This window comes from Glycine max, chromosome 12 (assembly GCF_000004515.6).
Source record: "Glycine max cultivar Williams 82 chromosome 12, Glycine_max_v4.0, whole genome shotgun sequence".
NCBI lineage: Eukaryota > Viridiplantae > Streptophyta > Magnoliopsida > Fabales > Fabaceae > Glycine > Glycine max.
The window spans coordinates 33,835,282-33,956,701 of NC_038248.2; the positions used below are offsets into that span (position 1 = coordinate 33,835,282).

General features: G+C 34.2%; 12 protein-coding genes, 1 non-coding gene and 1 pseudogene across 16 annotated transcripts; 5 read left to right on the top strand and 9 right to left on the bottom strand.

Moving 5' to 3' along the window:
• Positions 1-13,470: 13,470 nt before the first annotated feature.
• On the bottom strand, positions 13,471-13,911 carry LOC102667095 (zinc-finger homeodomain protein 5). Its single transcript, XM_006593183.1, has one exon. It carries the CDS (start codon positions 13,909-13,911, stop codon positions 13,471-13,473), a length of 441 nt encoding a protein of 146 aa, XP_006593246.1.
• Positions 13,912-20,274: 6,363 nt separating this feature from the next.
• LOC102667228 (COBRA-like protein 7) lies at positions 20,275-25,346 on the top strand (annotated as a pseudogene).
• A 1,368-nt stretch (positions 25,347-26,714) lies between these two features.
• Positions 26,715-31,018, top strand: LOC100806665 (dnaJ homolog subfamily C member 2). The gene is made up of 2 exons (XM_003540107.4): positions 26,715-26,886; positions 28,886-31,018. Exon 2 carries the CDS (start codon positions 28,950-28,952, stop codon positions 30,858-30,860), a length of 1,911 nt encoding a protein of 636 aa, XP_003540155.1. The 5' UTR covers positions 26,715-26,886; positions 28,886-28,949; the 3' UTR covers positions 30,861-31,018.
• Positions 31,019-32,309: 1,291 nt separating this feature from the next.
• On the bottom strand, positions 32,310-39,668 carry LOC100806136 (cleavage and polyadenylation specificity factor subunit 3-I). 2 transcript variants are annotated; one of them, XM_041007163.1, is made up of 5 exons: positions 39,517-39,611; positions 38,045-38,185; positions 37,346-37,508; positions 34,502-35,044; positions 32,310-34,153 (listed from the first exon to the last, which is right to left on the bottom strand). In XM_041007163.1, the coding sequence occupies exons 4-5, from the start codon at positions 34,934-34,936 to the stop codon at positions 32,519-32,521; spliced, it is 2,070 nt and encodes a 689-aa protein (XP_040863097.1). In that variant the 5' UTR covers positions 34,937-35,044; positions 37,346-37,508; positions 38,045-38,185; positions 39,517-39,611; the 3' UTR covers positions 32,310-32,518. The 2 variants fall into 2 exon arrangements, with proteins under 2 accessions (XP_040863097.1, XP_006592669.1); XM_006592606.4 differs by lacking the exon at positions 38,045-38,185 and having other exon boundaries at positions 39,517-39,668.
• Positions 39,669-51,785: 12,117 nt separating this feature from the next.
• TRNAR-UCG (transfer RNA arginine (anticodon UCG)) lies at positions 51,786-51,859 on the bottom strand. The gene has a single exon. It is a non-coding gene; the product is annotated as a tRNA-Arg (tRNA).
• A 1,263-nt stretch (positions 51,860-53,122) lies between these two features.
• Positions 53,123-55,491, bottom strand: LOC100807195 (multiple organellar RNA editing factor 1, mitochondrial). Its single transcript, XM_006592607.3, has 5 exons — positions 55,014-55,491; positions 54,826-54,923; positions 54,678-54,743; positions 53,666-54,507; positions 53,123-53,423 (listed from the first exon to the last, which is right to left on the bottom strand). Exons 1-5 carry the CDS (start codon positions 55,382-55,384, stop codon positions 53,412-53,414), a joined length of 1,389 nt encoding a protein of 462 aa, XP_006592670.1. The 5' UTR covers positions 55,385-55,491; the 3' UTR covers positions 53,123-53,411.
• Positions 55,492-65,820: 10,329 nt separating this feature from the next.
• On the top strand, positions 65,821-69,759 carry LOC100816786 (MLO-like protein 4). The gene is given in 16 exon segments (XM_026124765.2): positions 65,821-65,952; positions 66,256-66,372; positions 66,803-66,863; positions 67,050-67,141; positions 67,426-67,500; positions 67,803-67,816; positions 67,818-67,886; positions 68,154-68,203; positions 68,288-68,322; positions 68,424-68,580; positions 68,664-68,713; positions 68,801-68,862; positions 68,973-69,039; positions 69,163-69,411; positions 69,413-69,487; positions 69,489-69,759. Coding segments are annotated over 16 exon segments (1,314 nt in total). The 5' UTR covers positions 65,821-65,886; the 3' UTR covers positions 69,564-69,759.
• Positions 69,760-70,162: 403 nt separating this feature from the next.
• LOC100807723 (ferredoxin-A) lies at positions 70,163-70,931 on the bottom strand. The gene has a single exon (XM_003540108.5). It carries the CDS (start codon positions 70,929-70,931, stop codon positions 70,407-70,409), a length of 525 nt encoding a protein of 174 aa, XP_003540156.4. The 3' UTR covers positions 70,163-70,406.
• A 1,340-nt stretch (positions 70,932-72,271) lies between these two features.
• On the bottom strand, positions 72,272-73,027 carry LOC100500372 (2Fe-2S ferredoxin-like superfamily protein). Its single transcript, NM_001250108.3, has one exon. The coding sequence runs from the start codon at positions 72,845-72,847 to the stop codon at positions 72,404-72,406; it is 444 nt and encodes a 147-aa protein (NP_001237037.1). The 5' UTR covers positions 72,848-73,027; the 3' UTR covers positions 72,272-72,403.
• A 2,489-nt stretch (positions 73,028-75,516) lies between these two features.
• Positions 75,517-76,569, bottom strand: LOC100808254 (ferredoxin-A). Its single transcript, XM_003540109.5, has one exon. It carries the CDS (start codon positions 76,125-76,127, stop codon positions 75,684-75,686), a length of 444 nt encoding a protein of 147 aa, XP_003540157.1. The 5' UTR covers positions 76,128-76,569; the 3' UTR covers positions 75,517-75,683.
• Positions 76,570-77,134: 565 nt separating this feature from the next.
• Positions 77,135-83,613, bottom strand: LOC100808777 (transmembrane 9 superfamily member 1). Its single transcript, XM_003540110.5, has 12 exons — positions 83,385-83,613; positions 81,973-82,165; positions 81,778-81,882; positions 80,135-80,152; positions 79,945-80,042; positions 79,704-79,856; positions 79,433-79,567; positions 79,128-79,294; positions 78,801-78,895; positions 78,319-78,692; positions 77,805-78,078; positions 77,135-77,659 (listed from the first exon to the last, which is right to left on the bottom strand). The coding sequence occupies exons 1-12, from the start codon at positions 83,457-83,459 to the stop codon at positions 77,592-77,594; spliced, it is 1,755 nt and encodes a 584-aa protein (XP_003540158.1). The 5' UTR covers positions 83,460-83,613; the 3' UTR covers positions 77,135-77,591.
• Positions 83,614-91,732: 8,119 nt separating this feature from the next.
• Positions 91,733-94,801, top strand: LOC100809324 (serine/threonine-protein kinase SRK2A). 2 transcript variants are annotated; one of them, XM_003540111.5, is made up of 9 exons: positions 91,733-92,230; positions 92,370-92,444; positions 92,540-92,641; positions 92,966-93,019; positions 93,120-93,212; positions 93,296-93,388; positions 93,815-93,919; positions 94,003-94,101; positions 94,272-94,801. In XM_003540111.5, the coding sequence occupies exons 1-9, from the start codon at positions 92,111-92,113 to the stop codon at positions 94,608-94,610; spliced, it is 1,080 nt and encodes a 359-aa protein (XP_003540159.1). In that variant the 5' UTR covers positions 91,733-92,110; the 3' UTR covers positions 94,611-94,801. The 2 variants fall into 2 exon arrangements, with proteins under 2 accessions (XP_003540159.1, XP_025980486.1); XM_026124701.2 differs by having other exon boundaries at positions 92,180-92,230; positions 92,532-92,641.
• Positions 94,802-95,789: 988 nt separating this feature from the next.
• LOC100817332 (thiamine biosynthetic bifunctional enzyme TH1, chloroplastic) lies at positions 95,790-100,429 on the bottom strand. Its single transcript, XM_014764977.2, has 8 exons — positions 100,147-100,429; positions 99,981-100,056; positions 99,817-99,892; positions 99,412-99,546; positions 98,233-98,297; positions 97,943-98,070; positions 97,528-97,781; positions 95,790-96,518 (listed from the first exon to the last, which is right to left on the bottom strand). The coding sequence occupies exons 1-8, from the start codon at positions 100,402-100,404 to the stop codon at positions 96,008-96,010; spliced, it is 1,503 nt and encodes a 500-aa protein (XP_014620463.1). The 5' UTR covers positions 100,405-100,429; the 3' UTR covers positions 95,790-96,007.
• A 5,040-nt stretch (positions 100,430-105,469) lies between these two features.
• On the top strand, positions 105,470-116,567 carry LOC100817867 (ATP-dependent DNA helicase Q-like 4A). Of its 2 annotated transcripts, none has more exons than XR_417220.4 (25): positions 105,470-105,756; positions 105,845-105,882; positions 105,963-106,112; positions 106,550-106,607; positions 106,950-107,402; positions 107,489-107,619; positions 107,830-108,199; positions 108,269-108,400; positions 108,557-108,643; positions 108,742-108,869; positions 108,989-109,109; positions 109,196-109,347; positions 109,419-109,554; positions 113,009-113,132; positions 113,204-113,274; positions 113,358-113,426; positions 113,593-113,721; positions 113,809-113,967; positions 114,092-114,172; positions 114,285-114,446; positions 114,615-114,667; positions 114,897-115,026; positions 115,119-115,203; positions 115,412-115,489; positions 115,562-115,624. XR_417220.4 is itself a non-coding variant. In XM_006592608.4 (25 exons), the coding sequence occupies exons 2-25, from the start codon at positions 105,872-105,874 to the stop codon at positions 115,938-115,940; spliced, it is 3,459 nt and encodes a 1,152-aa protein (XP_006592671.1). In that variant the 5' UTR covers positions 105,475-105,756; positions 105,845-105,871; the 3' UTR covers positions 115,941-116,567. The 2 variants fall into 2 exon arrangements, 1 of the variants encoding a protein (XP_006592671.1); XM_006592608.4 differs by having other exon boundaries at positions 105,475-105,756; positions 115,109-115,203; positions 115,562-116,567.
• The last annotated feature ends 4,853 nt before the right edge of the window (positions 116,568-121,420 follow it).

Sequence of the window (121,420 nt, forward strand, 5' to 3'; positions counted from 1 at the left end):
TCCATCTCAAGAAAATCTAAAACAAGTCAAAGAGTTCAAGAATCAAGAAGAATTCAAGACTCAAGAAGAAAGCCTACAAACAAGAATTAAGATTCAAGAATCAAGATCAAGATTCAAGACTCAAGATTCAAGAATGAAGAAAAGACTCAATCAAGATAAGTATTAAAAAAGTTTTTCAAAACTTTGAATAGCACATGAGTTTTTGACAAAACCTTTACCAGAGAGTTTTTACTCTCTGGTAATCGATTACCATATTGTTGTAATCGATTACCAGTAGCAAAATGAGTGTGAAAATGTTTTCAAACTGAATTTACAACGTTCCAAATATTTTCAAAAGGCTGTAATCGATTACAATGTTTTGGTAATCGATTACCAGTGCCCTTGAACGTTGAAATTCAAATTTAAATGTGAAGAATCACATTGTTTCATTCAAAAGCTTTGTGTAATCGATTACACATATTTGGTAATCGATTACCAGTGTTTGTTTCTGAAAAATCTAAAGATGTAACTCTTCAAAAAGGTTTTGACTCTTTCAAATGGGTTTTAAGTTTTTCTAAATGATATAACTCTTCTGAATGGCTTTCTTGACCAGACATGAAGAGTCTATAAAAGTAAGGCTTTGTTTTGCATTTTGAATCAATTTATTCCAAGTCTTTCTAACAATCTCTTACAATCCTTTACAAGCCTTGAATCTCTTTGAACTTCTTCTTCTTCTTTGTACCAAAAGTTTTCTGAAGTTTTCTGGTTTTCTAAACCTTGAAAACTTGTGCTATTCATCCTTTTCATTCTCTTCTCCCTTTGCCAAAAAGAATTCACCAAGGACTAATCGCCTGAATTCTTTTTGTGTCTCTCTTCTCCCTTTTCCAAAAGAAGGAAGGACTAACCGCCTGAATTCTTTTGTGTCTCCCTTCTCCCTTGTCAAAGAATTCAAAACGACACAGTCTGAGAATTCTTTTGATTCTTCCCATTCCCTAATACAAAAGCGTTCAAAGGTTTAACTGCCTGAGAATTCTTTTGTATCCCCATTCACAAAGTATCAAAGGTGTAACAGCTTGAGATCTTTGTCTTAACACATTGGAGGGTACATCCTTTGTGGCACAAGTAGAGGGTACATCTACTTCGGTTTGACTGAGAACAAGAGAGGGTACATCTCTTGTGGATCAGTTCTAGTGGAGGGTACATCCACTAGGTTCAAAGAGAACAAGGGAGGGTACATCCCTTGTGGATCTTTTCTTGTAAAAGGTTTTTTACAAGGTTGAAAGAAATCCCAAGGACCGCAGGTTGCTTGGGGACTGGAGGTAGGCACAGGTTTGTGCTGAACCAGTATAAAAATCCTTGTGTGTTTGTTTCCTTCTTCCCTACTCTTTTACTTTCCGCTGTGCATTTAATTTCCGCTTTTACTTTCTGTTAAGTTTCTCTTCTACTCCTCTTTCTCTTAACAATTTAGTAAAAGCCTTAAAAGAGTAATTTTTAATTAGTAAAGGTTTAGGAATAATTAATTCAACCCCCCTTCTTAATTATTCTAAGGCCACTCGATCCAACAGGTGTTCGCAAACCTGAGGTGGTAACACTATAGGTCTGTCCTTGCTCGAAGGGGTTTGATAAAATGGTTTAAGTACAGAACATTGAAAAAACAGGATGGATTCTGGAATCCTTTGGAAGTTGTAATTTGTATGCTACTTTGCCAATACGAGATAAAATCTTAAATGGGCCATATATGTTGGACAAGTGGCCTCGGAAATATTAAGAAGGGGGGTTGAATTAAAATTTCGTTGACTATTCTTAATTGAAATTTTCCCTTTCTTAATTATTCCCTAGATTCAATTATTTCTTTGTTAACAAGTTATTGAAATTATAAATGAAGGAAAATAACTTGCGGAAGTGTAAAGACAACAGAAAGTAAAAGAGATAAGGAAAGAGAGAATGCAAAACCGGATTTATCCTAGTTCGGCCACAACCCGTGCCTACATCCAGTCCCCAAGCAACCCACTTGAGATTTCCACTATCCTTGTAAAATCCTTTACAAGCAATGAACCACAAAGGAATCCCCTCCTTTGTGTTCAGTGATTACAACCAAGAAGTTATGCTCACTTCTTGCAATGAACCCAAAAGCGGTTAGTCTTTTGAGTCCAGTGTTTAACCAAGAAGACCTTCTCTTGAAAAACAGTCACCAAGAGTCGGTCTCTTGAAAAGCTTTTTGTAAGAATGGAGGAGGAGAAGAAAATGGAAAAGCACAAGTTTTTTCCCAATGAACTTTTCTTGACAAAGCAAGTATTGAACAAAAAATTTTAGAAAGATGTTGAGAATGATTCAGTAATTAGTATCTTATGAAATTCGTGTCATGGTCACATATTTATAGCCATTTGATGGCTCTTGAAGAAACCATGTTAAAAGTTGTGACTTTTGGTAATTTCTTCAAAACTAGTCACTTTAAAAGTTGTGACCCTCTTGAAAACTAGTCACTTAAAAGTTGTGACTCTCTTTGAAAACTAGTCACTTAAAAGTTGTGACTCTTGGAAAATTCTTCAAAAACTAGTCACTTTAAAATATCGTGACTCTTGGCAATTTATTTTTCAAAACTAGTCACTGGTAATCGATTACCGTTATAGTGTAATCGATTACACATCAACAAATGTGACTCTTCATGTTTAGATTTGAAAAACCAACGTTTAAAAATACTGGTAATCGATTACAAATGTTGTGTAATCGATTACACAAGTTTGAAAATGATTTATCACAAGTTGTGACTCTTGAAATTTGAAATCCAACGTTCAAAAACATTAGTAATCGATTACATGTCCATGGTAATCGGTTACTACTTTGTAAAACAGTTATAAAACTGTTTGGGCTTCTGGTAATCGATTACTGCCTTATGGTAATCGATTACTAGAGAGTAAAAACTCTGGTAAAAAGATTTTTCTTTGAAAAATTCTTTTGGACAAATTTGTGCTATTCAATATTTTGAAAATTTTTTTATACTTATCTTAATGGTTCTTGCATATCTTGAGTCTTCTCTTGATTCTTTACTTGAATCTTGATTCTTGATTGAATGACTCTTTGATTCTTTGAAACTTGCTTGAATCTTGATTGAATGACTCTTTGATTTTGAAACTTGCTTGAATCTTGATTCTTGACTTGAGTCTTTGGCATCATCAAAATAAGCCTGGAAGCTTTGCTTCTACAATAGAATCTTTTAGCAAGTTTTGAATAAGGAGTTCGGGTTACTGAAAGTTGGTGGTATGGCCTGAGCTTGACCATTGCCCACTGTCCTGGCTCGGAATTAACATCCCTCCAGTGATTGTCTCCTGCGGTCTTCATTTGAGTTTGTGCTTTTAAGAGCTTCTTTCATAATTTAACAAAGATCGCTTCCCTATCAGTTAGCATCACATCCACTGCTGCCACTGATGATGATCCCATCTGATATTGGGGAATACTGGGCGATTTTTTGCCAAAGGTTACTTCGAAGGGTGAAACTCTAGTTGCTGAGTGGACTGATGTCTTGTAAGACCATTTGGCCCATATCAGAAATTTGCCCTAAGTTGTAGGTTTATGGTGAACGAACGCCTGCAAGTATTGTTCGAAAACTCTGTTGATGACCTTGATTTGTCCATTTGATTAAGGGTGATAGGCAGAACTTATTCGCAATTTCATTCCACTCAATCGAAAGAGCTCTTGCCAAAACTTACTCACAAATAATGGGTCTCTATCATACATGAGACTTCGAGGTATACCATGAATTTTGCCCACCATATCCATGAACAACAACACAATAATCTACGTCGTAAAGTTCAAATTTAGCATGCCTAAGTGAATGCCTTTGGAAAACCTGTCAACCACCACCATAATGGTAGTATTTCCATGATAAGGGGGAAGACCCACAATGAAGTCCAATGAAAGGTTTTCCCATGGTCTCACCGGGGCTAGTAAAGGACACAGTAGTCCCGCCGGTTTTCGTGCTTCATATTTGGTATTTTGACAGCCAAGGCAAGAAGCAATGAACTGTTGAACATCATTGCACATAGCGGCCCAGACAAAGTTTTCCCCCAAACGTGCCAGAGTTTTCTTGATTCCCATATGCCCTCCCGTTGGTGAAGTATGGAACTCCGTCAACAATGATGGGATAAGGTTAAGGCCATTGGGCAACCAAATGGATTCCTGCATAAAATCAAATCCTAAATAATAGTATAATCAGGCATGCTTGTCGGGTTACCTTTGATTTTCTGTTACAGGGCGATGAACTCAAGGTGAATAGCCAACTCATGTTTGAGTTGATCCAGAAAGGCGAAGTGAGGTACGGAAAGGACAAATAATGAGCCTTGTGAATCTTTAGAAGCTCGAGACAGGGCATTCGCCACCTTATTCGATTTGCCTGATATATACTGGATGGTGTAATCGTACCCAAGAAGATGAGTGAGATACAATTGTTGCTCTGGGGTTTGGATGGTCTGACTCATACGCTCCTTCAAACTATGATGATTAGTCAAAATTATGAAAGGATGACCTAAAAGATACTACTGCCATTTCTTGATGGCGATCGTAATTGCTACCAATTCGCGAACATACCAGATGCTAGACGAAGCCTTGGGCAAAATTACCTGCTAAAAAATGCTAGAAGATGACCTAACTGATAAAGGACAAATCCCATCCCTGTTCCCAACGCATCAGTGTCCACCATGAACGACATCGAGAAATTCGAAAGTTACAGAGTTCGCACCGAACTCTCAGCATCCTTTAGCTTGTGAAAGGTTGCCTGAGCTTCAGTTGACCAAACCAATTAAGGAGTTGTCACCAGATGAGTCAAAGGGGCGCCAGTGATGCATACCCTTTGATAAAGCGACGATAAAACCCAGTGAGGCCCAAAAATCCCCACAGGGCCCTCAATGTCCGTGGGGTTGGCCATTGTTGAATCGCCAGTATTTTATCCTGAATAGGTTCAACTTCATGCGTCGATACTAAGTGGCCCAAGTACTCAATCTGGGATTGCGCGAACGAACATTTGGACATTTTGAGGAAAAACTGGCCCTGTTCCAGAACACAAAATGTTTGCTGCAAATGTTAGAGATGGCCAACCAATGTCTTGCTGTAGATAAGGATATCGTCAAAAAACACAATGATGAACTTGTGCAAATAGGGCCTGAAAGTGTCATTCATGGTAGCTTGGAATGATGATGGGACATTGCACAATCCAAAGAGCATTACATGAAACTCGTAATGCCCGTGATGAGTGCGAAATGCCATTTTGTTGATGTCTTCCTCCTTCATCAAAATTTGATGGTACCCTTGAAGCAAGTCAAGCTTCGAGAACCACTGTGCTCCTCCTAATTTGTCCAACAATTCATCCACCGTGGGAATAGGGAACCTATCCTTGATGGTGATGGTGTTAAGAGCTTGATAATCAACACAGAAACGCCAAGACCCATCACACTTCTTCACCAGCAAAATCGGAGATGAAAAGGGGCTCGTGCTTGGTCTGATGACTCCATTCTTCAACATAGAGTCCACTTGAAGTTCAATTTCCTATTTTTGGAAATAAGGGTAGCGATACGGCCTAACATTCACTGGTTCAGAGTTGGGTCGAAGCTTAATTGCATGATTCATGTTACGGGACGGAGGTAATGATGTTGGAATTGCTGAATCAAGGTCTCTATTTCGGGTGTTGGATATGGTAGCTTGGAAGTTTGGGTTAAAGAGGGCTCAATGCGCAGATGAAAGAACTCACTAACTCCATGGGTTTGGACAAGTTGACGTAGCTGGTGAGTTGTAATTGATTTTGCAGTGCCTTCGCGTTCCCCTTTTAATTCAACAACTCTGCCATCGAGAAGGAATTTCATGGTGAGGTCATTGTAGTTTGTGAGGATTGGACCCAATGACTTCAACCACTCAACTCCAAGTACAAGATCGACACCATATAGAGAAAGGACATGGAAGTTGACCAAGAATTGTTGGTCCTGAACCTGAAGAGCGATATCCCAGCACCACTAATGGCACTCGAGCTGGTGTCCATTGCCCACCATGACCTTCAGTGCTAGAACTAACCGTTCTTGGATAAAATTGTGGGTACTACCCCCATCAATTAATATCCACACTTGTTGACCCTTTAAGAGGCCCAATAAGCGTAGAGTCTCAGGAGCCATATGGCCTAAAAGCACGTGTAGGCTAATTTAGGCTGGGAAGGGCTCGGTACTAATAATTGATATGCTTAAATAATTTAAATATTTAAATCGCATAGAAATTATCTAATTTTTCTCTCTTTTATTGCTTCTTTTATGTTAGAACATTAGGAATTTACAGTGTTTTGGAGTGTATTTTTTGTAGAATTACACAGTAGGAGGCCTGGAAGATGGTTGAAGAATTGGAGCAACTCGCTCAGCACGTCAACAACCGCTAAGCGTGTGGAGCCAACTTGGAGGTCAGGCTTAGCGCACATCTGCAGCTTAGCCTGCATCTGCGGCTTAGCGCGCATCTGCGGCTTAGCGCACAGTCACTTATGCCAACTGGACTTTGCATGTGCGCTTAGCGAGCACATGCCGGCTTAGCACATGATCAATATCGCAAAACATGATTGTGTTGCATTTTAAAGGAAAAAAGAAGGGGAAAATCAAGCAATTCTTTTGGGGGACCAAAAAATGAGAAGCTAGGGCATAAGAGAAAAGAGAAAACCCATTCACTTGGGGACCTTTTCTTCCATTTTCTTCCACACCTCTTGCTTTCTTTTTGTATTAGTAAGTCTCTCATGACAATGAGAGGCTAAACCACCCATTGTTGGGAGCTCAACTACCGAACACTCTTGATGAAATGATTCTAACTATCTATTTAATGTTATTTTGATATTATTGTCTCTTTTTTGTGCTTAATATCATGTTTATGGCTTGATCACCCATGCTCATGTAGTGTTATAGGGTTTATGCATTGGAAAATGTTTATCTCCTAAGAACTTGAAAAGAGCATCTAGGTAATCCATGTCTAGGGATAGAATGATATTATTTAGCCTTATTTATGCATCTTTATTCTTAAAGCAAATTATTTGATATAGCTCTTAAGGGATTAGGAGTGAAATTAGGTAATTTAGGCTCTTTCACATGAGGAATCATGGTTAGGGTATGTTAGTGGATGAAGGTAATAATCGAAATAACATTAAATAGTGAAAAACCCTTAATGTTGCATCAAGAGTAGTTTTGGTAGGTTGAGTCTCAACACGCTCCGTAATTCTACTTCAATCGACAACTCACCTCCTGAGTGTTTGTATTCTATCTCTTTAATGTGCTCTACTTAATTATCTTCATTTACGTCAAATTTTATATTCTGTATCATTATTTGACCAATATCAATTTTAGTTCATTGATTGCTTAAAATTGGACATATACAAACTTTGAGTACAGTCAAAGTCCCTGTGAACTCGACACTCGGTCTTACCGTTTTAATTACTACTTGGACGAATTGGTGCACTTGCCAATTGGTTAATAGGTACCTTGTTCTTCAGCACAACCATCTGCATAGATGAGCAAATCATGAGGAGAATTGTCATTGTCGTTGGCAATGAGGAGGAAGAGTTTGGAGGTGCACTTGTTACCGCGGCTGAATTTCTCATCATAGTTAAAACACAGACCCTTATCCCGGTGCAGGGTGAGGTCTTCTGATGATAGTCGTTTGAATGGGACAAATGTATGTTTTGGTGGTGTCGGCAAGAGACCAGGTTTGGGTGACGAAGGGGGAACCCGAGGAGGGGGCGGACCTGAAGTAGAAAGCATTAGTGATCATCGTCGAAAGGGTTGATGGGAGTCTTTTATCTTTTCTTCCTGGAGATGGGCCAAGGTTGTAGCCTACACCATAGTCAAAGGTTGTGAAGCTTGGACCTCCTGCCGAATTTCCGGTGCCAAAGTAAAAACAAAACAACTCAATAAGAAGGTTGGTGGAAGACCAACGATTCGATTGGCAAGGGATTCAAATTCAGAGAGATACTCAATGACAATGCCCTTTTGTGTTAGCTTGAATAGGGTGCCGGTAGGATCCTCATATTGAGAAGGAGCAAATCAGGTCTCTAATGCCTGCAAGAAAGCGGTCCATGACGAAAATTGGTTGTTCCTCGACATCCATTGGAACCATGCTAGAGCCGGTCCTTCCATATAAAAAGAAGCAATCGTAAGATGGTCACATTTCGATGTGTCGTGGTAAGCGAAAAATTGGTTGATCTTGAAGATCCAACCAAAGGGATCGGAACCGTCAAACCGCGGTACTTCCAACTTCATACGAAGAGAGGAAGGGGATGAGTGATGTGGATTATGATGGGTTATGGACGATGTTGGTGAATGGGAGGTTGTCTCCAGGTGGGTCACTGATGTGTCATCATTTTCTCATATTTCTTAACCCTTTTTGTCACCATTTTAATTACTGATTAATCTTAATTGTCAATTTAATTATGCAGTTTTATCATTTGGGCCTACTGGATTAATTTTGTGTTTTTAATTTAATTTTAGGAGAATTATAAGTAATTGGGCTTGAATCCGAAATTGGGCTTGGACTTGAAGAGAGCAGACAATTTTATTCTACCAAATCTTATCTTATCTAGATTTTATCTAGATATTATTTAATTTAGATTTTATCTTATCATATCTAGATTTTATCTCATCTAGATATTATTTCATCTAGATCTTATCTTATCTTATCTTATCTAGATTTTATTTCATCTAGATATTATTTCATCTAGATTTTGTCTTATCTTATCTTATCTAGATTTTATTTTATTTATGTGCTTGAACTTAAAATAGATTTGTAAGCTTTGGGGCTGAGAACTATATAACAGCACCAAGGTTCTAGTTTTAGGCCTTCTCTCTTTTTCGTTTTTAGCTTTTTTTCGTTTTGGAGAATAATTCGAGTTTTCTTTGTTTTCTACTACAATTTCTTTTTCTATTGATTAATGGAAGGCTAAGTCTCCAGCGTTGTTTTCTCTTGAGGATCAAGCACAGCTCTCTTTGAGGTTTTATTATTACTATTGAATTCTGATTAGTTTTTCCTCTTCACCAATTACTCTGTATTTATTGTTATTAATCCATGCATGCTTAGTGCTTGATTAATTGTCTCTGCGCTTAATTTACGTTCATGCTTAATGATCACTTTCATTCATGATTAATTGGTATATGTGTTGCTTAATCACATAATGAATGCCTTATGTTAAATTTTGCTTAGTAATTTAATTTAGGGTTGGATTAAGTTGTTGAACTGATAAAGGATAAATCCTCGTAACCTACGATAAGAGACTTGCTTGTGAATCAAGGGGAAACAACGTGTTTTAATTCTGATATTTTCTAATTCAAATTTACTTGCTGTTTAATTTACAAAAACAAACAACCCCCCCAATTTGTTACTGTTTTATTACTATCTGTTATGAACGTTTGGTTGACCATTGCTCGTTGGAAGACGACCTAGGATCACTTCCTAGATACTACATTTTTAATGTTTATTTGATTCGGGTACGGCCTCGATTAGTCACCTTTTGACACAGGTCCTCCAACTTGTGGGATAGGCGGGCGATAGCTTCCTCAATGCGATCGATATTAATCTTAAGCGTGTTGATTCTACCATAGTCAATGAAAGCACCAAGATGATGCGTACAGGGAGAAGAAATATCAGAATTCGGAAGAGGAAGTTTGCCAAGTTTCTGCTTGCTTTATTGTTCAACCAAAGGTTACATATATAGGGAGCAAAAATAGAATAACAAACTAAGAAATGCTCCACTAATCCAATACTAATAGAAAAGGAAATCCATTACTAACAGAGAGGACAACTGGCACTACTCCACTACAGCAAGCACTAACTAACTGACAAGCATTTGTAAAAGATCAAACTAGCATATTGCCCTGAATTTAGACATAATATGTTAAGTGTCTTGGAGTGACAATTCTTCTTTTGGGCCTTTCACTCGTGCCATCCTATTGCTTGTCTATGGGCCTATCAGTAGAACAACTGAGAAGTTATGCTTATTAATCAATATTATATTTATTATTATATTTGTTCTAACTTACGATTGTTTTTGTATTTTTTAAGCGTTTATTGTAATGTTATGCTTGTAACTATAAAAAAGGAAGAAAGATGAAAATTAAATTATATTTTACTCTTAAATGAAACGAAATTTGGGATATGACAAATTAGTCCAATGGAAACTATTGTGGTCCAATTTATTCAACAGTCATTGTTGGCAATCATTTTTTTGACATTTTTGTCCCTTTATGTTATGTAGGCTATTTCATTGATGCTAACGAACTGAACTTACCATATAATTACTATTAACCCTATATATTATTAGAAAGTTTTGAAAAGGCATAGGAATTTTCGAAATTCTTAAGGAAAAGATGAGATGCATGCATACCTGTTTGTTTGTTACGGTTGTGTTCAACATAGTCATAGCTCACTTGATGACTCATACATAGGTGAGGGTATCAATATACAACTAGCAATTATTTTGACACATAGAGGCAACAGGGCAAGGAAATTGCACAAGATTCAGAGACCTCAATGTTGTGAGAGGAGGCAGTTATTATTGATGTTATGCCTGGAACCCCTTACAAACATATAGTTGCCTAACACAATATATAGTCACTTTTTCTCCTCTGCTACTATGACCTCCATAAAGTAAATATCACTTCTATGTTGACCTCAAAATCAAGTTTTATCATCTACTATGCCTAAAATTAGGAAGAACACACACTCATCACATAATCTTGACAGATCGACCTTTGCTCACTAATTTGATCATATATTAAGTTTTAGACATTATTTTTTAGTGAAACTAAAGTCGTTAGTTAGTTAATATATAGGGCTACAACTTTCATACAAATAATTTTTTCCTAATTCTATCATTAAATTTGCCCAACAAAATTCCCCTCTCCTGGAAAAAATTGCATTCACCCTGGGTAAAATTACTTATAGCTCCACTTGTTTTTATCTTGATTTTGGCCAGCAAATTATTGTGTTTTCTCAACAAAAATTGACTAACAAAGAGTCCCAAATCTGCATTTATTTGCATAATATTTCCCCAAAGGTTCCAAAAACTTAAAAATATGCTCTAAGTATATAAGACTCAAAAGTCAACCATACCAATCATAGGAGGTAGATATGGAAGAGCCTTTTTGGTTTCGAAAACTACAAGAATGAAGTAAGGGTAAAACCTCTAAAAGGGTGAAGGTTGGAGTGATGAACTCTTGCGACAATAATGGTAGTTGGATGAGGAAGTTTTTTTTTTCTTATCTGATTGTTTGCAACCTTTCAATCTAAAAAACTTGCTGACTTTAATAGCGACATTTATTAATGTCATTTAATTAGTAATATATATTTATTATTATGGAATGCGTTTTTCACTTTAATATTGTAGCGGTAAATAAAAATATACAAAAAAATCGATGATATAAATGGTATATTAATTGAATCCTATTATAGTTTATGGATGAAAATCATCTATCTCCTCCAATTAGAGAGTGCCACATAATGTCACCTCAATTCTACATTGGAGAAAATTAATGTTTTTTTGTGTTTTGTCTTAGCTTCACTTCGATCAACACATCTTTCATTTCAGAGTCTAACCAATTCTTAGAAGTTTTACCATTTCCCTTGATCTGTGCCCAATACTAAATGGATCATCACCATTTTCTTCCTCTCTTGGCCTTGGATTTTTTCCTTTTTTCAAAATAAATTATTTTAAACTTTCAATCACAGGCATAAAGTAGGGCAATGAGTTCTAAAAGGGTGAAGGTTAGGGTGATGGACTATTAGGGCAAAGATGAAAGTTAGAAGGAAAATGAATTTATTTCTTATCTAATTATTTTATAACCTAACTCCCTCAGCATGCAAAAAAAAAATATTGATTTTGATAGTGACATTTATTAATGTCATTTAATTAGTAATATATATTAATTTCATAAAATACGTTTTCATTTTAATATTGTGTAGGTATAAATTAAAATATACAAAAATAATCAATGATATTAATGGTAGCTAGATTAATTGAATTTTATTATAATTTATGGACGAAAATTACCTGTCTCCTCCAACTAGAGAGTGCCACACATATTGTCACCTCAATTCTACATTGGAGAAAATTAATGTTTTTTGTGTCTTGTCTTCACTTTACTTTAATCCAACCAATCCAACACATATTTCATTTCAGAAACTGACCAATTCTAAGAAGTTTTACCATTTTCCTTAATTCATTCCCACTATTAAATGGATCACAACCCTTTCTTCCTCTCTTGACCTTGGATTTTTTCCTTTTTTATCAAAACAAATCATTTTTAAACATTCAATTAAAAGCAAGAAGTAGGGTAATGATCTCTAAAAGGGTGAGGGTTAGTGTGATAGACTAACTATTGTGGCAAAGATGACAGTTGGAAGGGAAATGAATTTTGTTTCCTTATCTAATTATTTTCTAACCTAGCTCATTACCCTACTTTGATAGTGACATTTATTAATGTCATTGAATTAGTAATATATATTAATTTTATAGAATAAAATTTTCATTTTAATATTGTAGCAATAAATAAAAATATACAAAAATAGTCAATGATATAAATGGTAGATTGATTGAATCCTATTGCCTTTGTAGACGAAAATCACCTATCACCTCCCGTTAGAGAGCGCCATGTCAATAATGCTGCCATATTTTACATTACATTTAGAGAAAAGTCACGTTGTCATTTGTGTATTGTCTCTGCTTCACTTCGATTTAATCAAATCAATGTGTCTCTAATCTTAGAATCTTAACAATTCTTAATTCATAGAAGCGTAACCATTCCCCTTAATTTGTGCCCACCGCTAACTAGATCACAACCCTTTCTTACCCTCTAGGCCTTAGATTTTTGCCTTTTTTCAAAATAAGAAGCAGCAAAGAGGTTGGAAAAAGTGTTGGATTGGTTGGATTTAAAATGAAATAGAGATGAGATACAAAATTTGTTAATCTTGTCCAAACCTAATATAAAATTGATCAATGAAATTTTTATTAATTGGCATGATGCTTTCTAATCGTGAGGAAAAAGGATCAGAGGCAGGATTAGAAACAAGTGAATTTCGTTTGCATTTTGTCTTCTGGTTTCTTTTTAGATCTTCATTAGCTCAATTAATAAAAAAAAATAGCAGTAATTCTTATAAACCCCATTGTTATGGCTTAGTAAATAAACAATCAAGCCAAACATAAAAATTATATATTTTGAAGGTAGTTTAAAGAAAGAAAGAAGGAAATGAAAAACGCATTCCAAAACAACGCATATAAGAAATTAAGGTACATGGACTTAATGATCACTAAAAGCCAAGGCACTACAGTTACATTAAGAGAACAAAACAGAGCTAAAAGACGGTGAAAAAAAAAGTAAAAACCAACAAAGAAACCCAACTTCCTGAACAAACTTAGTTTGAGTTTGATCAGAGTGATCTTATTAATGCCAAGTGCCAAGACTAATTCAACCATGACGACGAAATGAACAACTTCTAAGCATTATTGATTGCCCGGTGACGGTTGTTGCTGAGCCATACAACGAACATCCTACGGGTGATTCCCATCTCAGAGCAGAAGCTTTCGATTTCGTCCTTCTTTTCCTTTCGAGGTTTCCACCCCACACTCTCAGCAAACCTAATCAGCTTGTTCTTTTGCTCCGATGAGAAGGTAGTCCTCTTCTTCCTCTTGGACCTCATCTCTTGCACTTGATCTGGTGTCTGAGTTTGGGGCTCAGCGATGAAAATGGTGTTCTTGTGGTGAAAGTTTCGGTGGCTGCCACAACAAGCACACAAGAGAGCATCCTCCCCGACGATATACTTGACACAACCATCATAGGTGACATGACCAAGTGTTGTTGAATGGTTATGCAAGCACTCCTTGTAGGTCACCACCTCATGTGTTGGTAGTGGATGATTGATGTTTATATCAGACATGGTGAAATTAAGGAGCAGGTTAATTGATATGGAAGGATGTGTGTGCATTTGCACCGAGGGGGAGAGGCTTAAATAGAATGGCGATGGAGGAACATAGTGTACGTGTCCACTTCTAATATGATTTTGATACACCTTGTGACGGGTCTTGTCTCCATCCTAAAACGTGTCTTGTTACACCATATTACTATTATAATAATGGATTCTTCATGTGCTTATTTATGAATCAAGGAAATAAAAAAATAGTGCTTCAATAAATAAATATTAATTAATTTTATTTTATTTAATGATATTATCTTAAAAATATTTTTCATTTAATTGAAAATTTACTTTTAATGACTTTTTGTTTTATTTTTAATATCAAGTTTGAGGAAAAATAAATCTAGAACGAAAGTTTATTTTTTATATGAGATTGGTAAAGTTAGCAATGTTAACTAATTTCTTTTAATTAGTATTATAATTTTTTTCTTATACTATTTTTTATATAATTTTTTAAAAATAATTCATAAGAACTAAGAAAGTTGATTAGTATATTTATTATTATTTTATTTATTAATAATTTATATTTTTATAAATTATATTTAAGAATTGTAGGATTCATCTTTTCACTCTTTTTAATGTGTGTTAATCATCTTCTCTAACCTTCACAAGTGAGATAATGAGTTTTTCTTAATATTTTATACCATTTATGATTTATAAAAAAAATTATAAAATAATTATAATATTTTGATTAAAAAAATTAATGCAAGAAATAATTTGAAAAAAATCTTATAAAAAATCAAATATTTTTTTTAAATAGTCACGTATATAAGGATAAAGGTCGTACTGGAGTCTCAAGGTCTTAATAAAATTTGAGGTTCACAATAAATTTAAGGGTGTAGAATTTTACTCACCAAAATATATATACCTAGGAGGTGTACTATAAATAAAGAATAAAAATAATTAACCACAATCATATAATAATTATATATGCACTATTAAGACTAAATGGATTTGGTTTTTCTAAAGTAAACAATTTATTTTGGGAAAAAAAATAAATAATAAAACTTGTTGGCACAACGATTTGGCAATTAGCTATATGTTTCTTAATCAAAATATTAATTATCAATTTTTTTTGAATGATTAATATTATTTATTTATCTTATAAAACTTAAATTACAAAGTATAATATAAAAGAGTATAATCTACTTAGTTGAATAATGTGTAATATTTTTTTATTGATAAATATTAGTTTTTAATTATTAATTTGTGTTAGTGAGAGAATTTCAATCCAAGATTTTCTCCTTTTTCTTCTATAAATTTTATTAGTTTTTTATTTTTTAACTCCATAATAATATTTTTTAAATGCATTAGTTATTGTATATTTTATAAGAGTTGTTACTCGGGTTTGATTATTATTGATTTTTTTTACAAATAATAATAATAATAATAATTTACTATTTACATAATAATAAAAAAATATTTCCAGATTTTTTTTATTAAGGTGATCATTAATGATTATGTAAAAAAAAACATTAAATTATATGGTGTTTTTTGTCTTATCCTAACTCCGATAATAATGTCCAACTAATTAATAGAGTTGAAAAGTCAATATTGACGGTTATGACATTTAATTTATAGTCATTCATTTAATTTACATATTAATGAATTTTTTTATTATATTAATATATGATCATTTATTGCCTCTTTATGACTCTTTCTTCAAATTGATTGTATCTTTGTGTGCGGTTGTAACTCATTTTTTACACACGCATATTTGAGGTTCATAACAATTGTACTCGTATCTGATTATTTTTTTATTTCTACCTTCATTTATGTAGGAAAAAAATATTTATACTAGTAAGAGAAAAAAAGTAAGCACGGAACAAATTTTACATAATAATTTAGTTATAAATCATCATGATAATTAATTGATTTTTATAAAAATTATTAAAAAATTCCACCAACAATCATTTATAATTAGATTACAATAATAAACTCTATTAGTAAAGATGGCCTGGAATATATGAATTAAATACTTATTCAATAAGTTTTTGGGACATATAAGTTTTTAATTATCATAAGAAGTTATGTTATACTACGCTCAATTACAAATTACAGCTGGTTTATCTAATTTGAATTAAGTGGTAGTCAAATTTGGGCGTATTAAAATTGACTATAAAATAAATAAATTAAAAGTAATTTCATAAACTATTACGCCCAAAATTTTATTGAAATAAAATGGAAAAAGCTTATAAAAGTCAAATTATTTTATTAGCTTAAATAAACTCCACATAAGTCTAAGTAATATTGTAAATAAAAAAAGTGATTAAAATAAGAGATTTTATTAAAATTAATTAATTAACTTTTTGAAAGAAATTAATTAGTCGTTGGTATTTTTTTGTTATCTTATGTTAAAGATCACAAATATTTTTTAATTCACTTATTTAGATATTAATTTCGTTTACAACGTATAACTGGGATTCTAAAAATATTTTGTACACATAAAAAACCAAACACAAATGATCGTTAGATGTCCCCCACGTATCAACGCTCATTAATTGGTATTTAACAAAGTGAAGTAAATATCCGCATCTTATATCATAGTTAATAAATAAAAAATGCACGGTAAATGACAAATAAATAATCAACAAGATGCAAACCTTTTTCAACAACTTCTGCAACATTTATCACAGTTATCTATTATATATTTTTCCTGCATATTTAAATAACGTTAGAAAATAATTATGTAGGAAACTTTTACGCTTGTTGCTAATTGTCCTGCAAATTTTGTCTCTAGATTTATTTGCTCACAAAAATTTTATTTTATTTTCAAAATTTGCAGGAATATTTTTATGTATAGTTGTTCTATAAATTTTCTTATAAAATTATTTATATTTTAAGAATAAAAATTACAAAAAATTCATATATACTTCTATGAATTTTCTTACAAATTTATTTATTAAAATTTTCATTTTTAAAAATATTTTGCAGAAACATATGTCTGAAAATAAGATAGTGTGTAAAATATCCAGGGAATAAGTACTGATAAGGTGTAACTAAATGAATTTAATATTTATAATATAAATATATAAAATTAAAAATATTAAGTCCATTTAATATTTTGCAGAAAATCCGTTGGAAAATTATAATTTAAAGACAAATTTAAAAAATTTATATTCATCACTATATTTTTTACAGTTCTTTTGCTCACCAGTATTTTTTTACATATTTCACTCAAATATTTCGTCCGTCCCATAATAACCATCTTTGTAAAAAAAATTATCCTACAATAATTATTATTTTAATTTTTCAATGTAATATTAATTATTTTTTTCACTTATATTAGCTTATAATAATATTAATAATATGGACTAAAAAAGTAAAAATTAATTGATCACCATAAAGTTAATTTTGTAAAATTATTATTTTTTTATCCATTTATTAATTTTTCTAGGTCTATATAAAATAACCAACAAGTATAATGTGAACGGATGGATGAAGTATTAATTAACATTAAATATATCTTCTTAAAAATAACATTTATTCCATAAGAATGGTAAATCAGGATTTAAACCCTAAACTAATTGGTTAATAAATATAATTTACTAACACGTGTTAATCATTGTTCCCTAGATAAAAAAAAAATAAAAAAGTAAAATTAGAAAATCATTATTAAAAAACATTAATAATAAAAATATCATATTTTAATATTTTTAAAATAAGAGTCCAACTACGTCCTATTTTAAGGACATTAATTAAAGAGTATTATAAATACCATATTATTATTATTTTAAAAAGTAAGTGTCCGTTAAATGAATTTAATTTTTTTAATATAATACTGTATTTTTGTAATAAAGAGTTGCTAGATATTAAAATATCTCAAGAATATTGGTTTAGAAAACATAAATTTTAGTAACTCTTAATTAAAAAATATAGTATTATATTAAAAATATTAAATCCATTTAATAAAAAATTATTTTGTAAAATAAAAAATAATATTAATACCCTTTCATTAATGTCCTTAAAATGCTCGTAGTTGAACTTTTATTTTAAAAATAATATTAAAATATGATATTTTTATTGTTATGTAATAAATGCATTCTTTTAATAATTATTTTTTAATTTGGCTTTTGCTATTTATTTTTATTTCTACTTTTAGTATTAGATATGTTTTTATTTATTTATTTATTTGTCTTCTTAAAGTTGAAGTTAATATCAATAGTTATTATCAATTCTTAAATATTTTACACACTATCATAAATAAGAAAATATTATATTCTTTTTGTCTTTAATATAAGTAGAAAAAATGAGTTTACACTTATTAATAAATTAGTAGCATTATTTAAAATTCTTACCCTTCCTTTTTTAAGTGTCAGATTTTGAAAAAAAAAATGTTTTTAATTAATTTATTATTTTCAAAGTTCAAGATAAAGTTAATTATTTTTTTTGAATTAGACTCTTACTTTTCATCTAACTTTTAATTAATTTATACATTTATCACGAAAGTGAAAACAACTAAAATGAATTTATTGTATAGCACTAGTAGTATAAATGAAAAAAAAAAGAGAGGATAAAATAAAAAACTTTATGAGAAAGAAGAAAATTTATTGCTTTTTTTTATACTTGTTGTAAAAAAATCTTAAATAACACCAAAAAGGAACAAAGGTGGTGGTGTTAATTTTATTTGAAAGTTCAACTTTTTTTTTAAAAAAAAACTATTATTCATCAAAACTTCATATCTGCTGCATTCCAAGACAAGACTTATAAGTGGCCACCCCATTTTTTCAGTTTCTCTAATCCAAATTCCAAAGCCAAATCAATTTTTAACAGATCGATCTTAAATTTTATTTGTGAACGAGGATCTGTTAAATACGGCCTCCTGCTTTTGATTTTGATATTCTTCTTCGTCACCATCTCCAAATCACCACCCTGGGAATGCATATGGATACGATTTATAGTAATACTCTTCTGCTTTCGTTTATTTATATGACTGACTGGGAATGCAGATGGATACGATTCGTTGGATCCTTTTGGCAACATCACCATCACATGGGATTTTTTGTTCGATAACGGGGATACTATTGATGTAAGGCATTTCTAGCTAATTTTGATTTATGATTTTTTTTAAACAAATTCTGTTCCGAGTTATCGTTTTTCTGGAAAGGTATGGAAGTGACTTAGTAAGTAATGATTATAAGATGAAATAGATATTTTGATAAACAATTATTTTTGTCTCTGAATGCGTAGAATATTGACAAATTCGTTTCTGAAAGATGATAATTCAAATTTTAGTCTTTGAAAGTAAAAAAAAAAATGTGACAGATCCATCTATTTTAACTTTCTTCTGTTACAGTTAATGAAAGAGTCTATGTGACATATAAGAACGAAAATGTCACAAAAATAATTGTCAATATGACTACGAAATAGATTGGACAAAATGTGAGTAAGTTTTCATTGGACCAAAATATCAGTAAGGTTCCATTAGACCAAAATGTTAGTAAGTTTCCATTGGACTAATCTATAAGACCCCATATTTCGTATCATTTAAAGGTAAAATATAATTTAATCTTCATTTTTTTTCATTTTTTCATTGTAACATATAACATTACAATAAACACTTAAAAAATTAGGAAAAAAATATAAATTAGAACAAACATAATAATAAGTATAATATTAATTAACAAGTATAATATATCTGTTGCTCTAAAATTTTTATTGTGACAGCATTAGGTAGTGTGACAAAATCAAGTTGATTCTCATTTTTTTAAGGATTAACTTAATGATTGTGTATTTTGTTTGAGTCTCATATTTTGGGTAGAACAACAGATAAATTATACTTGTTATTGTATTTGTTCTAACTTATTATTGCTTTCGTATTTTTTTAAGTGTTTATTGTAATGTTATGCTTGTAATTATAAAAAAGGAAGAAAGATGAAAATTAAATTATATTTTACTCTTAAATGAAATGAAATTTGGGATATGACAAATTAGTTTAATGGAAACTATTTTGGTCCAATTTATTCAACAGTTATGTTGACAATCATTTTTGTGATATTTTCGTCTTTTGTGCTGTGTAGACTCTTTCATTGATGCCAACGAACTGAACTTACCATATAATGACTATTTACCCTATATATTATTAGAAAGTTTTTAGAATGCATGGGGATTTTCGATATTCTTAAGGAAACGATGAGATGCATGCGTACATGTTTGTTTGTTATGGTTGTGTTCAGCACGGTCATAGCTCACTTGATGACACGCACGTAGGTGAGGGTATCAATATACAACTAGCAATTATTTTGACACATGGAGGCAACGAGCAAGGAAATTGCATAAGATTTAGAGACCTCAATGTTGTGAGAGGAGGCATTTATTATTGATGTTATGCCTGGAACCCCTTACAACATGCAATCTGCAAATTGCTGTAAACATCCATGACACCATTCATCATTCATCATTCCTAGCTATAGCTGTGGGACACCATTCCGAGTTTGCCACCAATGCTAACAAGATTTGGGTCAGTTAATTAATTAATTAAGGAGATATATATCATTAATTATTTCTGATATAATACATGTTAACATTGTGCATGGCTTCATTGCAGTGACGTGTATTTACTCCCAATTTGTAGCATCACCTGCTCCAAAATGTTGTGTTTCCTTGTTTGCACTCTATAATAGTACCATTGTTCCTTGCCCCATATGCAGCCAAGGGCTACCATGACCAAATTGTTTCAAGTAATTCATTCTTCCCACCTTCACTTTTTTGGTTCTCTATTTCTCCAGTTTAGATTAAATTTTTTTCATCATTTTTATTAGTTATGTTGCAAACTCCTTGTTTCAAATTTTCAGTTCTAATAAGACTTCAGTGTTGCAACTACCGCAGACAAACCACCAGCACCAGTGAAAGTGTTCACATCACATTGCCCCATTCGTGGTCACTGGCATGTGAAACAAAGTTATAAACAGCATTGGCGGGTCAAGATCACAATCATAAGCCTCAACTTTGCCAATAACTATTCCCATTGGTGTAACCCAAGTTTTCAGTTTCAACTACCAACCGCTGCCAATTTTTGGAAATTTCAGTAAGTTACTGCATTAATTATATCATCTTTCATTTAACCTAATATGATGCACCAATTATGTGATTATGTTAAATATGAGACTATATCACTTCCTATAAACAAATGATTTTGATTTTGGTTCCTAACTAAGTTATACTACAATTAAAGAATCACATTTATAGAAAAACAAAGTCTTTGAGGAACCAAAATGAAAAACACTTAATTAATTTGAAGGAAATTAACTTGTAAAATAAAAGCACAAGTGTGGCAAAATTGAGGTTGATGACTAATTTTTCTGTTCATTGTGTATAAAATTTCAGATGACATATAAATGTTTTTGGGGCTACCATACTACAATTGTTGGAACAATAAAGTTCTCACACACACTCACACTATGCATTCACTATCACTCTAGGTTAGAAAATAAGAGAAGATGATGAAGGAATTGATTGAGAGAAAATAGAGAGGACTTAGAATTTTGAAAAAAAAAACTTCTGCACTATCATGCACACTACTGCACACACTTCTTCTCATTGATGATCACTATTATTTTTATACACACTACACATGTAGCTATAACAAACTTCATAGTTGTCAAACTAACTTCAAAATGAATTAATAACTAATTCCTAAGTAACTGAATTACAGTATACATCAACATCCCTCCTTAATTCAGATTTGTCAAGGATGTCACTCCTAACTTGTCTCTCAATTCCTTGAACTTGATAGACTTCAATGGCTTAGTTAGTATGTCTACAACTTGATCTTCAGACCTACAAAACTCCGATTCAAGCTTCTCCTTACTCACTTGATCACGCAAGAAATGAAACTTGGTTTTAATATGTTTACTCCTCCCATGTGCCATGGGATGCTTGACTAAATTAATTGCTGATTTGTTATCAATCAACAACCTCATAGGACTACAATCCCTTAAGTTCAGTTCTTCCATTAAAGCTTTCAGTCATAGAGCTTGACAAGCTGCCATAGCAGCAACAATATATTATGCTTTACATGTTGACAAAACAACTACACTCTGCTTCTTTGAGCACCAAGAGATTAGTGTTGTTCCAAATTTGAAAACATATCCAGCAGTGCTTTTCCTATCATCCTTATCACTACACCAATCTGAATCATTATAACCAAACACTTCTTCTTTTATATTCTTTTGACCGTAAGGATATAAAATGCCAATATCCAATGTTCTTTTCATATACCTCAGAATTCTCTTTGCTGCCAGGAAGTGAGGTGTCTTTGGTTTCTCCATAACCCTGCTTATCAACCCAACACAATAGGCAATGTCAGGTCTGGTGTTACATAGGTACCTCAATAAGCCTACAATTTGCTTGTACAAGGTGGGATCAACTTCTTTCTCATTCTCATCTATTTGCAGCTTAATTCCAGTTTCAGTTGGTGTGATCGCAAAATTGCAATCCATTATATTGAACCTCTTTCAGAATGTCTTCTGCATACTTCTTTTGATGCATGAAAATCCCTTTACTAGTAGAAATAAATTCAATACCCAAGAAGTATGATAGTTCACCAAGATCAGACATCTCAAATTCTTCCATTATTCTTCCTTTGTACACTTTCCTATCTTCTTTACTACTGCTAGTCACTAGCAAATCATCTACATAAAGACATATTATAAAAAAAACTCCCCAGAATTTGTGTTTCTAACATAAACTCCATGATCAATAGTGCACTTGGTGAAATTCTGCTGGACTAGGAAGCTATCAATTCTCATATTCTAGGCTCTAGAAGCCTGCTTAAGGCCATATAATGCCTTATTCAAATTGTAAACTTTATCCTTTTGACTTGCCACTACATAACCGGGTGGTTGAGTTATGTAGACTTCTTCTTGAAGTGGCTCATTTAAAAATGCTGATGTCACATCAAGTTGATATAGAGACCAATTTTTGTTGCTAGCAGCTGCCACAATGAGCCTAACGGTTTCAAGTCTTGTAACTGATTGTAGTCCAAGCCATGTTTCTGCAGAAATCCACTTGCTAATAATCTTGCCTTATGTTTGGATACATCTCTAGGCTTTACTTTAGTCTTATAGACCCACTTCACATCAATTGGTCTTTTTCCTTAAGTAAGTGGACTAACTCCCAAGTCTGGTTCTTCTCAATTGATCTCAATTCTTCTTCCGTAGCTGCTCTCCAATGTGAACTTTGTGAACTTAAACTTCTTAAAGATGTTAAACACTTCACTTTTCAGCTTAATGAGATAGATCCACATTTTTCTAGTAAATTCATCAATGAATGACACAAAGTAACTGTTACCTCCTAGGGATTTCACTTCAAAAAGACCACACACATAAGAATAGATCACTTCAAGATTTCTTTTGGATTTGATTGGAATTTCTGACTTAAAAAAATTCCTTGGTTGCTTTGACACACAACACTCAACACACAACTATTTTGGTATCTCAATTTGAGGGAGACCATGAATCATTTTCTTACTTTTCAATTCACTTAAACTCCTGAAATTTAGATGACCAAACCTGTGATGCCACATCCAACTTTCATCACTTATAGAAGCAACCAAGCATTGAAATTCTGCAATCTGAATTCCAATCTTGAATGTTTTGTTTCTTAGCAAAGGGGCCTTTAGAATCAACCTCTTATTGCTATCAAATATCTTCATTTGATTGTCCTCCATTTGCATTGAGTAGCCCTTTTCTAGTAACTGTCTCAAACTCAGCAAATTATTCTTCATATTGGGAACATATAGCACATCATTGATAAACGAGTGTTGTTCATCCTTCCTCTGAATCATCACCTTTCCAATTCCTTCTGCAGTTACAGAACTATTATCTGCAAAATTGATCTTGTTTTTCACCTTATCATCAATGTTTACAAACCACTCTTTATGTCCAGTCATGTGATTAGAACAACCCGTGTCAAGATATCACAGATTAACGTTGTCTTCTTCTGAGTTTGTAGTTGTCATTAGTAACACTTTATCAGAGTCAGAATCCTCATCTTGTGCCAATTGAGCTTCATCTGCATTTCTTGAAACCCTTTTATTTCTGCACTCATCTGCAAAATGTCTGCACTTGTTGAATTTCTTCTTGCCTACTTTGTGATTCCCTCCACTTTTGTTGTCAGTTTCTTTATTCTGGTTATGATTTCCAGAACTGCTGGAGCCCTCACCTGACCCCTTTCACTTATTGTTCTTCACTTTCCTTTCTTATTCTTGCCACCATCATAGTTGTTCCCTTTGGTTGTTTGGGCTTGCATAGCTTGCTCAGCTGATATTTGTGAGTTTCTTTCATTGAGCCTCATCTCTTGAGCTTCAAGTATTCCTTGCAGTTCTTCAATCTTCATTTTTTCAAGATCCTGGCCTTGCTCAATTGCCACCACTATATGATCGAATGTTGGTGTCAAGGTTCTTAATACCTTGTCAATGATCCCCAAGTCTGATTGCTTGTCACCATAAGCATTCATTTAATTTGTAATTGCCTAGATTTGAGAAAAGAACTCACCAATGCTTTCTTGATCACTCATTTGTAGAAGTTCATACTACCTTGTCAAGGTCTACAACTTAAATGAATGCTTCAGTTGATCCCCAAGCCTTTGCATCTCTTTTCATCAAATCACGATGAGCCACCTTCTGTGCATCAGCTGGGTTCTTTTCAGGTTCTTGAACCCTTTCTTGCACCACTTTTGTCACATCTTGAAATTGAAAGATTACATTCACCTTAGCACACCAATCATCATAGTTCTTGCCTATGAGAACAGACATAGATGTTGGAAAATTTCCATTCGAGGAAGCCATCTCAATTTCGGTATCCAGGGATCTTGAACCTCAACTCTAATTACCAGTTTGTTGGAACAATAAAGTTCTCACACGCACTCACACTATACACTCACTATCACTCTATGTTAGAGAATAAAAGAAGATGACGAAGGAATTGATTGAGAGAAAATAGAGGGGACTTAAAATTCTGAAAAAAACTTTTACACTATCATGCACACTCCTGCACACACTACTTCTCATTGATAATCACTATTATTTTTATACACACTGCACATGTAGCTATAACAAACTTCATAACTATCAAACTAACTTCAAAATGAATTACTAACTAACTCTTAACTAACTAACTAACTGAATTAGAACATACATCAACAACAATGACATGTTGTTGGCACATGGGGACAATAGGAATGTACAAAAAGAGGTGTTACTACACAAAGATCGAGGAGAGTTCACCTTCAAAGAAGGATGAACTTTTCCTAGAAAAATTCCATTCAATGGAGATGAATGTGTATTGCCATCTCTTGACACATACCCTAACTCCCCAACACAGCTCATGTCGCCACAAAAACCCTCCCATACTTTTCTTTTCAATGTTATTGCTCCTAATATTGTTCTAGAAGTTTAGAAGGAAGGATTGTAGCGTGACATTACATTTCTAGTTAGTTATTCATTTGATTTCCTTAACTAAAACTAATTGTGACATCTATTTGACATCATCGATTCTTTTTTATCTACTGGGGTTAGACTACATATCTAATACGATTCCAAACGAATACGCACTAGGCAGTATGCCATTAGATAAATTTATGTAATATAAGGAGTTATGAGCATATTTACTTGATATGTTATTTAAAGTATAAGAATGTTTTATAATATAAATTAGTAATTTTTTTATAGATCACTTATATCATTTATATATAAGAAAATCTTGTTGGAATTAGATATAATCGTTATGGACGATAAAATTAGAATAATCTCACGTTAATTGATCTATACACCAAATATTAATTAGTATATCGTTAGTATATTTTTTCAATAAATAAATAAATATACATTATAATACTATAAAAACATGAAGTGCATGTCTGGATTATGGGATTCTACCGGATATTATGTAACATTATATTCTTATGCATCTCTAGTCATGTATTATTGTTAAAAAGAATGATAATAATACATTGAGACTAGCATGTGGTTAAACTTATGATCACATTAGTCATATATGAGATTTAAAGTCTTCACATAGGTACATATTAGAGTAATAATATATTGGATTCTCCCATTGAGAATGCTACATGAAACATTACATGAATGTCATAATAATAGAGTCTTTTTGCCTAGAAGTCTCTATAAGAAATGATATTTTGAAACAATTAAACATCATGAGTAAATAATGATCATAAAGTTTGTGATTAGGTGTACAACAACAATTATGGACATGGTTGAGTGATCTAAATGAGATCTATTTTTTCTATCTTTTTTAAGTTCATATTATTTTTTTATGTTAACCACTTAATCTTTCTTCTATGAATTTAACAATATTCTATATATATATATATATATATATATATATATATATATATATATATATATATATATATATATATATAAAAGCACATAGTAGTTCATTCTTTTAGCTATATAATTATATTATAATGTAATATAATTTACATAACTATTTTTTATAACGTGAGCACACTATCACTTATTCTCTTCACGTTATGAAAATTAAACTCAATTTTAAATTCTATTTAAATCAATGATGTGCATCTATTTCATAATTTTAAAAAATATATAATTGGTTCCCAGCGTAAAATTTTGACATATACATACATAAAAATTAAACTCAATTGAATACATCTATTTAATAATATATACATAAGTAATTTTAAATATAAATTTTTATTCAATAATCAACAAAATTCACATGACAAAACATATATTTTCTTACATCTATATAAAAAACCTTAAAAAAAAAAAAAAAACTTGTGTATTAGGTTTTTTTGCTTCTTCTCATTTGCTAATAGAGAGGGACATGAAGAAGTAAGATAGGGCATGGGGTGTTGGTGGCACATATAAAACGGCCAAAAGCAATGCTTAATTTCTCTTATGCTCTTCAGAGTCGGCTTCATTCTGTGATTCCTCCCTCCTTTTCTCTTCGCTTGGTAAAGTTTCCATCTTTCTTCGTCCTCCTCTTCTTTTTTCTATCTGATCACTTTCTGTATCACTTGCCATGTCATGATTTTTATGTTTCTCACAAATCACGATTGGTTCTGATTAGACCTACATTTTTCTGGGTTTGCGGGTAAAAGCTCCTTTGGGTATTGGCTCGACCGACCCTTTGTTGTTTCAGCTGGGGTTTTTCTGTTCCTTGTGATGTGATTCTGTTGCCGTTCTTTTCAACTATGTTTCGTTTATTCTTTTATAATTTGTTGTCCTCCCATCTGAAATTTCTTAGTTTCGGCGCTGACATCTAGACAAATGAAATCCACAAATTTTAGTTAATTACAATCTGTAATGAAATAAAATTTATTATACCCTAAAAATCCCTGCTTTTTTTCTTCTTCTTCAGATTAACTCATGCTTTGAGAAAAATACACTACTGCAAGGCCACTTTTACAATATGGATTTCTTGTTGATTGAATGGTAGCTTTAGACAGCTTTTTTTTATTAACTATAGAATATCGATGCATTGGATATGTTTTTTCCTTTAATATTTCTTGTCATTGAATGGGGGTGATTTTTATTTTATTCTTTACGTGAAGGCGGGGTGGGGAGGGGGAAGAATGCGCAGTGCTATGTACTCCTAAGTATATCAAGCTGTGTTTTTAGTGTTTCTGCCTTCAGTTTGAGTAGATTGTAGCAATATTTTCCTATGCATGTGAAGCTGGATCTTTATTTACTTTTTGGGGTCAGACACAGTACTATCCGTGAAATCACTGAAGTTTTTGCCTCTTTGATATCAAGTTAATTGTCTTTCAATGCATTTATTTTGTGCCTTATTCCTAAGGTGCAATAAATGAATAAATAACTACTCCCTGTAATTCTTTCTCATTTTAGTTTGCTGGTTATATAGTTTTGGGAGAACATTTTGATGGGAATATGGTTCTTTCTGAGAGTCTAGTCCTTGCATTTTTCATCTTTGTACTTTGCATAACTTGCCCATAAGCTACTTCTATTCTGTTCTTGGTTGTATGCGTCCTTCTCTCTTTCTCCTAATATGTTTGCTATGTGGAGAACTGTAGATCTAGCTCAGACTCAGAGGCAGTGTGTCATGTTTTTGTTCTTTTTGCATTGTAAGATGACTACTATCCCATGAAAGAATATTTTTGGGGGTCTTATAGGAGGAGCAGTAGGTGTTTTGGTGTACTTTGGAACAGTTTTTGGTGGTTTGTTTTAAAAGTTTTGGTAAATGCAGATACTAAGATTTTATTATATAGTGTGCTTGCCTTTGGTGTTCTATTAATCGGTTCATTACTACATCAAGGAAGTAACTATATATCAAATATGCACTGTTTTGAAACCTGGACCGGACCGGCCGGTTCGACCGGGAACCGGTCATGTGTCCGGTACAATGCTTCCTAAAAACCAGCTCAATCACTGAACCTGTTGAAAACTGGTGAACCCGTTGATTTAACTGGTTTAACCGGTTTCGCTGAAAACTTTTTCTTTTTTTTTAAAAAAAAACTTTCAAATGACATCGTTTTGGTTTTAAAAAAAGAATATTATAAGTTGAGACTTTTAAGTGAAGTTTACTTTTTATTATCATCAATTTATGCACATTATGTTATTTTTTGTTCAATATTACCAGGATATTATATTAAAATATTAAAAAAAGATATTATTAAAACCGGTTTGACCTCGGTTGAACCATTGACTCTTGAACCAATGTCTTTACCAGTTCGATGACCAGTCCAGTTCTGAGAACATTGCAAATATGCATTGAGATTGAGCATTGTTGTTGCATTCTTAGTCTTTTTTTTTCTTCACTTCGTTGTTTATAAACTATCTTTTTTGGAGAATTTCTCCTTGTCCTCCTAGTTGTAGTTCTCTTTACTCTTTAATAAAATATCTTATTCTATTAAAAAAAATGATTTGGATGTATGATTTATGACTGTCAAGGTGACTGGGAATTGTCTAATTGAAATTTTATTTGAAATGCAGGTTCAAGTTGTTACAGTGTTAAATTTGAGGGGAGTCATATTTCTTGGTTCTGAAGGCCACCGTTATGGCTGTACATACAGAATTCCCTCTTATTACTTACTCACAAGAGATTGTAGATGGACAGCCTATTTTTGTCTCTTCAAACTGTCTTCCTATCAAGGCTTTGAAATTTGAACCTGCAGGTCATTCTTTCCATTCTGCTGCACTTAAACTTCTTGGTGTTCAGGAAGATAACAATGATGCTGATGATAAAAAAGTGGTTGATGATAAGGAACAAACATATCTCCCATCTGATTCTTATAGCAGCAAGAGCAAAAAGAAATCTGGCACTGGAGACAAGCAACAGGATCACTATGCATTATTGGGTCTGGGTCATCTAAGGTATCTTGCTACGGAGGATCAAATTCGTAAAAGCTATCGTGAAACTGCCTTGAGGTTTCATCCTGACAAACAGGCTGCTCTTCTTCTTGCCGAGGAAACTGAAGCTGCAAAACAAACAAAAAAGGATGAAATAGAAAGTCACTTTAAGGCAATCCAAGAAGCATATGAAGTGTTGATTGATCCTGTGAAGAGAAGAATCTATGATTCCACAGATGAGTTTGATGATGAGATTCCCACTGATTGTGCTCCACAAGACTTCTTCAAGGTGTTTGGTCCTGCTTTTATGAGGAATGGGCGGTGGTCAGTTAATCAACCAATTCCATCACTAGGTGATGATAATACTCCGTTAAAAGAAGTTGATAATTTCTACAATTTTTGGTACTCCTTTAAAAGTTGGAGGGAGTTTCCTCATGCTGATGAGTTTGATCTTGAGCAAGCTGAATCTCGAGACCACAAGAGATGGATGGAAAGGCAGAATGCAAAATTGACAGAAAAAGCTAGGAAGGAAGACTATGCACGGATACGCACTCTTGTTGATAATGCTTATAAGAGAGATCCCAGAATATTGAGAAGAAAGGAAGAAGAAAAAGCTGAGAAACAAAGGAAAAAGGAGGCTAAGTTCCTAGCAAAGAAGGTGCAGGAAGAAGAAGCAGCCAGAATTGCAGAAGAGGAGAGGCAACGAAAAGAGGAGGAAGAGAGACAAGCTGCAAAAGCTGCTTTACAACAGAAGAAGGTGAAAGAGAAAGAGAAAAAACTCTTGCGGAAGGAGCGAGCACGTCTTCGGACTCTTTCAGGACCTATTTTATTACAGCATTTACTTGATATTTCTGATGATGATGTAGAAAGGCTTTGCATGTCACTTGATATTGAGCAGCTGAGGAGTCTCTGTGAGAACATGGAAGGCAGACAGATGTTATTAGAACAAGCAAAAGTTTTGAGATATGCACTGAGTTCTAAGAAAGAAGAGGTGGTTGATGAGAAAACTAATCAACAAAATGCCAATGGTTCCATCAAGGCTAATGGGATTTCTTCCCTAAGCAACATTGAGAAGAAGGAGAAACCATGGAGTAAAGAAGAGATTGATCTATTGAGGAAAGGAATGCAGAAATATCCCAAAGGAACCTCGCGGAGATGGGAGGTTATTTCAGAATACATTGGTACTGGAAGATCTGTTGAAGAAATCATGAAGGCAACTAAAACTGTACTCCTTCAGAAACCTGATTCGTCAAAAGCTTTTGACACATTTCTTGAGAAAAGGAAACCTGGTGCACAATCAATTGAGTCTCCATTGACAACCAGAGAAGAATTAGGAGTGCCAGCTCCTGCCTCAACAAATAACGTAGAAGACTCTCAGAATAAAAGTACAGATAATCAGAACTCCCCTGCTAATGGAGTTTCTTCCAGTTCAGAACAGGATGTGTGGTCTGCAGTGCAGGAACGAGCGCTGGTTCAAGCTTTAAAAGTCTTTCCAAAGGAAACAAGCCAGAGATGGGAGCGTGTTGCAACTGCTGTACCTGGGAAGACTGTGAATCAGTGTAAGAAAAAATTTGCATTGATGAAGGAGAGTTTCAGGAACAAGAAAAGTGCAGTCTAATGTTCTGTTGTGATATTTTAGATTTCACTACTAATTTTTTCTTAAGAGTATAGGCTAGAGTCGAATATCCATACATTTCTAGTTTTCTTATCGCATTGATTGCTTTTGATACCGTACTTTGAACTTGGAATTAATACATTTACTTTTATTGCTTGAAATAGCAAATATCATTATTATTGATTAAATTGACGAGTACTTCACTAGTACTATAACCACAACGCTTTTAAAACCAAAATTCTATCATACAACAGGTTATTATATGTTACGGATATTTGGTTTGCAAGAGACTGTACTTCTTTACCATTCACAGTTTTTGTTTGTGTAGATACTAGGCCAAGTGTATATAATTTGTGGTTCGAGAGTCGATCTTGTTAGCCGGAAAGCTTTAGCTGTTGGCCTGTAGCAATTGAATAAATATTCCAAGTAGTTATTTAAATGAATTAAAATGGAAATATATTATTAACTACTCTGTTCTTGTTCATATTTTTTATGGAAGTGTTTTTGTCTCTTTATTTTGCGTTTAAAGAAAATTAACATTTTAAGTTTATGTTTACTATTAATATAGTAATACACGAGCGGAACGTCTAAGATAAACTTTTGGTAGAAATGGTTAATATATATATTGCTATTCTAAAGAATCCTACAAATGAGTACCTTTAAGTATCAGTTAAGAAATTAATAAATAAAACACTTATTCAAAATCATGATGAGATACACTGTAACCAAAATAATGATGAGATAAATTAAATATTATTTTTTATATAAATTTTTTAGTGTAAATTTTTTAACGTCTTAAGGCAGTGGTTAATATTCTCATCTCATTGATGTTATTATTTCGTGAGGACAAACAAATTGGTTAACATTCTCCTTGATGTTATTATTTTGAGGGAAAACAAATCGTCATAATTTCAACCGCAACGAACCTTGATCCCAGATATACTTGCAATCAACTTTATGAGATTAATATAAAAGAATCAAGAACTAATTCAAAGACTCGTCTGTTAAGAAATTTCCTTTCCTCAGTTGGGAGACATTAGCAAAGAAGGATAAAGAACACGATTTCCTGAAATGCGTTTTCTAAAAATTTGTATTCTTTACATTTTTTTACTCCAAACTAGAAAGTTATGGGGATTATTCATCCATCATGGGGGCACCTAATCATCTGTGAGAGAGATAAACACTACTAATCTCAAGGTAGGTAAAGAGAATAGAATACCAAACCAAAAGGTCCAAAGCTGTATTTCCAAGCAAAAGATAATCATGCCTGAATTAAAAGAAAATCATAATGCTTTAATAACAAGGACATCGGAGCAACCGCCAAATGAAGGTAACAGCCTCCAGTCTCTAAGGAGCAAAACAAACAGAAAACTACACGGCTATAGTGTTGTAGATACGCACCATCAGGCAGAAACCGGCAGGCAGAGAATGTAAAGACGCAACAACATAACATTTGAAGAAAATAAGTTTAGATTAAATGACCAAATATTTGAAGAATAAACAAAAGGAAACAGAGAATGCTGTGACAAAGCTCATCATGTTAAAGGGAAGGGAAGGTAACATGTTGTGATAATTGTCTCATGTTAGCGGGGACATGTGAGCTGGTGTTCCTTATCGGTGGCATTTCACCTTTTCCAAAGAAAATGTAAGGAAATGAAAAACTATGGCGCAGAAACAGGAATTGGCTTCACAGAACTTTGAATGCGCCGGAATGCTGTTCTTACTCTTTCCTTGAGACCTTCATTTTCACTCTCAACTTCCCCACTTTCTTTGTTTAGCTCTGCTACATTCCCATCAATGTTAATTATCAATTTTCCGTTTTCACCTACCTTCACATCTCCAAAGAGTGAAACGAGGAGGGCTTGCATAACCTTCTCTGCCTTTTTCTCATTCTCTTCCTCAATCTTAATGGCATCAGATTCATTCACTATTTTTGGGACATCGCGGTTGATATTTAAAACCAGAGCAACAATTGAATCAGATACCATGTCACTCATGGGATCAGAGGCCCAATGCAAGGAGACATGCTTTTCAGATTCATGTTTCACAGTAACACACTCATGGACTTGCAATGTGGGAACTCCAGATTCTTCATCCACTGACTGAGCTACACTTTCATATATCTGTTTGAGTCTATGCTGTATGACATTAAAGGCACCTGAATAAGGGATGGTAATCCTCTGAGTAATGTTTGCTGTTGATAGTTGTGAAAAGACATGGAGATCATCAGCTGCCATAATCTGATATGTGAAGCCTTTTTTTACAAGCAAACCACTGACAGTTTCACCAACTTCTGGTGTTTTTTCAGCCAGCTTCCCTATGGTTTTTGCCATTTTCTGCGAATTGAAATACATTTCAACAGATTGACAGTTTTTTGGAGTAAGAATTTTAGTGTTGCGATCAGCAAATTGACTTATGAGCTTCTGCTTGAGCCTGCCCATCTCATTAGCTTCTCCATGAACAAGAATTATGTTAGGAGGATTGAGCTCTTCTAAGAACGCACTTGTTTGAGCAGAGTCAGCATGAGCAGAAAAGGAAATGTAGTGCACCTGCATGTTAAGAGGTGCAGTGAGTCCATTCATGAGAGTAACTTCCTTGGGCTCATTGATGATGGTTTTTGCCAATGTCCCTTCAACTACATACCCTGGTAAAACACAAGAATTTTTCTTATCAGAGCACCACATATCAAATAATTGTCGTGACAAGCCACTCTGAAGTCCACCAGGGCTTGCCATCACCACAGATGGTCCTACATCTTTGAAAACTTCAATGCTACTTAAAGCCGATACGTGCTTAAAGGAAAACGGATTTGACTTTGCATTCTGGATCCTGTCATTCATGGAAAGGGTGTATGTTTCATACACAGTCAAACATTTTTTTGCAAGTGGAGAAGCATAATAGATGGGTATATTCTGGAGTTCAGGATGATTTGCCCAATATTCATCAAGGATAAGGAGGAGCTCCTGTGCACGGCCAAGGGCAAATGCTGGAATCAACACACGACCCCCTTGAGAAATGGTTGAGTGGATAACATCAGTGAAGCGTTTTTCGCGTGTGTGGCGAGGCTGATGGTGCTGTACACCATAGGTGGATTCTATAATGCATACATCAGGGGAGAACTGTGGGGTCTCAGCAGCTCGGAGATGGCGGTCTTCCTCACGTGAATAGTCTCCGGTGTAAAGCACTCGAACACCGGCTATGTCAACCATGAACATAGCAGCACCAAGGACATGGCCTGCAGTATAACACCAGAATCTAATACCATTGACTTCTACTGTCTGATGAAAATCAATAACCTGCACTCAATAATTTTTGTTAGCAGATGTATTGGAATCAAGAGGGTCAAAGCATGATAGTGTAAAGACACATTACATGTCTCGTAAGAGATAAACTATGGTCCTGTTGGACATGAAGCTAAAATAAATTGAAAATCAACTTCTTATGCACTTAAAATTTTATAAATTAACTAGTCCAAAAGCTAGAGGACATGAGTTGATTCAAGCTCATAAGAAAAGCTGAATTCAATTAAGCCCTTTTATGTTTAATTTTTTTCATTATCATGATTTTTATTTTTTTTATTATCATGATTTAAGCTTATAGGAATAAGTGAAGTTTATCTAAAAAGAGAAGCACATGAAAGTTACCTCAATTTTATCCATGGAGCGGTTGATGTCCTGTTCGTCAAAAAGCATGTCTTCGACGGAGACCTTGCTGACCTTGACAAAATCAGACAAAAGGAGCTTGTAAATGGCCTTGGTGGCGTAGGTCATGAAAACACGGCCTCGGAAGGTGGTTTTCTCGAGAAAATAGGGCAAGGAAGCAGCATGATCCAAGTGAAAGTGAGTGATGAGAAGAACATCGACTGTGGAAGGGTCAATCTCGTCGAAATAGGGCAAAGCAGCCATGCCAGAGTAAGCTGGGTGTATTCCACAATCGAACAAGACCGTCTTGCCTTTGTAGGACATGTAGACGCATGAACGACCCACTTCATTTCCAGCGCCCAATGGAGTCACTATCAGTTGATCTTCCTCTCTGCTGCTCCTCGCATTCTCACGTCTCTTCGCCGTACAATTATTCATCTCTCTCCAGACTCAACACAACTCAAGAACAGCAATGCTAAAACCCTAAGACGTTGTTTCCTCTTAAATTCACTGCACTATGCGCTCGCTCATTCATCATTTACTTGCCTTCACAATTAACCCACAAACTTAGCTTGTTATAAATAATTAAATAAATAAAAGTTAAACATCACTTGTTTAAACTATTTATAATTTAATTATTTTATTTTTTTTATGAAATTTGTCCTCAGATGATAATATTTTTTTATTCATGTGAATCGAAGGACAGTATCAGAAGAATTTATAATAATTTATGCATATTGCTCAACCAACTAAGCTATAAAATTATATATTATACAAGAGTGTTTCATATAAATAATGATTAATCAAGTGATCAAGCATAAGTGATTAATGTGATAAAGTTAAAGTTGAATCATTCAGGTAGTATATGAGTTTAATCGTTGATAAAAATAATTCTTGATCACGTTTTATTTACCTCCTAATCAAACTCTGAAATAATCAAGATTTATTTCTTCTAATGATTCGGAGAATTAAGACAAAAAATATAAATAACTATTTTCATAATTTTATTTTCTATAATGTATATAGAAAGAGAAAAAGATCAAATTACTTCAAAAGTAAGAGGTACTTCTCATTCTTATTTTTCATTTTTTTTCTTTCAATATGATAGACAAAGATGAGTTAGTTAGTATAACTTTAAAAAAATGAAGCATAAAGACAGAAAATATTTTAAAGTTACTCTTCAAGCAACTCTAGTGAAAGCACTTGTTTATGTGAGAAGATAATAACAAATAATCACAACCATTAGATTGATATTAAAAATAATAGACACTTGAGATTAAGATCAATTATAAACCTCTCTTACCAGACAATGTCAAATTTGTAAAACTTAGATTTAAACTTGTTGAAATAATCAAACTCAAGTTAAACTTAAATTTTATTAATTTAATTAAACAAACAAGTTTAATTGATCAAGTCAAGTTCAAATATTGACGAATAACTCAACTCTTACTTATCGCTATAGACATAGTCTATATTTGAATTAAAGTTTGGAAGAACAAAAGTACTACTAAATTTTAATCTAAACATGCACCTATTTAGCAATGACCATGTGTTCTTTGAATATGTTTTATTGCTAAGGATTCTAAGTTACTAACAAGAAAATGTTTGATCTAACTTATTAGGACTATCCAAAGAGGAAGAGTTTGATTTAGGTGGGATCAACATGGATAAAAGTAAGAGATTTCAAGAAGAGCTTGAGGAGAGACTAATTTCTCCCATCGAGGAAAGAGAAGAAGAAATAAAGCTTGTAAATTTTAGCCAACTTTTAAAATAGGATTTATTTTTGTTTTTTAATTGTATTTTAGGTCCATGTTTAGACTTGTAATGGATTGTCACAGTGAAGAGAGAGTTGTCTCTCTTGGTTCTTGTGTGAAACCTTAGGTTCTTATAAAAAAAAATTCTATTATCTGTGTTGAATCATTCTCAACTTATTAATCTTTCAAAATTGTAGTGATGTTCCTTTAATCTCATTTTCTAATTCTGTTTTTTTTTTTAATTTTTCCCAATTTCAAAGAGTCTTAAATAGGATTCACAATTTATTAATGCTAAAAATTAGATCCACATATTAGGATTTGACGACTGTGGAATAAGGTCTTACCCAACTCTGCAAATCTATCATTTGGAGTATTAGAAGTTCAAAAACTTGAAATACATGCCAATTTTAGATGTATATACACGTACTTTTTCAATATTTCAGCAAAGATAAATTTTTCCCCACTATTTTCCCTTGAAATGAGGGGGAATAATTATAAAAACAGTTTTAGAAGAAGATATTTGACTTCATCAAAGCAAGGATTATCAAAGGAAAAACATATCCAATGCATCGATATTTTATGGTTAATAAAAAAAAAGCTGTCTAAAGCTACCATTCAATCAACAAGAAATCCATATTGTAAAAGTGGCCTTGCAGTAGTGTATTTTTCTCAAAGCATGAGTTAATCTGAAGAAGAAGAAAAAAAGCAGGGATTTTTAGGGTATAATAAATTTTATTTCATTACAGATTGTAATTAACTTAAATTTGTGGATTTCATTTGTCTATATGTCAGCACCGAAACTAAGAAATTTCAGATGGGAGGACAACAAATTATAAAAGAATAAACGAAACATAGTTGAAAAGAACGGCAACAGAATCACATCACAAGGAACAGAAAAACCCCAGCTGAAAGAACAAAGGGTCGGTCGAGCCAATACCCAAAGGGGCTTTTACCCGCAAACCCAGAAAAATGTAGGTCTAATCAGAACCGATGGTGATTCGTGAGAAACATAAAAATCATGGCATGGCAAGTGATACAGAAAGTGATCAGATAGAAAAAAGAAGAGGAGGAAGAAGAAAGATGGAAACTTTACCAAGCGAAGAGAAAAGGAGGGAGCAACCACAAAATGAAGCCGACTCTGAAGAGCAGAAAAGAAATTACGCATTGCTGTTGGCCGTTTTATATGAGCCACCAACACCCGCTGCCCTTTCTTACTTCTTCATGTCCCTCAAATTTAACACTGTAACAACTTGAACCTGCATTTCAAATAAAATTTCAATTAGACAATTCCCAGTCACCTTGACAGTAATAAATCATACATCCAAATCATTTTTTTAATAGAATAAGATATTTTATTAAAGAGTAAAGAGAACTACAACTAGGAGGACAAGGAGAAATTCTCCAAAAAAGATAGTTTATAAACAACGAAGTGAAGAAAAAAAAAGACTAAGAATGCAACAATGATGCTCAATCTCAATGCATATTTGCAATGTTCTCAGAACTGGACAGGACATCGAACTGGTAAAGACATTGGTTCAAGAGTCAATGGTTCAACCGAGGTCAAACCGGTTTTAATAAAATATATTTTTTTAATATTTTAATATAATATCCTGGTAACATTGAACAAAAAATAACATAATGTGCATAAATTGATGATAATAAAAAGTAAACTTCACTTAAAAGTCTCATAACTTACAATATTCTTTTTTTTAAAACCAAAACGATGTCATTTTGAAAGCTTTTTTTTATAAAAAATAAAAAAAAGAAAAAGTTTTAAGCGAAACCAACTCACCGGGTTCACCAGTTTTCGACCAGTTCAGTGATTGAGCCAGTTTTTAGGAAGCATTGTACCGGACACATGACCGGTTCCCGGTCGAACCGGCCGGTCCGGTCCAGGCTTCAAAACAGTGCATATTTGATATATGGTTACTTCCTTGATGTAGCAATGAACCAATTAATAGAACACCAAAGGCAAGCACACTATATAATAAAATCTTAGTATCTGCATTTACCAAAACTTTTAAAACAAACCACCAAAAACTGTTCCAAAGTACATCAAAACACCTACTGCTCCTCCTATAAGACCCCAAAAAATATTCTTTCATGGGATAGTAGTCATCTTACAATGCAAAAAGAACAAAAGCATGACACACTGTCTCTGAGTCTGAGCTAGATCTACAGTTCTCCACATAGCAAACATATTAGGAGAAAGAGAGAAGGACGCATACAACCATGAACAGAATAGAAGTAGCTTATGGGCAAGTTATGCAAAGTACAAAGATGAAAAATACAAGGACTAGCCTCTCAGAAAGAACCATATTCCCATCAAAATGTTCTCCCAAAACTATATAATCAGCAAACTAAAATGAGAAAGAATTACATGGAGTAGTTATTTATTCATTTATTGCACCTTAGGAATAAGGCACAAAATAAATGCATTGAAAGACAATTAACTTGATATCAAAGAGGCAAAAACTTCAGTGATTTCACGGATAGTACTGTGTCTGATCCCCAAAAGTAAATAAAGATCCAGCTTCACATGCATAGGAAAATATTGCTACAATCTACTCAAACTGAAGGCAGAAACACTAAAAACACTGCTTGATATACTTAGGAGTACATAGCACTGCGCATTCTTCCCCCTCCCCACCCCACCCCACCCCACCTTCACGTAAAGAATAAAATAAAAATCACCCCCATTCAATGACAAGAAATATTAAAGGAAAAACATATCCAATGCATCGATATTCTATAGTTAATAAAAAAAAGCTGTCTAAAGCTACCATTCAATCAACAAGAAATCCATATTGTAAAAGTGGCCTTGCAGTAGTGTATTTTTCTCAAAGCATGAGTTAATCTGAAGAAGAAGAAAAAAAGCAGGGATTTTTAGGGTATAATAAATTTTATTTCATTACAGATTGTAATTAACTAAAATTTGTGGATTTCATTTGTCTATATGTCAGCACCGAAACTAAGAAATTTCAGATGGGAGGACAACAAATTATAAAAGAATAAACGAAACATAGTTGAAAAGAACGGCAACAGAATCACATCACAAGGAACAGAAAAACCCAAGCTGAAAGAACAAAGGGTCGGTCGAGCCAATACCCAAAGGGGCTTTTACCCGCAAACCCAGAAAAATGTAGGTCTAATCAGAACCGATGGTGATTCGTGAGAAACATAAAAATCATGGCATGGCAAGTGATACAGAAAGTGATCAGATAGAAAAAAGAAGAGGAGGACGAAGAAAGATGGAAACTTTACCAAGCGAAGACAAAAGGAGGGAGGAATCACAGAATGAAGCCGACTCTGAAGAGCATAAGAGAAATTAAGCATTCCTGTTGGCCGTTTTATAAGTGCCACCAACACCCCTGCCCTATCTTACTTCTTCTTGTACCTCTGTATTAGCAAATGAGAAGAATTAAAAAACCTAATATACAAGTTTTATTTTAGAGAATTCTTTTAAAGGTTTTTATATAGATATAAAAAAAATTTGTCATGTGAATTTTGTTGATTATTGAATAAAAAATTATATTTAAAATTACTTATGTATATATTATTAAATAGATGCATTCAATTGAGTTTAATTTTTATGTATTTATATGTCAAAATATTACGATGTGAACTAATTATATATTTTTTTAAATTATAAAATAGCTACTATGTGCTAATATATATATATATATATATATATATATATATATATATATATATATATATATATATTATTGAATTCATAGAAGAAAGATTAAGTGGTTAACATTAAAAAAAAATATAAACTTAAAAAATTAAGTAATGGGAAATATATATTTATATATTTGATTGTTTTACTCTATCATGAAAATCAAAAATATTATTTTATTTTTTCAATAAATATTAATTGTTAGATTTATAAATATTTTTTTTCTCTCTTTTCACTACGCCTAATCTTATAACCCCTAGAGATATAATCGTTTGTTATATAGAAGAGATAGATCTCATTTAGATCACTCAATCATGTCCATAGTTGTTGTTGTACACCTAATCACAAACTTTATCTGTTTACTGATGATGTTTAATTGTTTCAAAATATCATTTCTTACTTATTAATCATAGCAACTTCTAGTCAAAAAACTTTATTATTATGACATTTACCTAATGTTTCATGTAGCATTCTTAATGGGACAATCCAATATATTATTACTCTAATATGTATCCATGTGAAGACTTGAAATCTCATATATGACTAATGTGAAGTTTAACCACATGCTAGTCTTAATGTATTATTATCATTCTTTTTGACAATAATACTTGACTAGAGATGTATAAGAATATAATGTTACATAATATGCAGTAGAATCCCATAATCCAGACGTGCACTTCATGTTTTTATAGTATTATAATGTATATTTATTTATTTATTGAAAAAATATAGATCAATTAACATGAGATTATTCTAATTTAACTAAAAATCTCGTGTTCGAGTTATAAAGTTTTATCGTTCATAATGATTTTACCTAATTCCCATAGGATTTTCTTATATACAAGTGATCTATAAAAAAATTACTAAGTTATATTATAAAACATTATTCTACTTTAAACAACATATCAAGTAAGTATGCTCCTAACTACTTATATTACATAAATTTATCTAATGGCATACTGCCTAGTGCGTATTCGTTTGGAATCGTATTAGATATGTAGTCCAACCTCAGTAGATAAAAAAGAGTCGATGATGTCAAACAAATGCCACAATTAGTTTTAGCCAAGGAAATCAAATGAATAACTTGTTAGAATTAATGTCTCATGTGAGAGGCATGTGACTTAGTAGGGACTAATAAACAAATAATTAACGATTAAAGGCTAAATTGTAATTGGGCTTAATAGGAGAAGTTTCTAGAGCTAACTGCTACTTGATGGGAGTAGTGGTTATAAAAGGGGGTTAATACCCACTAACGTGGAATGGACCCCTTCCTGACCAGAAAAGTGTTCTCTCTCACTCATAGTCATCACTAACGAAGAGAGGCAGAAAACAAAAGGTCAAAGGAAGTGAAATCTTATTTCTCTCATTTTCCAAGGAAATCAAAGTACACAAGACAAAAGTTCCTATGGAGAAAGATACAAGTCTTCCTATGGAGAAAGATACACATCATTGTTTATTGATTATTTGTGAGAATCATAAATTTTAAGATCCTGTTGGTTTTCTATAATTGATAGTCTAGGAAACCCCTTAAGAGTTTTTACATGTGGTATCAGAGCATGTGTTATGAAATTTATGATTCTCCAAGAATGATTTAATTTCTCTCAATTATGCATGAACCCTAATTATGAAATTTAGGGATAATTTAATTTCTCTCAATTATACATGAACCCTAATTATGAAATTTAGGGATAATTTAATTTCTTTCAATTATGTATGAACCCTAATTATGAAATTTAGGGATAATTCAATTTCTCTCAATTATGCATAAATCCTAATTATAAAATTTAGGAATTTTATTTTTCGCTGCATGTATTGTTTTATTGGCAATATTTTTATTATTGTTGAATACCAATTTTTGGAGAAAGATTATTCGAAAACTTATGATTATGGGAGAGAAAGCTGCACAACATGTATATATTAAATTTGGAGAAAGTTTTTACTATTTCAATTTTGAAAAGCAGGTACGTTCTTGTGGAAAGAATATGAAATTTTGGAAATTGCTATTTGCTACCTTATGTTTGCTATTTCCAATCCCACTTGATCTTTTTTTTTACCGAAAAATTATTGTTGAACGTGATTAAAGAATTGAAAGTTTATGTTCTGTAATTAAATTAATGTGAATGTTTTGCAATTATTGGTAGCAGTAAATATATGTATATGCTACATATTTGCTTGAACGTGTTTGAATGCAAAAACACAAATAAATGCAAATGTTATTTTATGGCCTAGAATGAAATTAATAAAATGACCATGAATTGTTAATAGCAATAAGTATGTGCAGGCCATACATATTTGGTTGGAATTAAATGTATGTTGAATTTGTTAGTCACCAAAGTGGCCAAATTTGTAAAGTTATTTAATTCCAAATTAATGATTATTTTCAATTATACTTGGTTGGAATTAAATGTATGTTGAATTTGTTAGTCATCAAAGTGGCCAAATTTGTAAGGTTATTTAATTCCAAAATTAATGATTATTTTGATTACTCATTGAATAATGGATGCTAAATTATATGGTTATTGGTTTATGGGTAATTGAAATTCATTGTTATAAGGCATTTATGGATCGCCCAAAGGTTGATTAGTTGTTCTTATAATTAATGAATATAATTGTAGGCAATTTGTGTGTATCATTAGTTTTATTTATAAGCCCAAAGGAAATAGATACTACTAATTGGTGCATACTTAATTGCCAAATAATGTTAAAATTTTATTAGCATCATTATGTTTGTATGTTGTATGTTGGTGTATCACCCAAAGGAGAACATCAATATACATTGACCGTTATCTGAATGAATCATATGCATGACATGTATTTTATGTCTCAAAACACTTATGTGAATTTTATTATATAATACATGTTTTGAATTCATTGGATTCTTATGTATCATCTGTGCCAATTTTAATGGGCTTAACTTCTCTGACTGAAATGAGCAAGTCCAATTTCACCTCGGTGTTTTGGATTATGATCTTGCTATGTTGGAAGAGAAGTTTGTTACTAATATTGATGTTAGTAGCAATGAAGAGAAAGTTCATTATAAAACTTGGGAAAGATCTAACAGACTCAGCCTAATGTTGATGAGAATGACTGTTGCAGACAATATTAAGACAACTCTCCCTAAAATCGAAAGTGCTAAAAAGTTTATGGGATTAGTGGGAGAGTGCTCTCAAACAGCTGATAAGTCTGTTGCTGAGACATTAATGAGTACATTGACCACCATGAAGTTTGATGGTTCACGTACTATGTATGAACATGTCATTGAGATGACAAACATTGCAGCAAGACTTAAGACCTTGGGATATAATGACTGTGAATGAGAACTTTCTTGTTCAGTTTATTCTAAACTCATTACCGTCTGAGTTTGGCCTGTTCTAAATGAACTATAATACCATGAAAGATAAATGGAATGTGCATGAATCGCACAGTATGTTAGTTCAGGAAGAAACGAGGCTTAAGAATCAAGGAAGTCACCGAGTCCATTATGTAAGCCACCAAGGAAATCAATGAGCTTGAAAAGAAATTTACGAAGAAGCACGATAAAGGCAAAGGGTCATTAAAGAACAATGACGACTCTTTGCAAATCCAAAGGAAGATATCAAAGGGAAATAATTGTTAATTTTGTAGGAAATCCGAACATTTCCAAAAGAATTACCTAAAGTGCAAGTCTTGGTTCGAAAAGAAAAGTGAGCTTAATGCTCATGTATATTTTGAATCAAACTTAACTAAAGTTTTCCATGATACATGATGGATTAATTCTGGATGTATGACTCATGTTTCTAACATTATGCAGAGATTCCTTACAATCCAAACCATAAGCCTAAATGAGAAGTTCATTTTCATGGGGAATAGAGTGAGACTCCAGTGTAAGCAGTCGATACTTATTGCGTAAAACTCGACACTGGACATCATTTAGATTTACTGGAAATTCTTTATGTACCTAGTTTATCTAGGAATTTAGTTTCATTATCTAAACTTGATGTTACTGGATACTCTTTTAATTTGGTAATGGATGTTTCAATTTATTTAAGTATAATCATCTCATTGGTACTGGTATCCTTTGTGATGGTTTATATAAATTGAAATTAGACAGTTTGTATGCTGAAACTGTTTTGACTCTGCATCATAATGTTGGCACTAAACATAGTTTAGTGAACGAACGATCTGCTTTCTTGTGGCATAAACGTTTAGGTCACATTTCTAGAGAAAGGATGGAAAGATTAATAAAGAACGAAATTCTTCCTTATCTAGATTTTATGGTTATAAATATTTGTGTGGGTTGTATTAAGGGAAAAACAAGCAAAACATACAACGAAAAGAGCTACAAGAAGCACTCGGCTTCTTGAAATTGTGCATATTAATATTTGTGAACCTTTTGATGTTAGTTCTTTCAGAAAGGAAGGATATTTTATCACCATTATTGATAATTATTCACGTTACGGTTATGTCTACTTACTGCCCGAGATTTCTTAGGCAATGGATGCCTTAGAAATTTACTACTATGAAGTGAAAAGGCAAGTAGACATAAATGTGAAAATTATTAGATATGATAGAGGTGGTGAGTATTATGAAAGATAAGATGAAACTGGGTAACACCTAGGTCCATTTGCTAAGGTTCTTCAGAAACGTGGCATTTGTGCACAATACACAATGTCCGGTACACCACAACCAAATGGTGTATCATAAAGGCACAATAGAACTTTAATGGATATGATTAGGAGTATGTTAATCAATTTGATTTTACCCGTATCTTTGTGGATGTATTCCTTGAAAACTGTCATGTATTTGTTGAATAGGGTTCCTAGTAAGACAGTTCCAAAGACACCTTTTGAACTGTGGACAAATAGGACACCTAGTATAAGGCACCTGCATGTTTGGGATTGTCAGACAGAAATAAGAATTTACAATCCGCAAGAAAGAAAATTGGATGCAAGAACAATCAGTGGATATTTCATTGGTTATCCACAAAATCAAAGGGGTATATGTCTTATTGTCGTAATCATAGTATAAGAATTTTCAAAACTGGAAATACAAGGTTCATTGAAAATGATGAAATCAGTGGGAGTACAGTTCCACGAGAAGTGGAAATTAAAGAAGTTAGAGTGCAAGTCCTTTTAGTTTGGGCCTTTAGCAATTAGGTGATTGCTCTTTTTAGTTGTTGTTACAAAATTAATTAAGAGGAGCAACACAATAATGAACCCGTGATGCATAATGAACCTATTATGGAAGAACCACAAGGGGTAGAATTAAGGAGGTCTCAAAGAGAAAAGGAGACCAGCTATTTCGAATGATTATGTGGTATACCTACATGAAACAGAAACAAACTTAAGCATTAATGATAATGATCCAGTTTTGTTTTCACAAGTTGTAAGTTGTGATAATTCTGAGAAGTGGTTAAATGCCATGAAATAAGAGATAAATTCCATGGAACATAATAGTGTTTAGGACCTTGTAGAATTACCAAAGGGTTGTAAGAGAGTTGGTTGTAAGTGGGTCTTCAAGACTAAACGGGACTCTCATGGCAACCTTGAACGTTACAAGGTTAGACTTGTTGCTAAGGGGTTTACTCAGAAAGTTGGCATTGATTATAAAGAGACGTTTTCACCCGTCTCACAAAAGGATTCTTTCAGGATTATTATGGCATTAGTAGCCCATTATGACTTGGAGTTACATCAAATGGATGTGAAAACTGTCTTTCTAAATGGATATTTAGAGGAGAATATTTATATGGACCAACCAATGGGGTTCTCAATTGAAGGAAAGGAACACATGGTGTGCATACTAAAGAAATCAATATACAGTCTTAAAGCAAGCTTCCCGCCAATGGTATTTGAGGTTTAATGATACCATTGTTTCCTTTAGATTTAAGGAAAATACTGTTTATCGGTGTATGTATCTGAAGGTCAGTGGGAGTAAGGTTATTTTCTAATTCTGTATATTGATGATATCTTGCTTGCAACTAACGATCTTGGTCTTCTTCATAAGACTAAGAAATTTTTCTCTAGAAACTTTGAAGTGAAAGATATGGGTGAGGTAAGCTATGTGATAGGGATGGAAATATTCCATTATAGATCATAAGGATTGATAGGCTTATATCAGAAAACATATATCAATAAAGTACTAGAGAGATTCAAGATGGAAAGGTGTTTAACATCGCCTATTCTAATTTAGAAATGAGACAGAGTTAGTCTCGCACAATGTCCTATAAATGATATGGAACGAAAACAAATGAAAGTAATTTTGTAAGCATCAATTGTTGTTGCATCTGAGAGCTGAATTTGTAGTATGTTTTAAGGCTACAATTCAGGCTAATTGGCTGCGGAACTTTATTTCAGGGCTTGGAATTGTCGATAGTATTGCTAAGCCACTGAAAATGTATTGTGATAACTCCGCAGCAGTATTTTGTTAGAACGACAAGTACTCTAAGGGTGCTAAGCATATGGAATTGAAGTACTTTGTCGTGAAGGAAGAAGTTCAAAAACAAAGAGTGTCAATAGAACATATTAGCACAAACCTTATGATAGTTGACCTTTTGAATAAGGGATTATTGCCCAAGACATTATAGAACATGTTGAAAGTATGGGTATTATTGTTATTGATGATCATTAAGTGTAATTTATCTTATGCATTTTAGTGACACTCTGAGCTCAATTATGATATGTTTCTGATTACCTGTTCTCTATGTTTGCATGCATGTTTGTGTTAGAGTAATGTTAATAGGTTTTGTCTTGAATGAAGACATTATGTTGGACCAATTGTGTACTCCTAACTAATGGTCATATTAAGGAGAAGACTAATTTATAGTACATGGAAGGGACTATGTCGATTAGATGATGTACAACCGCCATGACTCGAATTGGTTCTTATTCTTAATCATGAAATTATGATGTACCCAATGTATAGAATAATTTAGTCAATTTTTAATGCGCATTATGTTAGTTAATCTATTTATTTATTTAGTCCATAATGTTTATTAATGTCACATGAGCCAAATGGGAGAATGTTAGAATTAATGTCTCATGTGAGAGGCATATGACTTAGTAGGGACTAATAAATAAATAATTAACGATTAATTGCTAAATTGTAATTGGGCTTAATAGGAGAAGTTTCTAGAGCTAACTGCTACTTGATGGGAGTAGTGGTTATAAAAGGGGGTTAATACCAACTAACGTGGAATAAGGTCCCCTTCCTGACCAGAAAAATGTTCTCTCTCACTCATAGCCATCACTAACGGAGAGAGGCAGAAAAGAAAGGCCAAAGGAAGTGAAATCTTATTTCTCTCATTTTCCAAGGAAATCAAAGTACACAAGACAAAAGTTCCTATGGAGAAAGATACAAGTCTTCCTATGGAGAAAGGTACACATCATTGTTTATTGATTATTTGTGAGAATCATAAATTTTAAGATCCTGTTGGTTTTCTATAATTGATAGTCTAGGAAACCCCTTAAGAGTTTTTACATAACTAACTAGAAATGTAATGTCAAGCTACAGTCCTTCCTTCTAAACTTCTAGAAAAATAGTAGGAGCTGTAACATTGAAAAGAAAAGTATGGGAGGGTTTTTGTGGCGACATGAGCTGTGTAGAGGAGTTAGGGTAGGTGTCAGGAGATGGTTCATCGCCATTGAATGAAATTTTTCTAGGAAAAGTACATCCTTCTGAAGGTAAACTCTCCTCGATCTTTGTGTAGTAACACCTCTTTTTGTACATTCCCATTGTCCCCATGTGCCAGCAACATGTCATTGTTCTTGATGTATGCTGTAATTCAGTTAGTTAGGAGTTAGTTAGTGATTCATTTTGAAATTAGTTTGACAATTATGAAGTTTTTTATAGCTACATGTGCAATGTGTATAAAAATAATAGTGATCATAAATGAGAATAAGTGTGTGCAGAAGTGTGCATGATAGTGGAGAAGTTTTTTTTTTCAGAATTCTAAGTCCCATTTATCTTCTCTCAATCAATTCCTTCATCATCTTCTCTTATTCTCTAACATAAACTGATAGTGAGTGCATACTGTGAATGTGTGTGAGAACTTTATTGTTCCAACAAAGCATGATATTGTAAAGACACATTACATGTCTCGCAAGAGATAAACTATGGTCCTGTTGGACACGAAGCTAAAATAAATTGACAATCAACTTCTTATGCACTTAAAATTTCATAAATTAACTTGTCCAAAAGCTAGAGTACATGAGTTGATTCAAGCTCATAAGAAAAGCTGAATTCAATTAAGCCCTTTTACGTTTATTTTTTTTATTATCATGATTTAAGCTTATAGGAATAAGTGAAGTTTATCTAAAATGAGAAGCACATGAAAGTTACCTCAATTTTATCCATGGAGCGGTTGATGTCCTGTTCGTCAAAAAGCATGTCTTGCTGACCTTGACAAAGTCAGACAAAAGGAGCTTGTAAATGGCCTTGGTGGCGTAGGTCATGAAAACACGGCCTCGGAAGGTGGTTTTCTCGAGAAAATAGGGCAAGGAAGCAGCATGATCCAAGTGAAAGTGAGTGATGAGAAGAACATTGACTATGGAAGGGTCAATCTCGTCGAAATAGGGCAAAGCAGCCATGCCAGAGTAAGCCGGGTGTATTCCACAATCGAACAAGACTCAACTTCATTTCCAGCGCCTAATGGAGTCACTATCAGTTGATCTTCCTCTCTACTGCTCCTCGCATTCTCACGTCTCTTTGCTATACAATTATTCATCTCTCTCTCCAGATTCAACACAACTCAAGAACAACAATGCTAAAACCCTAAACTCCTCCTGCCTCACTGCCAACTACGTCGTTTCCTCTTAAATTCATTGTGCTATGCGCTCGCTCATTCATCATTTACTTGCCTTCACAATTAACCCACAAGCTTTGCTTGTTATAAATAAATAAAAAAATAAAAGTCAAACATCACTTGTTTAAATTATTTATAATTTAATTATTTTATTTTTTTATGAAATTTATTCTCAGATGATAACATATTTTATTCATGTGAATCGAAGGATGGTATCAGAGGAATTTATAATAACTCACGCATATTGCTCAACCAACTAAGCTATAAAATTATATATTATACAAGAGTGTTTCACATAAATAATGATTAATCAAGTGATCAAGTATAAGTGATTAATGTGATAAAATTAAAGTTAAATCATTCAAGTAGTATATGAGTTTAATCCTTGATAGAAATAATTCTTAATCACGTTTTATTTACCTCCTAATCAAACTCTGAATTAATCAGAGTTTATTTCCTCTAATGATTCGGAGAATTAAGACAAAAAATATAAATAACTATTTTCCTAATTTTATTTTTCTATAATGTATATAGAAAGAGAAAAAGATCAAATTACTTTAAAAGTAAGAGGTACTTCTGATTCTTATCCTTCATTTTTTTCTTTCAATAGGATAGACAAAGATGAGTTAGTTAGTATAACTTTAAAAAAATGAAGCATAAAGATAGAAAATATTTTACAGTTATAAAGTTACTCTTGAAGCAACTCTAGTGAAAACACTTGTATATGTGAGAAGATAATAACAACTAATCACAACCATTAGATTGATATTAAAAATAATAAACACTTAGATTAAAACCAATTATAAACCTTTCTTATGAGACAATGTCAAATTTGTAAAACTTAGATTTAAACTTGTTGAAATTATCAAACTCATGTTAAACTTAAATTTTATTAATTTAATTAAACAAATGAGTTTAATTGATCAAGTAAGTTCAAATAATTGACGAATAGCTCAACTCTTATTTACTGCTATAGACATGGTCTATATTTGGATTAAAGTTTGGAAGAACAAAAGTACTACTAAATTTTAATCTAAACACACACCTATTTAGCAATGACCATGTGTTGTTTGAATATGTTTATTGCTAAGGATTCTAAGTCACCAGCAAGAAACGTTTGATCTAACTTTGTAAGACTATCCAAGGAGGAAGAGTTTGACTTACGTGGGATCAACATGGATGGACCAATCATTAGAACAAAGAGTAAGAGATTTCAATAAGAGTTTAACAAGAGAGACTAATTTCTCCCATTGAGGAAAGAGAAGAAGAAATAAACTCATAAATTTTAGCCAACTTTTAAAATAAGATTTATTTTTGTTTTTTAATTGTATTTTAGGTTTATTTTTAGACTTGTAATGATCTGTCACGGTTATTTTCAAATCTTTTAATTATTGAATTAATTATTGGGCTCTAGGCTTAATCTAGGGTTATTAAGAGTTATTAGCATGAATATAAATAGACTCTTAAACACTTTGTTGACATTTTTTTTTTTATAAAATCTTAGACATAGGGCACAGAGTGTTTTTCTTGATTCTTGTGTGAAACCTTAGATTCTTATACAAAAATTCTATTATTTGTATTGAATCATTCTCAACTTATTAATCTTTTAAGATTGTAACATTGTTACTTTGATCTCATTTTCAAATTCTGTTTTTTTTTTTTCTCAATTTCAAAAAGTACTAAATAGGTTTCACAATTTATTAATACTACAAATTAGATTCACAAAATAGGATTCTATCACTTCAAAACTGCACTAAGGTCTTACCCAACTCTCTCCAAATCTATCATTTGGAGTATTAGAAGTTCCAAAACTTGAAATACATGTCAATTTTAGATGTATATACACGTACTTTTTCAATTTTTCAGCAAAGATAATTTTCCCCCCCACTATTTTCCCTTGAAATGAGGGGGAATAATTATAAAAACAATTTTACAAGAAGATATTTGACTTGATTTACCCTTAAGATGATGTTTCATTTTATTTACACCCCCTCCCGGCCTCCCCTATATGTTTGTGCACAGTGAAGGCAAAATATACATATTAGTTCTTCACTCTTAATACAAAATGCTTTCATTTAGGATCAGTTATTCAGTGAAATGTAGTAGATCCTTTCGTAAATTGTCTTTCTGACACGTTTATGAGTTGCTACAGCAGCTGCATTATCTCTAGGAGCATCCATGCTTCCTAGTTCCTACAACCAAAATATTAGCAAATTAAATACAAATATGAATGGCTGCCATGACTGAACAACTAAATTTGATTGCAAAGTACGAAACAATAAACGTAATCATGAATTTACAACTTGTTTTACATGGAAAGAAATTTAGAACAAGTAAACTTGGTAAAAGAACCTGAGACACTAATTGAGATCTGATCCTAAGATAGAAATATATAATATAACAATAGCTATATATAACAACGCGACATTTTGCTTCATGTATAACAATATCACCTTTCTTTACAATTAATTATTTGTACAAGTCAATTTCATTTTTCATTCCCACATTAAGGGGCATGCGTCTGCTCTTTTATGAGTTGGAAATGTCTAGCGTAAGAAGCATTTTGTTGGCATGTTTTCAATTAATTTAAAGGATACGGTTCTTTCATTTCACATACCCAATTTGATTAGCATATTATTAACCATCCATTCCCAGTGGAATCTGAATTGTTGCCTCCATTTTTCTACATTACATATTTTTATTAGTTTTATTAATTATAACTTCCTAAAGCTGAGTTAGAATCTTTCTAACTAGTACCCGTAACAGTTCTTACATCTATCTTAATGTCTTGCTGATATAATGCAACAACTTGTAGACTGCAATTTGTGATACATGAACTACAAAATTTAAGAATGATGTTAAATTGTTTTATCTATGTAAACAGATTTAAGACAAACAGAAAGGACATAGGTGAGATAAAAGGCTAGTAGCCTAGTAGTAGTAGAGAATCCTTCTTCTTCCTTTCTCTCTCTTATTGGCTACCACTTAGCAACTATTGGTGGTCTTCAAGACTCGAGTACTAGGAAACGATGTCGTTTCACATAAAAGTTTAGTTCAAAAGCAAAAAAGATGCGACCACAGTGGGAGTCGAACCCACGACCTTCTGATCCGAAGTCAGACGCGCTAATCCACTGCGCTATGCGGTCTTTCATATGCTATGAATCTTCAAATATTTTTAATATTGTTACTATTTTCTCAATTTATATTGCCCCTTTCTTTTTCTCTGCTTCGAAATTACACTACACATGAATCCACAAGATAACGCTACACATCCATTGTCACCTAAACTGATGTTAATGTTTTTAATATAATCATTCATTAACAACCATGTTATCCATATCATATCATAGTATTTATATTTCTTGTTTACATTTTTCCAATGAACAATCCTTAGAAAGTTTCACCAAACATATGTATACGTCCATCAGTGATGAACTTAGCATTCTCTAATTGTCTTGCATAGCAAAAAGCTAAGGTTACAGAAGGCGAAAAACTCATTACACATTTTTCAACTGAAATTCTTGATCACGGGAGCTATTGTGGTAAATTCTGAACTGTAGCCTGTTATGGTTAATCATGTGGTAAGTGCATCTAGAAGAAAATTGGATCATCCAAGAATTTTATCACCAAAATCAGGAAAAAGTCTTGTAGTTCAATAGACTTGACCCTCTTCAACCTCTTTATCTTTCTTGACATGTCTAATATAGTTTAGCCTATATGAACGGTGTGTTTGGATAACATATAATAATCAATCTTATCCCACAAATCATGGAGATATCATGAAAAAATAGAAACAACTATTTGTTGCTTTGTTTCCACCAAAAAAAAAAATTGATTATTTATCATCATAAAGCTAATCCAAACATTGCAATTGAGTGTTTAGAAATGTGGTGGATCATGTTCTGGTGTGGTAAAATATCATGGTGGAACACCATGATTTTTTTAATTAGCTAACAATCCAAACACACTGTATTTATAGGCTATTTGGTTCTGGAAGACCATCAAGTTGCTCATCCCAAAACTGACATTCGGTAACACCTACCTACATAAACAGAAGTTTTGTGGAATTGCCAGTTATATAAAAAAAAATGAAAACATATACCGTAAACTTATTTTCACTGCTAAAACATTCACATAATCTCTTCTTTTATTTATTTATTTATTCGAGTCATGTGTTATAGGAATTTTAGTTAAACTTTATTTTCAACACATTTGAATTTAGGCAAGATAAAGGGATGTTTGGTTTGGTTATTTTCTATTTTCATTTTCACTGAAAACAGAAAACGGTGATGAAAATGTGTTTGGTTGAATTTTTAAAAACATTTTTAGTGAAAATGAAAATAAGAAATAATCAAAAAATAAAAATAATAAAATCTCGTTTTCAGTTGATAAACCTCAGTCTCATAGACTTCCAAGTAAGACCATTCTTTGAACGTGTTTTATTGCCAACGATTCTCAGTCACTAGCACAAGAATCCACGTGAAATTCTTAGTTCAACCATGTTCAAAAAACAAGACTGCAGCCAGTACTAACTTTACATACCAGATCCAACTTTGTCACAGAACAGTGCAGCTAAAATTGATGGATACACAACGAAAGCTCAATATATCAATATTCCACCAAACGGCAAGGACATGGAATCAGCTTAGAATGTGATTAGTACTTTAATACAAGCCGCCCACATGTCCCAGATTACTATCAGTATCTTCCCTGCAAAAAACAACAAAAACAAGTCATCTTTTCCATTGATTTGAGACAAAGTTTACAATTTTTCCACTAGCAAAGAATACAGAGATATGGACTCATCAATTACAGTTTCACACAAGTATAAAATATTGAACTAAATATTTGATAAAAAAAAAATAGAAGCATCAGTTTTTATCTCTATTCTGACTAATTTGATCCAGAATCAGAAACTTGAATATTTCTACATTTTTAGATCTCTAGTATACCTCTCCAGTAAAAGTGCCTGGGCCAGAAGGTGGATATCTTTGTTGCGATCCTGTCTGTTCTTTGGCAGGATGGTTCCCCAGCTCAGCCTGTTCAAATTCCTCCTTGTATGCTGATTTGAAATCCTGCACATATGATGGGGTAAAAGTATCACCCCTCGCCTCTGAAGCACCATGCCTAGGCACAGGATCTCTTCTTTCTCCTTGTCCCGGTCGTCCAATGTTCTGCTGTGGCATATAATTTCTTCTTTCTCCTTGTCCTGGTGGTCCAAAGCTCTGCTGTTGTGCATATTGTGGTGAAGATGGCCCATATCTTTGCTGTTGGGGATAATTCTGTGATGCTTGATCAAAGTTCTGTTGGGGAGGATAATTTTGCGGTGCCTGACCATAGTTCTGTTGGGGTGGATAATTTTGTGATGCTTGGCCAAAGTTCTGTTGGGGTGGATAATTTTGTGATGCCTGGCCATAGTTCTGTTGGGGTGGATAATTCTGTGATGCCTGGCCATAATTCTGTTGGGGTGGATAATTCTGTGATGCTCGAACAAAGTTCTGTTGGGGCGGATAATTCTGTGATGCTGGACCATAGTTCTGTTGGGGTGGATAATTCTGTGATGCTTGACCAGAGTTCTGTTGGGGTGGATAATTTTGCGAAGGCCCATAGTTCCTTCCACCCCTTGGCATGGGTCCCTGACTATTGTAAGAGGGATTCCCTTGGGGGCTTGGCACTGGATTCTCTTGCCGGTTGTATTGACCAGGACTCCTATTCCAGTCTCGTCTTCCCTGATTCCTCCCAAACTGTACTGGTGGAGGTCGAGGGATAATTGTTCCATTAATGTACTGATCTCCTATTTATCACACATGAAAATTACATTCAGAAACATTCTTGCAATCAAAAGGGTAGCAAATCAATGTAGTGCTGATCATATAGCTAACATTGAAATTGAACTACCAATGAATAGATTCAGTCAACTTATTATAGCATGACCAAACTTCTGAAAAGAAAAAAAAAACTTACCTCCATACTGTTTGTTCACGGGATCAATATAGGAATCTGGTAGCACGAAGATGACTCCGGGAAGACCTATTAAGATGTAGCAAATCCAAGATCAAATTATTTTCTCTGGACTGGGTCATGGAATTTGGAAGTAGGAACAAACAAATACCTTCAAATTTTTTGGACTCTTCTTCAGTCATGACCGCCTGAAAGCCTATGTAAGTTGTTGTGCTGCACGCATATATTTTCTTCTTGGCCTCTTCCAAACTAAAACCACGAATTCAAAGAAAAAGCAGGACTAAGAAACAAGCTGTAATAATTTTGTGCTTAACATAGGAACAGTTATTTGAGAGGAACCTGATGTTGAGACCCTTGGCACAAGTCTCTTCGTAAACGCGAACCATGTCTTCGGGAGAGGGTTTGTTGTCCTTGTCTTTGAATTCCATGACGATGAGCCAGTGGTTGTAGTCGCAGCCCTCGAAGAGAATGGTATCGGGACCAATCTCATCGGGGATGTTGCTCTGCCGCTGCGAGGATCGAAAAGAGAGAAGTGAAATTGAGCTTGACCTGAATGAACGGGGCTGAACCACACCCTTCGGTGACTGCAAACTCCATGAAACACCGCACCGAATGGGGACGGAATACGATGCCGCATGCACAGAGAAAGACTGGGCGACGCCGGAGAGTGCTCTGACGGTGCGGCGGAGGTGAATTAACGACGACGCCATGCGTAGGGTTTTGGGAGATTAGGGTTTTAGGGCCTTTTCGTCTGTTCTGTTCTTCGAGAGAAGTATATGAAGAATATTTTAGGAAGGAAATGAATCAATTGCTACAAATTAGGAATATTATATATATATATATATATATATATATATATATATATATATATATATATATATAAGTAATTATCAATTTGCTACTTATATTGTATTAAAAAATACATCAAATTGATTTCTAAATTTTTAAAAGCTACTATTAGATTTTTCAAGTTATTTAAAATACATCAATTAGGTTCTAAAATTATTTAACATGCATCGAATTATTTTTGTTATTTTATTTAAATAATTTGAGAATTTGGAGCACTTAAAATTTTGAAATCAAATTAGTACAATTTAAATAATATAAAGATCAAATTGATAATTAAGTAAAAAAAAAAAATAGGAATGCAATTAAATAAAAAATAGGAATGCAATTCCACTAGTTTTTTTTTTCTGAATACAATTGCACCTAGGTGAACATAACATGCCCCATCTTTTTTTATTACGAGGATGAATTACTGCATAAATCTATAGTTTTAAAAAAAGATGTTGCATAAATTTGCAATCAATCAATGATTAATATATGTAAACAAAACAAAAATCAATGATTAATATATGTAAAAAAACAAAAATCAATGATTAATAATGTGTCAAAAAAATGTGTTTTTTTTATAAAAAATCAGCAATATATTATATATAATATAAAAGAGTTTGCACCAGGAGTGCTACAGAATAAAAACCAAATATTGGAAAAGGGAACCTACAAAACATGCCCTCAAACATGTTAAACAACCTCAACCCAAACTTATATATTTCCTCAAACACAAAACAACTTCTCATAGTAGGTTCATCGTATCTTTTCGTATACAAATCAACATGATTGCATAAGGGAAGATATGAATCTGTATGAAGAAGCCAATATTAGCACCACAAAGTAATTACTACATAATCGCAATGCCCACATCATACAGTGTGATTAGCAATTATAATTGTATCAAACAATTCCCAGGATTCACCTGCCATTGTTGATAAGAGTACTGGAAGTCCTTTTGATATGCTTTGAGCCTCGTCCATAGTGTGAACATACAAGATTGCCATAATTGTTCCTTGTCCACTTGTTTTCCCTCAAAAATAATTTTCGTTTCTGCATCTCCATATTGTCCAGATGATTGCAGCCCAAGCAACACCCCACCCACCACCTTGAAATTTGTTGTCCCTGCAAACATTATCCATGCTACCAAAAGTGGGCTTGAGCACACTGTGGTAGTGCCAAATTTAAATCAAAGAGCTTATACCATTTTCTCCAAGTTTCGTTTGCAATTGCATGAGAAGAACAAATGTGTAGCCAAATCATCTTCCTCATTACAAAATAGACATGATGAATGTTGACGATCAAGTTGATTTTTTTGTTTTTTGAGATTATCCTCGGTAGGTAATCTATCATAAAATAACCTCCATTGGAAAAGTGTTACTTGTTGTGGTATCTTAATTTGCCACAAACTTTTAAAAATGTCCACCTCAATTGTGTCAAACCTCAAGTTGTACAATACCATGTATGTAGATTTCACTATATACATACTTGAGGAATCCTATACCCAACACCAACTATCATACACTTGCCTTCTAACCGCTATGAAATGCACCGTTCCACTTAAATAATAATATAATATTAAATAACAAAAAGTTAAAATAACACAAGTCACTCCCTTGCAGTTTTAAAAATCCCGAGACCTTTCTCCCCCTTTCCTGAAACTTCTATTTTCTTTTTTGTGCAGCAGCCCACCCCCTCTCTAACCCTATCCCTTCTTCCCCCAAAGACTTAATCCTTCAACCTTTCGCTCATCTCCTCCCATGGTTCCGAAATTAGCAAGCTTTTTACACTTTTGGGTTTTTCCAAGCACGAGAAGGTGATGACGGAAAAAAAGGGAAAACACCACGCAGTTCCTAGGTTTTTCTATTTGATCTCTTTAAGGTAAATGTTTACGATCCATTATGTTAGATGAGTATGTTATAGCACTGATTAGTCATGGGCTGTGAGAAAAAGAGTTAGAAACCAAGTATTAGAGATTATTGTGATTTTTTCAAAACCCTAGGTTTGCAAAAATTGGGGATTTTGTCTAATCCCTTGTTTCATTATTTAAATGCTTAGGTTCTGTGGAAAATACAGTGGTTGACCTTTCTAACAGCGGTAGAAGTCAGTGATTGCGTTATTTAGGTGAGTAGCTAATATACTTAGCGATCTTCTTAAAGTTCATTTATGGAGAAGCAAGTATACTTTCGAACATATATGTTTTTGGTGAGCTTTGAAATTTATTTTGAGATCTTGATAATGTATAAGGATGAATGTTGAACTGCTTGTTTAATTTTATTTATGTTGAGTTCATGAATGATATATGTCGCTTGCTACAACGAAGAGATAATGTAGCCTATGAGATGATTTCTCATAGTATAATGATATATGTTGTTTGCTACAACGAAGAGATAATGTAGCCTATGAGTTGAAATCTCATAGTATAATTATATTTCCGTTTGCTACAACGAAGAGATAATGTAGCCTATGAGATGATTTCTCATAGTATAATGATATATGTCATTTGCTACAACGAAGAGATAATGTAGCCTATGAGTTGAAATCTCATAGTATAATTATATTTCTGTTTGCTACAACGAAGAGATAATGTAGCCTATGAGTTGATTTCTCATAGTATAGTGATATATGCCGTTTGCTACAACGAAGAGATAATGTAGCCTATGAGTTAAATTCTCATAGTATATTTATATGTTCCGTTCGCTGCAACAAAGAGATAATGCAGCCTACGAGCTAAATGCCATAGTTATATAATTACCGTTCACCACAACGAAGAGATAATGTGGTCTATGTGCACATAGTAGAATAAATGCTTGATTATTTAAAGTAATTATGTTGAATACCAAATTATGAGAAGTTCTTAAATGTATATTCTTTGAGTACAGTGATTTCTAAAAGCAAGTTTATTTTCGTTCATTACTTTCAAGAATGTTATTTTAATATCTTTTGGAAATGGAAAGATTCATGTTAAATGGTGCTCTCTTTCATGTCTGCTTAATATATTATGCTCTCACTAAGTCCTTGTGACTTACCCCTTATTTTACTTCTTTTCTCAGATACCCAGTAGTGGAGTAACCGATTTCCTGGGATTTGCTGACACACCCAGGAACTTGATTATCTTTTTTTGGTAGGTCCCCATTGTGTCTGATGGATATTTTGGTTGTAACTCTAGTATAATGCAGCTATAAGGGCCAGGGTAGTAAGAGATTTAGAGAGAATTCTTGTATCTTGGGATGTAAATGATTTTCTCTTGTAGCTATGATGAGAATGAACTTATGATGTTTTGAGGCACTTGGTGATTAGTAATTATAATCCACTTTGTTATTAAATGGATGAGATGAGATACTAGCAGATGGATTTGTCTATATATATATATATATATATACTTTTACAGGTTATGTTGTATATGATAAGCTGACCAGACTAAAGAAGTTATAGTTTGTGCGCCGGTCATGTCCCAAGAGTGGGTCGTGACACTCTACACCCTCCAACAACCTCTCAAACTCAATGACCCTGTCCCTTTCCCAATCAAACCATGGTCTCCTCCAAGAAAACTTCCATTTCCATATCTCATTTTCCCAAGCTCCCAAGTCTCCCACGACTTCATGTTTTTGTTCTGAATTTAAAAACATTCGGGCAAATACATGATTTAAACTCTCCTCCCCCACACCAAGCATCCTCCCAAAAACTAGTGTTTTTCCGATACCCAATTTTCCACTCAACATCAAACCATCTATCATGTTCTCTTCCACACACCAATTTCAAGTCCCTCCACCAAATTGACTCACAAGACTTCACTCCTCCCTCATCTAAACCCTTCAACCCTTCATATTTTGAATCTAGCATCCTCACCCATAAATTGCCCCTACAATGAAACATATTCCATTTTGTAATTAAAGCAACATCGAACAAAGAAATAGAAAAAAATGTGTAATAGAAAACTAAATTCTATTTTTCAACGTTCATTTATTTTTTGCTACATTTTTTTCTTGTTTGATTGGTTTGATCATCCTTGCAAAATCTTATATACCAACTATTAGACTATATGTATACTGTTCATATTCATTGTAATAATTAGCTTGATATTATCCATAATTAGTGTGATACTATGCCAAGTCTTAGGCTAGAATATGTGAATTGGTTTCACCTAAATCAGGAAAGAAGTTATGTTGTACAGGTATATAATCACCTTCAGTGGAATGAAATGGGACGAGGGGGAATTATTCTCCAATATGGTATCAACCCTATAACGATCCCCCACAATCTTCACATACTCTGTTTCTTTTCTCTTCTCCACCGAGCCTATTCCTTCCCTTTTTCAAATGGCTGGCAACGACTCCACATCTAAATCTACTTTCTATCCCACCTTTTCTGTCTCAAACATTAAAAACTACATTCAAATAACCCTAGAAATGGAGAATGTTCATTACGATTCATGGGTAGAATTGTTCCTCAATACGGCCAATGCCTTTGATGTCGCCGATCACATTATTCCACCCAAGGATGCGACTGTTAAGAAAGATGCACAATGGTCCCGACTCGATGCAATCGTGAAACAATGGATTTATAGCACGATATCCATTGATCTCCTACATACGATTCTAAAACTCGGTGCCACCGCTCAAGAAGCATGGAATCGCTTGAAGGACATCTTTCACGACAATAAAAACTCTAGAGCCGTATATCTAGAACAACAATTCTCCCAAATCCACATGGATAATTATCCAAATGCGTCGTCGTATTGCCAAGCATTGAAACTGATAGCCGAACAACTTAGCAATGTTGGGGCTCCGGTCAACGAGGATCGCCTGGTCCTCCGCCTTGTGACAGGTCTCTCAAGTGGGTATGATAGTCTCGCCACCATCATTCAACAATTAGATCCACTGCCATCATTTTACAAAGCGAGATCTATGCTCACACTTGAGGAAACCCGTCGCAATAAGAACACTGGTGCCAAGTCTGCCCTCCTCCACGCACAATCTGATGTTTCTTCTGCCGCTCCAAATCGATCTCCTGATGTTGCACCTTCTCGCTCCAACAACCGCAACACCGACGGTCGTGGAAAGCAATATCGTGGCAAGGGCAATAATAATAACAAAGGTAACTCTTACAAGAATTCCTTTGACAATAACAAAAATAACTCTGGCACAAATAACAGACAAGGAAATCAGCCTACTTCTTGGACATGGGTTCCTTTTACGCCTCCCTCTTGGCCACAACAGCCATCTTGGAACCCACCACCATGTCCATACCCTACCACGGGCTAGGTTCCCTCTGCTACTGGTCATGGTGTTGTTGTTTTGGGACCAAGACCACACGCTTTTCTTGCCCAAAATCAGACTCTTGGTGCACCGCAAGGGGCACTTGTACCCACTGACATCCCAGCCACTATGCAGACCATGTCTCTTCAGCAGCCCGACGACAATTGGTATATGGATACAAGGGCATCCTCCCATATGACGTCGAATACAGGTACCATCTCTTCTTATTTTAATTTGAGCACCAATAATAAAATTATCGTTGGAAATGGTATTGAAATTCCAATTCTTGGCTGTGGAGTGAAACAACTTCAACCTCCCTCGCCGCCCTTACTGTTAAAAAATGTTCTCCATGCCCCACATATTATTAAAAACCTTGTTTCAGTTAGGAAATTCACTTCTGATAATAACATATATGTTGAATTTGACCGTTTTGGATTTACTATGAAGGATATGCAGACGAGGAAGCCACTTATGAGGCGTAATAGTTTGGGTGAGCTCTACCCTCTCCTACCCACGCACCAAATCGAGAGCTCAACACCTCATGCTCTCACTACCATTTCCGCTTCTACTTGGCGCAACCGCTTGGGCCACCCGGGTCCAGCCATTTTTAGTGTTCTTCGTAATAATAACTTTATTTCATGTCGTTCGGTTTCTAAACATTTTTGTCATTCATGTCAGTTGGGTAAACATACAAAATTACCATTTTCTTTATCTACTTCTTCTACATGTTACCCATTTGATATCGTCCACAGTGATTTATGGACCTCACCTGTTGTTAGCGCTATGGGTCATCATTTTTATGTGTTATTTCTTGACGATTTTACTAACTTTCTTTGGACTTTTCCCATCAAACACAAGTCGGAAGTTTTTAATATTTTCACTAAATTTCACACGTTCATTACAACCCAATTTAATTGCCCTATTAAAAATCTTCAATGCGACAACAGTCGTGAGTACGATAATTCACCATTTCATGAATTTTTCAAAAAACACGACATGACGTTTAGATTTTCCTATCCTCACACCTCCCCACAAAATGGAAAAGCCGAACGTAAAATTAGAACACTCAACAACATGATCAGAACCCTCTTGCTTTATGCCAACATCCCCCCTTCACAATGGCACGACGCCCTCTCTATGGCAACCTTTTTACACAATATCCTTCCCAGTAAGTCAAACAAATTTGTGTCTCCCACTTCTTCCCTCTACCTCCGTTACCCGGATTACAATTCACTAAAAACCTTTGGTTGTCTATGCTATCCCCACCTCCCATCATCGACAACTCATAAACTCGATGCACGCTCCACTCCCTGTGTCTTCCTCGGCTACCCGTCGCATCATCGTGGCTTCCTCTGTCTCGACATATCCTCACGTAAGATTATCACGGCCCGTCATGTAACCTTCAATGAATCAATCTTTCCCTTATCACATAACCCCCCTACACTAGCCTCTTCTTACTCCTTTTTAGATAGCGACCCATCCCCGTATATGACACACATTATCAACTCTCCGCTTGCATCTAACGACTAAACAATACCACCTCCTACTTCACCTACTACATCACCCACTACTTCTCCTATGGCTCAACAAGTAACCACACTCGAACCCACACATCAAACTGTGGCCGCATCACCTGTTCCCTCTCCCCCAATGAGAACACGAGCACAACATGACATTCACAAACCCAAATCCATTTTTGACCTCTCCGTTACCACCTCAGTCTCACCAATTCCCAAAAGCCCAATATCCGCACTCCATGATAAGAATTGGAAACAGGCCATGACCAACGAATTTGATGCTCTTATTAAAAATAAGACTTGGGTCTTGGTTACTCGTCCTCCTGATGTTAATATTACTCGGTGTATTTGGCTATTTAAACACAAATATAAATCTAACGGTGATTTGGAGCGGTATAAGGCTCGTCTTGTTGTCAATGGCAGGTCTTAATAGGTGGGTATCGACTATGACGAGACTTTCAGTCCAGTGGTAAAACCAGCTACTATTTGTGTGGTACTAAGCATTGTCGTGTCAAAGAATTGGACCATTCATCAACTTAATGTAAAGAATGCTTTTCTCTATAGGCACCTTTCTGAAACCGTCTACATGCATCAGCCTCCTGGATTTCGTGATCGAAATCATCCGGATCATGTCTGTCTTCTAAAGAAATCCCTATATGGCCTTAAACAAGCCCCAAGAGCATGGTACCAACGGTTTGCATCTTTTCTCTCCACCATCGGATTTGTTAATAGCAAGACCGACCACTCTCTGTTTATCTATACTCATGGTGACGACACATCATATATTCTTCTCTATGTTGATGATATTATTCTTACTACATCCTCACACTCTCTTCGTGACACCATTATTGCTGCTCTTCAGTCTGAATTCTCCATGACGGACCTGGGCCCTTTGAATTACTTCCTAGGAGTGTCGGCTACACGTCATTCTGGTGGGTTATTCTTGCATCAATCCAAGTATGCCGAAGACATAATCTCTTGTGCTAAAATGGTAAATTGTAAATCGGCACTCACACCAGTGGATACCAAATCCAAGTTAAGCGCAACTTCTGGTGAAAAATTTGATGATCCAACACTCTACCGTTCACTTGGCGGTGCTCTCCAATATCTTATATTTACAAGGCCGGACATCTCCTACGCAGTTCAACAAATTTGTCTCTATATGCATGATCCATGAACATCGCATTTTGCAGACCTAAAACGCATTATACGATACATTCAAGGGACAAAAGAATTCGGCCTACATCTCTCACCTTCGACTGTCACCAACCTGAGTGCTTATAGTGACGCCGATTGGGGCGACTATCCTGATACCCGTCGATCTACTTCGGGCTACTGTGTATACTTGGGTGACAATCTCATCTCCTTGGTCCGCCAAACGACAGACAACATTATCCCGCTCTAGCTTAGAGGCCGAGTATCGCGGTGTTGCCAATGTCGTCACTGAGTCCTGCTAGCTTTGAAACCTGCTACTCAAACTTCACTGCCCCATTTCAAAAGCAACTGTGGTCTATTGTGACAACATAAGTGCCATATACCTCTCGGGAAACCCCGTGAATCATCAACGTACCAAACATATCGAGATGGATATTCACTTCGTTCGAGAAAAAGTTGCACTTGGTCAAGTTCATGTTCTGCACGTGCCTACACGATACCAATATGCAGACATCTTTACTAAAGGCCTTCCAAAACCATTGTTCGATGATTTTCGTTCCAGCCTCAGCATCCATCCTCCTCCTACTTCGACTGAGGGGGTGTATTAGACTATATGTATACTGTCCGTATTCATTGTAATAATTAGCTTGATATTATCCATAATTAGTGTGATACTATGCCAAGTCTTAGGCTAGAATATGTGAATTGGTTTCACCTAAATCAGGAAAGAAGTTATGTTGTACAGGTATATAATCACCTTCAGTGGAATGAAATAATACCAACTAATAATATTCACATATCAATACTTTATTAATTTGTCGATATCTCAAATGATAAGATGATTTGAAATGAGAACTCCAAACAAAATATCCTTTGTTTGAACCTTGATATAGTCATAAAAGCTTTATTAATTTAATTCACTAAATCTTTTATATATAAGACTTAATTTCAAACTTTATGTAAAGAAATTTAGCTTAATTAAATAAATATGATGTATGAGTTATTATAAATCTCATGACATTATCTTTTATTCTACGGATATATTTTTTTTTCAAATTTTGTTTTTTATAATTTTATGAATTTTATCTTTTAATTTTTTTCCCGCATTTTGTCCACGATTGATACATGACACTAACATGAACTGCTTGCATGACAAACGAATTAAATCATACTTTATGTCTCCTATTTTCAAATTTTCGTGCATTTTGCTATAAAGTCACTAAGTCATGAATAATTTTATATAATTTAATAAAGGCTAGGTTATACCGAGGCTTTTATCTCATTGTTTGGATTTAATTTAGTTCTTTATCGTTAAAAAAAAGATAATTTGATCTTTTAGCTTTCAAATTTAGTTTGATTTGGTTCTTTCGTCATTTTGAAAATAATGCCTTTAATGTTTTATATTTTAGGACGGTTATAAAATTCAATTTAAAAGTTAAAGAATTAAATTAACTCAAATGTAAAAATTAAAGGATTAAAATAAAACTATGGTATATAAAAACTAAAATGTCTCCTCCACGATATATTTAATCAAATATAAATTTAAATAATTGTAAAATACTAACAATCACCAAATTAAGCCAATAAATACATAAACACCTCGGTAATATAAAAATTCATTTAACATCTTTTTATCTCTTTCTGTTACATGATCAGCTCTCGCATTATTACTTTTTTATTGTTTTTTTCTCCAATGATGTACACTAACTTTCGGTGTCCTTAAAAGAGAGAAAAAAAACTTAAAAGTAATTTTGTTTTTTTTATTCTTCAAAATTCATAATTTTAATTTTTTTTATATTTTAAAATAGAAACATTTAATCTTTATATTTTACAAAATTTATAATTTTAGTTTTTTATTTTAAAATAGGAATAATTATTTAATTATCTGTAAAATCTATAATTTTGATTCTTCTATTAATTTAAAAAGCATTGATTGAGAAGAAATAAAATTAATGTGACTTAAATTTAATGACATATCATGTAATTTTGTTTAATCTCTTAACCATTAACTGAACTAAAATTATGAATTTTAAATTTAAGGAGATTAAATATTTTTATTTTAAAATAAGAGATAAAAATTACAGATTTTAAAAAATAAGAAAATTAAAATTGTGTGTAAAAAAAAATGACATCAACAAAACATTATTCATAGAATAAATATCATCGTATTGTTATAGAGTTAAGTAAAGCATGTCAATTATTTGTTAGTGTGTTTGGATTTTAGCTGGAAACTTACAATTATTTTTATTTTCAAAACAATAAATTCTCATTTTTTATTTTATGTATCAAAATAAGTGATTGAATCAGTGGGTGCAATGCGTGAGTTAAGGTTCAATCTCCCATTTCCTGGATCCCATCTAGCTTGCATTTATGTGGTGAAATCAAAGGACATTAACTTTAAACAACATAAAGGAACTTAACATTCCACTTTAACCCATCAATGAGAATATCATGCAACAAAGCTCCTCTTCTTCCCCTCATGAAACTAATAGTGGACCATTCAACCAATGTGGAGAGGTAAGATTCTTTAATTGCTTTGTTCATTGCAGCCAGTGATTATATCCACTTTCATGATGTTAGCCAGTAATGGACTGGTTTCTCCTGTTACTGAATGACAGTGGTGATATTGATAGAGTACCATTTTGATACAAAGTGATTTCTGCCTTCACAAGAAATTCATTTTAAAAAAATTAGTTTAAGATTGAAAAAATACAAGGTAAACAAACTTCAGGGCATTATCTTCTGTTGAACAAACTGAGATCAAATATTCTTTGCAATACTACAAATCACCCTTCTGAAAATTTTAATAAATGAATGCAGGGCCATGAACCATTTGTTTCGTATGAGGGTCTTGAGCAGCTGCACCGGTTCTTATTTGTTCTCGGGATCACTCATGTTCTGTATAGTTGTCTGGCTGTTGGTTTAGCAATGAGCAAGGTCAGTCATCATAATTTCCACCTTACTATAGGATTATGTACATCATTTCTCCTTGGCACATTTATAAACCCTTGACGTGTTTTATAGAAACTTCAGTACAGGAATATTGACAATTATTAAAGGTGTCAATGTTCTTATAAACCAGTAATGACCATGGATAAACAGTGTCTTTGTTTGAGCCTTTGCTAGTGTACTACAGAGTAGGACAACGAAAGTGATTTTCCTTATAAGGGATCTTTGTTCCAATCACTTGGAGTTGTCTTAGTTGCTGCTGTTTTCTATGTTTGGTTATCTGGTTCATATCCTGTGATAGAGCACCTGAGATTAATTTATGAAATATTTTACTTGACACAATACAGCAATTTGCTTGCATGCCTCTTTTTGCTAAGCAAGCGGGGATTTATTTTCTCTTTGTTGCATGTGTTTGTAGATCTATAGTTGGCGCAGATGGGGAAATCAGGCTGCAATGGCAACCGGTGGAAACTTGCAAGGTAAATACCATAGAATGGTACTGTATTGAACAACGCCTTTGGGAATCTTGTCAATGTATAAACAAATGATTGAGGGGAAAACCCTCCAAGCTTGGTGTTTTTGCTTGTTTCTCAAGTAATAACTTATGCATCATGTATCACAAATCAATAATATGGCCTATACTTTTACTAACTGTTGTTCAACAGGAAAGAAAATCAAGGTGATGAGGCGGCAGACAACATTTGTTTTCCATCACACTTCTCATCCATGGAGCAGGAGTCCAATCCTAAACTGGATGGTAATATATATATCAACACAAATAGAACATCCTTAATTGTTGGTGTGCTTATTTTTACTGAGATGACAATTTTGATAGATCATTCTGCTAGCAATTGAACTATCTAAACATCTTTCGGTTTAAATAGTAACAATTCCAAATGTATGACAAGATAAGGAAATATTCATGGATTGGAAATTATTTTAGCGACTTTTCTCCTTGATTCTAATTTTGCTAAGTATTAACCTTGTTCTTGTTTTGAATGTCTGAATGATGTATTAAAATTTGTGATCTGACCTTGCCAGCTCTGTTTTGTGCGGCAATTTAGAAGCTCTATACAAAAATCAGATTACCTTGCACTCCGCTTAGGTTTCATCACTGTAAGTTTTTTATTTGCTGAGGGATTTAGGATAAAATAATGCATGCCTGGGGATTTGTTTGTCCATTATTATTCCCTGATGGCCTAATCTTTAAATTCTTCTATATTGAAGAAACCTTCTAAATATTAAACGTGGTGGACCGAGCTGTAATTTTTCATTCACAAATAAAAAAAAATCATGTCATTCTTCACGTAAAAGATCTTCATACAATAAGAATGTAAGGATTAACTTGCTTGTCATCTTCCTTACCAGCTTTATTCCACACCACTTCTCTAATTGTTCTCTGCTTTGTAAATTTAAAGGAACACAAATTGCCGTTCTTATAATTTCCATCAATATATGGTTCGAAGCATGGAAGATGAATTTCATGGCATTCTAGGAATAAGGTATGAACCCTTTTGAAATGGGTTTCTCCTTTTAACTGGCGTGTTGCTAACCCATGCAAGTTATTAACAGTAAATTGCTTACTTAACATAAAATGCTCGTGATTAACATAGGGAATGGAGTGAATAGAAATAATGTTTCCTGTGAGAAACTCCAGAGTTATTGTAGAAAATACCAATGTTTTTTTTTCTAATCAAAGGTTTATTAAAAAAAAAACAATGAAAAAACTTAGAGCTGAATAACCTTTTTTCTTTATTTCAATTTTGCAGCTGGCCGCTTTGGATTTATGCCATAGTCTGCATCTTCGTGAACATCCATGGTAACTTCTCTTCAGAATTGAAGTTTTGTATATAGTTAGTGTTTTTGCTTAACTTCCTCGATATTTAAGTTTCTAAATTTGCAGGTCTGAATATATACTTCTGGCTATCATTTATCCCTGCAATTGTATGTATATTCTAATTTGATATTTCAACAAATCAAAATGAAACAGTCCATTGAAAGTTATTTTCCTTAAGGTCTGATTTCTCTACACGTAAAAGCTTGTCATGTTGATAGGGACAAAACTTCAACATTTTGTATCCACTTTAGCACTTGAAATTATGGAGCAGACAGGTCAATCTGCTAGCACACAAGTAAAGCCACGTAATGATCTTTTTTGGTTCAAAAAACCGGATATACTGTTACAGGTGATACAATGTCATATTTCAGGTACAAAATGATAACACTTTATTTGTAGTCGGGTGATGCTGCATGATTGTGTTCTTTGTTCTTATTTTCTCTTCTGTTCATGCAGAATGCCTTTGAAATGGCAACATTTATTTGGACATTGGTAAGAATTCAATTTTTCAAGATGGTATCAGTGGCTTGTATATGACATGCTTATATTAGATGAATTTTCTTAATTTTGTTTGTCTAGTGGGGATTCCAAGAACGATCGTGCTTCATGAGAAACCATTACATGATCATCACACGGTTGGCATGGGTTGGTTTCACCTCTCTTTCAAGAATGCTTTGTTTTAGTTTCTTGACTAATTTTCCAGATTCTCCAACACTTCAATCTACAGGGACTCTTTTTTTTTTTTTTTAACTTGCAGTGCTCTTGTTCAGTTCTGGTGTAGCTATATGACAGTGCCCCTGAATGTAATAGTTTCACAGGTTGGCTTAACTCTCTCTGTTAAGTTATTAAATAAAATATGTATAGTACATATTTTGTATGTGTTTCAACAGAAAAGTGATAGCAGAAATTTTATTTGATCCGGTTTTGATGACTCACTCCAGATGGGATCTCGATGTAAGAAGGCCTTAGTAGCGGAGAGTGTCAGAAAGTCCCTGCATAGTTGGTGTAAAAGAGTAAAACACAAGTCTAAGCATGATTCGTTGCATTCACACACAACAAGATCAGTATGTTCCCTCGAATCAACAATTGATGAGAGGGATGAAATAACAGTAGTATCCGGCACTCTAACTCGAAGCTCGTCCTTAGAGTCTTTGAATCAGATAACAGTGACTGTAGACCAGCTGAACTTAATTTGAGACTTCTAACAACCCAAAAAATTCAACCAAGGTGGCTGAGTATTTGTCTGAATCTGTATATACTAATTCCCCACAACCATCCCACAATGGTGAATGGAGAGGAAGCAAAAGCTATCACTCTTCTTGATTTGTTTCAGAAAACATGATCAATTAATGTTTCATATAACTTCAGAACTAGTTGGAACTTCATAGAGCATAGATGTACAAATCATTCTTAAATGCTCTCAAGCATAGACACATAAGTAGTCGAGAATGAAGAAGCCTCATTGTACCGCAGATACAATTAGATATATCATCTCTTTCCCTCTTTTAAGTGATATAAAGGTTAAGAAATTTTGGCCATACAATTTATCTCGCATTTTGGAATTCTAATCCTCCGCATTATCATCATATTCTATAGCAAGTTAAGAACAGAAATAAGAAGCCACGTACCATCAGCTTGTAGAAGTTAAGAACACTGATAAGAAGCCATTATCAGTTATAGTATACAGTTAAGAACGCGGGAAAGATGCAGGCTAATTAGCATCGTTAACAATGGCAGGGTATGGCCACAGAAGAAAGAAAATCCATGCACAAAGCACAAAACATTTTTCTTGTATGTTGTACATATAACAAGGAAAATGAGAGTTGTTATTAAACCATTGTGTGCAAAAACAGTAAGGAAAAGATTATTATAGTTTCAATACAACAATGAAGTTCAGTTGCTACTACAGGTGGAAGTAATGGATGCATAAAAAGTTGCTCATGATAAACAAGCATATATATTATATATCCTGAGAAAATAGCACAACGTACACAAAATTAAACGCAACAGACATGATGGGGTGGGGGGGGGGGGAGGAAGAAAGTGTCAGAGACAGTCCAAGGATAAGACTACTAAAGCTCAAGCTTTAGACTCACTGACAAAAATTATTTAGTTCAATAGATTTTACAAAGCAAAAATGCAACAAACATATGTTGTCATTTAAAGTAAAGATGAAAGTTCTTATTTAAGCAGTGAGCTCTTCCTCCCTGTGAGTCTCAATGACAATATCTGAGGTGGGGTAAGCAACGCAGGTGAGAACAAATCCTGCATCAATTTGGTCGTCATCAAGGAAGCTACCATCTGACTGGTCCAGTTTGCCACTCACAACTTTGGCAGCACATGCAGAGCAAGAACCAGCCCTGCATGAGTAGGGAAGATCAATGCCATTTTCCTCTGCCTGATCAAGAATGTATATATCATCTGGGCATTCAAATTCTTGCTCTCCCTCTGGAGTTATCAGCTTCACCTTGTAAGTTGCCATGGCCCTCACACGACCTCCTCGTCCTCCTTTTACACCAAAGACAGCAGCGTTAGCCTTGAAGCTTGTCATGTTCACTGATGCCTGCCTCTTCAGGAAGGAGGTGTTCAACATAGTGCCACACAAAGCGCCTGTGGTCGCCATATTCTCTCCTCTCTCTCTCTTGCTTCTTCTTCTTCTTCTTCTTCTGGTTGATAGATAGATAAATAGATAACAACGAGGAGCTTGCATGCTTCATTATAATGAGTGAGCAGCGACATGCAACCCTATCTGCCACGTGCCATTATCTTATGCTTCAATCTATCTGCCTCTTTCCTTTTCAGTAAATCCGTCTCTCTATTCGCACGGCAGATTATTCACGATTCTGGTGGCTACGTACTATCCTCAGTTCCTCACCAGTCACCACACGTACGTTATACTTTATGAACTATTTACTGAATCTTTTTTACAATGTAAGAATTTAACTTATTTTTTGATTGGTTTTTAGTGAATTTTTTTTTAGTTACATAGAAATTATGCTAAAATATGTTTTTTATAATAAAATTAAAAAATATTTGAATTTTATTTCTAAAAAAATTTTAATATGTCCTAACATTAAAAATTATTTGTAGATTAAAAATTATTTGTAGATTAAAAATCATTATAAATTATGAGGAAAAAAAAGAATTTGTGAGGATTTTTCTATAATTTGTAACAATTTTTTATAATTTGTGAATGCTTATAATCCTTAGAAATATATCCTAGCCCCACAAACAATATATCCTAACAACGTAGTCACTCTCCTTAAGACGGGTGTTTTTTTAATGAATAAAGTGTGGTCTCCGTGGCCTTGTTTGTATCCTAAAGGTGTCACGACCTTGGTAATTAAATCTCTCAAACCATACATATTCGGAGAATTATTTCAACTTGCAAATAAAGCTGGCAGCAACTTCATAGCATGAGACCTCTATAATTTCCTCCTTAAGCTTCCATGTAATTAGAAAGCATAAATTGCAGGAAGAGATAACATTGCCCGAATTGTTTTCATCTTTACAACCAGAGCGAATATCTCTAAGTAATCCATCCCATATGTTTAAGGTCTCTAAGTAATCTATCTCATAGGTTTCAAGGAAACCCTTAGCAACCAACCTCACCTTGTCCCTCCTACTTGCCTTATATATTTTACTATACTACATATATTCATTTGCAACCAATCAATTTCTTTCCTTTTGTTTTGGCAAAGAAATCAACTCGAATGAATGTTTTGTTCTTCTCCAATGTCTTCATTTCTCCAAGGAGAGGAAGCAAAAGCTAACAGTCTTCTTGATTTGTTTCAGGATGTTTTATTACTTCAGAACCAGTTGGAGTTCAGACTTCAGAGAGCATAGACACACACATAAGTAGTCGAGAATGAAGAATATATCAACCTTTTTTCAGATACAATTAGATATCATCTCTAGTTCAGGTTAAAAAAATTTTCCATGTACAATTTGTGTACTTTCTCCAAGCATGGACACCATATCTTCTAGTCCAATTTGTGACGGATCGGAAGAATTTTGGTTATATATGCAAATGCAAGCCACACGAAAGAGGAAATAAATTAAGGATATTGTTATTCAAGAATGAAGATGACATGGTACGTAGGTACTACAGTTGAAGTTGGTGATATGATAAACAAGCATATAAATGAAAATGCAAGATAGAAAGAGACATGAGATATAGAACTAGAATAGCTCATCCTCCTGGTGGGTCTGAATAACAACATCTGAGGTGGGATAAGCAACACAGGTGAGAACAAATCCGTTACCGATTTGGGTATCATCAAGGTAACTACCATCAGATTGGTCGACTTTGCCAGAAACAACTTTGCCGGCACAGGAAGAGCAAGCACCAGCCTTGCATGAGTAGGGAAGGTCAATGCCAAATTCCTCAGCCTTTTCAAGAATGAAAACATCATCTGGGCATTCAAATTCTTGTTCTCCTTCTGGGGTTATCAGCTTCACATTGTAACTTGCCATCGCACTCACACGCCCTCCACGCCCTCCCTTTAAGCCAAAAACACCAGCATTAGCCTTCAGCATTCTCATGTTCACTGATGCCATTGCCTGCTTCCTCAGGAACGAGGTGCTCAACAACACACTGCCACACAAACCGGGTGTGGTCGCCATTCTCTCTCTCTCTGCAATGCAAACACGATAAGGAGCTTGTGGTGTGGGTGGAAATAGTGTGCTTAATTACAACTCACATCTAACCCTATCTGCCCCGTGCCAATATCTATCTCTCTCTATTTTCAACTCAGAGTACTATTGGCTATCTACCTGACACTATCCTCACAGCTCACGCACAAGTTGCAGATATACTTTATGAATGCCATTTAATCAGAGTTTTTTTTTTTTTTTTTAACCACCTGTTCATAAAGATAAAATGAATTTTATCTAATATGAAATTTGATTGAAAATTAAATAAAATTTGAGGAAAAAAATATTTTCGTTAAGAATCGAATTACTCGAATATTACCCAATTTAATCAGAGTATTATTTACTCCTTTTTACTCTGTCAACAAGAAAAATAACTCTTTGATACCATGTAGGATTTAAAAACACTCTTCAATTGTAACTCTAATACTAAAATCTAGTTTAAATTTTAATGGGTTTTATTTTATCTTTTCACTCGTATAATAACTCATATTTTCATTTGGAAACATGTTTATATATATATATATATTTAAGCAGGCTCTTTTTTTTTGTAGTTGTTTATGTACACAATTTCTATATGAACTCTACACGAATTCATTTATTTTAGTGATGTTTTCAACTTGCCTAATTTTAAAGCCAACATAAACAACTGCATTAGAATAACACTTATGTGACTCTATATTAGTATTGGTGATAGAAGGATTATAAATTTGAAAATGCTACTACTATATTTTTTAATTATTTTTTTCATATACAAAATTTAAATTTAAAAACTTATTTAAGAAGATCGAGTAACATTCCATAAATTATAGATACCTTAACAACAACATAATTTGTATTTAAATAAAATTTACGTGAGTTTTAGTTTTAAAAAAATACTTTATATAAATCATGGCACTATCTTCTTCCTTCCCTTTTTGTCTGCATGGTCCACCCATCCTCCCCTCCTCATTTGAGACTGAGACTTACGGACACGTCTTCTTCACATTCTCTTCCCTCACTCACTCTTTAGACTATTTTGCCCCCAAAAGTGGACATGTGTCAATTTTTTAGCTAGTCCAATTTCGTAAAATCACTGGCCTACTCTTTTATACATATTATGTTTAGATTAAAAAGTATAGTGCTAACAGTACGTGGTATGCCAGCTGTCCCATATATTTTTGCTGTTATTCTTTCTTTTTTTCATTTTGTCTCTATTCAAGCCACGCGTAAATAATATAGAAGGTCTATTTTAAACTTTTATATATATTTTATCAGGCAAGAATCAATCCAAATAATACATTTTTTTGGTGCTCGTCATATTTGTACAGATATTAATTTTATTAATGATTAATTTTTATTATTGATTGATTATTTTTTATGGATTTTTTTAATTATATTTTTTTCATATACAAAATTTAAATTTAAAAACTTATTTAAAAAGATCGAGTAACATTTCATAAATTATAAATACCTTAACAACAACATAATTTATATTTAAATAAAATTTACATGAGTTTTAGTTTTAAAAAAATACTTAATATACATCATGATACTTTCTTCTTTTCTCTCTTTTTCTGGCATGACCCACTTATCCTCTCCTCCTCATTTGAGACTTATGACACACATTTTCTTCCCTCACTCACTCTTTAGATTATTTTGCCCCCAAAAATAGACATGTGTCAATTTTTTAGCTAGTCCAATTTAATAAAATAAGTGACATACTCTTTTATATCTATTTATATAGTCAATTTTTTAGTTAGTTCAATTTTGTAAAATCACCTACCTACTCTTTTATATCTATTATTAGATTAGATGCTTCACTACTTAGGTTTTCATTACTGAGGGATTATAAAATTTCCACTAATAAAAAAATAACAATTAACAACGTTTGCTATAAAAAAGTAGTATTAGCGACTTATAAAATTGTATTGAGAAAAAAAAAATCAAGCACGTTTGAATACACGTTTGAAAAAGTTTCATGTTGTTTTATACTTCTCCAAGTTATTATTAAGTTTTCTATAGGGTAAGCTTTAAAAATTATGTCCCCATTTGTTTTATATAAAATTCTATTTCCCGACTCTTAATTTCAAAATTCTATAAGTAAACCTATGACTATGAGTGGACTACTATTGAACAATTCGCAAATTGGCTGACCAAACTACATCGAATGCAATATTTGCGAGACAAGTAAATTAATCTTCCAATCACATATTGATACATTTACTTATCCACGGCAGAATTACCATAGTAAATTAATCTTCCAATCACTCTCCCCCGCAACCGTCCTTCAATGGTGAAGGAGAGGAAACAAAAGCTAACACTCTTCTTGATTTGTTTCAGAAAGCATCATCCATTTATGTTTCATATTTGAAATTTTACTTCAGAACCAGTTGGAACTTAATGGCATAGGATGTACAAATCATTTGTAAATGCTCTGAAGAATAGACAGATAAGTAATTGAGAATGAAGAACCTGTACTGCGGATACAACTAGATATAATCTCTCTTTTTTAAGTGATATGAAGGTTAAAAAAAAATTGGCCATACAATTTGTCTCCTAGCATTAACATTATCTTCTATAACATGTTAAGAACGCAAATAAGAAGCCCCATAAGAACGCAGGTAAGATGCAAGTTAGAATGACTGAAAGGGTATACCACATTTATAGTATCAAGGAAAATGAGAGTTGTTATTGAACCATTGTGTGCAAAACCAGTAAGGAAAGATTATTATAGAGTTACAATACAACAATGAAGTTCAGTTGCTACTACAGGTGGAAGTAATGAATGCTCATGAATGCATAATATGTTGGTGAGAAAGGAAGAAAGTTAAGCAGCAGAGAGGTCTTCCTCCTTGTGGGTTTCAATGACAACGTCTGAGGTGGGGTAAGCAACACAGGTGAGAGTAAATCCTGCTTCTAATTGTTCATCCTCAAGGAAGGTGGCATCTGAATTGTCAACTTTGCCAGATACAACTTTGCCAGCACACACAGAGCAAGAACCAGCCCTGCATGAGTAGGGAAGCTCAAGCCCTTCCTCCTCTGCCTGGTCAAGAATGTATACATCATCTGGGCATTCAAATTCTTTCTCTCCCTCTGGGGTTATCAGCTTCACCTTGAAGCTAGCCATGGCAGTCACACCACCTCCACGTCCACCCTTTACACCAAACACTGCGTTAGCATTGGGGAATGCCTTCAGGCTTGTGACCACTGCTTTTCTCCTCAGGAAGGAGCTGCTCATCATAGTGCCGCACAAGGCTGCTGTCGTCGCCATTCTCTTGCTTGGTTGCTAATGCTGCTTGTTCTTGTGATAGATAACAATAACAGCTTGTGGAAATAGTGTGCTATTGATGTGCTTACAACAACATATCTGCTACGTGCATTGTTCTATGCCTCAATCTATCTATCTCTATTATCACCACAGATTGTTCACCATGGTAGCTGGCACTATCCCCACCGCACATGTTATTCTTTATTTAATGATTATTTTCATATGGCTTTATCACAAATGTTAGGAATATTCTCTAACACACTTGATGATATGATAACCATACACGGAATATTACGAGGGAAGAAATTAGCCACAAAATCCAGCTTCCAATATTGGCAATGATATCACGACTGAACTACTAGTGTGCCAAGTATAAAATTGCATTGTGAAAAAAATTGTTTAGCTTTAGTACTTTAGTCTTGCCAAAATACTTGTCTTAAAATGCTTCTCTCTACAAGACTACGTCCAAAATTGAGTGTTCTTATATTCTCGTTAAATCATGCAAATTCAAACTAAAAAATCTAACCTAGCCTTCAGTATATATATTCACATGATTTCGTGTCAAGAAATCAAGTTAAAACAACTTCAAATAACTTGTGTTAGATAAAATAAGTTATACCAAATTTTACTGATAAATTACTGTTTTTTTTAAATAAAAAAACATCTAAACACAAATTAATTTTATAAAATCAATTTCATTCAAAAATATTTGTTTTATTGCTCACCCCAAACATACTTTGAATGTTTATCCTTGCAGTGCCGCATTTTAGATCCCATGTTCTACGAAAACCTCCAGAAGTATAAAAAATGAAACAGCATGGGTTAAGAAACCGACTATGCACCAGAACAAACTGTGTATCTACCCCCTTGTCTTGGCTAAAATCGTGTATAGCGTTACACCCAGACACGAAGACAAATTTTTACAGCCTAAAAACACATTATAAGGCGAAACTGAAGAGCAAAAAGAAAACACGTTAATGATTTAAAACTCAGGAGAGATGAGCAGGAAGTAGTTAGAAAGGATATTCAGATTTGATACAAAATTCAGAATCACAAAATTCATTTCCGAGACTTCATCCCCTTTACGTACAATAGCTAAACCGCGTAGGGGAATCAGACATCATTCCGTCAATAGGGCACCTATTTATATTATAAAAAAAAAGGATGAAAAAGTAGCAACGAGTCTGACATTTTGCTGACTATCTAATTATAAAGACCAATCCCTGCATTCTAAATCAAGGCTTTCAAACACAGTCAGGGAAAAAATCTCAGGGCCTCCCTAGTATAGAGAAAGAATACATCAACTAATATAGAGAAAAAATACATCCTCATCCTCAACCCTGTGATACTTACTACCTGTAAACATTGTTTGGTCCCCACACATGACCAGAGGCTTCCTCTAAGAAATTTATTGTCTCCAGCAACAAACATATGGAAGTGCTCTGGTCTCAGACTCCTACAAAAGCCTTAGTCACACTTGATGTTTCTGTAGATCCTCCTCACAAACAAATTCGAACCAAGATAACCCACAGCTCCTGCACATTTGGAGAAAAATTTAATCCAATTCAAGTGATAAGATTAAGAACACTCTAGCATTAATATAAATATTAAAAAAAGGTATTCAGCACTTAACTAAGGTATCCCATTTCTGCAGAGATTACAATTAAACTGAAGACTTACCACACAGAATTCCCAGTCCAAGACAAAACATCAAAGTGTATCCAAAATAGAAGCTGGTTTGGAAGAAGCCTGACATCTTCGTCTTCACATAGTAGTAGTATACTGAATACAAATACACGTAAACAGCTGTTGAGGCAGCTGAAAAGAAAGAAGTCCATTGCCAGTGGTAGTTCTCAGCATTTAACAAAAAGTATGTCCCCACAATTGTCACACAAACAGTAACAATGATAAGAATCAGAAAAACCAGTAGCATGAAGCCATAGACATAGTACACCTGTTTGTCAAAGTGGAAGGGGAAAAAATGCATAAGAAACTGCATATATTTAATTTACCAGCATTCACAGGAATATTAAAGAGTTGCTTTACTACTTGAAAGACCATTATATAGAAATATTGTTCTCATAAAATAATTATTGGCTCTGCTCCAAAAAAGTAGAAGTAAACTTTATACCAAACCAAGGGAAGAGAATAATAAACTTTTACTGCCCAGAAAAGTAATTGCATTTTAATTCACCTTGTAATTCCAGAAGGAAGTGAATACAAAATACATCTCGATGAATATGCTGCCAAAGGGAAGCAGTCCTCCCATCAGAGAAACTACAGATGGTGTGAGGTACCACTTTTTCTCAGGAATGGGACGAGGAATGGTCTTCACACGGCATGGATTATTTGGAGCACCACTCCAGTTTCTTCCAACAACTGTGCCAAGAAGTGCTAGAGGGAAAGAGATAAAAGCCCATATAACAAAGACGACAACCATTGTACCAAAGGGAATAGCAGCTAGAGATCCATAGAATATAGCAATAGTGTTTAAAATAAAACCAATTCCAAAGCACATGAAAGGGAACAGTGATGCTGTAAGGATCATGGATTTAATCCAATTTTTACCTGAAAATGATAAGCACAGTCATAATCATTCAGAGAGAGAGAGAGAGAGAGAGAGGCACCTAAACAAACATCAAGAGAACATGTAGCATAGATCAATGCGAATCTTACCCCCATTACGTGAGTACATCCCCCCACTCACATAACCAGAAATGAAAGATGTGAGAGCATAGCAAACAATGAAGGTTGTGACTATGGCTCCTCGTCTGCACATTGAAGGAAACTTACATAATAATGAAGGGAGAAGAAGTCGACAAAAAAAATATAGTCAATAGGAAAACTAGAGGAATGGAACATTCAGTGATAGTTGAAATGTATAAGCAGAAAATAATATGCACATATAGCATTTAAGTTCATTTTGTAGACAGTCACACTATCATTAACAAAATCATTATTCAAAGCAATATTACAGTCAGTCGTTTAAGGTTATGGACTTACCCAACATACAACATCCCAACAATAGCCAACAAGATGACAAGAAGAACCAGCAATGCAAGCTGAGCACCTGTACCAACAATAGCTGAAAGAATAACCAAACTGCGAGGAGGCCGAAAAACATCACCATGCACAAGTTTCCAGCCAGATTCTTCACTAACATCTCTTTCCTGGAAATGTATGGGGGTTGAACAAGAATTGACAATCAGAACCACAATGAATTTTCCAGGAAAGTAGAATCTATGTTCCACACATAAATTTTAAAAAATAGTAATAATAGTAACAGACAAACATCAAGAAAGCCTCACCAGAGTTTCCAAATCATCATCTTCCCGAGCATACTTTGCATAGTCATTTCTCAACGTTCGCATTAATATCATTGACACCAATCCAGTAAGGAAGATGACCATCATAAAAGAATTAAAAATGGAGAACCAGTGAATCTACAGAAAGAAAAATGATCAAAGTTCGCTCAGTGACATGGCTAAGATAGGATCCACATGAATGAACACGTAGCAGGTAACCAACAATAAACACCTCTTCAATCTAAAATACAAATCTAGCAGCAATGATTTTCACCTGATGCTCAAAGAACGGATAGTCCAGGTATACATCAAATCGGCGTCCAAAAGTGACATTCGTAGGAGACCATTTGACAGAATATGTCATGTCCAAAGGTTTTCCTACTTCCAGAGGCCTTGGGTTGTCATTAGTTAGATTAACATGAATGATCTGCAATAAAAATGGACCTAACCTAAGTATGCACTCTATGAATCCCAAAACAGCATAAGATAGCAAAGATACTTAAATAACTTCTGACCTGATCTTTATTGTATTGAACATTGATGTTCTTGTGTGTGTAAAGTACATGCTTGCCATTATCACCATTCTTATCGGGATGTAACTCGCCAACATACCCTTAAACATGAATAAAAGAACCTTCTACAATGATCAACCAATCAAATGCAAAATCAAATCAAATAAAGAGAAAGTGGCAGTTGTAGGCATACCCCACAATGGAAGATCATCTGAACTTGTGATTAGCACATCGATGACCAACAAATAGAAAAACCATGGAAAGAAAGAATGCCAAGAGTAAGTTATTTGGAAAATTTATAAAAAAACATATGAATAAAAATGAAAACAAATAACAAAATGGTTGAAATGATGTGAGTGAGGGTTTCTTCATATGAATAACTTTAAACAAATGATTCTTCATATTATTGAAACAGAGCCTTGGTGCTAAGGTTGGACTCTCAATACACATTCAAGTCATGGAATCAGCCTTTTGCAAGTGCAAAGTACAGCTGCCTACTATAGACCTACATTCATCCCTAGACCCCCCCACATAGGATAGGAGGAGCTCTACCGCACCAAGATTCCCTTACCCATTTTTTACTTCAGGATATTATAATCAGTCAAGAATGCTTAAGCAATGACTTCACATAAAGAATTCTTAACTTCATCCTTCTTTCAGCTTCAAAACTATATACATCACAAAACACCCAGCCTGATGGGACTTGTAGTTGTAGTTATTGAAGGATCAAAATTGAGCAGGGCACTGCTCTTCCAGGCTCAAGTGTTTCTAAATATGAAGCACGGACACCTATCTTATTTGAAGTGTTGCCGTGTCGAACACGTTTCCAACACTTCTTATTAGGTGCCCAATTCAAAAATTACTTTTTGTTGGCTTGAATACTTAAGTCATCACCTTTACACAACTAATACGCTTGAAAAAACATAGCAGGTTGGTTTAAAAAGATGAATATACAATTAATTTAAATATTTTGTTATATGTTACTCATATTTCATTTAATTAAAATCTCTCAATTTGTGTGTGTATGTGGTGTCCCCATGTCCTATATTTTAGACATTAACTGTGTCAAAATGTCCTTGTCCATGTCGTGTCTGATGTCCATGTCAGAGCCTGGGCTTCATAATTCTAATTCAGTCAATGTGTCACGCTGAATAATATATAAAAAATATAAATTTCATCATTTATACATCAATAATTTATATTCCCACATAATGAAATGTTGTAACAAGTCATGAATAACTCTCTATGGATGTAAATGACACAATGGTTATGTCTATTGTTCTTAGAATTAGGGAAAGAATTCCCATGACATTAATTCCACAACAGTTACAGAGAAATCCATAAGTTAAATCCCTTTATTCAATTTTAAAGGACTCTGATAAATCTTTTCAACTGAGACTATTGCGAAAAATCAGTAAAAGCATGCATTCAATATCTTGATCTAAAGCCCAAGCTGTGAGCCTCTCCTTCCCTATCAGACTCTCAAAAGCAATTGCATGAATATAACAGTAGGTATCTGCCAGGTTGAATGTAAGATTTAATATATCATTCACAATTAAAATATAATTTTGGCCACTTCCAGTGGCGTGTCCCTGAATGAAATTGGTTCGAAGGCTGTATCCAACAAGTTACAGCAGTTGATTGGGTAGCTAAGACAGAGTTAAGGGCAATATCCTTCAGGGTGCATATTATTTTAGCCCAGCCCCTTAAATTTATACAATGCCCCAAATACAAAAAAATTGTTGCCAGTGTCTAAAATTTCTTCACTACATAGAAGTACAACCATTCTAACAACTCTCTAAGTAACATGTGAAAGAAAGAAACAGTGCAACATACCCATAAAAAATTCAAACCAGTAATTATTCTCTATTGCATCCTTGAACTGTTTAACCTTTGCTTCATCAAGTTCTATACGGCAAAATATGGTCTTCTCCACATTTCCTTAAAAAAATAATTAAAAAAAATCTGTTAAAGCCAGTTTGTCTACTGATAGGTCTTATGAAATAAATAGGATGAAAGAAACCTCCATACCTAGGAACTTTATCTCAAGTTGGCTATCAATGAGCTCATTGCCACCCAGGACCTCACCAAGACCACCCCATTTGTGTGCAGTATTACCAGGTGGACGGCAAAATGGTAGGCTGTAATAATTGTACGTTTCTTGTGGATTGTTATAAGGACCAACTTTGTTCACCCAAAGGGTAACTGGGTCATCTTGTTGATACTGCAATAAAATCCAATACATGTTTTAAACAGATAGCCATTTTGAGATGAAGCTACTTACAAATAAAGGAAGCACGTATCTTTACTCCTAGCTCAAGGAAATGAGGGGGAATCCAGTGATACAATGATTAAAATTACAAATGCTTAAAGACATTTAGAAAAACATTAATGTAAGTGTACCAAATACTATTTTTGCATAAGTTATAACCATGAATTGATTTATTAGGTTAACATGAAGCTCATCTGCGACACAAAACACAAACACAACCGGTCAAAGTCCAACCCAACATTGACAAGCTTCTGCCAAGGTAAGACTCTGACACCCAAGCTCCTGATGTTCAGAGAGGAAAAAACTACTATCTTATGCACTCAAATTGTTTTCAAACCGAACTCTCCCATTGGATAGGTATGTGCATAATTTCAACCTTCAAAATACACAAATGATTGCTAATAGACAGCACAAAAGACGACTTAGAACTGCAAAACCCACCACTAATGTTTGGATGCCTTTTATTCTAAAAGAAAGATAGTTTAACTCAGTATAAAATTTGCAATCCAACTCAAAAGCTACATAAAGTTGCTTCAACTTAAAACCAATTATTGACTCTGGGATCAATTCTTCATCACGAAATAAAAAATGAAAACATTTACCTAAAATCACGTTGGTGATATTTCATCGTGATTTTGGATGACTCAAAGTAAAGCCAAACACACACAAAAATAAAACCACCGCTTTGCAATTTTGAAGTGAAGAAAAGGGGTAGATAAAAAGGACACCATTTGCAATAGACAACAGAGAGTGGACAGAGGAACAACAATTATGAAGCTTGTACGTCGAAATCATGCATGAAAACTAAGACTAAAGCAACCAAACAACGGCACGGATTTCTCACGTTTACTTAATACGGAGTCAAATGAAAGGGAAAGAATACTTAGAATTCCAAATATAGCGAAAATCATGAATTAATAACAGACCAGGGAAGAGTTGAAATTGAAACCCAATCATATCCAAAACGATAATGTCAATCATTATTAATGGAGACGAGTGAGCAAACAGCTGAGATCTAAAGCCAAATCACCAAACCATGTAACTAAAACTTAAAACACGAACGGAAACAAAAAAGGACGCAGCTGAGAAAACCAAAGCGAAATTGGAAGATAGATCTAATAAAAAAAAATGAAGGAAAAGTAGATCGAGCGGTGGAATGGGGAAATCTTACCCTGTGATCTGACTCGGAAGCGAAGACCAGAGAGAGGAAGAGAGGGAGGAGAGAGAATCTGAAGAGCACGAACATGGCTGGCAGATCTCGAATCAGAACAGAGAAGAGAAACACGACGAAGACGAGGACTTGCCCTTGAAGGATTGAGACTCTCTCTCTTTTCTTTTCTGTGTGCCACTGATTACTAATACTATTTCTTTTTTACGTTCAATCCAACCAACCTTGCAATTTTCTTCTTCTTACGCTACAGTCCAAGAAAATCCATTTTTATAAAATTGAAACTCATAATAAATAAATATGTTTTACACTATTAATATATGTAAATATTAAACTCTTATTGTATAAGATGATTTGTTTTAAAATGTAAATTTATAGTACTTTTTAGAGATGACATTTTCTACAATACTATAATAAATAATGTTATTTGCAAGTAAATCCAATAATGTATTTAGTTACATCTTAAAATTTTTGGAAATATTTTAAAAATTAAAAATAATTAAAAAGAAAAGATAAATAAAATTAAAAGTTGTAAATATGTTAAAAAAATAACTTTTGGCATTTTTAAGAGAATATCACTTTTCATCCTATTAACAAGAATGAAGTCAAAGATGATATTATTATTTTTCCAAATACTCATTAAAAGTTAATAATTTATTCAAAAAAATAAGTTTGTAACCATTATGGAAGTATTATATTTCTAAATTATATTTGAAAATGAAATTTTAATTCTTGAAATAAACACATAAGATTGTTTTTAATTAATGGTAAATTTTTAAAATATAAAAAATAAAATAATTTAATATGATTGGGAAAAAATAATTAGTTGCAATGATGATGTATAAAATATACAACCAAAGAAGAGAAGAAAAAAAATATTAAAATGTCTAATTATAAATTATTTTAAATTTTAATTTTAATTTTTAATGTAAGAATACAAATGAGTAAATTATTATTTTGTGATATTATTATTATTATTATTATTATTATTATTATTATTATTATTATTATTATTATTATTATTATTATTAGAAAATTAATATGTGCTGAAAACTTGGCACTGGTGTTTCAATTGGGCTTTTGGTGTATCGCGTACTTTACAACAAAAGAATCGATTTATGATAAAAAAAAAAAAATAGAATCGATCCAACGGGATGGGCCATGGCTAGATTCTGATGGGAGTTGCTAGGTGCACCCAGCAATTTTAGTGAATGGCCATTTTACCCTTTAAGTTAAAAATTTAAAAACGCGCTCCTCTTCTCGGAAGACCACTGCTACTTCTTTTCTTCTTCCATTCCTGTTGATCCTCCGTGACACCGCGAGCCAAGCTTTCGTCTTCTTCCGGACACCACGAGCCAAGCTTCTTCTTCTTCTCCGTCTTCTCCGCGAACAGCCTTCGAGGTTAGTCTCCCTAACTCTCCATTGCTTTTACTATCCAGTATTGATTCAGCGTGGAACCTTAGGATAGTAACCTTAGGGTAGTAACCTTAGGGTAGAAGACGAGCGGGGAGAAGACGAGAGTACGCCGGAAAAAATGGCGGAAAAGGATGACGGAGAAGTCTTCCGGAAGACCCGTTAGGGGTTCTTCCGGAAGTTCCGGAAGAACCTTTTCCGGAAAGTTTCCGGAAGAAGTGTTCTTCCGGAAGTAACCAAACGTCTTCCGGAAGAACACTTCTTCCGGAAGACTTCCGGAAAACGTCTTCCGGGAACTTTCCGGAAGAAGTGGTTCTTCCGGAAGAATTCCGGAAGACGCGCACTTCCGGAAGATCTTCCAAAATTCCGGAAGACCTTTCCGGAAGAACCCTTCTTCCGGAATGTTTCCGGAAGAACCACTTCTTCCGGAAGTTGTTTTTTTGTTTTTTTTTTGTGTTTTTTTTTTTAAATTTTTTTTAAACAGAAATTGTTTTTTTTTTAAATGAATTATTTTATTTATTTTGGTTATTTTTTTTTTTAGATTTTATGAAAAATGAAGTTTGGGTTTTTGATGTCATATTTTTTTTATAATTTAAATTGTGTATTTTTACTAAATATTAATTTGTAAATTAATTTTTTTTTATAAAAGTAGTTGTGTTTGTTTTTGTTTATTGTTTTTTTTTTAAGTTAGTGTTTTTTCTTTAAAAATGAAGTTGTCTATTTTTATAATTAAAGTTGTGTGTTTTGGAAGTTTTATAAAAATACTAATTTTTTATAATTAATTAGTTTATTTTATTATAAATGAAGTATTTTATTTACTAAAAAAATTGTGGATGTTTACTAAATAATTTTTTTTTTACATTAGTTGTTTAATTTTTTTAAAAAATTAAGTTGTGGATGTTTAGTAATGAATTATTTTTATATTAGTTGTGTTTTGTTTTTATAAATGAAGTTGTTTATTTTTTTTTTAAAAAAATTAACTTGTTGATGTTTACTAAGTAATTTAGTTGTGTTTTTTTTTATAAATGAAGTTGTTTATTTTTTTAAAAAAATTAAGTTGTGGATGTTTAGTAATGAATTATTTTTATATTAGTTGTGTTTTTTTTTTTTTATAAATGAAGTTGTTTAATTTTTTTTAAAAAAAATTAAGTTGTGCATGTTTATTAATAATTTTATTTTACATTAGTTGTTTTTTTTTATATAAATGAAGTTGTTTAATTTTTTTAAAAAAAAATTAAGTTGTGCATGTTTATTAATAATTTTATTTTACATTAGTTGTTTTTTTTATATAAATGAAGTTGTTTAATTTTTTTTTTTAAAATTAGGTCGTGTATGTGTGAAAATGATTTGATTTAAGTTAGTCTTATTTGTTTATAAATAAAGTTGATTTTTTATAAAGAAAATTGTGTATATTTTGACCGAAAAAAAAACGTGTTCGACATGATTTACAGATCATGGCCAGAACACGAGGTTTAGGTCGTGCCATAGGTAGATTTGTAGGCAGAGATAGAGCTGCTGACGAGGATGCTGGCGATGTTCCCGAGAGGCGTAGGCCTACTGCCTCAGCCTCTCACATAACCCTTGGTCTGAAAAGCAAAGTCTCCTCCAAAAAAGATGGACTGACTCTAATGGGATGCTGCTAGCAGTATACCTAGAAAGCTCACATGCACAAGGAAGCCCGTGCGTGCTTCTCATCACACAACCACAAGAAGAGAGATTGTTGCCGAGATAACGTAGACGGTCAATCTCAGAAGCAATCTGATTTAAAGCATCCCTCGAAACCATCCCAAGAAGCCTCTTGTATAAGGTTTTTTTATATACATGGCCAACCACATGCGTACTGGTTTCAAAGGATGCTTTAATTTCGACGTGTTGCAGCGTGATCATGTTGTTCATGGCATCCCAAACACTACATAGGTCTCCAACGCTATTTTGTAGTACTCTTTTGAGAGCCCAATGAGCTGATTCAACCCTACATTTAAAATACACAACAAACATGAAAATATACAACAATTAAATACCATTTAATATTAATCGTTACTAACAAATAAAATCAGTTGTTAATACCTGTTTGTTGTTGTGTTGCCTAGGTGCATGACCTTATTCGTCCATGCTGTAATAAATTTTTCCTTGTGGGGGATAATCCATGTGTCGTTAACATAGTCAACGAACATCGGCCAAGGCGAACAAGCAACTTGAAACTTCTGATGTGACTCATGGAACTCGTATTCGGACGGACAATCAACCAAAGTACCCCAGTTATCCATTACATAGTCCCACGCATTTTTTTCCCCGATTAAAGATTTGCACTTCGCCTTCACATTCTTATCGATATGAAACCTGCACAACAAATTAGTAGACTCGGGAAACACAGTTTTCACTGCATTCATCAGTGCTAGGTCTCTGTCAGTGACAATAACAAGAGGGAGGCGATCGTGTCTTAAAAATAGGCCTCGAAATCGTTCCAAAGCCCATACAATATTATTAACACGCTCAGCCTCCAGATATGCAAACCCAGCAGAGAATGTCATCGCCGTTGGTGTCACTCCAACAAAGTCAAGTAGTGGGAGTCTGTACCTGTTTGTTTTGTAGGTACTGTCTATAAAAAACACCAGATGACATGCATTGCATAACTTTACTGCATCTGGGTGACACCAAAACAGATCACGCACCACAACTTCATCCTTCAATCTATGCCAATGAATGTATTGATCACGTTCGAGAAGCTTCATCAGATGCTGCATTTCGGTATCAGCTCCTCTTATTGAAGAACGATATGCACTTCTTGCATTGTAAATTTGCTTTATCGTGGTGTAACTGTCGGCATTGTGTTCCTTCAACGTTAGCAAGATGTTTTTCGGTTTCACCATCGACTTTGTCATATCAGCAATAATTTTCTTTTCTTCCTTAGTCAATCGCCCAGCGTATGGATGTCCAACTAAGGACTTCGCCAATTCATGATTATGAATCCCACAGATCAACTTCACCATCCAACCTTCCCCTCCACGCACTGGTTTCCCACGAAGCCTAAAGGGACAACCACATTTCCTACTCCCGGTGTCTTTTCTAACGAATTCTTTATTTCTACACTTGTACGTACCACTCCTTTCACACCCAATTAACACAAATGAACTTCTTCCTCTGCTACCGGTCTCTGTGTCAGATCTCATAATCACTGCAACAAATCCATTTTCATGGGCAACTGTTCGAGCCCATTGCAAAACATCATCTCGAGTAGCGAATACCTACAACGCAACCGTAACACATTAATTTTCATACAAACCATCAATTCAACCAATGACTCAAATTATCTATGATTACCTGAGATGTATTAAAAGCATTTGAACAATCGACATGTGGTTCATTCACTCCACATTCTTCTTGATTATCATAATCATAATCCATATGAACTTCTTGTGACATCGCAAAGTCATACCTCCATTGATCTTCGTCCATCTTAAGGACATATGCATCATACACAAGTACATTCAAATTATCATATAACCACATCCAAAAATTTACTACACCTTAAATAACAAACATATTAATAGGACATATGCATCATACACGACTATATTAAAATTATCACTATATTCTAAATTTATAACTACATTATTTACTTAAACTAAACTTATCACTATAATAAACAACTAATAAAACATTTTTGTACCATTATACATTTAAGTTACCTAAATCATTTAATATTATACCATTATACCTAATTAAATTATCCACAACATATATAAAACAGAAATACAAAAAATTATAAAACAGAAATATATATATATATATATATATATATATATATATATATCATTATAAAACAAAAAAATTATTAAATGAATTTTATTGTTATAAATTTTAATGTCCACAATATATACCATTATACCTAATTAAACAAATAATCCATTATTAAACAAATATATATATATATATAAATTATAAAACATAAATAAAAAAAAATCTAATAATTTAACACTTCCGGAAGACCGTCTTCCGGAAGTTTCTGAGGCCTATTCCGGAAGAAGTGCTTCCGGAAGTGAAGACCTTCTTCCGGATGTTTTTTCCGGCAACACTTCATCCGGAAAAGGCGTCAGTGCCTAAAATTTCTTCCGCATACACATTTTTTTTACTACTTTTCTTCCGGAAAAGAAAAAAAATACCCATAAAAGCGTACCTCCGACAAAATAGGAAGAACAACCACTAACAAAACTTCAAATACCGAACACGGGACCACCGAATCTCTAAATACTTCACGGGACCACCACCAAAATAGCGAAAGCGCAACCGGAAGAACACCAAAATAGCGAAAATGCAACCGGAAGAAACAAAGCAGAAGAAAGCGAAAGGCAGTAAAAAGAAGCGAAGAAAGCGAAAGCGCAGTAGAAAGAAGCGTTTACGCGTTAATTTAAAGAAAATTACACAAGGGCAAAATCGTCATTAGATACGCATTAAATATTATTTAATTTTTTTTTTAAAAAAAGTTCAGTTCCGGAAGAAGGTTCTTCCGGAAACTTCCGGAAGAAGGTCTTCCGGACGAAGTTTGTGAGTACTTCCGGAATTCCCAAATTCTTTTTCTGGAAGAAGTCTTTTTCCGGAAACTTTCCGGAAAAACTTGTTCCGAAAAGTTTACGGAAATACTTCTTCCGGAAGAAGAATTATTGAAGGGCAATTTTGCCACTTCACTGTTTGCTGGGTGCCCCAGCAATAATGCTGGGTGCACGTAGCAACTCCCGATTCTGATTCATGAAGCTTCAGGCCCTCATGGCCCACACGTCTGTTGACCTTAAAAAAATGGACCCCATACCCATAAATGCGAGATGGCGACAATAATTTAATAAGAAAGTCTGACTTCAAAAAAAAAAATCTTTAAAAGTCTGTTCGACATATGAAATTAAAATCATGGCTTTTAAGTTTAATCATGTAAGAATGAGAATTATTTTTTTATAGACCACGGATATTCTTTACCATAGGCAATCAAGTCGAATAAAATAGTTATAGGTGCAAAAAAAAAATTATAATAATAATTCATATGTTTGGATTATAAAAAAATAGAGCGTATGATACTATAATTTACAATAATGATTCATATTTTTAAATATTATCAATAAATTAAATATCACGGTTTCAAATATTTTTTTTTCTATTCTTTACTCTTCAACTATTATTATCTCGAGATAAAGGTTAAGAAAATAGTTCTAAATAATAATAATAGCTTTATCTTAACTGAACTACTAAAATAGAAACATAACCAAAAATGGAAGAAATATGAATCGTGAAAGGCAGTAAAATTACACCATTGTACGACATACATATAATGAGATGGGAGAAACTAAAAAGGGGAAACAAAAGGGCTGCCTCCTACTCCAAGGCCCAAATAAAAGAGGTGACTTAGTTAGTAAGCAAGAAGTCAAAAAATGAAGGTGAATATAATGATGATGCACACGCATAGAAATGTCATTTTCTGTTCTAAACTTCTAATCATGTGATTTAGAAAAAATGAATGAATTTTGGAGTGAGGGACAAGGAAATTCCAGAAGCTGAGAAAATGCTAAAAACTGAGAGGTGAAATGATGAGGCACGATGGACTTCATTTATGGAATGAATTAGTTTCACCTCCACATTAGGCTAAAGAACCTCATGAAGAGATTTTCTTTCAAAAAAATCTTTTACACCCAACACTTATTTCGTAAAACTTATATTTTTAATAATCCGTATGAATCATAGATTAGAAATTTGTATATTTATTAACAGAGATAATTTTAAAAAATTTAAAAAAGTATTGGGTGTAAAAAAGAAAATCCCCCTCATGACTCGTACAACTTCATTTTTGCGGCTCATGCAAATCCACTCTCCACTTGCTGCCGGTGTTTATGTTCACTTTTCTATGCTTCTCTCATTTTCTATTCTATTTTAGTACCTAACACACATGCGTGTACTATCTTTTTTTATTTAATTTCAAACCATATTTTGTGTGATTTATATCGTACAATGATGCGATAATGCACACTATAACTGTTTTCTTATAAATAAATAAAAAGTGGTCGTAAATAAAATGAAATTCATGACCAAAACAATACGTGTTACATGCATGTTTGGAGTTCAAGTTAAAAGAACTCAAAAGTATTTTCTTTCTAATAATTGTTTGGATAAAAGTTGGAAAAGTACATTTACAAATCTTAAAACACAATTTCAAATTCCAATACACAAAATGAATAAGAAAGAAATTATTATTTCGGGAGTAAAAATATTTTTGAATTTCCCCGATTGAAAGTAACATGTATTTTTTCCTTCTTCATTTGTTGTATTGAAATTCATAAGAATACATTTCCAATTTTTATCTAATCATGCCTTGCAATGTGCATCACAAGTTTGCTCGATTCATCATTGGATGGTCAAACGACAATAAGGTGATGAACCAAAACATAGCAGAGGAACAATAAGCTCTATTAGAATCCTAAGTGCATTTCCCTTTATGCCCCTTGGAAGGTAGACCCTTCATACGATCCTTCTACCTTTGTAATTTTTCCATAAGAAGGAACTGACAACACAAGTTCTTGAGAAACAACAACATTGGGCACAACCTCAATAAAACAATGTCAAATCGTTAAATACATCGATAGAGATGAAGAAAAGATGTTGCAAAGAAAAGCATTGCTCATTAGTCAAGGAGTATAAGGGTTGAACAAGAAAACTATCGCACATTTTGACTCTAATATTGCATATGAAAATACTGAGTCCGAGTCTGAGTGCTGAACAATTTTTCATTAATACTTTTATTAAACAATGTGACGATTAATTAACAACTTCAATACAGTATTATGGTTAATGGGTAATTTTTTTTTCAACCAAAGGATCTATTGTGACATTATTTTGGACGATAATGGTAAAATCTGAGTGAGATTAATTTGAAAAGGATGAGTGAAAAGAGATGCTGATAGATAGATAGATAGCATATTCATATTCTGTATTCTGTAGTACTACTGCGCTACGCTACGCTACGCACACACAAATAACAATTCCTTTGTCTCTTTCTCTTTTCTCTTTCTTCCTGCGTTAAAGTTGCAACTCCTCTGTTCCTTCAATTGTTCAAATCCCGAAATTATCATTAACCTTGCTGCAAATTGCGCACACGATTCTTTGCTTTCCTTCGAAACTCTCCCAAATCCCACTCTCTCTCTCTCTCTCTCTCATAAATTCGCCACCTTTTATTTTGCGTAACTGCTCTGCACCTTAGTCTTCTCTCTCCATTCTCCAACTCCATTTCTTCGATCTGGAGCTCTCCGCTTTCAAAGCTGTCAAATTTCCGATTCGGGATGGACAAATACGAGCTCGTCAAGGATATAGGATCTGGGAATTTCGGTGTGGCCAGGCTCATGCGTCACAAAGACACCAAGGAGCTTGTTGCCATGAAATACATTGAACGGGGTCACAAGGTTAGCTTCACTTTCACTCTAATCCTTTTTTTAAATTCATGTTCTTGTCAATTATTTATAATCCAAACACGATTCATGTTTAGATAGCACATGTATTGTCATGTTTTGTTTTTTGAATTGATTGATTGGTGTTTTCCAGATTGATGAGAATGTTGCGAGGGAAATCATAAACCATAGAAGTCTTCGGCACCCTAATATTATTCGGTTCAAGGAGGTCTGTACTCTGTTCATATGATATGATCTTCTTGTTGTGCCTGAGCCTGAGAGTGTCATGTTTAGGTTGTTTAATATGTGATTTCAGTTTTGCAGGTGGTTCTGACTCCAACACATCTGGGTATTGTTATGGAGTATGCAGCTGGTGGAGAGCTCTTTGAGAGGATTTGCAGTGCTGGAAGATTCAGCGAAGATGAGGTCATTTTTCAAATAAAATTATTCAAGAGTTTCCAAATTACAATGTTCTTAACTGATTTTTTATGTAAGAACCTCTGTAGAAAATGAAATGACATTGTATCTCAAACAAATGCTACTTGTTAAAATAACTGAAGTAGCCAATTTTAGCTATTAAAAATTTCGAGGCTTAACTACAATTCATTTGAGAAGTTGTTCTTTTTCCACTTTCCCACTTATTAGAGGCATAGAGCTGTTTTTCTTTTTTTCCCCACTTCATTCTTAGAACCAAGTGCTGGGGGATTCTAAGTTTGATTCTCATTCTTGTAATCTCCTCTACATTTCCAGGCTCGATATTTCTTCCAGCAGCTCATCTCAGGAGTTAGCTACTGTCATTCCATGGTGAATAGAATAATTATATTGAGAGTGGATTGTTCTGATGGTAATTTGTTTTTTTGCTTCCTTTGTGGTTGTTTTCTTTGTAATTTTCCTTCTTTTGCAGCAAATCTGCCATCGAGACTTGAAGCTGGAGAACACCTTATTGGATGGCAGCCCTGCCCCACGGCTCAAAATTTGTGATTTTGGTTATTCTAAGGTTCAATTATGGAGTGATATCAACACCGATTGCTTTAATAAATTATTAATTAGTTTTGCTTCTGATAACCTTTTATTTTCCAGTCATCTCTGCTTCATTCTAGGCCTAAGTCAACGGTGGGAACCCCAGCCTACATTGCACCAGAGGTTCTTTCACGTAGAGAATATGATGGAAAGGTAATTTTATTTCTATCATGGTATAAGATTAAGAATGTCTTGGAATGGTTCAACACATGCAGGGATTTCTCATAGGATGATAATAATTTCTTTTGGCACAAGGTCTTTAAGCAATATAGTTATGCATGATGTGTCACATGTAATTAATATATGTGAAATTGTGCATTATGCGCAATGATTTGATGTGCCCAAATTTAACTAGCCAAATAATATGGAAAAAATAGTATGTGTGAATTCGGTAGTTTACAATGCAAAATCTGCAGCACAGGTGTTGGCCACGGATAGATTAAATCTTTCTTGAATGAGTTTTCTGTGTATGGTACATCAATGATGTTCATTTTCTAGTTCTTCTATGCTGTTTTCTGTGTATGATATATCAATGATGTTCATTTTCTAGTTCTTCTATGCTGTTTTGTTTCTGTTCAGTTAGCAGATGTATGGTCCTGTGGAGTGACTCTTTATGTAATGCTGGTGGGAGCATACCCATTTGAAGACCAAGACGATCCCAAAAATTTCAGGAAAACCATCAATGTACTTTTTGAGTAGTTTTTTCCGTCTCGGTTGATTAATTTATAAACTGTGCATACTTTCTGACTTTTAACATTCTTATACAGCGAATTATGGCTGTTCAATACAAGATCCCAGACTATGTTCACATATCTCAAGACTGTAGACATCTTCTATCTCGCATTTTTGTGGCAAATCCAGCTAGGGTATGTACACCTGCACATGATATCACTAGAAGCTAGCTCATAATCGTTCAACAATTTCATAATCATATTTTTGTTTTGTAGTGGTTTTTTCAGTCATTTGCTAAGTTTCAGACATGTCCTCTAATGGAGTGTAGTGCTAAATTGTCATTCTATATTGTGATTTACTGCAGAGAATCACCATTAAGGAAATCAAGTCCCATCCATGGTTTTTAAAGAACTTGCCCAGGGAATTAACAGAAGTAGCTCAAGCTGCCTACTACAGAAAAGAAAACCCAACCTTTTCTCTTCAGAGTATAGAGGGCATCATGAATATTGTTGAGGAGGCCAAGACTCCACCTCCAGCATCCAGGTCAATTGGAGGATTTGGCTGGGGAGGGGAAGAAGAAGAGGATGAAACAAAAGAAGAGGAGGATGAAACAAAAGAAGAAGCAGTGACCGAGGCTGAAGAAGATGAGTACGAAAAGAGAGTCAAGGAAGCACAGGCAAGTGGGGAATTTCATGTCAGTTAAAAAGTGTTTATTCTTAGATAGAGCAATAGATTCTTGGTTTCCTTTGCACTTGGCTAAGTTCTACTAAGGTGAGTGTGTTGTGCTCGTATGTATAAAATTTAGGTTTTCCACATGGGACATTTAGTTTGATAAATGACTGTACATTTTTTTAAGGTTGTGTTTGGTTGTTAATTATGATCATATTATAAGTATTAACCTGTCCTTTTTGCTCTCTATCCCACTCTTCTCCCTATTTATCTCGCAGTAGGGATTTAGGGACATATGCTTCTCTTTGGAGGTCAAAATGCTTGGTATAGTGTCTTCTTGTATCCGTTTCCTTTCCCTTTGGTTTAGTTTTAAGGCCTAAAAGAGTTTCCTTGTGTTAAGTCTGGTTTTATGACTATGCTAGTAGTGATGCCTGTTTCAGTTCGTAGCTATCTGTTTCTCAGCTATGACTTGACGTCGTGGAAAGCAAAATATAGTTTAGTTCAACATAACCTTTTAGCATAACAAACTGTTTTATTTGTATGATATTTAGTTATTTACCAAAGTACCCAACTCTGAAGTTTCTAATTTGAATGCAAGTGAAAAGGGTCAGTGTTGTTGTACCGATAGGAATCTTATAGACAAAGCTCGCAAGTCCCAAGTCCCCATTCGAATAGAGAGGGAAAAAAGAGAAAAAAAATAGACAATTGACAAGGGTGTTAACAAGTCTGAGCTAAAGGACATTTTATTTTACGTTTTGTTTTGTTCGTAAAAAGCAAAAGTGTTTTTTGACATTTAGCTAAAAAAATTGTTTTTTTTCCCGGTCAATATTCTATTTAGTTAACGTTTTAGAGAAATTATGAAGTAGCAAGAAACTATTACACATCTATGATTCCAATTAATCTTTATGTAACATGTATTCAAAACTTTCAATTTATGAAAAAAAAAAGAATAATATTCAATTACGGTCTTGTAAAAATTAGTAGAAACTATGATTCTCTTAAATCACTAATAACTTTTTAATATTCGGATTCGAAGGCATTATATCATTGGTAAAAGGCAGGTTTGAAAATTGTCTGATTGATTATTTTAAGGCTTTCCCAACATCTATGCTACTGCTAGCACTGTTAAAAAAGAACAAAATGCAAAGCAGAATAATTTTCCCGATTCTATGTAAATCAGCAGGTACGAACATTCAACATAGGCAAATGAATGAGCCTCCAAATGTTTTGTTCTGCCCTAGTATCGAGCAATGCATAAATTACTTTATTGGTATTTTGTAAGTTCAGCACGGCGCCGTAAAGAATATGCAGTTGTATATTTCCATCCTAGGTGAAAGCAACTACAACTGTTGCAATCACTTCCTTGACTAGAAAGAACTTAAGCAAAATTGCTCCCACATTCTGGTATATCCATTGTATCAATAATGCTGCCTAACTTACTAATGCGTGCAGGTTTCTTGTCTCAGTCAAAATACATTCCCTGCCAAATAGAGCAGAAACGACAGCAACCCCATTGAGATTTGGTACACCAAGTTCCATGACTTCACGTGCATTTGACAGACCAATGCCACCAATCGCAACCACAGGCAGTTTAGAGGCCAGACATATTTCCTTCAAGCCTTCTAAGCCTATAGTACGATTGTTTGCCTTTGTATTAGTGGGATAAACACCACCACAACCAATGTAATCAGCACCATCAATCCATGCTTGGTGGGCTTGTTCAGGCGTCTTGCATGATACACCAATTATCTTTTCAGGACCAAGGAGAGTTCTAGCAAGACGTGCAGGCACGTCAGACTGACCAACATGAACACCATCAGCATCACAAGCAAGGGCCACATCTATACGATCATTTATAAGTAAAGGTACTCCATAGGAATGGCATATTTTGAGGCATTCTTTGGCAGCTTCAAGAAAATCCCGTGTCTCAGCATCCTTCTCCCTGAAAAATCAGAGACGTAAATCAGGATAAAATAATTCGTGCCTGTTGAAATTGTGGAGATTTAGGTATTGACTGAGGAAAATGAGAGAATAGGGACTGAATATTCTGTTGTGTTTCTAAGTGATCCAGAAGACAAAGCATTACTCTCCATTTTATATGTGTAGTAGACTTTCAATCCTGATTAAGTAATAAAACAAGATATTTTGAATGTTCTACATTTATTGTAACAATGCCTGCGCTTAAGTCCTTCTAGGAAGTAAAAATCAAGCATGCATCATCATACACTTCAAATAAAGTGACAAAACAAACATTTCTAAATTCAATTAATATTAGTAATCACAGACAAATAATGATCAAGCAATCGTTGAGTCAAGGGGGTCTAGCTCAGTTGGTTGAGTAGGACGCACGAGTGATTATATACCTCCTGACACTGTCTTCGGATAAAAAAAAAATCAAACAATCATTGATCTCAGGATTCACTTTATGAATTGGTATTTGGTAGTTAAGGCACAACAGGAATTATTGTCTCAGCAGAATGCTTTTCTTTGGAGGATAGCCTAATATCACTTCAGTTATGATACCATATCGGTTTTCATGGAAGGCACAATGTTAGATAGCCAGCCAGAGACGTTTAGGTTAAGTAACAGGTTAAGCTGAGCTGAGATATGACCAAAGAAATGTAGTAGACAGATTTTGGTGGTGATAAAATCATCTGAATGAGATTAGTTGATTTCAAACAGTTAAAGGCAGCACCACAAGAAAGTTTGCAAGACAAACTTCAACAAGACCTGCATGTGGTAACGCAGCTTAAACTGTCATGATATAAATATCAAGTGGAATATAGCATATACTTTGCAGACCTGTATTTGATTGCACGTACAAGAGATGAGAAATCTGAAACCATAGAGAATTATATCCGCTATGAAATACTGATGGCAAGAATCTCAGATATTCTATAACATGTATAGGATAGTACAAAAAAAGTAAAACATTGTTTGAAGAAACAAACCTTATTTGAACAATGGTAGCACCTCCTTCTACAGCAGCCTTAACAGCTTCAGCAATAGAACGGTCCCACTTCCTATTCATAGCCGAATCCGTTACAGCATATAACAGCAAGTCATTTGGATTGAACCTATTCTGCCTATAAGAACTCTGATTGATCTTAAGTGCCAAAAAATGGTCAAAAGGGCCTTGAGCTCCATTTCCAATTGTCATGTCTCTACTATAATCCAAGGCGGCCTGAATAAAATGTTTAGCTGTCTGCCAGAATCCAAATATGTAAAAAGTATTACAACTATACCATAATCCATCTTCCAATCTCTTTTATTTATAGAGAGGAAAAAGAAGGGAGTAAATCACAGGCATTGCCCAATGAGACCCTTCAATATTAATATGAATTCAATTGAGATAGTTGAACAAACCTTAACTGCAGAAAGCATTGATGAACCCTTTGCCAGCTCTGCTGCTATGCAGGATGCCAAGGTACAACCAGTACCATGACTATTGCGAGTATTTACACGCGGAGAACACAGCTCATAGAAATCCTCACCTGCAAAACTCAAGACCTAGAAATGGAGTTCATTTTTAACAAAGATTTGGACATTCATTAGCAAAAAGTAAAGGAAAGAGGTTATGTCTCATAGATTTTGTTGAATTTTTTTTTTTTTGGGGGGGGGGCATTGTGTCTCAGAATTAAAGACTTGAATCTCACCATCAAAGAATACATCAATAGCATCTAACGAATTAGGGAGGTCACCACCCTTGACAAGTACATTCCTGCAAATGAAAATTAATAATCAGTAAAAGCACAATACTTTGAAGTTGAAGTTTTTTTATATTTATTATTCTGACCTCTATCCATGAATTGTAACTCTCTTATATATATACAACAACATCACAATTTTCTGCTAATAGAAAGCAGGCAAAGCAATTGTTGGGCATCATTACTTTAGGGAAACAATTTAATAATCTACTTTGTGTGGGTCAATATAAACATCGGTATGATAAGCACAGAATGTATTCTCAATTCCAAAAGTACTACTAAGGCCCTCAAGGCCATAGTAAATATTCAATTAAAGAAACACTTCATTTCCATAGATTATCAAACTTCACTAGAAGTGATTTGCATGAGATATGTATAAATACAGTATGTTCTTTTGGAAAAAAATTGCTAGAAGTCTGAGTCCATGTTCTGGATATTGTATCAAGCTATCGGCAATTAGATATAATCAGTATCAAGAGTATATTTTCACCCAAGTTTCTAGGGAAAGTCTGAAGAAAATTAAGAAGAAAAAAAATGAAGGCTATGCAATTTTACCACAATACAGGCAAATATTTTTACAAATAAATATGTCATGTGAATTTCAACTTCAGCAGAAAGTGTATATCATACAATTTCACCTATGTTCTTCTGATTTTAGAAGCTCATTTCACTATATAGTTCTAATATCTATGTAAAAGTAATTTGCTAAATAGTACCCATTTGGAAGTATGACTTTAGTAAGGCACGTTTCTCCTTCAAGGAAATTCAGTAAAGGGAGGAATATACCAATTTATCATTGTTAACAGATTGATTTTTCAGTACTGCTTTTGCAATTACTGATATTATTTCCTTATAGTTTGAACTTCTTCAAAAATATAAAATGAAATTTTAAAAGGTCCATGAGTCATATTGTAAAGTTCAAGCTTTACCAAACTAGAAGTTTAAGGTTGGAAGTCTACTACTCGTGCAGCTAAGTTCTGCTAAAGGAAAAAACTTATATTTGATATTAATATAAGTTTCTTAAAGCATAGACAAATAACTATGAGTAAAACAGTAAGAGACAAAAAATAGTTTTAAAACATGATTTAGTTAGACTGGAAGAACCAAATATATTAAACAGCAACAAACCTAGGACCCAAATCATGTATCAATTTGGCAGCAGTACGCATGTCAGAAACTGATTTCAGTGGCACACCACCAAGTAAAACTGATGCCTCTTTTATATTTGGGGTTACAATGTCAGTCATGGGAAGCAGCTCCTCCCTGCACTCAGAATCCAATAAATGAGAGGAGCCAATTTTCTACAGTTTTATTAATAAATCTGAATTTTGAAATAATTTTAGAAGCAGTAACAAAGATGAAAATAAAATTGAATTTTGAATATATCTTTGTTTTAAAGTTATCCACCAATAACTATTAAAAAAAAAAACAATAGACATCATTTGAATCTAGATCCTGTTGTGAAGACTGAAAATATGAATAATGCTTTCATGTGAAACAGATACAGAACAGTTAAAGTTCATAAGCACATACAGAAATCCAGCAAGAACGGAAGGACCAACAAGTACATCCCCACTGGTAGATATCATGACAGGATCAACCACAAGAGCTGCCTTCAGCAAAGACAGAGAGCATAGAAGTCACTCCAATTGCAATTAAATACTAGATAGGGAATTGATTTTTGTACAAGTGAATACCTTTTATGGGAAATTTCCTAAGGGTCTGAGAAAGGACCTTGACTATATTAAGAGAGGGCAGCATGCCAGTTTTGACCTAGAGTCATAGCAACACAACAACATTAGCAATCCATGAAGATGCTGGAAAATAATAAGTGTTGCAGAGACAGTGATTAGTTAGACTTACGACATGAACATGCATATCAGAGAGCACAGAGTGCAACTGGTCTGCAACAAAATCTTCAGGTAGAATGTTGAGTCCCTGAACCCCAGCAGTGTTCTGAGCAGTTACAGCAGTAATGACAGTGGAACAGTAGACACGGCGAGCCCCACAAGTCTTAAGGTCAGCTTGGATTCCAGCACCACCTCCAGAATCAGACCCAGCAACACTCAGCACGTGTGGTATTTTCATATCTGCTTCTGCTTGCAGTACCCTTACACTCATTAGATTCTTTGGATGAACTGAATTCCAAAATGGGAACCTCTGTTGAATATATACTTTAGTTGTGTAACCGCATAATATTTTAATTTTCAATTTTTAAAATAAGATTTAGTAGATAAGTTGGTTTTCATTTAGGAGTAAGTCAGTTTTAATGGATTAGCCTAGTCGATAAGTGATTCCTATCTTTAAGGAAAATATTCTGTTTTGCTAATATCTTGTTATCTAATTAGTTTATCTTTTGTTATTTATTGTATCACTGCGAAGAACAATTTGAATTAGAATAGAATAATTCTATTTCCTCCACATACGTATTGTTTCTCTTCTCTCATCTGCTTTTTATAATTTTCTCCATAAAACCAACAATTGGTATCATAGCCTTATTCTTACGGGATCTCTACCATGGAAGGTGAAGCAAGTTTTTCCCACATAACTCTTCCAATCTTTGAGGGAAAGAATTATGATTTTTGGGAAGTGAAAATGCAATCCTACATGGAGTCTTTGGATTTGTGGGATGTTGTGGAAAAGGATTATGAATTATATCCGCTGCCTGAAAATCCCACCATGCCCCAAATTAAAAATCACAAGGAAAGAAAGATGAAGAAGGCAAAGGCGAGATCATGTTTGTTCACTGGTGTTTCACAAATGATATTCATCAGAATCATGACTCTTAAATCACCCAAAGCAATTTGGAATTATCTAAAAGAGGAATACGCTGAAGATGATAGAATACGAAACATGCAAGTACTGAATTTAAGGAGGGAATTTGAGCTTCAAAGGATGGAAGAGTCAGATACAATCAAAGAATACCCAAACAAATTGTTGGGTATTGCCAACAAGATAAAGTTGTTAGGAAGTGATTTTGTTGATTCGAGAATTGTAGAGAAAATTTTGGTAACGGTGTCGGAGAGGTATGAAGCATCTATAGCTTCATTGGAGAACACAAAGAATCTGTCGAAAATCGCATTGGCAGAAGTGCTACATGCCCTGCAAGCTCAAGAGCAACGAAGGTTGATGAGACAAGATCGTGTTGTCGAAGGTGCTTTGCCCGCCAAACATCATGAAGTTGATGAAAGCAAAAAGGATTTTTTCAAGAAAAATCAATCAGCAAGCAGCGAAAATAGTGCAAACAACCAAAACATAGGTAAGGATAAAAAGAAAAATTATTCACCTTGTCAGCATTGCGGAAAATTGGGTCACCCACCATACAAATGTTGGAAACGGCCAGACGCAAAGTGCAACAAGTGCAATCAGCTTGGACACGAAGCTATAATTTGTAAAAGCAAATTTCAGCAGCAAGAAACCAATGCCCAAGTTGTTGAGCAGGAGGAAGAAGATTATATTTATGCTGCAACATGCTATTCGATGAGGAGTAGTTCTAAATGTTGGTTGATTGATAGTGATTGTACGAACCACATGACATATGATAAGACTCTATTCAAGGATTTGAAGTCAACTAATGTCTCAAAGGTCAGAATTGGGAATGGTGGCTATATTCCAGTAAAAGGAAAAGGAACTATTGTAATTTCAACATGTTCAGGTATTAAATTAATATCAGATGTTCTTTATGTACCTAACATTGACCAAAACTTGCTAAGTGTAGGTCAGTTGATTAAAAAGGGATTTAAAGTGTCCTTTGAACATCAACATTGCTTTATCTATGACATTGTTGGCCGGGAAGTTCTAAGGGTTAAAATGAAAGGTAAAACCTTCTCATTTGATCCAGCAGAAGAGGAGCATACAACCTATTTCACTCAAGTCACACCCACGAAACTCTGGCACAAGAGACTTGATCATTATCATCTTGAAAGAATGCTAAACATGAAAAAAAGGAAATATGCAAAAGAAAATTTGAAGAAGTTTCAAATGGAGGAATGCAAATCTGTTAACACACCAATGAATCAAAAGGAGAAGTTCAACAAGGAACAAGGTGTTGATAACATTGATGAATGATATTATGGGAGCTTGATTGGATGTCTAATGTATCTCACTACAACAAGGCCAAACATTCTATTTTCTCAAAAGAACAAAACTGGAATTTTTGTTAACAATCAAGTAGCCATTGCTATTGCAAACAATCCCGTGTGTCATGGGAAGACTAAACATTTCAATATCAAGGTCTATTATTTGATAAAGATGCAACAAAGTGGAGAAGTGAACTTAATTTACTGCATGTCTAAAGATCAACTAGCTGACATGTTTACAAAGTCACTACCTATCAACAAACTTGAACTCAAAGAATTGAAGTTTGCCGTTCCAAAAGCAAGGAGGAGTGTTGAAGATATACTTTTGTAACTGCATAATATTTTATTTTTCAGTTTTTAAAACAAGATTTAGTAAATAAGTTGGTTTCCTATATTTTAGGAGTAAGTTAGTTTTAATGGATTAGTCTAGTCAATAAGTGGTTTCTATCTTTAAGGAGCAAGTTAGTTTTAATATTCTATTTTGCTAATATCTTGTTATCTAATTAGTTTATCTTTTGTTATTTATTGTATCACTGCTGAGAACAATTTGAATTAGAATAGAATGATTCTATTTCCTCCACATACATATTGTCTCTCTTCTCTCCTCTGTTTTTTATAATTTCCTCCAGAAAACCAACAACCTCATAAACGCTGCTGCCTGCCATGGGATAGAGACAAACACAGAACAATAACGTGTTAACAAGGAACACATGTTTCATACACCGACGAGTTATGAACTATCTATCTAAAATAAAAATCTTATCTTGTGTTGTTCAATGATTCTGGGTTTGTTGTTGTTGAGTGATATGATTCCTTACTTACTTACCTGAGGCTGAGCACCACAACACATACACATACACAACAGCTGAGACGCCATTAGCTTCAGTCCTCATAACACAATTAATAATCTTCTAACTTATATCTATCCATCCAGCAAATTTGCCCTTTTCATTCATTTGACATAACATTCATCACAGGATTAATTTTTGTTTCGATGGATGCGCGAAAGTTACAACACTGAGATAAAATACAGTACTGTAGATGATAGTATTTTTTTTAGGGGATAAAGAAATACAAATTCATTTATATTAAATTCATTTTAGTCGTACAGTGTATTAAATTTAGAAAAAGTTGTTTTTTTCCTTCTAGATTTCACCTAATTATACTATGGAGTACATTTGATTGGCCAAGAAATAAGAGACTAAACAACATAGATATTTATCTAACATAAAAAAAATGACTAAGGGATAATACAAAATAAAAAATGATAGACGAGACAAATGCTCAAAAACTTGTAATTCACTAAATTTTGTATAACCTTTTGTTTTGTGTCTAACAGAAATAAATTTCCAATAACTTTTCATTATGTTACATTTTTTTTTCCATATGCGTCTTTTTCTCTCAACTTTTCTCTCCAAACGTTGTATCTTGACTGTCGGCGAGGGCTGCTTTGGATGTTAGCATAGGCACCTTGGTCGCCAACGAGGGTTGTATAGATTGTTGTTGTTTCTTTTTTGCTCATTATTTCTTTCTTTTCATTGTTAATTTATTTAAAAATTTTCATCGTTGTCTTCTTCCTTCTAGTTCAATTCTGGAGAGGCAACGTTGTGTTGCCATGTTGCTGCCACCATCATCGTGACCTGATGGCACCCTCACGCCGTCAAGCCCTATGCTAGAGGCCACGCCTCCTCTGTGGAGGTGTCTCTCCTTTTGTTGCTTTGTCAAAGTACTGCTAATACACATAAGGGTTTATAGTAAAATTTATATTATTTTGTCAAGTACATAAATACATCAAACAAAATACAATACAAAATTACTTATAATGTGCATTAACCTATAATACAAAAAGTTGTCTTATGTCTCAGTTATTAGTTCAATGTTATTCTGTCGTGTAGGATAACAAAACATAATTTGGACTTATTTGAGAGTTTTTGGATTCTATGGTCTTTTGTGTGTTTTTAGAAAGATAGAGAAACAAAATAAGACCATAAAATATATGTTTTATTTTTATAGGACTAAATTAATATAAATTTTTTTATAAGTATCAAAATAATACTTTTCAAATTTTATAAAAAAAATAAAGTGTAAACAGGTGAAATCTCAAAATTTATTTTTCTAAAATTTTATATTGTTAACAGCTAATTTGTTAAAAAAGTGGAAATAAGACGGCATTAAAATATTTCCAATAACTAAACCTTATTGTTAGCTAGGTAGAATTAGATGAATCCTCCAAACAAACAAAAATGTTGAATTGAAGCAAGAAAAAAATAATGTTCAAACAAACAGGGACCAAAAAGTTCAAAATATAATTTTTAAAAATATTTATTATATAAAAATGTAAAAAATATTAATGTATCAGAAAAATGTAAAATATTTAATAATTTTGAAATATAATTTAAATCATTTAATACTTTTTTAAATATATTTAAAGTGTTTAATAGATTGAATTTAATATTTTAATACACATACTCGTAAACACACAATAAAATATTGTTAAATAAATTATTTTTTTGGACAAAAACTCTAATAATTGTATACTCACAAGCTCAAAATGCATTTTCCCCCAAAAAAATACCATTTCATATGAAAATAAGTAATCCAATCAAATTTACACTGCATACCAAACCATATATATATTGGTTGCTCTCTCTCTCTCTCTATAGCATATTGGCTGCTCTCTTAGTAATATTGTTCTTGGAAATTATGAAATTGAAATACAAAAAAAAGAAAAGCAATCTTCTATTTAATGATTTGAGTAATTACTAAATATGGTATATATTTTTTAAGTGAAGTTAATAAATTTAATTATAGTGAACATTCTCAATTAAGGAAAAAATTCTTAAAAATTACAAAAAGATATATTAAAAATATGTTGATAACGGTTTTTTTATAAAATATTTTTATTTTTTCATTTCTTTAATAATTTTATAAAGACACTTGTTAACCTTTTTTTTTTCAATTTTACTATCTTATATAAATTATTTAAATTAAATTATCTAAATTTCTAATTACGTACTCAAACCTAAATGGTATGTTTAATTAAACGAAAATAAAATACAGAAAAAAGAATAATAATTTCAAAAAAAAAAAATTAAATTTTTTCTCCCTTCCCTCATCTTTTCTTCACCGCGCAAAATCTCAAACTTTCCGCGCAAAATCTCAAACTTTCCTCATCTGAATCCGAATGATCTAAATTTCTCGTAATCTAAGATAAGTTTTTGCAGAGAGAGAGAGAGAGAGAAAGATGGAATGAAAAATCCCGCCAATGCTTGGTTGCAGTAGCATTTGGAAGAAGAGAACCCTCTTTCATTCTGTTTCAATCCAATCGTCGCAATAATCACTTTTTTCTAGGGTTTGCTTTCCTATCGCATTTCTCTTCTGAAATTAAGCTAAGGTATGGTATGGTATGGTATGCCAACGCTTTTTCTCATTTTTCTGTATAACATCGTATCGCTGAAACTGAAAGAATTCTGAATCTGCAGGGAATATGTTGTTTGGTTGGTACTGAAATGAGGCATGGGTAATGTAATGTTCCTTATTTTTTTGTTTCCATCACTGTGCTTCATCGTTAGTCTCTAATAAGGTTTTGAATGTTCACAGTGAAGCCAATTCGGGCCAGGGTCCCAAGGTCAATTTGTTGCAGCATGCCAATGCTCTTGAGAATTTCTCCTCCCAAGCCAAATTTTTGAGCTCCACTTTTCTGTTTTCTGTCCCACCTAAGAAGCCACACCACGAACAACCAAACCCCGGGTATGCTTCAACAACAATTACCCGATTTTAGTCTTTGTTCTATTGCTAGTTAGTTGAGTTTCATGTCTATAGTTCCTAGACAATGGGATTTAAGCTTTTGCATATAATGATTAGGCATCATATTTGTGCACAGTATGGGCATTTCTTTCTGTCATCTGTCTAAAGTTTCATTTACTTCTATAGGCAATTATTGCTTTGCTAACACAGGAGTATAAGTAGTATAATGTGTTTCAGTTCAAAGTTACCGTTTTTGGATTATGAATTTTTACTCCACTTTTTGCTAGTCAGTGCAGAGATAATTTCTGAAAGGATTTTCATTTTTCTGTTTCTTCTGTCAACTGTGACTGTGCGCTATTACTGTGGAACTTGGTATACCAGATTAATATCTGGATTTCAGCACCCTATTAACTTGCTCTCTAATGCATTCGTTCTTTCAGGTTTGTATTTCGACGAAGTGAAACTATTCAAGGTTCACAGAGAGTACAGGTCGAGAAGGTATACTAGTATAAATGTTATATGAGCGTGAGTAGTTTTATTACATGTTATCACTTTGTTCTCTTTGGTTAACATTTTTATTGTTTATTGGGATGATGTTTCCCTTCCATGTTATTGATACACATGTTTTCTTTGAAATCAATATATTTTCTCTGATAATCTATATGCAGGATTCAGTCTAACTTGCATTCTATCTGTCAAGGTTTTTGTCCCTTATAATCATATAGATCAACCTGAACTTGGCATTTATTTCCCTATCTTTTGGTTGTGAATCAATGCAAATGTTCTTACTCAAGACTTCCATAATTTTTCTATGACTTCTGTTGAAACAATTCCCAACAGGCTTTGGCTGCTCATTCAAGTCTACAAAATTCTAGTAGGAACTATGTCCAACCAGGAAAAACTCAGGTTACTCCTCAGCTTCATGAAGATAGGAGAACAACTTCCTTCCATGGAGGCTATGAGAATGGCAACCATAGATGTCCTGATGTTGCTGCAACTCCAATTGTTAACAATCATAATTCTCGGGGTTTGGATGGTTCGGTAAACAATCATACTAATTACACAGGCCAAATCAACAAGTCTTCCAACTGCATGGCTGTAGATATTGATGATGATGATTCTCTCTTTAAGAACATTGATGTTGACCAAATTGTTGAGGACTATTGCACTCCCAAACCATCAATATCCAAGCTTCCTCCTATAACACCAACTGCCGATAAAGATAATTTTGCTAGACAGGGGGATGATGTTTTGCCACCGGAACTGTGTTTAGATTGCGTGCATGGGTACATGGTATTTTGTTCAGACATTTTGATCTTTCACAAGTTATCCATGTTTATTTGTCAGATTGATATGCCTAATCCTAAAACTGGATGCAGTTAGGGTTTTGCCCTGAAGCAGCTAGCCATTTGCAGGATATGAAGGATAATCTAATTGCAATCTTTAATGAGCTGCTTGACAATGGTGAAAACCTCAATTCTACACAGATAGCAAAGCTTCGCCATGATAGGTTTGCATTTCTCTTGGAATTTATCCTGTTTATAACATTTTCGTTATATACCACATACAATCCAAGGAAAAAGCTCAAAGGCTTCATCATGGATTTTTTATATATATATAGTTATGCTGAATCATTACACTTCAAAAACAAATGTTACAGCATATTCCTTTTAAATTGAATAGCATTTGAGTTGAAAATAAAAGTTGTTGCTAATGCTAGGTCACAGCTCAATAAGCAAATTCAGCAGCTTGAAAAATATATTCATTCTGGTAATCTTAATGAGGAAAGGCAAAAGTCACATTTTTCTGCATCCACGGCACCACCTACATCTTTTGTGTATGAAACACCTCAGCAAACTGTCCTCTGTAATGGATCTAAGAGATATGATACTGAGGCTTATATGGGTAATGGGACATATGGGTCGTCGTTCCAGTCTCTTCCACCTTTTTCTGTAGATAATTGTAGCATGCCATCAGGTTCCGTGGGGAGGGAAGTGTTCATCCCAAAGATTATTGAAGTTAATTACATTGAAGGTTCTGGAGACAAACGCTGGAGCAGCTACGATTTTTCTTGGACAAAAGAGTTAGAGGTATTTAACTGAATTATTGTCAGTTTCCAGTGAATGTAACTCATCTTTATAACTTTTTCTTACTTTTAGGTTAATAATAAAAAAGTATTTGGAAATCACTCATTTCGCCCCAATCAAAGAGAGATCATTAATGCCTCAATGAGTGGATGCGATGTTTTTGTTCTGATGCCCACTGGTGGTGGAAAGAGTCTGACATATCAGGTAATATGATCTTTCAAGAGACCTTTTTTGAGTTATGGCCTTTTCCCTTTCTAATTTACATGTAGACTGTAGATAATGTTTAATTGGTTAGTGATTGATTTGCCTATATTTTACTAATATTGCGACCTTTCAACTTTGGATTGTCTTATCATGCAGTTACCAGCTCTTATTCATCCCGGTATAACATTAGTAATTTCTCCCCTTGTGTCCCTTATTCAAGATCAAATAATGCACCTATTGCAGGTTTTGCTGATTCTGTAACTAGTATGCTTTCTTTGTATGCCATGTGTTTTTCTGATAGATAGACATATGCTTATCAGCTCCTGTTGGCTTGTATACAGGCAAATATACCGGCTGCTTACTTAAGTGCCAATATGGAATGGACTGAACAGCAGGACATCCTCCGAGAACTTAATTCTGATTATTGTAAATACAAGTTATTATATGTTACACCTGAAAAGGTTGCCAGGTGAGTTTCATTTTATAGCTGTTCTACTCTTTGAAACATTTTTACTTGACATGCATTTTTTAACTTAATAACCATATTCTTCTTTTTCCATAATGCTATTGCTTTTACTTTGACTGCAGAAGTGATAATCTTCTGCGACACTTGGACAATTTACATTTTCGTGAATTGCTTGCAAGGATCGTAATTGATGAGGCTCACTGTGTGAGCCAATGGGGGCATGATTTTAGACCAGATTATCAGGTTGGAGCTTTTGTACCCTTCAAATTCATGCAAATCACATGATAATATATTTCTTAAATTTTAATTGCTGCTGTTAATTTTCCCAGGGACTTGGTATATTGAAACAGAAATTCCCAAATACTCCTGTTTTAGCATTAACAGCTACAGCAACAGCTAGTGTAAAAGAAGATGTCGTACAAGCACTTGGTCTTGTTAACTGCATCATTTTTCGGCAAAGTTTTAATCGCCCAAACTTAAGGTGTGTTATACGAAGATTGACTTCTTACTAAACCTTCAACAGATAAATCATGCTCATTTTGAACATTGCAGGTATTCTGTTATCCCCAAGACCAAAAAGTGTTTAGAGGACATTGACAAATTCATTAGGGAGAATCATTTTGATGAATGTGGCATTGTCTATTGTCTTTCACGAATGGACTGTGAAAAGGTAGCTGAAAAATTACAGGTTAGTTCTTCTCAATAGTCATTACTTTATATTTGTATATTTGACTAGAAAGTATGATGTGATGAATTGGCTGTGTTTTTAAATCCTGCCTAGGGTAGCTTTGCTATTCTTAGCCGGTCCCAAGCCCGGATAAAAGGAGAGGGTTGTGTTAGGCTTTCGACAGCCAACGTTAAACTTTGTCGAATCTCTATGACATGGATCAATTACGTAATAATGTGAATGCTAGGTCGTTGCCCGGAAGCAACGCGCTGTATGGCTCGAGTACAGTGTCAAAAGAGCAAGGGCCGCTGCATCGCCGCCCGGATGTAGTGAAAAGTAAGCAAGGGTTCCCACATTTTCGTGAACGGGTGTGGGTAAAGAAGCTAGTTCATGACAGGAGGATTCGCTTTGGTACATGGAATATAGGCACACTTACTGGAAAATCTATGGAAATAGTGGATGTTATGGTGAGGAGGAAGATCAATTTTATGTGCCTACAAGAAACTAAGTGGACAGGTGAAAAAGCGAAAGAATTAGACAACTCGGGATTTAAGCTGTGGTATACGGGAAAAATTAGATCAAGAAATGGGGTAGGGATTATTGTGGACAAGGAGTGGAAGAAGGATGTCGTGGATGTAAGAAGAGTAGGAGATCGTATCATAGTCTTAAAATTGGTAGTGGGACAGGACACCTTTAATGTTATTAGTGGGTACGCACCTCAGGTTGGGTTAGCAGAACACTTTAAGGTAAAATTTTGGGAGGATCTAGAAGGGGTACTTCAGGATATACCCCAAGGAGAGAAAGTTTTTCTAGGAGGGGATCTCAATGGACATGTAGGTAGCGTGGCTAGAGGTTTTGAGGGGGTGCATGGGGGTTTTGGCCTAGGGGAGATGAATGGGGAGGGTAAATCCATCTTGGAGTTTTCGGAGGCTTTGGATCTTTCTATAGCCAATACATGATTTAAGAAAAGAGAGGAACATCTTATCACTTACAAAAGTGGAGGGACATGTTCTCAGATAGATTTCTTCCTTATCAGGAAGTCTGATAGGAAGTATTGCTTGAACTGTAAAGTTATCCCGGGAGAGAGCTTGACTACCCAACATAGAGTTTTGGTTATGAATGTAAGAATTAGAGATAGGGCAAAGAGAAGAAGTCCTCTGGTAGCACCAAGGATCAAATGGTGGCACTTGAAGGGTGAGAAACAAGGAATCTTCCAACAAAAGATATGGGAGGGTTGGTGTGGACAATCACAAGGAAGTGCAAATGATATGTGGAACAAGATGTCCCAAGAGATTATTAAAGTGGCTAAAGAGACGTTGGGTGAATCTAGAGGTTTTGGACCTAGGGGTAAAGAATCGTGGTGGTGGAATGAAAATGTTCAGAGCAAAGTTAGAGTAAAAAAGGAGTGTTTCAAGGAGTGGTCTAGGTGTAGAAATTCTGAAACTTGGGATAAGTATAAGATAGCTAGAAATGAAACCAAAAAGGCGGTGAGTGAGGCAAGAGCCCAAGCTTTTGACGGACTATACCAAGCTCTAGGAACCAGGGACGGAGGAAGATCTATATATAGGCTTGCTAAGGGTAGAGAGAGGAAGACTAGAGATTTGGATCAAGTAAAGTGTGTTAAGGATGAAGAAGGCAAAGTCTTAGTGCATGAAAAAGATATCAAGGAAAGGTGGAAGGCGTATTTCCACAACTTATTTAATGATGGATATGGATATGACTCTAGCAGTCTAGACACAAGAGAAGAGGACCGGAACTATAAGTACTATCGTCGGATTCAGAAACAAGAAGTAAAGGAAGCGTTGAAAAGAATGAGTAATGGTAAGGCGGTGGGGCCAGACAACATACCTATTGAAGTGTGGAAAACTCTTGGAGATAGAGGTCTTGAGTGGCTCACCGAACTCTTTAACGAAATTATGAGGTCAAAACGCATGCCGGAAGAATGGAGGAGAAGCACGTTAGTGCCAATCTATAAGAACAAGGGGGATATACAAAATTGTGCAAATTATACGGGAATCAAGCTCATGAGTCATATCATGAAATTATGGGAAAGAGTGATCGAACGGAGATTAAGAAAGAAGACTCAAGTTACTGAGAATCAATTTGGTTTCATGCCGGGAAGGTCGACCATGGAAGCGATTTATTTATTACGGCGGGTGATGGAGCAATATCGCATGGCCCAACAAGACTTGCACTTGATTTTTATTGACTTGGAGAAAGCGTATGATAGAGTGCCTAGAGAGATTTTGTGGAAAGCTCTAGAGAAGAAAGGGGTTAGGGTTGCATATATTCGAGCTATCCAAGATATGTATGATAGGGTATCGACTAGTGTTAGGACACAGGGTGGAGAGTCAGACGATTTTCCCATCACAATTGGTTTACATCAAGGGTCAACCCTTAGCCCCTACCTTTTTACCTTAATTCTGGATGTCCTCACGGAACAAATCCAAGAGATAGCGCCGAGATGCATGCTTTTTGCAGATGACATAGTCCTCCTTGAAGAGTCGAGGGAGGAGTTGAATGAGAGGTTGAAAACTTGGAGACGAGCTCTAGAAACACATGGCTTTCGCCTAAGCAGAAGCAAATCGGAGTATATGGAATGTAAGTTCAACAAAAGAAGGAGGATTTCTAACTCAGAGGTGAAAATAGGAGACCATATTATCCCTCAAGTCACACGGTTTAAATATCTCGGGTCTGTAATACAGGATGATGGGGAAATTGAAGGGGATGTGAATCATCGCATTCAAGCAGGATGAATGAAATGGAGAAAAGCATCGGGGGTGTTATGTGATGCAAAGGTACCGATCAAGCTAAAGGGAAAGTTTTATCGGACTGCGGTAAGACCGGCGATTTTGTACGGAACAGAATGTTGGGCGGTCAAGAGCCAACATGAGAATAAAGTAGGTGTAGCGGAGATGAGGATGTTGCGGTGGATGTGTGGTAAGACTCGACAGGATAAAATTAGAAACGAAGCTATTAGAGAGAGGGTTGGAGTAGCGCCTATTGTAGAGAAGATGGTGGAAAATAGACTTAGGTGGTTTGGGCATGTAGAGAGAAGACCGGTAGACTCTGTAGTGAGGAGAGTAGACCAGATGGAGAGAAGACAAACAATTCGAGGCAGAGGAAGACCCAAAAAGACTATAAGAGAGGTTATCAAAAAGGATCTCGAAATTAATGGTTTGGATCGAAGTATGGTACTTGATAGAACATTATGGCGGAAGTTGATCCATGTAGCCGACCCCACCTAGTGGGATAAGGCGTTGTTGTTGTTTGTTTGTTTGTTTGTATTATGGTTCGTGTTTGTGTTATGTTTTGCTGTTTCTGCATGATAATATGGGTATCTGATAAAAACATAAGTACACTCCCATGACCTTCCTGCACATGGAGCCCGGTTTTCACAAGCTTCTTTTTTTTTTTAATGAAAAAAACTGTGGAAGTTGACATCTATTTTTTGGCTTGTGAATTCATTGTTCAGGAATGTGGGCATAAATGTGCATTTTATCATGGTAGCATGGATCCTGTTCAGCGTGCCTCTGTTCAAAAGCAGTGGAGCAAAGATGAGATCAATATAATTTGTGCTACTGTAGCATTTGGAATGGGTATATTTACTCGCTACTGCTTACTGCATTGATTAATTAAATGGGATCATATTTTAAAGTTGGTATTTCAGGTATCAACAAACCTGATGTCCGCTTTGTAATCCATCATTCCCTCCCAAAATCTATTGAAGGCTATCATCAGGTACCGACAGAACATAAAAATGTGTTAGAAATATAGGTTTTGCTTCTGTTGGCTTACATGTATGCTATATATTTTCCTTTCAGGAATGTGGACGAGCTGGTAGAGATGGTCAACATTCATCCTGTGTATTATATTATACCTACAGTGATTATGTTAGTATCAGTTACAACCTTTTTACTTCTTGAATATTAATTTATGTTTCTTGAAACTAAGTTAGCATTCATATTACTGGGAAATCATATGAAACAAGTGATGATTGAGATCCTACCTCCTTACCTCCTTTTATTGTTTATATCTAATTGCATCTCATATTTACAGATACGAGTTAAGCATATGTTAAGCCAAGGAGCAATAGAGCAAAGTTCCATGACATCTGGATACAACCGTTCAAATATGATAAATTCAGGAAGGATACTAGAAACAAATACTGAAAACCTTGTGCGAATGGTAATTTTATTTTTAAAAGAACTGAGATTCTATATTTTCTTTAAAAAATGTATTATATTACTAACTCTTTCTCTGGAACTGTCTCAGGTTAGTTATTGTGAAAATGATGTTGATTGTCGGCGCCTTCTGCAGCTTGCTCATTTTGGGGAGAAGTTCAATTCTTCAACTTGTCTGAAAACATGTGATAATTGCTTGAAGATCACAAGTTTCATTGAAAAGGATGTCACAGAGATTGCAAAGCAATTGGTTTGGGAGCAATTTCTATACATATATTTTTTTCATCCCTCCACTTATTGAATTTCTTTTAGTTTGTAATATTGAGTCCTCTCGTTCTCAGTTTCAAGTACTTTTTTTGTTGTCTTATGCTTAGGTTGAACTTGTTAAGCTAACAGGACAGAGGTTCTCATCATCTCATATATTAGAAGTGTATCGTGGTTCCTTAAGCCAAATGGTATGTCAATAAACATTTACTTGTTTTCTTTGTTTTTCATTCTTTGCAATATGTTGTCATTCTTAATAGCCATTAATTATCTTCTTCGTCATGTTTTTAATGCCAAAATAAGGTCAAGAAACACCGGCATGAGAGTGTGAGCCTTCATGGTGCTGGAAAGCATCTAGCTAAGGGTGAGGCTTCCCGCATATTGCATCATCTTGTTGTGGAGGATTTTCTTTGGGAGGAAGTAAAAAAAAGTGATTTTTATGGATCAGTATCATCAATATTGAAGGTATCAGCAACTCAAAAGTTGTATACTGCAATTTTAATTTTATCCACAGGTTTAATATTTGTTCATTGTGCTTTAGAATTTAAATGAGTGATATAGCTTCCTATGTTACTTTACATAATTAGATTCTAATGACTGTAAGTTTTCTAATGCATTGAATTGTTTTTTCAGGTAAATGAGCCCAAGATCCATAATCTGTTTGCTGGGCAGAGAATTATATTGAGGTTTGTCGATCTCATTAAGCTGTTTCTTGCTTAAATTTATGAATTAGAAGGGCTAATTTGTTCATTGGTTGAACAACTTTCCATGAGAGTTCCTTGTTTTGCATGCGAGTGCTTTTATAGATATGATTTCACTTGAATACGTCTCAATCTTCTCTGGCCTCAAGTTCACAATACATTTGTGTTTTTTTTCTGTTCATATTCTACTCAGTGGAATTTTTACCCTTTGTAGATTCCCATCCTTGGTAAAGGCATCAAAACCAGGGAAATCTGATGCAACTCCAGCTAAGGGTTCTCTGACTTCTGGAAAGCTGAATGTTATGCAAATTGACCCTCCTTCACCTCAAACTGAAGTGGATGATGTAAAAGATGGGTTATTTTTCAGTTTGCTTTTTGAATTTTCTAACTGTTTTTTTAATTATATTTAAGACAAATCTACTTCAGATTCTTTCAGCTAAGTTATACAATGCCCTGCGGTTGTTGAGGAAAAGTCTTGTTACAGAAGCTGGAGACGGTGTCATGCCTCACCACATATTTGGGTAAGTTATTTGACATTTTCGTTCTTGTTATTCAAGTAACAATTTCTCCATGTAGGATTCATGTACTCTTTGTTGTTTCGGATTCTAAAGAATGCAACTGAAAAATAAAATTTGCATGATAAATCCATTTATGCTTTATTACACGATATGATATATGTGTGCTATACCCTCATGATAAAAGCATCTGATAAGTTATGTTTCTATTTAGTAATGCTACGTTGCTTCTGATAAGCAAGAGAGTGCCGAGAAGAAAAGAAGAACTCCTTGATATCAATGGCATTGGCAAGTAAGTTCATTCTGGGAATAGCCGTGTCCTGGTTAGTGAACCAGCATTAATTAACGTTTTGGTTTAACACAGGGCTAAGGTAAGCAAGTATGGGGATCAGTTACTAGAAAGCATTGAAAAAACCATAAATGAACATTACAAGTTGGACAAAGTCAGTAGCGGCAGCAAAGGAAGTTCAGATTCTACCAAAAAGAGACGACTGTCAAACGGAAATCCAGATGCAAATGCTGAGGATGATGACGCCCCCACCAAAAGTACAGGTCGTTCAAAGAAAAGGATGGTAAAGAGACAAAACAGAAAAGCTGTAATATATGATTCTCCAGAGGAAGATTATTTTCAAGGATGCCCTGATGAAGACCTAGATTTTGACATCATAGAAATTGATGCATTAGATCAAGTGACTTGTAAAAATGCTGCAGGAAGAGTACTACCTCAATGGACAGCATCTTGAAATGATATATGACGATCATATTATGTCATGCCCCTTCAGAATATGTATGTTGTCATGGTAGGACTTTTGGTGTATCAAACTTGTAGTTATTTATCGTTGTTGAAAGAACTTTGTTCAAACGGACGAGTGGAAGATGACTACTATATATACGCAGATCAACGAAAAAAGCTCTGGATTACTTGTATTCTACCACCATCATTGTTGTCCAGTCTAACTATTAAGGTGAAAATGTATGAAAAACTTTAACACTTTTATGTGTAAAGAATAGAAGAATTATTAAGGTGACATTCAACTGGTCAATATCAGTATATGTCAATGTATAACTTTGAAAATAGTTTTGTATTTTGTTTGTAAGGGTTGTTAACCTGTGCTAACAACACCTATTTTGTAATGAATATCTACTGTAAGGGTTGTTAGCTTTCACTAAGAGTGTCCATTATGTGTTAGTCAGTAATTTAGGGAGTATAAGGGTTTGTCTAATTGCACCTCAATAGGATCAGTTAATTAGCTTTTTGTTAGAGTTAGTTATAGTTAGTTCTGTTGTATAGAGGTCTATAAATACCTAGATTGTAACTACCTCTAACTAATTTTTCAAATCAATAAAATCAGCTTTGTTCTTTTTTTCTTTGTTTTTTTCTATTTTTCCTTTAGTTTATTGAAAATGGTATCTGAGCCATTTTTTTGTAATCATTGTGTTTCTTCAAGGTCTTGTTCTGTGCTTTCACGGCTTCCGTTCAGTTAAATCTCATTTTTCAGTCGTTCCCTAACTCTATTGTAGAGAAGCTTGATGATTTGAATTATCTTTGGTGACAACACGTTGAACCAGTGATCAAATCACACAAGTTGTAGCGATTTGTTATTAATCCGGTCATTCCGCCTCGTTATCTCGTCGAGGATGATCGCATTGTTGATTGCGTCAATCTAGAGTATGAAACTTGGGAAGTTCAAGACCAATTGCTTCTTATTTGACTGCAATCTACGCTTTCTAAGACCATTCCTATCAGGTTTGGGACAAAATCCATGAATATTTCAGTCTTCACACTAAGTCTTATGCGCGTCAACTCCGCACAACGATGCGTGCAGTCACTCTTGATGGAAAATCGATTGATGAATATTTGCGCAAGATCAAAGGATACGTAGATGAACTGGCTGGTGTAGGTGTTCTTGTTCGTCATGAGGAGTATATTGATACGCTCCTTGAAGAATTACCGTCTGATTATGCACCGATAATCTTTGTCATTGAGAGTAAGAAGCACACTTCGTCAATTGCAGAAATCGAAGCTCTTCTCTATGGTCATGAAACCAGACTTACATGATACAATCGAGATGCTCAATTGATTAGTTCTGTGTCATTGAACGACACCCAGGGTTACGCGTAACCAAACACTTACAAAAGCAGTAATTCTGGTGGCTCTCAAGGCTCGTATGGTTGTGGCGATGGTCGTGGTACCTTTTCTGATCGAAATTTTGTACGTGGTAGTGGTGGTTCTAGTAGAGGCTGTGGAGGTGGCCAGATTGCCCATTTTCAATGCCAAATCTATCTTAAGTATGGACACACTACTAATGTTTGTCATTTCAGAATTGATATCAGTTTTCAATCACATGAGTCCTTAACCTTTTCTTGATCCCACCACGTTGCAATCTATCCCCTATTCTATTAGTTCAACCAGATCCTCCAATACTTAGGTTAATCTCAATGCTAAGTCCACTGTTCCTGGTCCCAGCCAACCCAATGCCAAACTCACAAACTCCTCCTCTCATGGTAATGGTGCATCTGGCTCCACCTGGATACCAGATTTTGGAGCCAATTTTCATGTTACTGGCTCCTTAGTTTTTGTTTCTCCTAATGATACTGCCATAACCTTTCAGCTTAATAAATTGTTACATGTTCCTTCAATCTCGAAAAACCTGTTAAGTGTGAGTCAATTTGCTAAAGACAACTCTATTTTCTTTGAGTTTCACCCTCATTTATGTCTTGTGAAATCTCAGGAGACCAATAAAATTCTCCTACAAGGAGTGGTTGGTTCTTATGGACTCTATTCTTTTCACAACCTCAAGCTTCAAGGCAATCCTTCTCTACTAATGTCCACTTTTGCATCTGTTCCAAATGTCGAGTTTCCTACTTTAGCTGCTACTGGCAATAATACCTCTAATATTGTTTCAAATTTTGATGTTACCTTTTCCAATAGTGCTAATCTTTGGCATGCTAGGTTAGGACATCTTAATGATCATGTAATGAAAATTGTTCTCAAACAGTGTAATATTTCTCAACTAAATAAAAACATCACAGAGTTTTGTTCTTCTTGTTGTATGGGTAAAACTCATAGGTTGCCCTCTCATAGTTCAATTTCTGTTTATTCACCTTTAGAACTCATTTTCACTGACCTATGGGGACCCTCCCATGTTACCTCTTATGTTGGTTATACATATTATGTTTCCTTCATTTATGCTTTCTCTAGATATACATGGATATTTCCTATAAAGTCCAAGGCTGAAACCATTTTTGTTTTTCAAAACTTCAAGTCAATGGTTGAGTTACAACTTAACACCAAAGTCAAGAGTATTCAATCAAATTGGGGAGGTGAATATAGACCTTTCTCTAGTCATCTAGCCTCTTTTAGTATTTCTCATAGACTTATTTGTCTCGACACTCATCACCAAAATGGTGTGGTTGAGAGAAAACATAAACACATAGTTGATTTGGGTTTAACCTTGGTGCATCATGCTTCTTTACCCTTGCAATTTTAGGATTATGCCTTTACTACAATTGTTTATCTAATTAACAGGCTTCCCACTACTTCTCTTAAGTTTGTTGTTCCATTTGTTACTTTGTTTAATAAAGAGTCCGATTATCATTTTCTTAGAACTTTTAGGTGTGCCTGTTTTCCTTTACTAAGGCCATATCATACACACAAGCTCAATTTTCGATCTCAAGAGTGTTTGTTTTTGGGTTATTCCTTATCTCACAAGGGTTACAAATGCTTGTCATCCTTTGGTAGAATTTACATATCTAAGGATGTTCTATTTAATGAGTTGAGATTTCCCTATGATGGTCTTTTTTCTTCTTCCTCTAATTCCACAAAAAAAAAATTGATTCTTATTTTAGCTTAAGTCCTAACCTTTCTCCACCTTTTGTTGCCTCTATTCCCCAGACATCTCAAGCATCACTTGTTAATTCAAGCTTTGTTCTTCTTGTTCCTCTAGGTTTTTCACCCTTATCTGCTCATTCCCCATCACTACTATTTTTGTACCTTGTCCTTCCACTTATTCTGCATCCATCTTTGTTCAACCTCAACATTATGAGTCTATTAACCCTTCTTCATCTGCTTCAGAGTCTATGTCTATACCAATTCTATCCCAGTCAATACTCACCCTATGCAAACAAGGTCTAAATCTGGTATTCACAATCCTAGACTACACCCTCCACTTTTTCTCACTCATTTTGAGCCTAAAACTGCGAAACAAGCTCTAGCAAACAAAGATTGACTCACTGCTATGCAATAGGAGTATGATGCCTTGCTGAAAAATCATACTTAGTATCATTACCTCCTAACAGACAGGCCATTGGTTGTAAATGGGTTGACAGGGTCAAGGAAAATGTTGATGAATCAATTAATAGGTTCAAAGCAAGATTGCTAGCTAATGGGTTTCATCAAGTTCATGGTTTTGATTTTCATGAAACTTTTTCTCCTATGATCAAGCCTGTAACTATTTGAATTATTCTTACTCTTGCTTTATCCTATGGATGGAAATTGTTCCAACTTGATGTGAATAATGCCTTTTTAAATGGTACTCTTGAAGAAACTGTTTTTATGATACAATTTCCTGATTTTGAAGATGCAGACAAGTCACTGGTCTGCAAGCTAAATAAAGTTATATATGGGTTAAGATAAACACCAAGGCAATGGTTTGACAGACTCAAGTCTACTCTGTTACAGTTTGGTTGTGTTGGTAGCAAGAGTGATTCTTCCTTATTTATCTATCAGCATCAAATGGATGTTGTTTATCTGTTGGTATATGTGGATGATATAATTCTCACAGCTAACTCAGCCACTCTGATTCAGCAGCTCACAAACAAATTAAATACTGCTTTTTCTCTTAAACAACTTGGTCATCTAGATTACTTATTGGGTTTGGAAATCAAATATTTGTCCAACATTGCTATCTTAATGACCCAGAGTAAATACATTCAAGATTTTCTTCACAAAACTCACATGGTTGAAGCTCATTCAATTTCTTCTCCCATGGTTTCTAACTACAAGTTGTCTAAACATGGTGTTCATGTTTTTCATGATCCTTCTCTCTATAGGTCTGTAGTTGGTGCATTACAATATGTTATTCTCACTAGACCTGAAATCAATTTTGATGTCAATAAGGTTTACCAATTTATGATTGCTCCTTTGGATTCTCACTGAACAATGGTGAAAAGGATTCTGAGATATCTTAAAGGTACTCTGTTTCATGGTCTGCTCTTGCAGCCTGCTTCTGTTAAAAATCTCTTGGCTATTCGAGCATTTTGTGATGTTGATTGGGCATCTAATGTGGATGACAGGCGCTCCACCTCAGGGACTTCCATTTTTCTTGGTCCAAACTTAGTGTCTTGGTGGTCTCGCAAACAAAAGGTTACTGCCAGGTCTAGTACTGAAGCTGAATATCGCAACATTGCTCAAACTTCCACTGAATTGACTTGGATTTATACTCTACTGATAGAGTTACAAGTTTCTTTCACTACTCTTGTAATTTTGTGATAATCAAAGTGTTGTTTCTATTGCTCACAATCCAATTTTTCACAGTCGAACAAAACATATGGAGATTGATGTGTTTTTTGTGAAAAAGAAGATTTTGGCCAAACAACTCTCAATTGTTCATATTCCAGCTTTGGATCAATGGACTGATATTCTAACTAAACCCTTGTATGCATCAAGATTTAAGGCTATGAGAGGCAAACTCAATGTAAAGAGTGTTTTCAATGAGAACTTTCCCCCTTGAGTTTAAGGGGGAGTATTAGTATATGTCAATGTATAAATGTGAAAACAGTTTTATATTTTGTCTGTAAGGGTTGTTAACCTTTGCTAATAACACCCATTTTGTAATGAATATCTACTGTGAGGGCTATTAGCCTTTGCTAACAACACCCATTTCGTGTTAGTCAATAGGATCAGTTAGTTATAGTTAGTTCTATTGTATAGAGGTCTATAAATACCTGGATTGTAACTACCTCTAACTAATTTTTCATATCAATAGAATCATCTTTGTTCTCCTCCTTTTTCTTCTCTGTTTTCTCTCTGTTTATCGAAAAGTCAAGGTCTTCTATAGGACACTTTATATCAAAATCTAGTTTACCTTTATTTTAGTTATCTTGATATTTTTTTTTGATGAAATTACAAAATAAATACAATTGATAATTATCAAGGACGAATGTAACAACCAATGCATATAGTTTAGTTGGTAATGAGAGAAGACTAGAGTTTGATTTTTAT

Coding starts and splice junctions, on each gene's coding strand:
- LOC102667095 (XM_006593183.1), bottom strand. CDS start 13,911: ATGTCTGATATAAACATCAATCATCCACTACCAACACATGAGGTGGTG.
- LOC100806665 (XM_003540107.4), top strand. CDS start 28,950: ATGGCTGTACATACAGAATTCCCTCTTATTACTTACTCACAAGAGATT.
- LOC100806136 (XM_006592606.4), bottom strand. CDS start 34,936: ATGAATAATTGTACGGCGAAGAGACGTGAGAATGCGAGGAGCAGCAGA. Junction 34,154..34,501: donor GCTCCATGGATAAAATTGAG/GTAACTTTCATG, acceptor TATTGAGTGCAG/GTTATTGATTTTCATCAGAC.
- LOC100807195 (XM_006592607.3), bottom strand. CDS start 55,384: ATGGCGTCGTCGTTAATTCACCTCCGCCGCACCGTCAGAGCACTCTCC. Junction 54,924..55,013: donor GCCAAGGGTCTCAACATCAG/GTTCCTCTCAAA, acceptor TCGTGGTTTTAG/TTTGGAAGAGGCCAAGAAGA. Junction 54,508..54,677: donor CGTGAACAAACAGTATGGAG/GTAAGTTTTTTT, acceptor TGTGATAAATAG/GAGATCAGTACATTAATGGA.
- LOC100807723 (XM_003540108.5), bottom strand. CDS start 70,931: ATGCAAGCTCCTCGTTGTTATCTATTTATCTATCTATCAACCAGAAGA.
- LOC100500372 (NM_001250108.3), bottom strand. CDS start 72,847: ATGGCGACCACACCCGGTTTGTGTGGCAGTGTGTTGTTGAGCACCTCG.
- LOC100808254 (XM_003540109.5), bottom strand. CDS start 76,127: ATGGCGACGACAGCAGCCTTGTGCGGCACTATGATGAGCAGCTCCTTC.
- LOC100808777 (XM_003540110.5), bottom strand. CDS start 83,459: ATGTTCGTGCTCTTCAGATTCTCTCTCCTCCCTCTCTTCCTCTCTCTG. Junction 78,896..79,127: donor GTTGGGATGTTGTATGTTGG/GTAAGTCCATAA, acceptor TTCAATGTGCAG/ACGAGGAGCCATAGTCACAA. Junction 77,660..77,804: donor TGGACTGGGAATTCTGTGTG/GTAAGTCTTCAG, acceptor CCAAATGTGCAG/GAGCTGTGGGTTATCTTGGT.
- LOC100809324 (XM_003540111.5), top strand. CDS start 92,111: ATGGACAAATACGAGCTCGTCAAGGATATAGGATCTGGGAATTTCGGT. Junction 92,642..92,965: donor GAAGATTCAGCGAAGATGAG/GTCATTTTTCAA, acceptor CTACATTTCCAG/GCTCGATATTTCTTCCAGCA. Junction 94,102..94,271: donor TTGTGGCAAATCCAGCTAGG/GTATGTACACCT, acceptor GATTTACTGCAG/AGAATCACCATTAAGGAAAT.
- LOC100817332 (XM_014764977.2), bottom strand. CDS start 100,404: ATGAGTGTAAGGGTACTGCAAGCAGAAGCAGATATGAAAATACCACAC. Junction 100,057..100,146: donor CTGATATGCATGTTCATGTC/GTAAGTCTAACT, acceptor CTATGACTCTAG/GTCAAAACTGGCATGCTGCC. Junction 98,298..99,411: donor ATACATGATTTGGGTCCTAG/GTTTGTTGCTGT, acceptor TTTCATTTGCAG/GAATGTACTTGTCAAGGGTG.
- LOC100817867 (XM_006592608.4), top strand. Junction 108,401..108,556: donor GAAAGAGTCTGACATATCAG/GTAATATGATCT, acceptor CTTATCATGCAG/TTACCAGCTCTTATTCATCC. Junction 113,722..113,808: donor CTGAAAACCTTGTGCGAATG/GTAATTTTATTT, acceptor GAACTGTCTCAG/GTTAGTTATTGTGAAAATGA.